The sequence below is a fragment of the Diabrotica virgifera genome, chromosome 10 (genome assembly GCF_917563875.1).
Source record: "Diabrotica virgifera virgifera chromosome 10, PGI_DIABVI_V3a".
NCBI classification, from domain to species: domain Eukaryota; kingdom Metazoa; phylum Arthropoda; class Insecta; order Coleoptera; family Chrysomelidae; genus Diabrotica; species Diabrotica virgifera.
In genome coordinates this window covers 100,492,472-100,636,650 of record NC_065452.1, presented here as the reverse complement: position 1 = coordinate 100,636,650, position 144,179 = coordinate 100,492,472, and the positions used below count along the sequence as shown (strand labels likewise).

The 144,179-nt window shown below is 32.9% G+C and overlaps 1 protein-coding gene across 2 annotated transcripts; it reads left to right on the top strand.

Annotated features, from left to right (window-relative positions):
- The first annotated feature begins 52,840 nt into the window (after positions 1-52,840).
- On the top strand, positions 52,841-125,228 carry LOC126878475 (venom protease-like). 2 transcript variants are annotated; one of them, XM_050641223.1, is made up of 7 exons: positions 52,841-53,027; positions 107,489-107,647; positions 110,686-110,772; positions 110,837-110,997; positions 111,056-111,162; positions 114,770-115,190; positions 124,896-125,228. In XM_050641223.1, exons 1-7 carry the CDS (start codon positions 52,964-52,966, stop codon positions 125,064-125,066), a joined length of 1,170 nt encoding a protein of 389 aa, XP_050497180.1. In that variant the 5' UTR covers positions 52,841-52,963; the 3' UTR covers positions 125,067-125,228. The 2 variants fall into 2 exon arrangements, with proteins under 2 accessions (XP_050497180.1, XP_050497181.1); XM_050641224.1 differs by lacking the exon at positions 107,489-107,647 and having other exon boundaries at positions 52,843-53,027.
- The last annotated feature ends 18,951 nt before the right edge of the window (positions 125,229-144,179 follow it).

Below are 144,179 nucleotides of genomic sequence, written 5' to 3'. Positions count from 1 at the left end.
TAAGTGATAATGAATACGAAATAACAAATGACAATATTGTTGATATCGTGAAAACTTCACCACCGTGTGTAAAGATTGTATGGCTTGCTGTTATGCTGTTTTGCATAAGTACAACTTATATCAGTGTGCTTATCCAAATTCAAATGGCATATAAGCATTTACTAACTCTTTCACGGACACAAGTATTTTGCGACTTTTCAACGTTGAAATACATAAAAAATCGGTTAAGAAGTAGTTTAACACAAGATCACTTGGAAACATTTTATGCTAATGGCTATAGATACAGAAACTTTTTATGAGCTTAAAAATGATGAAATAATCGACGAATTTGCTCAAAAATCTGTTTTAACACGGAAATTATTGATCGAGAGTTAAGTAATTATTTTATGAAATAATTGCAAAAGAATGTTTAGATTATTGCGTTGTATTAACATTTTAAATATTGTTAAATTAAAGTATTTGCATTGTATTTGTATATACTTGAAAAATTCTCAAAATTTTATTTTACTTTTATCTTATTTTACATCAAATTCATATTATATTATTTATTCAGCAAATCATGGTTTCTGCCTTACTGCATAAACTATTGTCATACATGTAATTTATTATTAATTTGTAAGATTGCTTATTCTTAAATAAAAAAATATACCAAATTAAAAAAAATCATTGAATTCAAAGTTTTATGTTTGATTTAAAAATAATTTATATTTTTGTTTTTCGATTTTATAAATAATGAATAAAACATCCTGATAATAAAAGGTAAAATGAGGATGGGAGGCCGCTTTTCTATAAAATCACCGGGCCGCTTGAAAAGTTCCAACACGCCACTGATCCATGGTATGAAATACGATTTGAGGCATTAACTTTTACTACACTAGTTTTTATTATTTGATAATTATCTTTAAGAGATTCTACTTGCCTAACTATTTCGTTTAAGTTAATATATGTTTAGTATGTTTACTATAAATTAATCTACATGTGCCTAATTTAATTGGGAGTAAAAGGTTTTCAAGGGGCGTTATATTGATATCGATGTCATCTCCTTTAACCTGGTGAGACGTCCGGTATATCACTTGTATCAGAGTCAACACGATTATCGTCTTCATTTTGTTGAACCTGCAAAAAGTTTTTTCTATTAGATTTTGGTTTGCGAGCTGTGCTTTTGTGATAAACTCCTTTATCAGTCTGTAATGTCCGCTTATTAGTTTTAAGAATAGTTGTTTGTTTAAACTTAGGAAGTGCCTTACTGCGGTTTCCTGTCTTACTATAGGCTTTGTCTTCATTTGTGTATTCATCAGGTTCTGACCTCGATAAATTGCGTTTATCTATCTGCTGATTTCTCACGTTGGCATTCCTTTCATGTATTTTCCCGTATAATATCTTGCATTGTTATTTATGATTTTGCACGTATTGTGATAAAATAAGATGATCATTGTTATCGAATGGATCTGGGTTATTTATATGCCCTTTTATAATTTCGAACGGCGTAAATTTACTAACAGAATGAATGGAATTATTATATGATAATATACAATGTTTCATTAATTGTTCAACTGACATGTCTTTATTTGTTTCTTTAAGGCATCTAAAATGTTCTATTAAGGAAGAATGAAAGCGTTCTACCGGAGAATTCGAATACTATTCTTAGGAGTGGTAAAATGTAATTCTATTTTATGTAATTTGCAAAAATCTTCCAAGTCATAGTTTTTGAATTCAGTACCGGAGTCAGTTGTTATTTTATAGGGTAATCCATGATGTGTGATGTAATTTAATAAACCATCGACTATTGAAATTCCACTAATACTGTGAATTTGATATGCTTGTCCATATCGAGAAAATGTGTCGATTATTGTAAGAAATGGTGTATTGGATATTCTAAATACATCCATATGAATATGATCAAATGGCTTAGAAGCCGTTGGTGTGAGATTAAATTTAATGACTGGTGGGTTTCTATCATATTTATTTTTTAAACAAACTTCACAATTATTGACATACTGTTCTATATCTTCTGACATATTGGGCCAGTAGTATCGTGAACTTAATGACAATTTTAGCTCATTCATGCCACGATGTCCTTTTTTATAAACATGATAATAATTAAGTTTTTCTTTTTGTTCGTCGGTAGCCTCAATATCATCTAATATTTTTGTACAGTGTACAAATTTCAATGCAGAATTTTTAAAATAATTTTGTAATGAAATTACAAATGTTTCAGGTGATAGCGGTGCTCTAAAATACAAGGCGTATAATTTTCTTGGGTCTATATAATCTTTTACAAAATTTATTATTCCTTTTTGCAAATCTTTTAATTAATTAATTAATATTTATTGACGGAAAACTCCATTTTACAATTACAATTAAAAGTCAAAATTAAACATTAAGTTTAAACATTTAAGTTAACTTACATTACTTACAATTAAATTAACGACATCAAAAAAAATTTTAAAATCAAATTAAAATAATTCACGTGAAATAGTCCTTTTAAAAGCATTTAGTGTGACTCCCATAAAGTCTATATTTGGAAACTCATTTACACTAGAAACAATTCTATTTAAAGGCATATTTTCTGCATGACGTGTATTGCACGATCTAGCGGATAGCAAGGGACATCTTCTCAAATTCCTAGCTGAAACATAAAAATCTATTCGACCCAGAATGATAGGTGCAACAATAATACCATTTAACACCTTAAATACGAAATTAGGGTCAAAGTATCGTCTGCGATCCTCTAGACCAGTGGTTCTCAACCTTTTTGTGGCGACGGAACACTTTTAATTACCGAAAAAAATTGCGGAACACCAAAGCAATAACATGCATATATTGATAAACAGATTAGGATTAGCACATAAATTCTGTAATAAACTTCGTTATACGTACTCAAATTTGTAAAATTTTACTTAAAATATGAAAACAAAAAACATTTTTAAAATTAACAAAAGCGTAATTCTCAAAATACATCATATGAGTAAATACTTCAAATTAGTGAGACACTTGTGCCTGGTGTCGTTTGCAAATTTGCTCAATATCAGGCCTGATGTGGGAAAGAGCTACTCTCATTTCTTGTTCTAAGTTTAGCAGCCTTTCCCGTTTCTTATTTTTAATGTTTGTTAAAGATGAGAACCCAAATTCACATAAATAAGACGTTGAAAACTGTATTAAAATACTAATCGCTTTTTTGACAAGAAGTGGATATTCCTCTTGGACCAAGATCCTGAACATTCACTTCTGAAAACTTAATTTTCAGAGTACGCTCAGATGACAACGAAATAAATTCTTTTGGTTCAGAAAAAACTGGAAATTGGCTGTATTACCTGTGCTAAAAGGACTTCTTATCCAGTCATATTTTTCTACGTTCAGAGATGGAAAATACCTGGCAATTGTCTCCTCTAATAGTGATAAGTGTTCTGTAACTATATGCGTGATTTCTTGTTCTTTATCTTCATCACCTTCATTCTGAAGCAATGGAAACATATCCATTGTATTTGTCTCTAAAATACGCTTCTTCCAAAATGACAATTTTTTCTGGAAAGCTGACAGCTTGTCCGTGGATGTTAAAATATTTTCATTTTTGCCTTGCATACTTGAGTTAACGCCATTTAAATAATTAAAAATATCGGCCAAATATGCCACTCTAGTGCACCATGCATCATTTTCAAAATATGTGGTAAATGTGTCATTAAACGCCATTTAAATAATTAAAAATATCGGCCAAATATGCCACTCTAGTGCACCATGCATCATTTTCAAAATATGTGGTAAATGTGTCATTACCTTCTTCTTGGAAAAAAGTTAACAGCTCCGTTCTAATGTCCACTTTACATCAACAATAAATTGAACAAGAAATTGACAAAGTTATTCAAGGCCAAATTTGTCGTGTACAAAATGTATGGTTTGTAAAAGAAAATGAAGGAATTTGATGGAATAGAACAATTGGATATGTTTTATTTTGTCAAATTTCTTTATTTTCTTTTTATTCACGGCAAAATTGGATGTAGAATTGTGTTTTGTATAAGTCAAATTTGACCTTGAATAACTTGTCAATTTCTTGTTCAATTATTGTTGATGTAAAGTGGACATAAGTTCATAAATTCGACATAATACTTTGCCCCTTGACAACCATCTAACTTCGGTGTGCAGCAACAAACATTCATACTTTGATTCCATTGAGATGCAGAGTTGTTTAAAAAGACGGGTTTTTAGTGGTCTTGATTTGATGTAATTCACGACATTAACCACTTGGTCTAATACAGATTTTAAAGGAGCTGGTAGCGTTTTTGAAATTAGAGATTCTCTATGCAAGAAACAGTGCGTAGATATGATATTTTCATTTCGCTTTTTTGCAAGGGTACAAAAACCTTTTATGGAGCCTACCATGGAAGGGGCACCATCCGTACAAATTCCTACGCAAAAGTCCCATGATATATATTTTTTCTCTAAATATGACGTTATGGAATCAGATACATCCTGACCTGTTGTACGTGCTGTAAGTTCTCTACAGCATAAAAACTGATTGACTATTTCACCTTCGTCGACAAATCGAATAAATCCTAATAAATGAGCTTTGCCACTAATATCAGTGGATTCGTCCACCTGCAACGCGAAGTTTTTTTTGTAAAGTTTATTTGTAACTTTTTCCTCAATATTGTATCATCCGACATAGGAATTTTCCGTATTTCGTTTTGTGCATCGTTGCCAAACAGAATTTTGATCATCTCACAACATGCTGGTAATATAAGAGATTCTGCAACAGTGTGTGGTTTCTGTTTCAAAGCAATTAATTCGGCGACCTTATATGAAGCTATTTGTGCTTTGTCGGAAATTGTTAGCGACCTTTCAAATTGTTTCGCTTGTGTCTCCAAAAGTCGCTTGAAATAATCTTTATTTTTTGAAGCTACACTAGCGTGTTTGGAGTAAAATGGCGTTTTAATTTAGCCGGAGCCATTGCGCTATTAGCGAGTGTCTGCCCACAAACAATACACTTGGGAATTGGACAGTCTTCTTCCCCAGTCCAAATGAAGCCATAATCCAAATATTCATCCAAATATTGCCAGTTCAACATTTTTTTGCTGCGCTTCGATTTGTCATCAACCCCACTTCGTAAAGTTCCAGTATCTCCGCTGGTGCTCGCTTCATCATCATTAATTATGAGTTGTTCCACAGTAGTTTTTCTTTTAAGTTTGAGGAACTTATCCATTTTAATTTATTCGTCTCTAAACAAAATAATGCGGATGAATGCTTCACATTTTGTATATAATATGCAATTACTTACCTTTGATAGATAAGCCGTACGTACACGTTACCATAAAAAACTCACACAGCGATTTTCACGTATTACGTTTGTGCGATGTAACAAATTCAACATTCAGTTGCAGACTGTTAGGTGATTCCACGATACACAAGCATACACGGTATGCTTATTGGGTTGCGCGCGTCTTTAGAGCCAAAACCATCGCGCATCGTTCAATGTTCAATAGGCATACGAGGCATACCGTCGTGGGTGATTCATATTGGCTGTGGCCAGTGCTGAGCTCACTCGGCGCTCGGCGCTTATAAAATCCAACGTGTGCACTGTGCCGACGCGGTGTTGTCACGTTGGGCAAATGAACATTTACGCTGCAGAATTTTATTAAATTAAAATGTACGTAAGTGGCTATTTTAAAATTTGAAAATATTTATTTGAAAAGAGTAATTGAGCAAAATGGTATGTAGGATTGCGAGTATTTCGCGGAACACTTGGAAGGAATTCGCGGAACACTAGTGTTCCGCGGAACACCGGTTGAGAACCACTGCTCTAGACGGTGCAAATGAAACATCTGCATGACCTGACTGGAATTCAATTGCATTCCTCTACTCTAGTACCTAATCTATACCGCAGATATCTAACGAATTTATTTTGAATCGATTCAATTCGATATTTGTGATTCTCATAACTTGGACTCCAAATTACTGAACAATACTCTAGTAATGAACGAACATAACTCAAAAACAATCTCACAATTACAAACAAATTATTAAAATCATATGACATTCTGATGACTAACCCTAATGTCCGATTAGCACGCTCAATAATGGCATCATAATGGTCCACGAAACTTAGCTTACTATCCAGTAACACACCTAAATTCTTAATTACCTGAACCCTAGATAAATCCACATCTCCTATCTTGTATTTAAAATCACTGGTGGTCTTATTACGTGAAAAAATAATATATGAGCATTTCGAAGCATTCAATCTAAGATTATTTTCCTGGCACCAATGTACTAAAGAATCCAAGTCTCTCTGCAAACCCTCACAATCAGATTCTGACCGAATGCATTTAAATATCTTTAAGTCGTCTGCAAATATCAGATATTCAGATTTAAAGTTCCTACCAATATCATTTACCAACAACAGAAAAAGCTTAGGACCCAAATGTGAACCCTGCGGAACCCCTGACACGGCTTCAAATCCATTAGAAACACATCCTGCTGATCTTACTTGCAATGTTCTTCCTTGCAAATACGAAGTAAACCAAGCTAATAAAGAACCAGTGATAACAAAGTTTCTCAGCTTTGTAATTAAGACATTATAATCTAGTAGGTCAAAGCCTTATTGAAATCGGTGTATATAGAGTGCACCTCGTAACCCTCATCCATTGCTGTACCTATACTATCGATATACAAAAAGAGGTTAGTGATAGTAGAACGTCCGCCTACAAATCCATGTTGGTTGTCCGTAATAATGTTCCTAAAACAATTATCCACACTTGGCAAAACCATTTTTTCAAATACTTTAGATAAGGCTGACTGAATACAAACTGGCCGATAATTTTTGATATCACTATGATCTCCTGCCTTGAAAATAGGACACACAAAGGAATGTTTCCATCTGTTCGGGAAAATTCCCGTCTGGAGAGATTTATTAAGAACATATACTAATGGTTCACACAAGGACACTGCACTTTCTCTTAGGAACAAATTCGGTATCAAATCAGGGCCAGCCCCTTTATTGACATTTAATGACAACAACACATTCAGTAAATTGTCGAAAGTGACTTCGAGGTTACTAATTTCCACCTCCAGCTGTTGTGAGAAAATTTCATTACTCTCCAGGTTATCCAGAGATTTACCATTAAAAGTGCTGTATACAGTACCAAAATGTTTCGCAAACAACTCTGTTATTTTTTGTTTGTCATTCTCACTTTCCTCACCTAGAAACATAGAGCCAGGGAGACACCATGTCCGTTGGTTTTATTTCTGATGAACTTCCAAAATTCACCAGCGTTCTCATTTATTCTCACTTCCATCTTTGAAACGTAAGCATTGTAAGACTGCTCAGTGAGTGATGAGCATTCATCTCTCAAATTTTTAAATTCAATATAGTGGTAGATAACAGACAATAAGTAATAGGACTGACAATAATTAGGAATGACATGTAGGGAGGCATCCAGTGATGCACCCCTTTTTTAAAACTTAGCCTACAACACTGACTATTTCTGACATAAACTTATACACATTAATTTAGTACCTATTGTTCACTTAACTCTAACGGAACTTTTCGTTTTAACCTACGAACAGTACGCGGTTTATTCACTAAATTTTTTGCTAACACGTTTGGATGCACTTTAAGTTTTTCTGTATGTTTTTTCGCGCACTTTTTGATGTCATCTTTGACGTATGGTAGTCCGGCGTCCCGATGGATGGCTTCATTGGTTATGAACCATGGAACTCCTAGTATTGATCTCAATATTTTGGACTGAAATCTTTGTATGATTTCAATGTTGGAATGTGCGGCGGTTCCCCATAATTCTATCCCATAAGTCCACACTGGTTTTAGGATGGATTTGTAGATTAATATTTTATTTTCAGTTGATAGTTTTGATTTTTTGCCCAACAGCCAATATATGGTTCTTAACTTATGACCCAGTTGTTTTCGCTTAGTAAATATATGCTTCCTCCAGTTTAATCTTCTGTCCAAGTACATACCTAGATATTTGACTTCATCCCCTTGTGGGATTCCTTTATCGTTTAAGTATACAGCCGGACATGTTTCCCTACGCGTGGTAAATGTTAGGTGTAGCGATTTGTTTTCATTAATTTTGACTCTCCATTTTGTCATCCATTGTTGAATTTTATTTAGATTATTTTGTAAGATTTCTGAGGCTATTTTGGGATTTTTGTTCGATGATAGTATTGCCGTATCATCCGCAAATGTGGCTGTAGTGATATGTGTATCTGTCGGTAAGTCAGCAGTGAATATAAGGTATAATATAGGTCCTAGTACACTTCCTTGGGGCACCCCAGCGAGAATTTGTTGTATGTTTGTGTATTCATTCTCATACTTTACCTGGAAGTTTCTGTTGGTGATATATGACTTTAAGAGTATATAGTAATTTGTAGGTAAATTCTGTTTTAGTTTACATAATAGGCCTTTATGCCAGACTTTATCAAATGCCTGACTTACGTCCAGAAATACCGCCGAGCAGTACCTATTATTTTCAAAGTCCTCGTTGATTCTCTCTACAATTCTATGTACCTGTTGTATTGTTGAATGTTGTTTTATAAACCCAAATTGGTGTGGTGGTATTAGTTTTTTGTTTTCTAGTATAGGCATTAGCTTAGTAAGTGTCAGCTTTTCAAAAACTTTGGATACCACGGGAAGAAGACTAATAGGACGGTAGGACTGTACATTTTCTGGTTCTTTTCCTGGCTTTGGTATCATTGTTATTTGTGCTAGTTTCCACTGTGATGGGAAATGACCTAGTCTCATTATAGAGTTAAATAACTGTGTCAGAAATTGGAAGCCTTTCTCTGGGAGTTGCTGAAGAGTTTTTCCTGTAATCAGGTCGTATCCTGGAGCCTTTTTTGGATCGATGTTGTGTTGTATAATATTTTTTACCTCATTTTTTGTGAATCTTTTTTCAGGAAGTTCTAGTTGATAAGGTTTTGTGAGTATCGAAATAATTTCTTCTTCAGTTTGTAGTGAGTAACTTCCCTCATTTGATGTAAAGACTTTTTTAAGGTGTGTCGCAAATGTTTCGGCCTTTTCTAGAGGACTTCTCGCCCATTGTCCTGTTTGTGTTCTTAGTGGTGGGACTGTATAGTTCTGCCTTCGTAGAGTCCTTGTAGCCTTCCATAACGAGTAGTCAGTAGCTTGAGTTGCATCTAGTTTTTGTAGGTATTCCTGAAAGCTTGCATTTTTTTCTGCTATTATCAATTTTTTTAGGTCTTTTTGTGCTTTATTGAGGTTTGTTTTACTTTGAGGTGATCTTGATAATTGCCATTGTTTTCTGAGCCTTCTTTTCTTATTGTCTGTTATCTACCTAAACATTTAGGTTTAGATTGTATAGATAGATTGTAATAAATGTGGGGTTAAAAAAAAAAAAAAAAAAAAAAAAAAAATATAGTGGTGATACTTATTTGTAGTTTTATATTTTTTATGCGCATTCTTTTTGGCAATGACTTTACTCTTAAGTTCAGATGGAGTTCGTCCATTACGCGTTGGAATGTTGACGGCGAATTTTTGAGACCAAAAGGCATTCTTAGAAATTCATAGTGACCGTTGTCTACGTTGAATGCTGTTTTCTCTATAGATTTTGGATCCATTTCGATTTGGTGAACTCCGCTGGCCAAATCTAATGTGCTGAAATATTGTGCTCTTCCTAGACCATCTAGAATATTATCTATAAGTGGCAAGGGAAATTTATTTTCTATCGTAATATCCATCAGTTTGCGGTAATCTATAACTATTCTATACTTTTTTTGGTTACTCGCATCCATCTTCATCTCTATCACCCATATCGGTGAATTAAAAGGAGAATTTGAATCTTGTATTGTTCCATTTTTAACATGTCGTTTATTTGTCTGCTAACTTCTTTCTTATATACTTCTGGATATTTATATTTTCGTGTATAAAATGGGGTATCATTAGTTAAATCTATTTTATGCTTTATTTTAATCGTAAAACATAAGGCGTTCCGAGTTTGTATAAATATCTGTCCTTATTACATAATTTACTTATGGCTTCGTACTTTTCGTTGCAATGATATTTATTGAAGTTTGGTCTAAAAAATTTTCATAATTATATATCGTCGCACTAGAACAATACTAGGATATCTTCAAATATTTGACTTTTGAGTTATTTGCTCTATCTGATGTAAAATTTCATAAGCTATCTGGAGAGATACTAAGATTTGTTCAATCGGCTGCGTTGTGGTGTTTATGAGCAATATCCTAATATTGCACTGATTTATGTGTTGGAAATACCTGGGTTAAAAGGAAGATATCTTAAAATACCTTTTTATTATCCGATTAATATTTGCCTTTTCTAATCATAGTTGTGGTGAAATACATTCCCACATGTCTTTGTCTAGCCCCACATCTGCATTATGATTTTTTTAACATATCTGTGTTTTTAAGTTGTCTTAGTATTTTACTAGCAAACTTGTCCGACTATTTCAGCGAGTGTGGCAAATAAAATTTTAAATTAACCTGTTTTTTTAAGTTGTCTCTGTATTTCCCTAAGAAAGCTTCAAAAATAAGGATTATTTGAGTAAATGTCCGAGTATATCCCCACGCTCACCTACGAATTCGTGGATGAGTCGGTCAGTTGCAGTAAAGTTGTTCACTTTCACTGGTCAGTTCAAGTTGCTCTCCGACTGCAATAGAATGGGGATGCTAGAAGTCGTTTCTTAAATTCGTTCGGAAAACACGTGTCTTCTGTTTATTAAAATGTATTAGAAAAAGTTTAGCATGAATTTTGCAGGTTTTTCTAAAAATTTAATTGGAGAGAAAATACTCTGGAGCAATATTAAGGTATTGCGAGTGACCAAAGAGAGCCCAAATATTATTTTCTACAAGGAAACCTTTGGTACCGATTCATTTAAACAAATTAACGTTCGAATGAATGAAGTTGACAATATTGCTCCAGCTTATATGGAACACCCTAAAATTCCCTTTAAGAAAAAAGAAGATCTTTTAAGTTTCATCCGACATATCCCTGCTGAACATCACGATTTTTTTAAAAATCTAAAATCGTACAAGAAAGGTCAACAACAAGATCAAGAAGTTAGCGATTAAAAAATGTTCGCGGAAGTTTTTTTTTCAATTTATTGTTGTTTATTGAGTGGAATTTTGGTATAAATAATTTAACCAGTTGGTAATATTTGATTTCATTTTATAAATTTATCTAATAATATTATGTTTGCTATTTCTTGAAGTTTCAGTAAAAAATAAAAAATTACAATACCTACTGTATTTTTTTGAGAATAATTGTGTAAGGATAACTTGAAAAGTCAATGAAACAAGACAAAATGGTCAAGTACGTCAAAAAATAGTGTAAGAGTGGGATATTTTTAAATGCTAATAATAGTAACAAAATTAATTGTTGAACAATAGAATTGGTGAAATACTAGGATAAGCTGAAGAAAAATAAAGACATTTTTAAAGAATATTACAAATAATAAATACAATACTAGGACAACTTCAACACTTAGCAAAGATAAATTTTATATATCACAAATTTTTAAAGTGTAAGAGGAGGACATGTTACAAAATCTCAGTTTATTCTCATTATTTATTATTTCAAATTTTCAGTTGAACTCTAAACACACTCAAGAACCGGCGGGTGTAATTTCCTCACCAAAATAATCTTATACCTGAGTTTGGAAGGGTATGTCATAATCCGACAGGTATTTTCCTCACCAAAACTGAAATGGTTGTTTCAGGTAGATTTTACTAAAAGGCATTCAAGGAAATTATTTCTCTACTATAAAATTACAGTAGGTACCTATAATAATTAATTAATTAATTTTATAGTATTTTATTTTTAGTCATAATTGGAATTTTGACAAAAATGGCATGTTTAATAGAAAGTAATCACGGTATTTGAAAATTTTATTTTTTATAAGGTGAAAGTTTTAGAAAGTGAAGAAGTGTTCTGGAGGCAATAAAATAACTTTTAGTGCGAAATTGAATACTATTGGGGCAAATTTTACAATACCTAGAAGTAGCCTACAACATAATCATGAACCAGATCTGCAGAAGATAGATCGAAAAATTGTTTCTAACTCTTGTAAACGTAAAGCCGAAGAGAGTATACTGAAAAACCGCCAAAAATCATTCGTCAAGAGCTTGCAGCTAATTTGCTTGAAACAATTACTACGATTGATGTTTGTTACATAAGAAAAAATATATATATAATTATCGACGAAAATGATGCCTGGTCGACTTTCTTCGAATATTTATGACGTTCAAGAATTTGTGAAGAGCTGTGCTCAAAAAACAACCAAGGAGGAAAATTTTCTCTTTATAAACTGTGTCAAAAGTCAAAAGTAAGACAACTGTATTTAGTTGTGAATGTGAAACAAATATAAGATTTTTAGCAACATTGAATTTTATACAGAGAGGGTCAAAATTATGGAATATATTCATTTTCTCTAAAATGGATGATTTTGTACAAAAAAACCCGAACCACGTCGATTTTTATTTTTAAATCACAATTTTTTGGCATATCTATATTTCATATTAGTGACGTCATCAATCAATCAATCAATCAATAATTACATTAATGTTTATATTACTAAATAGGGAATATAACACCCTTTCAAATAAGCTACCACACGACCCCTATTCCCATTTAAAAAAGTCATTGATTACGTGATCACGCACAGTTAGATGACGTTACTACTATGAAAATATAGGCCAAAAAATTGTAATTTAAAAATAAAAATCGACCTGTTTCGGGGATTTTCTCCAAAATCGACCGTTTTAGAGAAAATTAATTTATTCCATAATTTTGCCCCTCTCGTATATTATATGTATGGCACAATTACCGTACCACATATTATTTGCAATTATTCACTATTCATGGGCCAATTAATGGGCATTATATTTCTTTATTATACTGTTTACTGTCAAACAAAAAAAAAACAGAAACTTAAAACAATCTTTTCTATTTGTTAAAATCAGAAATTTTTAAAGCTCTCTAAATTGAGTTTAATCCTAGTAAAGTTTTTGTAGATTTTGAAAAGGCTATATTTATACATAATGCAATCATTCAAATGTGTCCAAACACTGAAATACATGATTGAAGATTTCACCTAAGTACACCAAACTTGGTATAGAAAATTCAGTCTCTTGATTTAACATCAGAATATACAAATGATTCAGAAGTAGGCTCAAACATACTTTTGGCCTTACATTATATAAAACCGGAAGACGTATCAGATTGTTTTGTGTTTGATTTAATGTCATGCAAACTATAAAATTAATTTTTTTTATTACTGCAGTCTGCAAGTAAGCTGAGAAAAATGTAGAAAATTTACGTACGACTGGTCTATTATTTGACAAATAATGACATTATTTCGAAGTCAATTGAGTACGATATAACGCCCAAGGGGGTGTTATCGAAAAATAACGCCCTAGCGCCTATTAAATTTAAATAACCAGTTAAATACTGTCAAGTTGACAAATAAAACTCTAAGTAAAACTATGGTTACCACAATTACGTTACGACTATTTCTGGTAAATGTACTTATTCGAAAACTAATTAATTCAAAATTTATTAAAATTTTTTGCATATAAAGAATAATTTAGTCGGACATTAAACGTTGAAGGCATCACGGGTATTATAATAATAAAATAATAATACCCTTGGTACCTTAATAACTATAATAAGTTATCAGTCTAATCAAATGACTATAATGGATTTTGTAAAGTGTGTTTCTTATTATAGTAAATAATAAATAATAAGTTATACGTTTTGCACATTATCTATATTATAAACTATTATTACAACGTAAGGCAATTAATGTCTTTTATTCGGATTTCGGATGCTTTCATAAAAATCATTCTTAAATTACATCTATATTTTTTATTTTATTACCTGAGTGAGTTGGTGAGGAAAATACCTACCGGATTAATACAAACCCTTAAACTTGCTGAGGAAAATACCTGTCGGATTATATGGTTCTACTGGTTGGTGAGGAATTTACCTCCGCCCTCAAGAACAAATAGGACACCATAACATTTAAGAAACAATGCAATAAACGTATATAAAATATTTATATTTCATATTTTCTATGGAGGAAATTTAAAACTCAATTTACTCGAAACTATATTTTTTAAGTTGTCTTAGTATTGTTCTAGTACAACTTACAACGATATGTTTCTTTTATTTTCATTACATCTTCTATACCTATATTCTTCTCGTATTTTTGTTATGTCGTCTATATATTCTTCTTTTATTTCCATTATACCTTCTATCATTATTATTATTATAATATCCTCTTCTATTATCGTTATATTTACCATAATTTTGATTATATAATCCTTCATTATAATTATTATATCCTCTATGTTCTGCTTTTATTTTCATTATTTCTTCTATGTTCATTTTTATTGTATCTTCTGTTCTTATTATTATACATTTCTTCTCTTATATTATTACTCGTTATTTTTTTGTGATGATATAAATTAATCGGTATCATTACATTGTTGTTATAAATTAGTTTATTAGTTAAATCTATAACTAAATTCATTCTCATCATATCTTCTAATCCTAAGATTCCATCAAAATATCCGTGAAAATCATATAGGATATAATTGATATAAAAGTCACTTCCGAATTCTGGAAACGCTGGTATTTCGGCTTGATATTTCATAGTCTTACTATTAAGAACAGTTTTTATATCTACATTTGACTGGTAGATGCAATTAGGAAAATATTTTTTGGCAATACTTGGTCGTAGAAAGGACCTGGAACTACCGGTATCAATTAGTAATTTTATTTTTGAATTTCCTACTTCAATATGTGGTAGGGGATTATTTAAATATATTTATGTTGTTGACTATTTAATTTCCGAGGCAACTATCCGAAAATTTTGGTCGTCTTGACCGTTTTGTTGTAAATCATACTCTCAGGATTTCTAAAATAGTCGAATTGACTAGCATGTTGAGGTTCTCTTGAATTAAGATTTCCGTTTCGATAATTATTTGTATTATAATTATATTTCGATAATTTATATTCGTGTATAGCTCTTCAACTATAGTGTTAGGAATTCTTCTTGGGAAATATTTTTTTCGATAATTATTGTATCTATTGGAATTTGATCTAGAGTTTGAATTGAATGTATTTCTGGATGCTATAGTCATCGGTTGTGGCTTAGGCAACCTACCATTAGGAATTCGGTTGGGCCTGAAGACATTACCTGCTGGTCGAAAGTTTGTAGAACGATTCTTAAATGTGGAATGATTCTCAAAATGTCGGGGTCCTGAAGGATTTTGGTTTTGATAACCTTGATTACGATTAAAATAATTAGAATTGAAAGGGTTTTGATTTTGATAAGTAAAGCTTGGATTTGTTTGGTATTGATGTGTGGGGTTCGAACTTATGGGTCGATAATAGTTGTTAGGCTGAGTTTGCCTGTTAGATTGATTAAAAGAATTGTGTGGCTTGAAATTATGATTATTTTTTGGAAAATTATTACTGGAATGTCCATATAAATTTTCAAAATTATGAAACTCGTCGACATATGCAATGGCATCTTCAAGAGAATTGGGTTTCTTAAGGTGCATATTATTTTTAAGAACACCTGTACATCCCGCAATAAAAGTGTTTAGTGCGATCTTGTCACAATGGTTAATTTGGCATACTTTATCATCAACTTCTATACTAGTATCGTTACTTAATCTTTGGGCTACATTACTTCTTAAGAGTTGTATCCTTGTTCCAAAATTATGGAGGCTTTCATTTTTATATGGTTTTGTTCATATTAGTTCTTGCATTACGCAGTCTAAATCACGTCTATCTGCGAAACATTGTTGTAATGCTTTCTTTATACTATCCCATGTCGTTAATTCCATGCGATTTCCTACTAGTGCTTCTGCTTTTCCAACTAGTTTATCTTTTATGCATTCCAAAATATGTTTATTTAAATCTGCATCCTTATATACAGTATATGTTCGCATTACTTAATCGCATCTTGAGATAAATTTGTTCAGATTATTGGAATCTCCATCATAGGGTTTAATAGTTTTTAATTTTGATTTGAGAAAATCCCAATTAAGGGGAGTTTGAATTTGAGCTTGAGCTGCAGTAGCCATATTGTCAGACAAAATATAAATTTAAATTCAAAATATGTAACAAAATTGTAGGTACGCAAATATGTAAATAAATAAAAATATATATGCAATATAAATATTTTTCAAATATTTCAAAAAATTATTAATAAAATTCAATATTTGTAACAGTATAAAACTGTATCAAAAAATCTATGTTCAATATTCTTTTTCAAAATTCAAAAAATTAATCTATCTTTCCTCACAAAGATATAAAAGGAAAGGTGAAAAGGAAAGGCAATTACAGTTATCTGGAGCACTGATGTTCGAGAAGAAGTTTTTAAAAAGTATTTTATTTTCAAAATATAAATTACATATAACTATTTTCAAAATACGAAACAACAGAAGTGTTACGACAAACTTACAATATGAATTAAGATTAGCAAAAAAGTCAGAATGATCTGAAAGTCCCTCTATTTATAAGGTACTATTGCGTAGTTTCTCGTATCCTAGAATCTGCAGAATCTAGTGGCGTAACTTACATAACTTTTTTATTATCCAACATAAGCGAATGAATCAAAAACCATAATGTTAAGAAAACCTGAGGCTATAGTTGGGTTTTAATTTCAGTACTTTGTAAATATTAGAATATTCCACAGGGTGTGGTGAACTTTGAGAAAAAAACACAGTTTGATTGGTACATCCGGTATACAATGACAATTAACCACCTGTCTAGTAACACTATTATTACAGCAATATTGTTAAACAATAAGGCTATAATATGTAGGTATATTTAAAAAATCACTTAAATCGGACAACAGGTTTAGGAAATTCCAGACATCAAAATGACCCGTTTTTAAGGTGTCCGGATTTTTTTGACTCAACACGACTCGACTCTACCTTATCCTCAGAGTCTACGAGAAGTGTAAGGGAAAGTGGGGGAATGGTGCGCAGCGGGTAATCGTACGCTGCATTGTATTTCAAATTCCGTGGATGATTTTAAGAACTCAACAAGTCCTACACCTTTTGGATGATCTCGTGAACAATTGACGCCATTATCTTTAGTCGAATGTTGCACGTGGACTAAGCGAGATACGATTATTGAAAATCGCAAGAATTCTTTTAGTTTTTCTACTCCAAAAATTAAGACGTTAAATTCGTAGGTTTTATTAAGTTGCTTTGAACTTACTATTGATTTAAATCATGTTGTTTTTCGTACATTTTGGTGCATCTGTTGGTTTATATGGTTTAGTAGTTTCTTGTTTGTGACGACGTTTGCTATGTAAGGCGTAAAGGGGGTAATAGTGCGCAGAAGTGCGCATGATTCCCCCACAAACAATGAAGTGGTAAATAATAAAGTTACCATTTTACTTTCCAGAGGCCACAAAACTACACTAGAAAATCTATGACTCTTACATATTATACTAACGAAGATTTACAAAATCATCTGTATGCAATCAGAAATGACGGCAAAAAAGTAAGGTAAATGATAAAAGCTTTCGACATTCAAGATCAACTTCAACAAAAAGACGAACGGGTTTATGTTCCTAAAGGAGCTACATATATGTAGGCTCTGTCTGTTGATGGTGGAAGAATTATCATGGCCATTTATTTCATGAGTTCTGGAGAAAATGATATTCCACTCATGTTGATCTATCACGAGTTAAACAAGGAAAATCGCGAACAATCGAAAAATCTTACAAGCTCACCAATGAATATTAAATTGGAGAACGCCAAGGAAAAAAGATGATTAAGGGACGTGAATCTCAAGAGAAAGCAGAATCGAAAGCAGAAAGAAAGGCAACTGATCAAAAATGATTTGTTAAAAAATTGTTAGATATCTCGCCAGACAGAAAAAAACTTGAAGGTAAACAAAACAAGAAGAGAGTGCAAAAGGAGCGAAAACCTGAGTAGTCTGATGTAACAGACACTGATTTGTCAGATATTATCGATGAAGACAAATTGTATGATATCAAATTAAGTTTCATTCCACCACCAGAAAACCAGCTGCACCTACTAGGGGCATGTAGTATTTGCTGGAAAACAGAAAAGACCAATGTTTAAAGAATTTTATAAAAACATTATTCAGTGCGCACCATTTATCAATCCGTGCGCATGATTACCCTCATGGATGGGGAATCGTGCGCAAAGGCACTTCTTTTCGTTTTTTAATATTTTGCTTTAGTATTTTGTATTTCTCTAAAACCTATTTTAAATATTCAATTCAAAGTAGAATAATTAGAGCTTACTGTAACATATTAGCCGTTATGATGGATTTAAAGAATTTACAACAGAATTGATTTCTGCTTAAGTGCGCACCATTCCCCCACTTTCCTTTACGGTAAATTGAAGCTGTAATTACAAAGAAAGAAATATTAGTCTTTGTACTCACTTTATAACGCTTAAAGAATTACGGGATCTGGATGTCAATGCATATTTTTTTTTAATTCTCGTATCAAAGTTACGCGTGAAGTTAGTCGTATTGATGACAGTTGGGGAAACATCCGAGACCCGCATAAAATATACAAAGCTATATTTACCCCAAAAGGGTACGCCAGGTTTTCAGAGTCTACGAGAAGTGTAGATACGGTAAATTGAAGCTGTAATTACAAAAAAAGAAATATGTATGTCTTTGTACTCACTTTATAACGCTCAAAAATTACGGGATCCGGATTTAAATGCATATATCTTTTTATAATTCTCGTATCAAAGCTAGGCGTGAAGTTAGTCGTATTGATGATAGTTGAGAAAACGTGGACGACCATTTCAAAAAATTAAATATTTTGTTCAAAAGCTGTTAGATGGCAGCACAAGTACCTACTCATTCGACAGAATAGGATGTCCATGGGACAATGTGTTACAAGGGTGAAAACACATGGAGCTACATATAAAAAATTATAGAATCGGTTGTCGTGGATTGAGGACAGGGTGAACGAAAGGGCTAAATCATGGCAAACACAGATGAACAATTAATTTAAAAATAAACCGACATAATAATACTATGATCAATCAATACAAAACTCCAATTTATTTGCAATAAGTGGGCAGGGCCGCGTTTAGGTCAATTGACGCCGTAGGCAATTCTCTAGTAGCCGCCCTTCAAGCATGTACCATTTTTGCGAAAAAAAAAAATTGCAAGCAGATTTTTTTATTTAAATAAGAATACATAAAAATTGCCATTCCAGTTCGATCACATCAGATTTCTTTCTTGATTGTTCTTTGCAAAAATCATATATAATGTCGTCATAATTTATCGCCTTTGTTACGTCACTTTCTATGGACAAAATCGACAAATTGTTAAGAAGTTCTTGCGTCATACTTGATCGGAAATTATTTTCATGATTATTTTCAATTCTTGACATTTTCGAAAATGACCTTTCAGCGGACACGTTGGTTGGCAACTGAGAGGCACAAATAAATGCGCAAAGCAATATCACAATTAGGGAAAATATTTTTCAATCCACTCTTCTTTAAATATTTAGATATGTCAATTATTGGTTATTGGTGATTTTATTGTGGTATCCAAATGACCCTCTAAGTCTAAGTGAATGCATTTATGTATGAATGATGTAGGTATCTATTAGTGCAGTCAGTGAGGGTATTTGGCTCCGAATTCCATCCTACTGCATCAATTTACTTGATAATTTCACTGTAAGTAGGGAATAGCTCAAGAAACAAAGTCCACCCTATATCCTATGGCGCATTAACTTAGGGGTTCTCGTTCTCGGGGGTGGAATTTTTTTTATCAAACTAACACCGGAAGTGACCAGAGAACCTAATTCTACGCAAAAACCGTTTTATAAATTTTTTTGAAAACTCAATACTTTTTGAGTTATTCGTGGTTAAAAATTTGCCATTTTCATTGAAAAATGATACTTTTCGGAGACTGTTTTTTGGGAATACCATAAAAATTGTGCATCTAACGAAAAAAACTATATAAAACATTTTTGTAGTATATGAAAAATCAGAGAGATTCATTTTTTCATAAATCTTCTAGTTTTAATAAAAAAAGAGATGGTAAGTGAAAAAAGATTTTTTTTGGTGCATGCTCAAATCGGTGTATTCAACTTAAAATAATACAGAAATGGTCGATTTTAGGGATATAATGCTACTAATACCTTGTGTAGCCCTTGAAAAGACCTTTAAAACGAGAACTGTTAAATGTCGGTTACATTCAAATTAAGCGAGATATGGTGCCAAAAAAACTTATGACTAAAATATTTTAAGGAAAAATTAGTATAAAATAAGAGATAGTACATATACAGGGTGAGTTTTTAGTGCGGGATCGGTCGATAATTCCATTATGGTATAGAATATCGAAAAAAGTTATTTAGAAAAAATGCAGGCAATGATATTCTCCAGGCTTGGAAAATATGTCCATTTCTACAGGGCGATCAGTAACTGCGTGGTATATCAAACATATAATTTTTTAAATGGGACACCTTATATTTTTTCATATTTATATTCCTCTAGTAATTCTTGTTCATATAATATAGGGTTTTGTATTATTATACAGAGTATTTAACAAGTTATTACCATTTCTATTTCGAAATCCCTATGAGATTAACACCATGTATATATAGAAGTATTTCATAAACAATAATTTGTTTTATATAATAAGATAAACAATATACTGTAGTTTTTAAATTAAGTTTAATTGAAATCATTGACGAATATTTGTATACAGGGTGAACTACAAAACCAAATTACGATTTTGTCAATTTTTTTAAACGGATCACCCTATATTTTATTTTTTTTAAATATTGTATTTATTTTACTCTTTCATTTTTATATAGTATTCCCTATACCTAAACTCATTACTTTCCGAGATATTTTAAGTTTTCTTCAAATTTCGGGAATACATTAAATTTTTCTAGTAAAAAAAGTTAGTGTATTAAGTGATAATTAAAAAAATTATTTTTATTCAACAAAATTACGATTTTCTCAATTTTTTTAATAGATCACCCTATTATTTATTTTTTAAGAATGTTGTATTTATGATACTCTTTCATTTTTATAGCATCTCCTATACATAAACTTCTTAGTTTCTGAGGTATTTTTAGTATTTTTCATTTGCCGGAAATACATTCAATTTTTATAAGTAAAAATAACGTAGGTAACAAATAAGTATTGTGTAATAATCTAACAAATATTTGCATTCATTAAATAACTAACAAAATGTATAAACCATAACAATATTTAATGAATGTACCAATTAATGTGATGTTAAGGATATAAGTCTAAAGTAAATGTTGAAAATGTTCACCTTCAACGTCTATGCAATTTTGTAACCGATGTTCAAATGACCGAGTCACATTTAACATTTTTGTAAGTCAATATCATTAAAAGCTTCTCTTGTTCTTTTATTCTATCAGCTTCTATTTTTCATATCATCAGGTGTTGTTGGATGCTTCTGATATACAATTTTTTTTATATGGCCCCACATGAAAAAATCAATTTTGGAAGAACTGGAGCACCGTCGTGTAAAAACCTAAATTGTCAAAAAAAAATGTGGGCCAATCAAATAATCGCCAACAATAGCACCTTAAACATTTATAGATCACCTAGTTTGACTATGAGTGTTAACAAAGTAGAGATTTCTTGATGCATATTAATGAAAATTAGTATGAAAATTATAGTATTAATAACTGCACCTCACAATCTGTAATTAGTAACGTGTTACTAAAACCTTCTTGGATTAGAATACTGTTGGTATAACAATCTAAAAACTGTTACATCAGTTGTATATTGTCTTGATTTACGTTTTGTGTGAGTTGTTTATTAAATAAAAATAATCTTATTATATTATTATACACAAGACATAGTTTTTGTAGGAATTTTACGATTCTTGTTTATTAGGGAAATATATTTCCTTAATATCACATTTATTGATACATTCATTGCATATTGTTATGCTTTATATTTTTTGTTAGCTATTTATTGAATAAGAATAATTTGGTATATTATCACTTAATACTAACTTTTTCTAGAAGAAAAATTGAATGTGTTCCCGAAATTTGAAGATAACTGAAAATATCTCGGAAAGTGATGAGTTTAGATATAGGGAACGCTATATAAAAATGAAAGAATATCATAAGTACAATATGTCTAAAAAATAAAATATAGGGTGATCCATTTAAAAAAATTGAAAAAATCGTAAATTGGTTTTGTAGTTCACCCTGTATACAAATAATCGTCAATGATTTCAATTAAACTTAATTTACAAACTACAGTGCATTGTTTATTTTATTATAGAAACAAATTATTGTTCATGAATTAGTTCTTTATATACATGGTATAGGGATTTCGAAATAAAAATGGTCATAACTTGTTAAACACACTGTACAGTAATGCAAAACCCTATATTTTATGAACAGGAATTATTAGAGGAATATAAATGTGAAATAATATATAGGGTGTTCCATTTAAAAAATTATATGTTTGATATACCACGCAGTTACTGATCACCCTGTAGAAATGGACATATTTTCCGAGCCTGGAGAACATCATTTCCTACATTTTTTCTAAATAACTTTTTTCGATATTGTGTACCATAATGGAATTATCGACCGATCCCACACTAAAAACTCACCCTGTATATAAATATAGAAAAAAGTATATTTAACCCCTTATCCACCAGAATTTAAATGCATCGTTTTCTTTCTACAATACCGTCTGCTATAATATTATTTCTATATTCAAAAAGTTGGGCGGGTTTAAAATGAATGGTTTTAGAAAAGAATAAGATCAAATTATAGAGCACATTTTTAAATTTCCTTAAAAATCTTCATTTTTCTCCATGTAATTAGAAAGTGATAAGAGATACGTAAAAAATACCTTACAAAAATGTAGGTTTTCTTTTAGATAACAATTTTATTTTTCTTTCATTACTGTATCTCATTATCATTTTCGAGTTACATGGAGAAAAAGGAAGATTTTTAAAAAAATTTAAAAATGCTCTCTATAATTTGATCTTATTTTTTTCAAAAACCATACATTCTAAACCCGTCCAACTTGTTGAACATAGAAATAGCACTATAGTAAAAGGTATTGTAGAAGCAAAACGATGCATTTAAATCTGGTGAATGAGGGGTTAAAATATACAGACTTCGCATTTTATCTTAAAATAAATTAGTCATCCTTTTTTGTTGCACCATATCTCGTTTAGTTTGAATGTAATCTAAATTTAACATTGCGGTCGTTTTAAAGGCATTTTCAGGCAGTACTTACAAAATATATTGATAGCATTATACCCTTAAAATCGACCATTTCTCTGTTATTAAGTTGAACACACCGATTTGAGCATGCACAAAAAAATTTCTTTTCACCTACCACATCTCTTTTTATGTTATAACTAGAAAACTTATGAAGAAACGAATCTCTTTGATTTTTCATAAGCTACAAAAATGTTTTATATAGTTTTTTTCGTTAGATGCATAATTTTTAAGGTATTCGCAAAAAACCGTCCGAAAAGGCGACATTTTTAAATGAAAATAGCAAATTTTCAACCACGAATAACCTAAAAGGATTGAGTTTAAAAAAAATTGTAGAACAGTGCGCCCGCCGCCTTTGCGGTGCTGCCGACGGCCCAATAATCCCTAAATTTACAACTTCTGTCCTTTTTGAATGAATAGTGTTAAGAAAATGCATTTTGTTTTTTAGAAATGAATGCCCACTTATATTCCATTGATGGATGTACTCAGTACCGGCGCTAGGGTATCAGATGCCCGCCTGCAAAACTAGCAGAGGTCGCACTTCGTAAGAAGATCAAACCGGTCGCACTCCGTAATGGAGTGGTTCCTATCTGACCCCCAAGCTATACCACCACCCCTCCCCATCGCAATACATAACGAGTGATGAGGCTTTGTACTGAACACTACCTTGGATGCTTTGGATAATGGGACGTCCTCTGTGTTACTTTCTGTGGTTAAGCCACCTGATTTTGTGGCTTGACCATCAACAAATTGTGTGGATGTGGATGTCCCCGGTAAATTAGGTTCGGTTATAGTTTTGTTGGACTCATCATTATCATTGGGTAAAACAACATTACTCTTAACTTTTTTCAGAAATTGGCTAAGATAACCAGATTGTTTTTGCCATTTCTTCTTTTTCGACGTTTCTTTTTCTATTTTGTGCCCCAGATAACTTTTTTTGGATTCCATTTTTATTTAACTAAATGTGTGTGTGTGTCATCGAATTTCCTGACTGTGGACTTAATCCATTAGCCGAACTTATTTTTGCTCTACAGATATTTATCTCACATATTACTATTAAATAAGATTTTGTATTTTAAAGATATACCTAGATTCTATAACAATAAATGGATAATTTAATCTTTAGCTACAATCATACAATATTACACATTTATATACATATATCTATATCATAAATATATTCTAGTATTATTCAATATTATTCTTTATTATGTTTTTTTTTTATTATTATTTTCTTTTTTTTTTTTTTTGTTTTTTTTTTTTTATTTTTTATTTTTATATATATTTTTTTCTTTCTTTTTTTTCTTTCTTTTTTTTTCTTTCTTTTTTTTTTCTTTTTTTTTATTATTATTTTTTTTTGTTTTTTTTTTTTAATTGTATTATAAGGAATGTCAACAAGGAGTACTTCTGCTCAGGGGTCTTTCAGAGCAATGCACACACACAAGACTAGACCACGGAAAGGTAGGTAGACAAATGGGATAAACACAGGTATTATAGTTTACAATTTTAATTTTATACTAAGTATGTGTTTAATTAGGATCTCATATACACGTTCGTCTAAACTAGATAATATTGTTATTAGATTAAAAGGTCTTGTAATATTGGTTTCTCTATATACTTGATTCATGAAATGATTTATTTCGATTATCTTTAGTCTACAGTTTAGTATCATGTGTTCTGCAGATCCTAACTCACCACATTCACAAAGATTACTATCACTAAGACCTATTTTAAATTTGTGTTCTGGAATTAGACAGTGTCCAAATCTAAGTCTGCATATATATGAAACAACGATTTTTTCGCCGTGATAATGATTAAACCAGGATTTAGCTGGAATATTTAATTGTATGTTTTTATAGAATAGCCCTTTTGTTGAGTTGTTATACCATTGTTGCCAGGTTTTGGTTTTATTGCTAGTAATATTAGCGTAAATATCATTTAATGTTAATTTATATTCACTTTCAATTTCTTGTTCGGTAGCCTTCTTAGCTAAAGTATCTACTATTTCATTGTGTTTAAGATTAGAGTGGGCTTTTACCCAACAAAATGATATTTGTTTGCCCTTATCCTTAAGTGCGATATATGCCTTAATAATATCAATATATATGTAGTTTGATATGTCCTTCAAACTTTCCAGTTTAAGTAAAGCACTTTTGCTGTCTGTAAGGATTAGGAATTTCTCTTCATTATTGTTTATACTGCTTATATACTGCAATGCTCTCAGTATTGCAATAAGTTCTGCTGAAAATGTTGTAAAATTTTCATTAAGTCGTATACCCTCTTTATACCTTGTCCTAGGGTCCCACACGGCAGCGGCCACCCTCGAATTCATTTTTGAGGCATCGGTATAAATTTGGTAATGTCCCGGAAATAAAGTTTCTATATCCACATTAAACATGGCATTCCTTAAGTACACTGGAAATTTCGAGTAATCTCTCATGTAGGTTGGTTGTATGTTTGGTATATTGTTTAGATTTATCTGAAACATAGATGGCAGAGTTGATGTATGTAGTTTATTTTTAAATTGTCTTAATCTATTGTAACTTTCAGCAAGTAGTAATGTTGTCTTTTTCCTCCAGTATTCTGTGGTTAGGTCATTTATACAAAGTTTGTGGCAGTTGTTACATATTATGCTTTCTTTAGTTATCATTTTAGTTATAAATTTTTCACACAGAATTTTCCTTCTTAACCATAACGGTGGTTCATTACATTCTACGCTTAGGTTTGATATTGGAGTACTCATCAAAGCTCCTATACATAATCTGAGACATTTATTTGAAAGGATGTCTATTTTTTGAAGATGGGTTTTGGCGGCTTGATTGTAAAAGTAACATCCGTAATCTAATATTGACCTTATATATGACCTATACATTAGTAATGCTATGTTGGGATCTGCTCCCCAGGTTGTATAGTTTACTGCTCGTAACGCATTGTACCCTTTGTCAGCTCTTGCTACGATATACTCAATATGATCTTTCCAAATCATTTTCCTATCCAGTATAATACCCAAATATTTAACTTTAGGTTGAACTTTAAACGAGACATTTTGCAACTCCACTACTTCTGGAATGTTTCGTTTTCGGGAGAATATACAAGCTTGTGTTTTTTTTGTTGATATGTTTAATGCTATTTGATCTAGGTCTTCTTGTAGATGTTTAAATACTGTATTTATTTTTCTACTGCCTTGTTCTATTTCCAATTGGTCTACATATATGCATATATCATCTGCGAATTGTAATATTTTACCTTGTTTGCTAGTAATTATGCTTTGACCTATATGCGCTGTATAAATAGTGTATAATATTGGACTTAAGATGCTCCCTTGGGGTAACCCGATGTTTGAAACTCTGGGTCCTATTAGTTTGTTATTGATTTGAAGATAAAGAGTTCTATTGATGTAAAGTTGATGAAGTTTCCAGCAGAGTGTATCTGGCAGTCCTATGTCCTTCATTTTGTGGTATAGAAGTTGTAGGTTCACATTGTCATATGCGTTTTCTATGTCTATGAATGTAGCAAATACCGACTTGTTGGCGGAAAATGAGTTATATATATCCAGTATTAAGTGCGTTAAATTTTCCATCGTAGAACATGATTTTCTAAAGCCGAATTGTGTTGCAGGTATTTTAGAATTTTTTTCTAACCATAATTCTAGTCTACATTTAATCATTCTTTCCATTGTTTTTAACACACATGATGATAGTGAAATGCCTCTATACGAATCCGGACAGTTTGGTGATTTGTGTGGCTTAAGAATTGGAACTATGATGTACTCTTTCCATGCACGTGGTATATCCATACTCATCCAGATATTGTTTATTACGTTTAGTAGTTGAACTTTCTTATGTATGGGTAAATTATACAACATACTATAGTGTATACCATCTAATCCTGGAGCTGAATTATTATGTCTTTTTAGGCAGTTCTTTATTTCTTCCAGACTAAATGCTTCAGTGAGAAACATGTTGTCTTCGTTTGCTTCGTCATTGTCATGTCTATTATCCGTTGGGTTCCTGCGATTAATTTCTCCTTCTATAACCCAAGGTCTAGCAATTTTATTAAAAAATATATCTGTCCACTCATTTTCAACTATCGGATTATTGGGAGGATTATAAACGTTTTTTAATTTTCTGATTTCATTCCATATTTTGCTAATAGGTGTATTTTTATTTAAACTACTACAAAAGTTTTTCCAAGAAGTTCTTTTGCTGCCTAAAATAATTCTTTTTTTATAAGCTTCTGCTTGTTGATATTTTAAGTAATTATCGTAATTAGATAGTCTTTTAAACTGCAAAAAAGCTTCTTTTTGTTGTCTTATAGCGTCCCTACAATCATCATTCCACCATGGTTTATTAAATTTTGCATTGGGCCCTCTCTTCCTCTCTGGAATAGAGCTTTTACTAGCTAAATTGATTGAGTCACAAAATGTGGAATATTCTTGCTCTGAACCATCTGATATATTATTATTCTTTTCATTGTTTAAGAGATAGGTAAAGAAAGCCCAGTCTGCCTTTTTAATATCCCATGTAATTCTAGATCTAGATATATCATTAGTGTCAATGACAGCATTACTATTAGTAACGTTACTATCAGTATTATGGTTAAATTCTATTACTATTGGGTAGTGATCAGAACCCAGACTCAAAGTTTCTGTGTGCCAATCAAATTTGTAATAAATATCCCTAGAGCAAATTGTTAAGTCTATAGCAGATCTATTTAAATGCATAGGTTTACGAATTAATGTTTCTGACCCATCATTTAGGAAATTAAGTCCACATTGCTCCATAGCCTCAAAAAGATAAATACCTTCTTGATCGGTGACATCACACCCCCACATTTTATTATGGCAGTTGAAATCTCCCCCTATTAAAAAAGGTTTGTGTAAACTATTGAAAAATTTAACCCATTCGTTTTTTGACACACATAATTTGGGTTTTGCATAAATGGAATATAAGTTTAAGTTTTTATTATTTATCTTAATCTGTACTGCAACGCACATGACATTATTTATTTTATAAAAATTTAAATTGTTCTGAAAATTGATATTTTTTCTTAATAATATCGCTACTCCTGCATAACCATCTGATCTATCTTCACGGAAGATGTTATATTGGGAAAAGCTTATCTTTGAATTTGGTTTTAACCAAGTTTCACTTAAAAGAATAGCTAAGAATTTATTTTCGAAAATGTACTTTTCAAAATGGCCTTTATTGTTCACTATTGATCGTGAATTCCATTGTAAAATCTTATTATTTACTAGGGCCATTTAAAACTTTTTCTATATTACTTTTAATGTCATCTAAAATTTGTTTGTTTGCTATTGGAATTAAGTTTTTGTCTAAGAAATTTTTAAATATTGTTACTATATTATCAGTAATTTGTTTACTAGTTAGTGAGTTTTGTTGGACTATTTTTGTTTGATTTTGATATAATGGGTTGTTTATAACTGGTAGCGACGGGTAAGCAGAAGCGCTTGCAGTGTCCAGTATATTTTCGTGTTCTTTTGAATAAGGATAAACTGATTTATTTTGAGCTCCTTCGCTCCATTTTCTTTTGGTTGTCACTGTGTACCTATTTCCTGTGTTTGTTGAATTTAGGACTGTTCTATAGCTACTGCTGTATTTTAATTTTGCTTCTTCAAAAGGTAAATTTTCATTTGCCATTATATATTTAATACCCTTTTGTTTTTCAAACTCAGCGCATTTGTTTCGATCTAATGCTGAATGGTTTCCAAAACATAATATACAAGTGGGATCTGTTAAATCACATACATCTGAATCATGTTCCTGTCCGCACTTGCTGCATCTTTTCTTACCACGACATTGTGACGTAACGTGCCCGTACCTAATGCAATTAAGGCATTGTATTACTCTTGGAACATAAGGTTCCACTTGATATATCATTCGCTCAATGATTACTTGTTTTGGAATCATTTGGCCTCTGAAAGACACCACTATCGTACCCGTCTCCACCAGTTGATCATTTTCTTTTCGCTTTATTCTTTTAACGTTTATTACTTTAAAATTGCCGTATCTTGGAACAATAATACCTTTTAATTCGTTTTCTGAAATATTTTTGTCTACCCCTTTAATTACCCCACTCTTTTGAGTAAAAAAATTTGGAATATATAAATCGTAATTTCTTTCTATTAACTTTTTACATTCCACTAAAATATTAGCGCTTTTATATGTGTTACATTCAATTTTAATTTTATTTTTTCCTATAATATTAATATTAACAATATTATCTTTAATTGCAGGTACTGCACCTAAAATTAACCGAGCTGTCGCGATACGATGCAATCGGCCGATGTTCCCTTCCTTATTCTGCATAAAAACAAAATAAGGACCTTGGTCACCTTGACTGTATTTATTTTTCACCTCTGACATTATGGACTGGCCTATATTATTATTTGTTTTATTGCTTACCTGATAATCTGGTAAAAAGTTTTTTGGATTTGTTATCGGTACCTGTTTTGATTGTGTATTAATATTAATATTTATAATTTCCTCAGACTGTTTTTGTTTTTCATTAACTTCATAATCCATATTACTAGCAACATCGTCAATCCTTCCTCTGTCAGGTGGATTTCCTCTGCCATCTGAATTTAATTCCATTTTTTGGTAAAAACAACAACAACTCTAATAATTAGCACTTCGATCACACAGAGAACTATTCGCTTCCGCTGCTACAATCGAACTATGATTTTACTAAATAAAAATAATAATTTCTCAAAATTACTCCCCTGCAGTAATAATAGCACTGAGTACTTACCAAATATAATTTTATATTATGTAATTGAATGAAATGCAACACTGATAATGTTCTTTTTACCGCACAGTAAATTGACAAACTGTTTATGTATTTCTATTCACATAGAATACCTATTACTAATACTAAATTGAAAGAGCTTTGAACTTGAACTATTAATCTTATATCCACTGTTTATTTGAAATATTGCTTATATGGTATTAATATTTAAGACGGACCGCCGCAAGAAAATAATTTCAGAAACTTGTTTATTTTATTGCAAATCGAACATTTTCGCTGGGAACTGCTGATACAAAATGTAAAAACATTTGAATAAAATGAACAAAGGGTGAGTATAGTGTGAAGATATTTGGTGTTTTGAAATATAATATCTTTGCCGGCTGTGCTTTGACCAATAAATTATATTACTTAGTTATGTAATACATGGTAGGAATTCTATGGCTGTATATTTTTGTATAATTTACGTGTGTAATAATATGCAAGAATAACAGACATAGATTAGGGATTATGAGGAATTTCAATCACATTTAAAAAATTAATTTCTCTATTTTAGTATTTTTGACACCAGGAAAAAGCTCATTTTGGCGCCCCCCAAAGAGGGGCGCCCGCCTGCAATGCATCCCTTGCAGCCCCGTTATCGCCGGCCCTGAATGTACTTAAATGTTATTCGATTTCAATTTTTATATAAAAATATTTTTTGCACAGTATTTTTGCCGCCCTCACATAATTTTCCATCCTAGGCAACTGCCTATATTGCCTAATGGATAAAGCAGCCCTGTAAGTGGGGTAAAATAGTTTAGTATTAACAATGGCAAAAAGAACAAAACTAATTTATCTTAAACGCCAACAAACTTTCATTATTACTTCACTTACCTATTTATTATCTTCGTGTTTATTATGCTACAGTGAAATAATGTAACCATAATAAGTTCATGTAGGTAGGTATTCTGTTTTCTCAAAACTTAGAAAAAGTATATTTCTTAGTTTCGTAAATACTCTCGCGGGTCGCATGTGGCCCGCGGGCCGCCTGCTGGGAACCCCTGATATAGAGAATAATCAGAGGACAAAGAAAAGAAATGAAAGAACTACAGTAAAACCTGTGTTAACGGCCACCTGCCAACATCGGTCACCTGTCTCTAACGGCCAATTTAAAAATTTCCCAAACCAATTATATGTAGGCTACAAAAACTGACAATAGCGGCCACCTTTCTATATCGGCCAATAATCCTTTCATTTTTAGTGGTCGTTACTGACAGGTTTTACTGTAATATAAACGAGACACATTCAGAAGGAAACATGGGCAGAGACTGACGATCTCTATTTGCTAAATGTGACGATAATTCGATAATGAACCACAAACTTTAGAATTGATGACAAACGAAGAAATAAATATTGGGGAGGACAGGTTAAGAAAGCATTAAGGAAATTAAAACATAGAAAATCACCAGGAACGAACAGAATATCGAACGAACTCCTAAAGTACGGAGAACGAGAACCAGATCTGACCTAACAACTATCAAAACTAATCCAAAAAATAATAGAACAAAACACCGGAGATCAAGCATCCTAAAGGGTCATTTTCACGCTACGTCTTGTTGTACGTTTTGTGTGTCATACAAAACGTACGACAAAACGTAAGTTTTGTCCAGTGTATAATGTGGCGTGTAAACAGCAAAACGTACGCTGGGCCTATTTTACCACTAGGCCCGTGTGGCACCTGCCTCGGGCCTGTATTTGAATGGGATCCGGAAAGATCACCAAACAAAACATACTTATTTATTACAATAACAAAACAAATTTTCAAAATTCTTTCATTTTACGAACAGGCAATGATAAATAATGATAACCATAAGAGTTATAATTAAGTGGATAGGCGTAAACTTTCGGCTTTGCATTTAAAGCGCATTGTTTTTTCGAATCCTCAAAAAACTAATAAATATTTTAAATAAATTTAGACGCAGAATGAAAGATTAAATTATTACCGAGGGTCAAACGTCCCTTAGAATAAATAAAAAGTTTCTTTTGAATAAGATATGTATTTAAAATTAAAAATCATACTCAATTTTCTCTTTTTGTCACCCCTGTAACATATTAAAATAAACATTATCGAAGATTTAAGGGACTTTCGGCCCTCCAGAAAACTCCATTCTTTAACTTAAGGCCGGGTCGCCATGTGAAGTTGGGGGTTGCTGGACGAAGACACTACCCCGAACAAACAAACTTATACTTTTTTCAGAAAGTTTATTCTTATATAATTAAATGTACAATTACATTACGTTGACTTTGAGATAGGTCGCGGATAACCCATTTCTCGGTAACTAGATTCCCTGACTAGCGCGACAGAGTGCAACGACAACAAAAGATGTCTCAGATACTCGACCTTCCTATTTATATCTGTTATAGTTAAAAACAGTCCCAATATGTATTACCATATATGGTTAGGTTCTATACGTATTTCAATAATGACGTGTGCTTTCTTTGCAGTCTTTCAAATGAGTTCAATTCTTTGAACTTTGCTACTATCGTAATAAATTATACAAATTGCAATTATAATATTATGACCTTATTTTTATAACAAATAAATTAGGAAAATTCCATGAGGGTTGTCGTGTACCATCACAGGAACCTACTGACCCAATTGAAGCAGGAAATGGGATAAGACAACGGGATTTCCTGTGCCCTCTATTATTCAATCTGACCATGGATGAAATAATAAAAAAAGTAAGAACGAAAAACTTGTATGTACAAAATTGGAGAAAAACAACTTAAAATAATCTTCTACGCAGACACCGCAATAGGTACTGATCTCTCAAAGTGAGGATGATTGACAACGTATGCTGCACCAATTTAATATAACCGCCAGAAAATTTAACACGATAACTTCCAAAAAAAGGCAAAATGCATGGTTATAACAGCAAATCCACTAAGATGTAAATTGGACCTGGAGGGTCAGAAAATAGAACAAGTGATGGAGTTTAAATATCTCGGCATCACAATATTTAGTTACGGAAAGTTCGAAACAGAAGTGGAAGATCAAGTGAATAGAGCGAACAAATGAAACCGCAGGATGCCTAAATGAAACAATATGGAGAAATAAAAATATTGGGAAAGAAATGAAAGGCAGAATTTACAAGATATTCACCAGAAACGGCAGAAACAACCTGAAACAGAGATAACAAAAAGAATGCTAGAAACAGCAGAAATGTCAACCCTTAGAAAAATCGATGGTAAGTTATTATGGAACAGAGCTAGAAGGACAGACCAGATATGCAAAGTGGAGAACCTTAAAGCGAATGACAACATATAGACTTAAAATTTAATAAAAAATTTTTGTCTTGGTAAAAGGTATATTAGTTTAAAACGCCCCTATAGGGCTACAAACATAGAAACAAAACGTTTTCGCTCTGTAACAAGAGCATCATTAGTGTTACAAGAAACATGGTGAGCCAACCAAAAAAATACAAAGGTAGAAACCTTTCAAAAACAGACTAAAAGTCTCATATAAATGCAAACATGGCAAAATCCAAAGGATGAATATAATTCCTATGGATACGGCCCTAGGGCAACATATGACTCCCACACGTGGTAAGTGGGTCAATAGGTAACAATTAGGTCATTATGTTACAAGAGGTGACAGGCAACTAACTCCTGTTAGTTAAAAGTTAGTCCAATAGGTAACAATTGGGTCATTATGTTACCTATTGACCCACTTAACACGTGTGGGAGTCATATTTTGCCCTAGGGCCGTATCCATAGGAATTATATCCATCCTTTGGATTTTGCCATGTTTGCATTTATATGAGACTTTTAGTCTGTTTTTGAAAGGTTTTTACCTTTGTATTTTTTTGATTGGCTCACCATTTTCTTGTAACACTGATGATGCTCTTGTTACAGAGCGAAAACGTTTTGTTTCTATGTTTGTAGCTCTATAGGGGTTACAAACTATAACAGCTATAGCTTTTTAAACTAATACCTTTAGAAGGTATACCTTTTACCAAGACAAAATTTTTTTATTAAATTTTACTTGTAATTAATGGTATACAGCCAGCTACAGGAAATTCTTCCTTGTGGATTAACAGTAAAGACGGCGAGAGATGGTTTCCCGATTCCTCGATAGGAAGACGATCAGTGGGAAGACCACGAAAATGATAGATCGACAACTTATCGGAGACACATTGAAAAACAGACAGGCAGTCAAATAGAAAATAATTGGTTTATTCATTTTCAGTTTATTCATTCTGAGAAAAAAAATTAAAATATAACTAAAGTTAGTCAGTGAAGTTAAATTCCATCAAAGTTAGAAGTTAAAAAGTGAAAATTACATCAAAAGCTCTTTATCTATATTAGGTTCTTTATTTAAGGTACTTTTAGACGGTCAGATCAGTTCTCCGTTCAGTGTCAGTTTCAGTACAGTTGTCAGTTCAGTTTAGGTTGTTACATGATCAGTTAAGTTGTCAGTTGTCATTTGTCTTGCACAGTTCAGTGATGGACGAAGAAACCCTAATTGAGGTCACGTTGTGCTTAGTACTAAAAAACCACGAAAAAGGAGAAGTAGATGGAGGAAAAATTGGCTCCTGAAAAGAAATACACTTTAGCATTTACATTTATTAAAGGAATTTCATTTTGAACCTTCTGCTTGGTGAAACTATTTAAGAATGAGTGATGATGCATTTCTAGAATTACTGCAGTTAGTAAAACCAATTATAAAAAACAAGACACCGACATTAGAAAAGCTATATCACCACATGAGAGGCTAAGATAATAGGTTTGTTCTAGAAAACAGTCAAACTAGTCAGAAACCGTCAGCAAACAGTTGGTCAGTGAGAAAACATAAGTTATCCAGTAAACACCAGTGTTATCCCCTCTACTCGCGCTGGTCCACTATTCGCTGATGGTTTCAAACCGTTTGAAACTGATGCTAGAACAAACCTAATGTTATACGACTGAGACCTGATCGGACAAGTTTGTTTATAGATCAGTTTAAGGGCTTGTTTATATGCAGATGGTTTGCCAACGTCGACGTCGCGGTTTACCTGTTTTCCCCCTGTTTTACTTGGTATTAGGGTGAAACTTCAAAGGCGGCATTAGGGTGAGATCAAGTAAAACAGGTAAACCACGCAGTCGACGTTGGCAAACCGCCTGCATATAAACAAGCCCTAAATGACAACTGTGCTAATACACATACAGATAACTGACAGTTCGACTGAAGCTGAGACTGAACGGAGAACTGATCTGACCGTCTAAAAGTACCTTAACAGAAGTATAACAAAAAAGGTAAACGGTATAAAAAGAATCGCCGAATATTTAAAATCCAAACCAGATTTTGATACAGTTATCTTGATATTATTAGTTTAACTGCTTTTTTATGGTATTCATACAGGGTCGCACTCATATATAAATAAATTTTTTAAATGGATAACACATCTCGCCCAGTTCAAGAGTTGAGCTATATTTCACAACCAAAACCAAACCCTAAAACGCCTCATTGAACAACTATGAGTAGGTACTTATTTTTCTTTTCTAAAAGGGGGATTTGACCACTTTTTTCAGCCAAGAGTTCGGAGCCGTTTTTTAATTATTACCAGTTTAGTGCAAAAAAGCTAAATAGTTGACATAAAATTACAAAATTTGATTTTTTTGAACATTGAAAAAGCTTCAAAATGACGATTTTTTTAAGTTAAAAAGTCAATTTATTGCTTCACAAACTGCAAAATAAGGCAAAATCGATATTTGTTAATAACTAGCTACATATTATTAAAATTAACCTATAACCTTGATATTTCACCCAAAGTTGGAAAGGTACAGCACGACCAAATTCACGTTGTATTTAAGATTTGGATGTGCACTGGTCTTGACGTTCGGTTTTTCCAAATTTTTTGAATTGTATTTTGGTATCGTCTCGCCAAGTAAACTTGGGAATCCAAGGAAAAATCTCGGGAAAGAGAAAAAAGAAATGTGGGACGTAGGAGGATTTCCTGGTTGCGAAATTTAAGGGAGTGGTATGGGTGCAGTTCAATACAGTTGTTCAGAGCTGCAGCCAACAAAGTTAAGATTGCTGTGATGGTAGCCAACCTCCTATAGGAGACGGTACTGCAAGAAGAAGAAGTAAAATACCTGCACGGTACCAAAATAAAATTAAAAAAATATGGAAAAACCGAACGTCAACAACTAACAGTGCGCATCCTTATCTCAAACACAAAGTGAATTTGGTCGTGCCGTACTTAACAAACGCTCAAAATTTGAGACCGATCCATCAATTAGTTTAAAAGTTATTTTATTTGTTTATCTCAGATACCTTTTTTGCAATAACATAAGACAGAAGAGTACCGGGTGTCACAATAAGAATGGCTCTCGGCCATATCTCAGGAACCGTTTATAGTAGAGCTTTGAAATAAAAAATTTTATAACAAAAGTTGCCTCATGAAAAGCCTGGAAATTATTTTCATAATTGTGGGACCACCGCTAGAGGGCGTAATTGAATATCAAAAATTAAAAAATCTAAATTGTACAAAATTTTCCTAATGAAGGGGCACTAGAAATCCGATCGTCGTATTCTTCATAAAATTCTACGCATATTTTATTTGACAAGTTTAGGTCTACCTTTGGAAATAAGAGGTGGGGGTGAGTGGGAACCTTGTTATGAAAAACTGGCTGTGAGTCCGGTTCTGCTTAATCAAATTTTGCAAACTTGGTCTTGTTGAAGACAGATCTTTTTCGTCAATGTAAAAGTTATGATTTCGAACCAACTTACTGAGTAATATGCCAGCTAGAAGGCGTTATTTAATTTTTTTCAGAAATCTAGTGTTCCTTGGAAAATATTAAATACAAACATGCATTTTTAATACCATATTACAAAATTAGACAAAATTAGCAACAGAATAGCGAAAATCGCATGTTAATACCTTTTTTCTATCTCGAGATATCTTACAAAACGTGTAAATTTAAAAACATAACTGTTACTGTCACCGGTAAACGAAATAATTCATTAAAAGTAGTGTGCTATGGAAACAACAAAGAAACATTTTCCAGCTGTTAACGTATATTACGTCTTTTCAACGCTTCTCATTTGTTTCGAGCCTCGTTCATATCTCGTATATTAATATTATACACGGATTATACGGCATATGACAGAGGCTCGAAACAAATGAGAAGCGTTGAAAAGCCCTATTACAAAGAAATAAAAACAACTATTTAGTGATGACATAAACGTTCAAATTTTTGCCCATAATTTTCGTTGCAAACATTTACTCTCTCAAGAGTAGATTGAACAGCAGTCTCAATTTCTGCTCTCGATATGTTTTGAATGGCGTTTAGTATTCTCTGGATAATGTATTCTAGAGTAGTGTATGATGGGCAACAATTTGAATATTTAGGTCGTCACTAAGTAGTTCTTTTTGTTCTGTGTTATATTTAATTTTAATAGTATTGTTTCTCTTTATATTGTTGTTTTAATTAATTATATTTTTATACGTTGACATCTGGAAAATGTTATTTTGTTTTTTTCCACAGCACACTACTTTTCATTAACTTAGTTTACCGGTGATAGTAACAGTTATGTATAAAATTTACACGTTTCTCGAGATATCTTGAGATAGACAAAAGGTATCGACATGCTGTTTTCGCTATTCTATTGCTAATTTAATCTAATTTTATAAAGTATGATTAAAAATGCATACTTGTATTTAATATTTTCCAAAGAAAACTAGATTTCTGAAAAAAATTAAATAACGCCTCCCAGCTAGCTTATTACTTATGCGGATGGTTCAAAATTATCACGCTTACATTGAAGAAAAAGATCTGTCTTCAACAAGACCCAGTTTTCAAAATTTGATTTAGCAGAACCGGACTTACAGCCATTTTTTCATAACAAGGTTCCCACTCACCCCCACCTCTTATTTGCAAAGGTAGAGTTAAACTTGTTAAATCAAATATGCGCAGAATTTGATGAAGAATACAATAACCGGATTTCCAGTGCCCCTTCATTAGGAAAATTTTGTAAAATTTAGATTTTTTTATTTTTGATATTCAATTACGCCCTCTAGCGGTAGACCCACAATTATGAAAATAATTTCCAGGTTTTTCCTGAGGCAACTTTTGTTATAAAATTTTTTATTTCAAAGCTCTACTATAAACCGTTCCTGCCATTCTTATTGGCCGAGAACCATTCTTATTGGGACACCCGGTACAAGAGAGGCTCTGTTTAGTATACAAGTGCTATTTCAACGATGCAGAGACGTAAATTGCGATATTTATGCATGTTTCATTGATTACCATAAATCGTTCGATACAGTAAAGCACGACAAGCTGATGGAGATATTAACCAATATTGGAATTAACACCTGTGATTTAAGGATTATCAGCAATCTGTACTGGAATCAAACATCCTCTATCCGGACAGAGGAAGGAGAATCCGACGATATCAAAATCAAACGTGGGGTCCGTCAGGGATGTATACTATCCCCACTGCTGTTTAACATCTACTCTGAGGAAATCTTTCAAGAAGCAGTGGATGATGTTGAGGCCGGAATTCGAATTAACGGAGAATGTATCAATAACATAAGATACGCAGATGACACTGTGGTATTCGCTGACAGTTCTGAAGCCCTGCAGGAGTTAATGAACAGAATCGCGGAGGTCAGTCAGAGATACGGACTTTCACTAAACACTAAGAAAACAAAATGTATGATTATCTCTAAGAACAAACAGCAATTTGGACGAATCAGTGTGAATGGTCAACAAATAGAAAGAGTAAAAACATATACCTACCTTGGTACGAACGTCAATGAAAATTGGGACCATTATATAGAAATCAAATGTAGGATAGAGAAAGCAAGATCTGCATTTCAAAAAATGTCAAAGTTGTTCAAATGTCATGATTTGTCGATACCCATAAAAGTCAGATTACTACGATGTTATATCTTTCCTATACTGTTGTACGGAGTTGAGTCGTGGACTCTCACAGACGCCACCTGCAAGAAAATTGAGGGTTTTGAGATGTGAAAATTCGTCGAATTCTGAAGATATCTTATACAGACCACATTACTAATGAGGGTGTTTTGCTGAGAATGCAAAAAGAAAAAGAGCTGTTAATCAGAATAAAAACAGCCAAAATTTAATACCTCGGTCACATCATGAGGAACAGTGAAAGATATGGACTGCTGCAACTGGTCTTACAGGGAAAAGTAGAGGGAAAGCGAGGACCAGGAAGGCGAAGGATTTCGTGGCTGAAAAATCTACGTACGTGGTTCAACACAACCACTACATATCTTTTCAGAGCAGCAGTGTGCAAAGTACAGATTGCCATGATGGTCGCCAACATCCGAAACGGATAGGCACTACAAGAAGAAGAAGACAGAAAATAATGAAGATATGGCAATTCTGCGGGTGTCAAATGAAAGTAGAAGACTTATTTACTATCAAGATATATTAAATACCAACTGACAGACGAAGGTAGACCAACACATACGTGTGACTTCCTTTTCGAATAGGGGCTATTACGTTCTCAGATAGTTATCCAATTTCATCGGCTATGTCGTTTTATTTTTACAATTTTATCTTGTAATCCAAACACTGTTTGGTTCTGGGGACATTTAGCAAGAAAAAAGTTCACTGAAGATGAACTGATAGGTCCGAAAACGTTCGTTCTGAACACTTATGTAATCACTTTGGATTTTTGAATTTTAATTCCTAATTAAACTTTTACCAATTACAACAGGAATTTTTAGTTCGATGTTAAAAGTTACTTAACTACATGGTGCACAGCCAACCCATCGGTGCAAACAAGTTAAGGGAGCACCGATGGGTTCCACACTATCACCATTAATAGCGAACTTGTTTATGAAAGAAATAAAACAGCGGGATATAGAAACAGCTAAATACAAACGCAAATTTTGGCTTAGATACGTGAATGACACTTTTATCATCTGGACCCACGGAGAAAAAAAACTAAACGGATTTTTAGAACACGTCAACAATATTCACCATAAAATTCAGTTTACTATGGAACTGGAAAAAAACGATCAAATACCATTCTTAGATGTGTTAATAATAAATAAACAAGACGGACACATAGGCCATATAGTGTATCGGAAACCGACACATACTGACAGATATCTAAATGCTGCTTCAGGTGCTTCACATCACCATCCTGCACAATTACATTCAGTCATCAAAACCTTGATTACAAGATCCGAAAGACTGACAGACCAAGAACATCAAAATGAAGAAATCCATAATGCGAAAACAGCGTTAAAAAAAAACGACTTCTCAACATACACCATCGAGAAAGCTCAAAATGTCCGAAGAAGAATTAAGGACCCAACAGAAGACGACAAACCGGTCGGCAAAACCATTCTGCCATATGTGAAGGGTACAACAGAGAAAATAGGGGGAGTGCTGAGAAAAACAAAATAAAAACGAAATAGAAACGATATGTAACACGGACAGAAAAATCTCAACTACATATTTACCAACAGCAAAAACCAAAATATCGTTAGAAAATCACGAAGTATATGAGATTCCATGTGGGGATTGTGAAAAGTCATAGGTACATCTGGCAGACCAACCGAAGAATCCATGTTAGACCAGAAGAACACCGAAATGCCATCGAAAGGAAAAAAACAATAAACAAACTTCTATTTATATATGTATATGTTACGGACAATGACGTTAATCCGGCCAATAACGTTATTGGCCGGCCAATATCGACAATGGCCGGTTGAATTGGTCATTGTCGACAATGGCCGGATATTAACGTTATTGTCCATAGAAACTGGACATTGATGATAATTTTAAATTCTTGATAGCATTTCTATCATTGCCCGGCCAGTGTCGACAATGCCCGTTGTTAATCGGTCAATGTTCAAATTTTGACTAAAAGATAGGTTATGTGTAGGTTAGGTTTACTGTTGTTTACTTCATGTGTGTATATTGTGTATTGTTTTAGTGCTGAAATTACTCGTAAATTTATTTAATAAGTGTTGTCATGGATATCAACGATGTGCGCACTCGTTTTAATAATTATTATATAAACTTAATAGTCAAGTCAAAACGTAATGACAATAAATCATTTTTAAACTGTGACGAATACAATAGCAGAATAAGTGAAAGATGAAGCGAAAAATATTTTGAGAACACCGGGTGCTAAAAAAAGAACAAAGCACTATAGAAAGAAATTCATTGATCAAGCCAGCTCCCGCCGGCCACCTGCCTCTTGGAAGTTTAAACATTAATTTAAGAGAAAAACCATTGTTTATTTGTGAAATAAACATTTTTTCTGATCCATGACAGCAGTAAAATGTATTTGAATTAAATAAATTACATACATTCTTCTTTTTTTTGTTAAATAATTTAATTAAAAAAAAATTTTTTGGACACCCTTTATAATTAATTATGTAAGTGTTTATGTTACTGAATAGAGAAATAATAACCTTTTAAATGAGGTAGCACACGACCACTATTGTCATTTAAAAAAATCATCGATGACGTCATCACACCCAGATGGATGACGTCACTAGTATGCCATATATGCCAAAATATCATAATTTAAAAATAAAAAAGACCTGTTTCGGGATTTTTCCTTAAAGTGGCCGGTTTACGAAATAACGAATTTATTCCTTTCATTTGCACCATACTGTATATAAAAATATTATTATTTCCTTGTTTGTATTTATGAATATGTTACCCATAGTATGACAAATAAAGACGTTTTATTTGTTTTTAATAACTACTTATATTTCTGCAACTACTTTCAGAAATATCTTAGTATCTCATTTTAAACACTTACTGGCTTACACCGATTGGCTTCTGAGGGATCGATTTATCAACATTGGCCATTTGCTTCTGGCCACTGTCGTTATTGACCGGTTATTGATGAAAAATCTAATTTTACGTTCAGTTTTTACAACATTGGCCAATATTTAAGGTTATTGTCGTTAATGGCCGGGCATTGTCGTTAATAACCAAGGAAAATGGACATTCACCACAATGCCCGGCCATTAACGTCAATGTCCAATTTACATCATTGACCGTAACATATGTATACAGGGTGGGGCATTAGTGTGACAAAGTCCAATTACTCGTTTGTCGTAAGAGATACGAAAAAAAGTTATTTAGGTAAAAGTTGGGGCACAGATAGTACCATAATCTAAAAATATTTTTAAATATACAGGGGCGTGCGTATTGACAGGGTGACACAAACTTATGTTTTTTTAAATGGAACACCCTATATATTTTTACATTTTTGAATTATCCTCAATGTTCCCTTTCTTAAAATATAGGGTTTTGTAATATTATACGAGGTAGTTTAAAAGATAATTACGTTTTTTTGTTAATTTCGTAGCAAAATTTACACCCTGTAGAATTGTAGCGATTTGACATCAAATTTTTATTTTATGTTTAAACGGTTTTTAATATAGTCTTCTATTGTTAAACATTAACAGTATAGCGAAATATTTAATTTTAGTATACAGGGTTGGTCGAAACTCGGAATGGGTGTTTTCTGAGTTTTTTTTTAAATGGAACACCCTGTATTTTAGTACTGTAATAAAATGATATTTTATGGTACTTTTTTATTTCTTAAGCATTCCCTATACCTAAGTGCTTTAATTTGTAAGTTATTCGTAAATATTTAAGCCAAACATTAATTGCAACAAAAATTACGTGAAATTTTATTAGGTGGCCGTGAAAATATTCAATCAAAAATAATTTTTCAAAAAAAAATTAATCATAATCTAGCCTGATCCTTAATCTATTAATATTGAATGCAGGGCCGCTGAGAGGGATGAGCGGGCCCCGGTAAAAAGTAAATGCGGACCCCCGGCAAAAAGTGAAGAGCGAAAAAAATTGTTTAATTTTTATAGAAATAAAATTATTAATAATAATAAACATTTCAAATATAAATTTGATTAAATTTTGATTATATTTTTAATAGTGAAAATATTTATAATACAGGTGCTTTTCGAATTGCCTAATTGGCAAAAATGTCTCTAATTTTAGAAAAATCGCATGATTTTGCCAAATCATTCTCAATTCACAAACTTGATAGGCAGCTATCCGATCCTATTTCATTGTAGCTACCATTACCTCATAGCATTTTTTATGCGAAAAAGAAAACTAAAGGATCTTTCTGCTTCTGCGACTGTCACCGGTAATGTGCAAAATATTCTTAACACAATATCGATTCAAATTTGAGATGTTTAATTCTATTAAGCAAATCGATTGGAGAAAATTGAGATTCGTCAATATTATCCTTGTACATATTATATCGCTCTCAAATGAAAAATTTCATCTACCAATTCTTCACTGATATCTTCTTTATAAAACTCAAGCAATACATAATCAATTTTTTTCTTAATATTGTCGTCATCTTTATCTCGGAATATCCATAAAATATTAAATAGCGAATGAATTTTATTTTCCGCATTAAATCTTCTGGTTAAATTGCTTATTATATGACAATATTAAAAAATATTTCCCAGCGAAATATTGCGTCGGGCTCAAAATTTTTAGTCGCATCACTACTAACTAGGCCCAGGCAAATTATCAAAAAATCTCATAGGCTTTTTGCGCCCATTTTCTTTATTTGATGTAAATTCTGGATTTATTCCATAATTGCTGGTAACTAATTTAGAATCTTCAATATAGATTCTTCTGATTTTTTGTAAATATTCTAGAAGCCCTGATATATTTTTAGTCTCCATATCCATACAATATTTTTATCTGACTGCACTGTAGTATTTGACTCCTGTGATTTATTGCTGTTAAAATTTTAAACAAAATCGATTAAAGCTCATAATATTAAATATAGCCGAGTATTATTTATTTAAACGCAATATGGACATAAAGTAAAGAGCAAAAAAACGGGAAAAATTACGTCTTTGGTCTGGCCGACGCCGGGCCCCTTACATCGCCGGGCCCCGGTAAAATGTACCGGCTGTACCGCCCTCTCGGCGGCCCTGATTGAATGAGATATCCAAATAAATTCGTAGTTAAGATTGTTGGTGCGCAAAATATTAATAAAAACATATATATTCTACCTAGTCGGCTATGACACTATAAATTTGCTTAACAATTTGACGTTATACTATTTTTATAGTTCCAGTTGCTTTGTCACCATTACTATTATGAATTTTTCTAATCAGAGGAACTGATTAATAAGATTTTGTGCTAGTGGAGTATAACAAAAATGTGCTACTATCAATAAGAATTTTTCATCAGAAATTCCCTGATAGGCGACAACCAAGAAGAGAAACGTTTGAAAATATACTAAAACGGTTTCAATGAACTGGACACTTAGATTATGATAAATCTGATAAAATAAAAACTATTGTAAATGAAGAAAACAGGAATTAAATGTAATCCTCAGTGTCACTGAGGATCAGCATATTAGTATAACCGTTCTTACAATCTAAGTATCTAGTCTGTTGAGATACATACCTAAATAACATAAACTGAGCAAAATGATATTATGTTATGTGATTTCCACATTGCATCTCTCATTTTAAAAATTAATTGCTCAGTCATTTGGCAACCGATTTAAAACATTTTTATATCGCTGGATAGGTAAATCACCGTTTTTTCAAGACGCAAAAAATATACTGGGTGTTTAATAAAAAAAGTCAGCAACGTTTTTTTTTAAAAAATCCGCCATTTTTTATTTAAAAGCGATATAAAAAATGGTCATTTACCTAAAAACTTGAAAAAACGATCATTTATCTATCCAGCGATATAAATTTTTTTAAAATCGGTTGTCAATTGACTAAGCAATTAATTTTTAAAATGAGAGATGCAATGTGGAAATCACATAACTTGCTTAGTTATGTTATTTAGGTGTGTGATATTCACGTTGCACCTCTCATTTTAAAAATTAATTACTCAGTGATTTGACAACCGATTTTGAAAAAAATTATATCGCTAGATAGGTGAATGACCTTTCTTTCAATTTACAAAAGAATATACTGGGTGTTCCATTAAAAAAAAGTCAACAAAGTTTTTTTCAAAAATCTGCCATTTTTTATTTCGTATTTGAAAGCGATATAAAAAATTACATCCATTCAGACAAAACTTTTACTAAAATAAAACATTTCAGTGAAAACCGCATATTTCTATCTTGAGCCGTTTAGAAGTTATAGGCAGTTAAAATGGGGGAAAATATAAGTGGACACCCGGTATTATTATGTATTTTTTTTTTCGAAAAATTATTTTTGATTGGATATTTTCACGGCCACCTAATAAAATTTCACGTAATTTTTGTTGAAATTATTGTTTGGCTTAAAGAATCACGAATAACTTACAAATTAAAGCATTTAGGAACAGGGGATGCTTAAGATATAAAAAAGTACCAAAAAATATCATTTCATTACAATACTTAAATACAGGGTGTTCCATTTAAGAAAACTCAGAAAATACTCATTCCGAGTTTCGACCCACCCTGTATACTAAAATTAAACATTTCGCTATACTGTTAATGTTTAACAATAGTAGACTATATTAAAAATCGTTTGAACATAAAATAGAAATTTGATGTCGAGTCAATACAATTCTACAGGGTGTAAATATTGCTACGAAATTAACAAAAAAACGTAATTATCTTTTAAACCACCTCGTATAATATTACAAAACCCTATATTTTAAGAAAGGAAACATTGAGGAGAATCCAAATATGTATAAATATATAGGGTGTTCCATTTAAAAAAACATAATTTTGTGTCACCCTGTGAATACGAACGCCTCTGTATATTTGAAAATATTTTTAAATTATGGTACTATGTGTGCCTCAACTTTTGCCTAAATAACTTTTTTTCGTATCTCTTACGACAAACGAGTAATTGAACTTTGTCACACTAATGCCCCACCCTGTATATATATATATATATATATATATATATATATATATATATAAAGTAGTTTGGTATTATTGACTGACAATATGTAGATACAAGTTTTTATTGAGGTTGCAGTCAGTGTAAGGAGCAGGATGAGAGAAACTCTTTGTTACAATCGAGCTTTCGCAAAATTTATTTGCTTCGTCAAGATTAGCTAAAATGAGTATATAATTATAAATACAATGAAATTAAAGATAAAAGAACATTGTATAAAAAAGCACAAAAACTTACAACGTGAGGTTAGTTCATTAATTTAACATTTCCACAAAACATAATTATATAAAAATATCCTTATTTTAATCGTTTCCAAATTTCAATGTTTTAATTTTTACAATTTCTAATGAAAAATTTTGATTTATTAATTTAGTTCTAAATTTGATTAATGCCAGAAAGACACTCAATTAATGTCAATAAGACATTAAATAGGTATCTGTTTATTTTATTTTAAGTTGTTAAAAACTAGTTTTTTGATTATTACTTACTTGTACACTTTAAATTATGGAAGGTATAGATAGATATAAGTACATGTTTTGTTGATTATTGTTTTATTAATAAATTAAAGTGGCGTTAATTTTAAAAAAAATTTTAAAAATTTAATTTTTGAAATTTTGTCAGGGAATTTACTATTATTTAATTAGAATATCATTTATCGTAAGATAAAATATAATTATAGATGTTACTTAGTTTATTTATGTCTGTTCTTTTATTTACACATTGATATTTATTTATGCACACCATTTCTAAAAATTCTCTTTTATTTAGTTTATTTTCATGTTTTAATACCGTTGTTTCATCGAATTTGAATGTATGATTTTTGTTTATTGCATGATCTACTAATGCACATGTGTTTTTATTATTTCTAAGGTCGCTTTTGTGTGACGTTAGTCTACCTATTAAATTCCTGGATGTGTGTCCGATGTATGACTTATCGCAATTTTCGCATGGTATTTTGTAAACTACATTTGAGCTTTCCATAATACTAATAGGTGTTTTAGTTTTTGTATATAGTGATGCTAATGTCTTTACATTTTTAGTTGCAATTTTAACTTGTGGGTAGTTCGTAAATACTTTAGTTAATTTGGGTGTTAATATTGGTATGTAAGGTAGTGATGTATAAGTAAATTGGGGTTGTAAAATTTGGTGATTTGGTGTTGTTGTTATATGTATGTCAGTCATTCTATTATTAGGGTTGTTAAATAAAAATTTGTTTATTAGTTTAATTGGGTAAGAATTCTCCAATAAAATGTCTTTGAGTTCCATTAATCCTTTATTGATGTTGCTACTGTGAGATAATTTGGTGATTCTGTGTTTTAGAGCCAATATTAAATTTATTTTCATATGAGGTGGATGCTGGGAATGATAGTTGATAAATCTATTACTATCTATAGGTTTCCTGTACCATTCAGTTATTAATATATTTTGTGGATTTCGTTTGATTCTTATGTCGAGATATGGGATGCTGTTATCTATTTCTTCTTCACATGTAAATTTTAGATGTTCACTATAGTTGTTAAAAGTTTGTAAAGTTTCATTTATTTTATTTACAGGTAAAGCAAGTATTAAGTCATCCACAAATCGTTTAATAAATGGAATATAAAAAGGCAATTTATTTAAAGAATAAATTTAATAAAATAAAAAAGCTCTAAAACACAGAATCAACAAATTATCTCACAGTAGCAACATCAATAAAGGATTAATGGAACTCAAAGACATTTTATTGGAGAATTCTTACCCAATTAAACTAATAAACAAATTTTTATTTAACAACCCTAATAATAGAATGACTGACATACATATAACAACAACACCAAATCACCAAATTTTACAACCCCAATTTACTTATACATCACTACCTTACATACCAATATTAACACCCAAATTAACTAAAGTATTTACGAACTACCCACAAGTTAAAATTGCAACTAAAAATGTAAAGACATTAGCATCACTATATACAAAAACTAAAACACCTATTAGTATTATGGAAAGCTCAAATGTAGTTTACAAAATACCATGCGAAAATTGCGATAAGTCATACATCGGACACACATCCAGGAATTTAATAGGTAGACTAACGTCACACAAAAGCGACCTTAGAAATAATAAAAACACATGTGCATTAGTAGATCATGCAATAAACAAAAATCATACATTCAAATTCGATGAAACAACGGTATTAAAACATGAAAATAAACTAAATAAAAGAGAATTTTTAGAAATGGTGTGCATAAATAAATATCAATGTGTAAATAAAAGAACAGACATAAATAAACTAAGTAACATCTATAATTATATTTTATCTTACGATAAATGATATTCTAATTAAATAATAGTAAATTCCCTGACAAAATTTCAAAAATTAAATTTTTAAAATTTTTTTTAAAATTAACGCCACTTTAATTTATTAATAAAACAATAATCAACAAAACATGTACTTATATCTATCTATACCTTCCATAATTTAAAGTGTACAAGTAAGTAATAATCAAAAAACTAGTTTTTAACAACTTAAAATAAAATAAACAGATACCTATTTAATGTCTTATTGACATTAATTGAGTGTCTTTCTGGCATTAATCAAATTTAGAACTAAATTAATAAATCAAAATTTTTCATTAGAAATTGTAAAAATTAAAACATTGAAATTTGGAAACGATTAAAATAAGGATATTTTTATATAATTATGTTTTGTGGAAATGTTAAATTAATGAACTAACCTCACGTTGTAAGTTTTTGTGCTTTTTTATACAATGTTCTTTTATCTTTAATTTCATTGTATTTATAATTATATACTCATTTTAGCTAATCTTGACGAAGCAAATAAATTTTGCGAAAGCTCGATTGTAACAAAGAGTTTCTCTCATCCTGCTCCTTACACTGACTGCAACCTCAATAAAAACTTGTATCTATATATATATATATATATATATATATATATATATATATATATATATATATATATATATATATATATATATATATATATATATGAAACTTAAAGCTAAAATCAATATCAATAAAAGAATTAATATTAAAAATAAACTCACCAGGCTTCCGGGTTGAACCGCGTCGTTGATTTCTAGGCCGAGCTTTCGACGTCCTCTCTGACGTCATCTTTAGGGCTTCCGGGGTCTCAGTCTCTTGAGGCTCTAGACACTACTCACTGCACTACTGTTGCCACCACTCCGCCACGTCATCGACAGCCACGTCAGCCACGCCAGTCCACGGTATAAATAACCGCCCCAGCGTCAACAACAACAGTAGTGCAGTGAGTAGTGAGTGTAGTGTCTGGAGCCTCAGGAGACTGAGACCCCGGAAGCCCTGAAGATGACGTCAGAGAGGACGTCGAAAGCTCGGCCTAGAAATCAACGACGTGGTTCAACCCGGAAGCCTGGTGAGTTTATTTTTAATATTAATTCTTTTATTGATATTGATTTTAGCTTTAAGTTTCATTGTATTAACCGCGGAAACCTTTCCGAACATATATATATATATATATATATATATATATATATATATATATATATATATATATATATATATATATATATATATATATATATATATATACAGTATGTCCCTGTAAGTTGTATCCATCTGGAAAACTTTTTTATTATTGATTTTACGAAAAAAAGTTATTCTTCATAAAAAGCTCTGCATGGTCCAAAACCTAAAATTTAACTATCAAGTGTCAAATTTTTTGAATATTATACGAGGTATGTCAAAAAGTTTGAATTTCACTAAAGAGTAAAGTAGCTTTATTTTTCACAATATTGAAAATTTCGATTATGAAAAGTTGTTTGGAATTAAAAATTATAATCTAGTATGCAAATACATCCTTCTTTAAAAATTTTTTTTTTTTTAATTATGGATAACTAACATTATGTTCAGTTATTCCAATTCTGATATCTCTTTTATTATCAATGTTACGAAACAAAGTGTTTCTTAATAAAAAGTTCTGGATTGTCTAAAACCTCAAATACAACCATCTTATATCAAATTTTATACATTTTATACGAGGTATGTCAAAAAAGATAAATTTAGATCAAGTAAAGTACCTTTATAGTTCAGAATATTTCAATTAGAAGGACGTAATTACATACTGAAACATAGTTTTTAATTCTAAATAACTTTTCCTAATAACAATTTTCGATATTGTGAAAAATAAACATATTTTACTCTTAGCGAAATTTATATTTTTTGACATACCTCGTATAAAATTGATAAAATTTGACATAAGATGGTTGTATTTTAGGTTTTAGACCATGCAAAACTTTTTATTAAGAATCACTTTTTTTGTAAAATTAATAATAAAAGAGTTATCTGAATTGAAGTAACTGAAAATAATGTTAGTTATCCATAATTTTTCAAAAAAAAAAAAAAAATTCAAAAAGAAGGATGTAATTGCATACCAGAATATAGTTTTTAATTCCAAACAACTTTTCATAATAGAAATTTTCAATATTGTGAAAAATAAAGCTACTTTACTCTTGAGTGAAATTCAAACTTTTTGACATACCTCGTATATTATTCAAAAAAATTGATATTTGATGGTTAAATTTTAGGTTATGGACCATGCAGAGCTTTTTATGAAGAATAACTTTTATTCGTAAAATCAATAATAAAAAAGTTTTCCATATGGATACAACTTACAGGGACATACTGTATATATATACATACACATACATACATACATACATATATACAAAGTTCACTCATTTTTTGGGTATAGAAGTCAAACTGGGGCCTTAAAGTACACTAGTATCTAATATTCGAGCTTTCGGAAATGTTTATTTCTCTTTTCAAGAATTTCTACAATGCAATAAGATAAAAAAAAAATAGAATATGTATGAAAGAACAAAAATAGTAATGAGTAATGAGTAACTTACCAGAATTTAGATTTAGATTATAAAAAAATGTTGGTTACTATATATAAAATTAAAAATATAAATGATAAACGGCTGTTGTACATTTTGAATAACATAAAAAATAATAAAAATTCTTAACAAAACACAATTGGTTAATTTTGAAGTACTTAATGATCTAAATTTTATTGATTTTTAAAAATTTTAGTTTAGATATCTATATACCTACTTAATATATTTTTAGAATACATGGCTGACAAAGACTAAATGTAACTATGGTAAATAGATATGTGTCTACAAGGAATTGAATAAAAATCTATGATAACAAAAATAAGGAAATGTCTGTCTTTAAAAAGCAGATTTTAAAAAATTTCTGTCTTTAAAAAGTAGATTCTCATTACTTTTTGTTCTTTCATACATATTCTAATTTTTTTTATCTTATTGCATTGTAGAAATTCTTAAAAAGGGAAATAAACATTTCCGAAAGCTCGAATATTAGATAATAGTGTACTTTAAGGCCCCAGTTTGACTTCTATACCCAAAAAATTAGTGAAATTCGTATTTCCAAACAAGTCAATTAGATACTACTTGTATACAGGGCCGTAACTACCATTGGGGCAACCTGGCAGCGCCCTGGGGCCCCCGGCCAAGGGGTGCCCAGCAGGTGCCCCTTTTTTGACCGGGCATAGAGTTTAAAAAGGAAAATAAAAGTATGTATTTTAAAAGCCGATCCCAACAAAATATTTTCAAATGACACAATTTTAAAAAGACATTACAGGGGCACCCTATAACTGAACATAAAGTTTTAATTTTTCACTGGAGAAATTAGTATTTTCGACTAAAATGCAATTGAAACAGAACCCTTAGAAGGGTCCCCTGAGGCCTGAGCTGAGCTGTGGCTCCCAAGATCTTAACATAAAAATTTAAATTAATACTCAGGGAATTAGTTATTTCGGCGTAATAAAACCTAAAATGCCGTTGGAAGAGGGGCCCGGGCTAAGCTGGGGGCCCCGAGACCTTTCGTAAAGATATAAACTGTTACTGAGGAGATTAGTTATGTTGGTGAAATAAAAACTAAAATGCAACCGGAATAGCGGCCCCCGGTCCCAGCTACTTTGTCTTAACCAATTTACCCAGAACACATCTTGGTACGTGAACGGAACCACATGGCACCACATAGTGAAAAGAAAGGTAAGGGTAAGATGGAATGATCACATTGGAATCAACCCTACCAGTACCACAGCATAATAAATCTAACAGCAGTGACGGTATTCGCATTTGAGAGTGTCACTGCTGAAGATACAATATCGTTTTCTAATATCCTCGTCAAATAGGATTCTGCTCTCATAAAGCTGTATACAATTTTACTTCCCGACGGTCTCCTCCTTTTTGACATTTTCCTATCTCCGTCAATTTTTATTCCACTTTTTCCATATTTAATTTTACCGCATTCTTGAATTTTTCTTCCACCTTTTCAATTTTCTGTATCTCCTCAGCAATCTGATTTACCTCTTCCTGCATTTTCTCTAAACAAACCTTTATATATTCATATTTTTCCACTCGGTTTTGAAGTTTCAAGAAATTTTCTTTTTATTGTTTCATTATATTATCTCATTTTGTTTTACTATCTGTTCATTTTGTTGTTTTTCTTTTAATTTTTTTACAGCGAATAAAAAATAAGGTGATTTCAAAATTTTTTGTGTTGGTCAACTAAAATAGCAAAATGTAGGTTCAAGAAACTTCAGTCATAGAATCCACTAAAATGTGTTTTCGAGGGGTTAAATATCAGACATTTTTTCGGACCCCGCTTTCCGCTGGGGGTAAACCCCAGAACCCTAGGCAGGGGCCCAAAGATCACCTTTGCCCCGGGGCCCCTAAAATCGTAGTTACGACCCTGCTTGTATATAGATATTCTCTTTATATATATTTCAAATTTGTTATATCTATAGTTATATAACATTTACAAACAAATTCAAACTAGTCGGGTAATAAGGTACAGTTGTTTTGTAAAAAAGAGAAGTGACGCCTATGTCTAGCGGTCAAATGATAACATGTATCCAATGTTAACTCCATACTTCTTATATACCGCTAAAACGAGTGAACACACACTGCCAAAGGTTGCTTCTGTTGTTGGTAAGGCGAAGGCGGTAATGTTGTGTTAGTTTTATGTGTAACTTATTATATACGAAACATGAAACATAAACTTATATTCCTCTTCGTATATTTTGTATTCTACAACGACGTATATGCTCAAGGTGAGTAAAAACTTAATATACTATGACAGCTACCTACTGTACGAATTTTAAACCGGTCTTATTTTTTTTTCTTATAAGAACAGAACGTAATTAACTAGGCTTAAATTTTTTTAAGTGTTTTTGTATTTTAAACTGGTTTATGAAAATATCCATTGAATTGAATAAATCTAGTTTTGTATAGGTAATATAATATATATGTTTACGCAAGTTGTTGGAAGTATGCAATTAATTCTTCTTCTTCTTCTACGGCACTACAGCCCAAATTGAGCCTTGGCCTCCTTTATTTTTTGCCTCCACCCTTGACTGTCTGTGGCTGCTCTTCTCCATACACGGACTCCTAAAAGGGCTTGTGCGTCGCTGTTTACTGTGTCTTCCCAGCGCTTTCGTGGCTTCCCAACCGGTCTCTTTCCTTGCATTCTAGCATTCAGTGCTCGTTTTGGTAGCCTATCCTCTCCCATTCTTATCACATGTCCGGCCCATTGCAATCTTTGTAATCTAATGAAGTCTGACAGGGGCGTTTCCTTATAAAGTTGATAAAGCTCGTTGTTGTATCGACTTCTGAAGATTCCGTTTTCCCTCACAGGTCCTAGTATTCTCCTAAGTACTTTCCTTTCGAATGTGTCGAGTTTGTTTTTGGATGTTTCTTTCAGCACCCAGACTTCACTGCCATAGCATGTTATTGGTCGAATTAAGGTTTTATAGATTCTCATCTTTGTATTTCGGTGGACACTTTTTGACCGAAATATATGGGAGAGGGCAAAATAAGCTCTGTTTGCCTGCGTTATTCTCTTCCTTATTTCTCCATCTTCTGATCCGTCGGCATATATTTCTACTCCCAGGTATGTAAACTTTTCAACCGTTTCAATGTCATCTTCATGTATAATGTTTTCTGGGACTATATTTCTTCTCGTCTGAGTCATTATTTTTGTTTTTTCTGTGTTAATTTCCAGACCTAGCATTTTTGTTTGTGTTTTTAACTCTGCATATGTTTCCTGTGCTCCTGTTGATGTTCTACTCATAATATTAATATCATCAGCATAAGCGGCCAGTTGAACCGTTCGGTTGGTCAGTAGATTTCCTCGTCCAGTTTGCATTTGCCTAACCGCATACTCCAGTGCCAGGTTAAACAATGTTGGGGCCAGCCTATCTCCCTGTTTTAGTCCCTGCGAAATGTTAAAAAAGTCTGTCCGGTGGTTTTGTATTCGTACACATGCCTGAGTTTCATCCATTGTGGCTTTAATGAGTCTTATTAAGTTGTGTGGTATTGCCAATTCAGCCAATATATAGTATAGTTTGTTTCTTTTGACTCAGTCGTATGCCTGTTTGAAGTCTACAAACACGTTGTGAACATCAATATCGTGTTCCCATGCTTTGCTCAAGATCTGTTTTACTGTGAATATTTGATCCAATGTGAACCATTTGAAATAGATTTAATATTAAAAAAACCTAATTTAAAAGTAATTAAGAAACGTAGTTACACAAAATATATGCCTTCATATGTCAATTAGTATAAGTCAGAGGCAGGTATGCTGGAATTGTAGGCTTTTACTTGTTTTTATTGCCCAATGACAGTAATTTCCAAATTGGTCAAGCTACTGAACCTTTTTCTGGTAGCAGATCTAAGAACACAGTGCACCGTGCTCCAATCAGAATAGATCTAGGTTAGAGAAATATGGATTTTCTCATGACACTGAAATATCCAGATAGCTGACTACTTTTTTTACTTATTGTAGACCTAAAGGAAAACAACCTACCTGTTTCCTTCCTAGAGTTCACGTCCGTTTTTTAATTATTAACAATTTAGTGCAAAAAACGCGATTTTTTAGATTTTTGCACCCCATTAAAAAGCTAAATAGTCGACTAAAATTACAAAATTTTATTTTTTAGAACATTGACAAAGCTTCAAAATGCCGATTTTTGAATGTTAAAAAGTCAATTTGTTGTTCCGCAAATTGCAAAGTAAATGAAAATCAATATTTGTTAATAACTTTTACTCAATTTAACTTAGAACTTTAGGGTTTCACTCAAAGTTGGGTTTTGGGGTACTTAACAAAACCTTAAAATTTGAGACCGAAGATAGGACAATTCTACGTATGCCAAAAAATGAAAGTAGAAGAGTGATACCGTCAACATCTTTTAAAAAAGATAAAAAAATTTATTTAATATAGGCAAAAATTTTAATGCCGAATTTTGGAAATTTTGTACTTTATAAAAATGTAGAATAACTTTAATAATAATCTCCGTAGAAAAAATCTTTTCATAGATTCTAAAAGCTAGTATTTTAACACGAATTCTCAAATAAAAAAAATAACCTAGGTTCATTTGGGCCAAAGTTAGCCATGTATTTTTTTAATTCAGAGCTAATTTGTTTATAATAATTAAGGAATCTCATTGATGCCATTTTAAAGAATGGAATTTTTATTTTTTGTTAAAAAATTTGCACAAACATTGTACCTTTACAGGATCATCTATGAATTTTCAAAAATGTAGTTCAAATGGTTACTAGGTGGAACCTAAAAATCCACTGAGTTCAAATACCGAAAAAGAGATTTCAAACTAATATAATTTTCTGTATCTCCGGATCTACTCAATGGATTTCGATCTTTCTTTCTTTAATTTGTATGTAATTTCTGCGTACATTACAAATATGTAATTTGATTATAAATTTATTAATTAATAAACAGTCTAATTTGTTTAAACAATTCTTGAAAAAGTATTTTTTTCCAAAAATCTATTTTTTAATCATAGTATCATTTATGATCATAAAAAAAGTTAAAGTATACTTTAATAAATCAATTATTTTTATTAAATAATTATTTATTAAAGATAATTTATTTATTAAAGTATACCTTAACTTTTCTATGATTAATAATGATAGTACCTATAATTCAAAAAATGGATTTTTGTGAAAATTATTATTTTTTAATTATTTAAACAACTGTTATTAAGTAATAAATGTCTAGACAAATTGCATATTTGTAATGTACGTAAAAAGTACATACAAATTAAAAGAAGAAAGATCAAAATCCATTGAGTAGATCCCGAGATATAGAAAATAAAAATATGTAGTTTTAAGTTGCTTTTTTAGTTTTTGAACTCGTGCATTTGTCGGCTTCCAGTTCCCCCTTCAGTTACCACGACTAGTCACCATTTGAATTACATTTTTAAAATTTCGTGTAAAATACCAGCTTTTCGAATAGGTAAAAAGATTTTTTCTACGGACCAGTGGCGACGCGTGACTTTTTCTAAAGTGTTACCAAACCAGATGTAAAAAAATCTTATTTAAAAAAAATTATTTTGAACCTCCCAAATATAAGCTTTTGTTTTCAATCCTGTGGGATAAAATTAAACAATTCACTATTCCCAAATTATATGTATGTAATTATGTATATGTAACAGGTATAACAATAAATAATAAACAAACTAAACATATTATTCTATCATAAAATTAACATAAAAAAATGAACAAGTAGGAAAAAGAATAGATTTTGAAAACTATTGTATATATTTTAATTCTTCCATTTTCAATAATATCATTTTTTTTCTTCAAAATTATATATAAAAAAAATATACAAGGAGAATAACTTTTCAAGTAGTTGATCAATTACGCAATACGTAGCAACAGTCTTCCATGTTTAAATGCACGCACACTGTAATCTGTAATAGGTACTAAACTAATGTTACCAATCCTCAAAATGGTTACAATACTGATATACACAGCGTGCCCGCGCGCCGTCTCTAACAGAGCCGTCGCTCCTTCAAAATTTTCAGAAACGTGCTAGTCCCGGGCGATAGCGAGGTTTCTCCTGCGTTACCACTGCCAGTATTGGTAACAGCATATAATAACGTGCAATGGATTCACATATCTCGCAAATATTTTCGTGCGTCTAGTTGGCTATTTACTGAATTAGGTACTATTAACAAATATTTCTGTTGGTAAAAAATATAAATGGAATTATTTCATAACAGTCATAAAATATTTATTGCAAGATTTTTAACTGTTACCAATGGTAACAGTGGTTACATGGACGCTTCGCCAGTGCTACGGACAATATTTTTAAAGTTATTCTAAATGTTTATGACTATATTAGATAATTTTTTTATCTTTTTTAAATCCATTTTGACGGTATCACTCTTTTACTTTCATTTGGCATACACAGAATTGCCCTATCTTCATTATTTTCTGTCTTATGTTATTGAAAAACGAAGGTCTCTGGGACAAACAAATAGAATAACTTGTAAACTAATAATTAATGGATCGGTCTCAAATTTTGAGGGTTTTTTAAGTACCCCAACACCCAACTTGGAGTGAAACACTAAAGTTCTAAGTTAATTTTAGTAAAAGTTATTAACAAATAACGATTTTCACTTATTTTGCAGTTTGCGAAGCAAAAAATTAACTTTTTAACTTTTAAAAAATGTTATTTTGAAGGCTTTTCAATGTTCTAAAAATTTAAATTCTGTCATTTTATGTCAACTATTTAGCTTTTTAATAGAGTGCAAAAATCGAAAAACGCGTTTTTTGCACTAAATTGTTAATAATTAAAAAACGGACGCGAACTCTACGCAGCAAACAGGTAGGTTTTCATCCTATAAAAAAGTAGTCAGCTACCTGGATATTTCAGTGCCCCGAACATGGTATATTTCTTGCTAATTTCCCTGGACTAATATGACAAAAGTAAAAAGCATACCCAACTATTTCCACCCATGGACTTAGCTGCCATGCTATCGGCTTCTTATATTGGTAACAATTTTTTGATAATGCACGATAATGCAAATGCAAGACCCAGTCCCGGATTAAGAATCAAAATGGGTGTGATGCCAATTGTAACAAAATGGGTGTGATGTGGCAGAATAGATATAAGCTTTGAAGGGTAGTTTACGTAACTTTTGAAGTGTTATGGAAATATGCTAACTGGAAATTCAAGAGACTTTATCAGTAAGGCTCAGGGGAGGATTAGGCCAATTTGCATGCCCTGGTAAGACGGTACCTAATGAAATACTTGAATGATAAAGAAAATAAATTAATATAAGGAGTAATGAAAAGAAAGGGAACTACTGACCGAGAAGATATTACTGAGAACGTATAAGGGCGCCAGGGAAGGATTGAATGAATTCTTCGCCGAGTGACTTATATTGCTGCACCTAACTAATACTTCTATAGATACTAGAAATGGTGGGATAATAAAACATATAAGTATGTACAACCCAATTCAATTAAAAACCTATACACCCTATATACAATTTTTACACTAGCTAATTCCTGACGTACTAGGCTAGTACGCTCCTGTCTACAACGCAGCTTTTACAGTAAGAAAAAAAATGTATTGAATTTATTACAAAGACAGTTAATTATTGATCTACCTATGTATATACAAAACTGACTATTAATGAGGATTAATATTGGTTGACAATCCCGAATCTGATCGGAGGTGACAACCTGACTACAATACGTGACAAATGGAATAAATGTTATTAAATAAGGGAATCTACCCTAGATATTGTGCACAACATCGTCATAGGTCACAATCCCCAACTATTTTAAATAAAGGATATGAACTGTGAAAAGATTAAATTTGTTGAACAATGTTGAATATTACTATGTTAACTATATTTTTAAGGAAAAATGAAGGTATATTATTATTAGAGGGCTTATTTTTAAGTTATTGACACAAAAAATAGTAATTGAAAAATATTATTAGAACAAATGACATGCAAATTTTTATTATAAAAACCTGTCGCTACAACGTAGGCGTGTTGCTTCTTCAAATCCTGTGAAGCTGATGGTGGGAGCGCCAAATAAGGTATCCTCCGTTTTCCCTCAACCCTTGGGAGATACTCCACCAAAAGAAGGTATGGCAAGGAGGTACTTTCCCAGTATCAAAAAAACTCAACTGCTATTCCAAAGAACCAAAAAAAAAACCATCCAAATTACATCCAAAAGAATCCCCAAAATAATGTTTCATTTCATAAAGGTAAACTAAAGTATTGATCTACTTAATTTCCTATCTTATCTTCTTTCTTCCGTGGTCATTGCTTTTCAAAAAGTATTGGAAACAAAACTCTTCTTTTTCACTCCACAAATCCAAAACAAAATAATAATTCCTTCCAACGTAAACTGCTCTTCTATAAACGAATGTTTTAACCAAAAATAGTATTCTTTAAACAATGGCCACGGAAGAATTTATTTGTTGATCCAACGAGATTGGAAATTCAAGTGACAACCCGCTCCGCTGGGCGATATCGTATGTAAATAATAATATGTACAAAAAATCATAAATCAAAATCAGTTCCGTTGCACTGACGTGCAAGGCAGATTTTAGACCTCCCAATCAAAACCTAGTAATAGCGACAATACGAACATCTATGATCGATTGGGTCCAATGACTAATTGTCTTTTCCCTCCAAAAGCTTGGATAATCCCTCCATCTCCGAATGGTATTCCTTTGATATATTAGTGGACATTTTGTAGATTTAAACTTAAATTTTTGTTTCATTTTATAAAACATGTTGCTAGAAGAAATAAAACAAAGAAATAGTCAAGTAACTGTTTATTTATATAATTTTGCAATAAAAAATTATTTTAGTTTTTTTTGTTATATTTATCAATTCGTTATATTTATCAATTTAACGATTCATTTTAAAGTATAATAATTTTTCTAAAAATTGAAAAAAAAAGAAGGTCCTAGAAAAAGTATAGTATTCTACTGATATGTGATGGCTATTACTCACTCTGATGAATAACGACACTCGCCTTCGGCTCGTGTCGCAAACTTCATCATCGTGAGTAATACCCATTATTACAAGCTCGTTTAAGAATATACTATTACTTATTACACAATATGTAATAATAAATAATTATGTATTAAATAAATTTAGCTTGAGTTTTTAAAGCCTTATAATTGTCATAAAGCAACTTTTCTGAGTTTCATAGAAACAAAACTACTTAAAATATCTAAACATCTTCAACTTCCAAATTTTCGAGCATATTTATCATTCTCAATAGCCATAACTGAGGGAAATGCTAGTCTATTTTGTGCCACTGTGGAACGGTGACAGTTTTTAATAATTTTCAATTTTGAAAATGACCGTTTGATTGATTGCCTGTCGCTCTTGTAATCATTAGAGTAAGATAAATCTTACAAGCTACTGACAAATTTCGAAACTGCGATTCGAATTTGTTCTCATAAATAACCCAAAAAGACTATGAAGCAGGAATAAATCGTTTTAGCTATAAGTCCTAAAGATGGACTATGAAATATTTGAACTGCAGTAGTGCATCTTAAATTTCAGCTTCAATATTATCAGTATAGTTTTCATGTAGTTTTGAAGCACACTCCTTTATTTGAGTATCACTTGGTTTTGGAAAAACACACAAAACACCAAATACTGTGTTACTGACTCGTACGCTATCAACTGACGACTCAGTTCAATAATTTAGCTTATCCACAATTGGTAGATTCGTTTCAACATTAAACTTTTCTCCACCCTGTAGAAAAACTTCATTGGAATTAGCATCATCAAAGTGTAGTTTTCTTGCTCGCGTTTGTTTACTCTCGTCGGTATATTCAGTCAGAGTATTGTAGATCGCAGACCTTCTGCTCGTAGTAAGCAAAATTATCTCTTTGTGATTTTAAAAACTCCAAAAGTCATTTTAAAAGATAAACTGCAGTTTCCAGTTCAATCTCTTCTCTCTGTAATGATTTCCTGACAGCGTTGATGAGTTGTAAAATTGTTGTCCAAAACTCATTCATTATGAATGTTTCTGTTTTGACATTTATTTCAACAAACACTTAGCCTCATGAACTGTTTCAGCTTTCTGATTAGGGTCTTTAGCAAGAGTATGAAGAAGAGATTTGAAGGCGTTGTAACCTTAAGGCTACGGCTCCACGGGCGACAAATTTACGCTAGCAGTAGCCGTAAAACAAACTTAAGTTTCCGCGGAACTGAATAGGAATAGCCGAACTGAACCGACTACGCACAACCAAGACAAAGCTCTTGTTGCATCAGCCCTTGCAGTCCATCTAGTGCTGCTTGTTCTTTTAAGGGCAAGGTTTAGTCGTGGCGAATGGGATCGCTTAGTTGAGTTTCATTTAAGCATTTAATTGTAGCTTCCCAACGGTGGGTAGAGGCTGAAAAAAAGTTGTACACGGACAGAACAAATCCAAAATACGATATTGCTCCAACGGGTCCAACGCAACTTTTAGCAGTACTTACTCCAACTAAAGCGAGTGTGCGACTGTGCGGAACAAAAAATGTAAATTTCAAGTTTGTTAATCTTAGATAAATGAGCCTGGAGACCATTGTATTTGCCTGACATGTAGCGAAAGGCATGGGTAGCGAGAGGGCTGTCTCATTTGTTGCTCTTGCTCTTACTACTTTTCTAAGAAACCGTGCAGACTGATAGGCAGTACTGTTTCTTCTATCAAGTGCCCATTCATTAGCGACTTATTCTCATAACATAGGCTTTCTATGTGAACAAAAGTATGCATTGTACCATCACTTTTATGGTATTGCGCGATATTTGAATTTTTCAACATAATATAATTTATTATTTTTATTTAAATCTAATTATTATTTTTTCATTTTGATCACTGCGAGGCCCCTTTTGGGGTCGAGGCCCCTAGGCAACTGCCTACTTTGCCTATTGGTTAATGCGGCACTGGCAAGACCTCACGTTCACAAACTGTAATCGAATATTTACAACAGGAAATCTTCGGACTTTGAATTGGCCATCGCGTAGTCCAGATCTTAACCCGATTGAACATTTGTGGTACATAATTGGCGGAAGACTACGACAGTATTTGCCACCTCCTAGAACCTTACAAGAGGTAGAAACAGTAGCTCTCGACTCTCGAGATTTGGAATGATATTGATCAAGACCAAATAGCGTACCTACCTCATTTGTAATATAAAAGTATATATTGTTCGTCCGCTATAACTTTTCCCATGTTCAAATTAAGTCAAAACATAAAGTGAACCGTACGCCGATGTGTGTAATCTATAGTCTATAGTATACAGTATACAAAATGTATATACACATCGACGTTCGTTTCACTTTATGTTTTGACTTAATTTGTTTGAAAATGAATCGTGACGCATGGGAAAAGTTATAGCGGACAAACTATATATATCTCTTTTATTATCGAACATAAGCGAATTAATTAAAAAACAAAATGTTAAGAAAGCCTAAGGCTACAATAGAATAGAATAGAATAGAATAGAATAGAAATATGCTTTATTGTCTTGAAAAATTTAACAATTTTATAGACAAAGCTTACAAGAATCATAAATAAAAACAATAACAAATACAATTTACTAGAATTATACAAATCGTCAATATAAATAAAACATAATAAAGTGAAATAAAAATCAGTAACAATCTATTGCAAAATTAAAAAAATTTCAAATTGCGTAATCTACCTTAAGAAATTTAATAAGTAATTTAATAAGTTATGCTGCTGCATGGCAGTGGCGGCTCGTGACCTCAGTACACGGGTAGGCGACATGTATCCACAAATTCTATTTTTTCTAACTTCATCATTATATAACTTATTTGATAAAGAAATATGTCCAGCTAAAGCACTGTCAATAGTTTGATTATTTTTTTCTAACCGTTTTAAACCTAAGCAATTGTTTAAATGTTCTTTCGAAAATTCATGTTTTTTGACATCAGCTGATAAATTTTTCAAATCTGAATATCCCTGACTCATCCAAACATTATTTTGCTTCAAATTTGAGAGCAACAGACAAGGCCAACAAAAAAGTGAATTTTTAAAATAACTTCCGCATAACCATTTATGGTTTTCATACCATATTCGATCTCGAAAATTGTCGATTGTCTTTCTTCTTATCTGTTGATAAAATTTTTAAATTTGGTAAAGGCCGACCCATTGAAATAATTTCTAATCTTTCTTGATTATGGCGCCTTGAAAAAGGCGTCTCAATCAAACTGCATATTATATCGTGTAAAATATTCATTTTACTTTAATATGGGCGGTTTCACCAACGACAAATAGTAATTTATTCGACGAATAAAGATATTCGGCCAATGAAACTAACACACCTACGTTTCACCAACTTCAAATATGACTTATTTTATTTGTCTCAAATAAAGAGTTACTCTTCGAATAAATTGACAAGTTAACCTCGCTTTAAATTTTAAATATCTATATAATCAAATGTAACAAAGAACATTCGTCATTTTAACTTTAAATTATCAAAATTGTATTGAAACACAATAAAAATAAAATATAATCGACTGATAAATTTTATTCCGCCAATAACTAAGTATTCACAGATTTATTTGTTGTTGGTGAATTATTACTAACATAAATTAAAATACTCTTCAATAGACCAATCTTAAATTTGCCTGTTTATTATTCACTTTTCATAAACAGATTTAAATTCTCCTACCTATTTTTATTGAATACTTAACCTACTAGCAGCCCAAATCAAAAAACAATTTAAAATAGTTTCACAACACACAAGAGAATCAACTGAGAGATGTGAGCGATTTTGTTATGCTGAAGGCCTGTAGGCTACAAAATCTGGTGCCTAACTTCCTAAAAAATTCGTGGAAATTATGGCCCAGTACCGCCAGAACTTAAGGGCTTTAGCTGGCGTAAAGAGCGAGATGGCACATCAATTCTGTTGCATCGTTGTTCTATTCTAGGCGATGTTTAAAAGTGCCTTACCAGTGAATATATAGAATCTTAATACTACTACTACAAGGGGCGTACAATAATTACAATTTCGTAGAGAAATTAAATTTTTTTTTATGTAGGTATTGTGTCAAAATTTAACAATTTTGAAATAAGTAATTTATATTAATAATTTATATTATTGTACATTTGGAGAGGTTAGGCGGCGCCTACCTTGCCTACCCCGACGGGCCGCCCCTGCTGCATGGCACTCAAATATAGATTAAGATTCTACTTTACTTATACATAAGAATACTGTAATTTCTTAGCTATTGGTTAAGAAACTAACTCTGCTATTGAATAATATGGTCTTTCAGATAAATAGGCTTTTGTCATTTTACGGAACTTGGGGAAAGATGTTGCAGATTTAAGTTGTAGAGGGAGATGGTTGTATAGTTTTTTTGCAGAATATAATATAGATTTCTTTACTAACTCACTGGGCGGGATCGGTAAATAGATGTCACAGGTAGAATTTCTGGTGGAATAGTCATGTCTAGGTCTTGCTGGAAACAGGGCCGGTTCTAGAGTTTTGAGCGCCCCGGGCAAAACAAAATTTGGCGCCCTTTCTTACGAAATATTATATACTGTAAATATAAAAAATAGTAAAAAATGCAAAAAATCAAAATTTCATTATAAAGAGCTATGTAACAATATATTTAATCAAAAAATAGTACAACAGTCAGTTATTATTTATAGCTTAGTGCAACATATATGGCGTAGCACAACGAGCGCATTTGAAATTCAAGCAACGAAGCGAGACAAAAGATAAATGCACATTGCCAACAAACAGAAAAAATGTATAACGTTGTGCTTTTACAATACCAAAAAATATGTTGATTGTGTGCACTGCAAGCGTACAATCTGCATCCCCAATGACTAAATTGAGGGAGTGGGATCCACATAGCATAACAAATAAGGAGGATATTCTTTGCAAGCACGAGCTTGTACACCTTTATTTCTTCCTTTCATGTTAGAATCGTTGTCATATACTTGGTCTCTACAATCATCTAAATTCAATTGAAAATCATTCATTGTTTTATTATATAATTAGTAGGCCTATGCCTCGATACTTAGAGCTAAGGCTATGGGAGACAATGGAAGACCTCGAAGTTCCACGAATATTAATAAAAGCAGTATAAGCACTATACAAGAAGAACAAAGTAGCTATCAAAACGGGCAATAGAATATGCAGTCCATTTAAGACAAAAAATGGACTGCTACAGGGCTGTTCCATATCCCTTATCCTATTTTAAATATTCCTGGAAAAAACCTGAAACCATGGAGAAGAAAGTGCGAAGGAATGGGTATACCAGTAACAAAAGAATAGGCTGGAAATAGACGAAGGTAAACAAATCAAAGGAACAGACAAGTACAAGTATTTAGGTTTCATAATATCAAAAAGAATCCGGTATTGTTGGACAAGAACATCAGTATAAACACAAAAAGAAGAATGTAGCACACCATGACAAGAAGTATTCTGACTTATGGGTGTGAAAATTGTATAATAAATAAGAAAGCCAAAAACAAATTAAGAGCAACAGAGACGGAATTCCTAAGGAAAAGCTGTGAGTAACAGCTAAAGTTAAGAGCAACAAAAAGAGATAGAATAAATAACAAAGAGATTAAGAAAAGAATGGAAATGAACTCAGATATAATATATTACATAGAACAGAAGGAGTTAACCTGGTACGAACAAGAAGAAAAGCAGACAAAAAACGTTGGATCAACAGAGGTGAAGTGGATGAAGCGATGGAAAGAAGAAATCTGCAGGAAGGGGACTGACAAAACAGAAAGAACTGGTGAGAATGGTTCAGTGAAGGAATACACTGAAAACTGTGGAAATTAGGAAGGATACAGGGTGTTTCTAAATAATTGCGAAAAAACTTTGAGGATAATTCTACATGAAAAAATGATGGCAGTTTGTTCTATAGACGTATGTCCGCAAATGTTTTGTTTCCGAGAAACGAGGTGTTGTAACCCTTTTCTTCATACGACGCGCCATTTTTTATGCAAAATATAAAACATCTTAACGCTTACAAAGTATTCAAAATAGGTTTCTATACATTCATATGAAGAATAACTTATCATTCCTAATTTATACATACCCAGATTGGTAGAAAAAAATTTAAATGGAAAAATAAATCACTTTACAATGAAAAAATAGTTAAATTTAATTATTAAAAAATAAAAAAAATGTAAATGGAAAAATAAATCACTTTACAATGAAAAAATAAGTAAATTTAATTATTGAGACCGATGAGAATAATAATAATTTTTTTAAATTCCTTCAAATGTTCAATATTCTGGTCGTTTACCTCATGACCTCATGTGCAATAAGTTAATATTATGATTTCCTACCATAAATTTAATTATTCATTTATTTTTTTTATTACGTGGATAGCTACTTACCGAAATTTATGTAACGGATAAAAATTTATTAATTCCACAACCAATATTTTACAAAACTTGTTTTATTCCACTTTAAAGCATACGCGCCAGTGTTAATGCAAATTTATAGAAAGACAAAATTATTAACCAAAGAGTTTTACGATATAAGTGCCAGTAGTAGGTATATAGTATCACTGACTATTCATAATTTTGTTGATAATTTAAAATTTGATCTTCGTCCATTTTTAAAGTAGATTGTTCACATACCTACGTGACAAATGACCCAAAAAATGAACAACCTTTTTAGATCATAAAAAGAATTTGTCTGCATTAATTTTGTATGAGTGATAAAAACCATAACATTTCTATGTTATTAGTGAGTTATGAATTCTGACTATAGATAGAAATATGTCATAGGAAAAATGTTCAAAGTTAATATGTAAAATTAAAAAAAAATAATGAATGAAAAAAATGTATTTTTTTATAGGCGTCCTTCAAAATTTGGCGCCCCTCAACATTTGGCGCCCCGGGCGGTGGCCCGGCTCGCCCGCCCCTTTATCCGGCGCTGGCTGGAAAGACATGTAGATGTTTACGAATTAAGCAATCAGTTTCTAAAATATATAAAGAAGGTAAAGTTAGAATCCTGTGATCTTTGAAGTAGCTTCTGCAATGTGTTGTTCTTCTGAGGCCAAACAGATATTTTATTGCTCTTTTTTGTAATTTAAAAATAACATCGGATTGGGCAGCTGTACCAGAACCCCAAAAAGGCAGACCATATCGAAGATGGGACTCGAACAATGAAAAGTATGTTATTTTGGAAGAGGCTAAATCAATTTCCTTCGAAACAGATCTTATTGCAAAGCAAGCTGAGGATAGTTTCTTGCTTAACACATCGATATGAAGGGACCATTTAAGGTTGCTATCTAAAAAAATACCAAGAATCTTTACAGAATCAACGATACTGATCTGGCTGTTATGAAGAGGTAAGGGTTGAAGAGTTCCTTTATAGGGTAACGCTACTGTTTTATCTACGTTAAAAGAGAGTGAATTAGAATCAGACCAGGATTTTATTGTGAGTAGATCAGAAGTTATAGTAGCATGAAGAGTTGCGATATTTGAGTTGCTCCAAGTGATACTGGTATCGTCAGCAAAAAGAAAAACTTTTCCATCGATTTTTAAACTAGTGATGTCATTAATAAAGATAAGGAAAAGTAGAGGACCCAATACTGAACCTTGTAGTACCCCACATACAACATTTTTGAGACTAGAGTCTGTATCATTTGCTCTAACCAGTTGTTTCCTATTATCCAAGTAAGATTGAAACCAGTTCAAAGAAGTACCTCGAATTCCATAGAAATCTAGTTTTTTTTATCAAAATGTCGTGATTTACACAATAAAAAGCTTTGGCATAATCACAAAAACAGTGGCAGTGTGTAGATTATTGTTTAATGCTTGATAAACCTCATGTAGTACAGAAAACATGGCATCGGTGGTACATTTATTATTTAAAAAGCCTAACTGATTTTGTGATAAAATCGTGTTATCAACGAGAAAGCATAAGTCGGGCTTTTATGAGTCTTTCAATAATTTTGGAGAGTACCGGTAGTAATGCAATAGGTCTATAATTGCAGGCAATAGATTTTTCACCACCCTTATGAAGAGGAATAATGATGGCCGTCTTTAGGCACTCTGGAAATTCAGTTATAATTTCAATATTTTATATATGCTAGCTAGAATATTCCACAGGGTGTTCCGAAATTTACGGAAAAAACACAGTATGATTGTTACACCCGGTATAAAATGACACTTACCTGTCTAGCAACAATACCATTACATCGAGTTTCTTAAATAATAAGGCTATAACATACTAAAAAAATCACTGAAATCGGACAACAGGTTTAGGAAATTCGAGACATCTAACATGTCCCATTTTGAAGGTGTTCCGTTAATTTTGCCGCTGTGTGTAGTTATAATAGACCAGGCCGGATCTGTGACAAAACGTCTATTTTTGGATGTGCGAGGTGGCATTCGGATTTTTGCAGAAAAAGTTAGGTGATAACTTCAGTAATAATAATTGACTTAGCCTCCCTCTCAAATAGGTCCGGAACATTAATAACAAAAAATTAAAATACTTAAAAATTACTAAAAATATCGCTATTTCTTTTGCTTTCCATGCTTATAAAACTTATAACTTTAAAACGATTAAGTTTGGAGCAAAGTCGTAATGGAAATAAAATAAAAATAATTAAATTTTCTATGACTGGTTAAAAATTACCCTTGCTGCAAAATAACAATAAATACAAAAAAGTGGGGAACAAGCCTTTTGCTTTTCTTATTCAATGTTTTCAACTACTTAGATTGCACATATGACCTTCATAATTCGCATAAAAAATCTTTGTAACACAATAAAACAGTACACGATATTTCATTAAAAGCGATGTAATAGAAGGATATAATAAATTAACATAGTTTTAACCAGTCGCATCTCATAAAAACAGGGCCGTCTTAGGCATACACGGCGCCAGGGTGCAAGATTCATCTTTGCGCCCCCTTTTGTCAGAAGATTATATAGGTACGCTAAAATTAAAACTAATTGTGTTTGCTTTCTTTATTTATAATATTTTAAAAAAACATGGTTTCAGTATTCAAAAAAGATCAATCTTATAACACTATACTTATATCAAAGTCTACTTTTCTAGCTTTTTAAGTTGGCAAAGGTTTTTATTACTACGGTTATATCTATTTTTACTTGCTTTTCTATACTTATTAAAGCCAGATTTGTTAATTTGTCTTGACCCATTGTTGAGCGCAGATAATTTTTGATCAATTTAAGTTTAGAAAAGGACTTTCGCTCCTTCGGCTACTGTTACTGGAAGTGTTTAATATATCCTGAGACATGTAAAAATATTTGGGAAAAGGAAGAGTAATTTATTAGAAATATAACTCAAAATATCGAGTAGAGTTGTGTATTTATTTATAAGAAATATTGGTAACAATTCTAACTCATGGAATAGATCTTCACCATCTATATAAGATCTATTTCCATCCGCTAATTTTTTTTTGTACATTTAAACATTGCGTGTTTTTTAAGTTTTCTTAGGAGTTCCTCCAACTCGATATATTTTCCAAGAAAGAAAAAATATCCTAAAAATATAATGTTCCCTTAACATTTCAAATCTTTTACTTAATTTTCCAATGGCAATGTTTAATAAATAATAAGATAAGTTAATTTTAAAATTTGTTTTTGGGTCTAAAAGAGGCTCGTTTGCAGCCTCGTAAATGAAATGTTTTTTTCGGGGACGTTCGGGAACAGTACATAAAATGTCAGTACGGTTGTTGGATAAATCTTTACTAACTTGATCCAGCACATTAACAGCTTCCGAAATAATAATATCGCTCGTTTGCAAAGTTTTGCTGACAATATTAACCTTTGCTAAAATATTGTACCATGTCACGACAAAGCAGATAAATTTAAAGTTCTTAATTTTGTTATCAATGAGCTTGCAATGTTTCTTGTGCCATTGTCGTATATGTTGTTGTCAAAAATTGAATATAATGCACTATAAATATTCCCCATATTAAAACGAAGTCTTTTTAATCAGTAAATTCTACTCTTCCATCGAGTATTTTAAAGCGGTTTAATGTAGGTAATAGAATAGCCCACCCGCGGGAGGGTTGCGCTGGACGGTCGCTTCACCGACCGGTCTGGCGTGACGCTCTTGCGGGGGGAGGCTAGGAGGCCGCCAAACTCATGGAATGCACGCGAAAAGTGCCGGAGGGGAGTTAAGAGTAAGGTCGGTGGGTCAGATATGCACGCTAAGTGCGGTTCCAGACCCGTCGGCTGGAGAAAGAGGGGGTGAGTTTAGTCGGCAGGCGGCCTCGGCCCGCGGTGAAGCGTGCCGGTCTGAATCCGACACACCTGGGACACCTTTCCAGACGGTCTTTTGAAGATTCTCACCTAAAAAAAAAAGGTAATAGAATAGTGGGTATCTCATTCATTATGATTATGACATTCCACCGTAATATTGAGGCGCAAAAAAATATAAATTTCTTGAACAATCGAAAATTTTTTTGTTATTTCCAAGGATCACTTAGCAGCATCATTTAGCACTAAATTCAGGCTATAAACCGCACAAGGAACACAAAATGCACGAGGAATTATGTTTAAATATTTTTTTGAAGGCCAATATTTTTCTTCTCATATTTGCTCCATTATCATACCCTTGACCTCGTAAATTATCTAAATCAATGTTCATTAATTTCAAAAATTCTAACAAATAATAATAATATGCTAACCCTTGTTCGGTAGTATCAGTAACCGGTAAAAAACCTAGAAAATCCTTTCTAATGGACCAAGAGCTAGCAACGTCGGAAAAAAAATCATTTTAAGACGGCTGATTCTTTCATATATTGTTTCCTATGCTTCCTCGAACACCGTACCGGCCATCTGGCTACTGATACAGGTTGCGTTCATTACTGCGCAGCACACTTGTACAGGTAAACATATCGAATTTAAAATTATTTTAAGACGAAAAAATTTTTTGTCATTACTTTTTAAACATTATTAGAAATATAAACTCGAGAATGAAGCTTACTGCCCGACGCGTAGCGGAGGGCAGTAATCATTCAAGGGAGGAAAAGGCACTTTACTCCCATGTTATACATATGGTTTTTCCACCTTCCTCAAATAACAAGTCATTTATTTATTTTTACTTAATTTATTTATGTATCTAACCAACAAAATTTATTAGAACTAAAACTAACAAGTAGGTACAATATAACTGTCAACTGTCAAATATAAGTCAAATTATTAATGTAAACATTGTTAAATCAGAATAACAATTTACTGTTTTTTACCATTCTGCAAAATACAAAGTGTTTTTAAATAAACGTTAAAATGTATAGATACTTACGTAATAGAAAATAGATATTGTACAGGGCGTCAATAAGTTATATTTCATGAATGACATACCATGACGTCACTTTTACTTTTCCTCCCTAGGGAGGAAAAATATTTTCCTCCCTAGGGAGGAAAAGTACAACTTTGCTCCCTACAATCAGGTCCGGAAAAGTATACTTTCGGTAGAGGTAGGTGGAAAAATTTTTAGTCCTAAAATAATTTAAATTCAATATACAGGGTGATTGATGAGTGTGATAAAGCTCAGTAGATCCCCTATAGTAATAGATAGCAATAAAAGTTAATAATAAAAATTGTGGCCAACTTTCAGCTTCACATTACGAAATCAGTTAGATTGTTACAGGGTGTTCGATAATATAGTGGCAGACCAAACTTATATTTTTTTAAATGGAACACCCTATATTTTATTTTATATTCGAAATCCTCTTAACTTCCCCATCATAAAAATATAAAGGTTTGTTATGTTATATAGGGCTTTTACAAAGTTATAACCAGTTTTTTATGAAAATCGTAACAAGTTCAGCTCCCTGTATAAATAAAAAAAGCACAACAGCGATGGTTTATTGGTGCCATATTTTTTTCTTGATTGTGAAAATTTTTAAGAATTGTTGATGTTGATATTACTAATTTTCCTTATATAGAATACAGGGTGAGTCAAAACGCAAGTACATTCTTTTCTCAGAAATTTTAAATGGAACACCCTTTATTTTATATTACTATCGAAAAATATCATTACCGTACTTTAATTTTTGTATAATATTCCCTATGCCTAAATTTGTCAGTTTTCGAGATATTTTCATTTTTCAGAGCAAGTTATTAATTAGGGTGTTCTATTTAAAATTACTGTGAAAATAATGTACTTGCGTTTTGACTCACCCTGTATTCGATATAAAGAAAATATTAGCAATATGAACCATTTTTATAAATTTTGACAATCAACAAAAAAATATGGCACCAATAAACTATTGCTGTTGTGCTTATTTTTATTTATATACAGGGAGCTGAACTTATTACGATTTTCATAGCACATTGGTTATAACTTTGTAAATACCCTGTATAACATAACAAACCTTTATATTTTTGTGATGGGGAAATTAAGAAGATTTCAAATATAAAATAAAATATGGGGTGAGTCCGTTTAAAAAAACAAAAGTTTGGTCTGCCACTATGTTATCGAACACCCTGTAACATTATAACTAATTTTGTAATGTGAAGCGCAAATTAGCTACAATTTTTGTTATTAACTTTTGTTGCTATCTATTACTATAGCGGATCTACTAAGCTTTTTCACACTAATCAATCACCCTGATTTTGTGTTTACCTGTACAGGTGTGCTGCGCAGTAATGAACGCAACCTGTATCAGCAGCCAAATGGCCGGTACGGTGTTCGAGGAAGCATAGGGAACAATATATGAAAGAATCAGCCGTCTTAAAATGATTTCTCGAAAACATTGCTAGCTCTTAGACCATAACTTGGGCAAGCTTTGTTGACGAATTGAAATAAGCAAACCTAACAACAATAGTAAGTTGTTTTAAAAGATCAACAATTGTGCATTTAATTTTTTCACCAATTACACTTATCAATTCATTTTGATTATGTCCACGATAATGAGGCATATGATGCTGAACACTTTGAATTCGTGCAATATGTTCTGATAGCGCACTATCAAAATTGGAAATACATTCGATTAATTTTAAAAAGTTACCGTTATCCGATTCATACAAACTTTTACTGGTTCCTTTTAATGGTAAATTTTGTCCTGCTAAAAATCACCCCCTAATTAGCATCCTACATGAAATTAATCATTACCGCTTCAGAAGTTACTTTACTTACTTATATATTGTTTAAACGATCTGTCTCTAATCACGAGTGTATGCAAATTTTGAACAGCTTTAACCAATTTTTGTCCTACAGAAAAACAAAAAAATTCATTGTCACTCGACATTCAAAATAGTGTAAGCGTCACCTTCTGGAAATTATTGTCGGAATAATCTAAATGGGTTTCATATTTCATTTCCATATTATAGGTGCATTAATAGCCTTTGTAAAAAATACCGAAAGTGCACTTGTACTCGTATATGTTTGGTATTTGTAGTTTTTTTAAGGACAAGAAGCGCAAGTTTGAGCCTAACAAGTGTTCGGCTTGCGCCCTTTGGACTTGGCGTCCGGGTGCCCCGCACCCCTTGCATCCCCGGGTTGAGACGGCCCTGCATAAAAATTTAATTACGTTTATTTCATTTCGTTGCGACTTTGCTCAAAAATGAATCGTTTTAAAGTTAAGGGCTCCATTCACGTTTGATCGGTAACGATACATGTATCGCGACAAATTGCGATACACATATCATGAGATTTGTATCTGTTTCACGACAGTGATACAGATGGCGATACAGTTATAGACGACGAAGATAAAGGGCCCCATTCACGTTGAGATTGGTATCGATACATGTATGGCGACAAATTGCGATATACGTATCATGAGATTTTTATCTGTTTCACAACAGTGATACAAACGGTGATAGAGTTGTAGATAATGAAGATAGAGAGTTGTGATACTGATACAGCGATACTGAGACAGCCAAATACACTATGAGATTTGTATCGCGATACTGATACTTGCGACATGTATCGATATCTGGAAATTATTGTCGGAATAATCTAAATGGGTTTCATATTTCATTTCCATATTATAGGTGCATTAATAGCCTTTGTAAAAAATACCGAAAGTGCACTTGTACTCGTATATGTTTGGTATTTGTAGTTTTTTTAAGGACAAGAAGCGCAAGTTTGAGCCTAGCAAGTGTTCGGCTTGCGCCCTTTGGACTTGGCGTCCGGGTGCCCCGCACCCCCTGCATCCCCGGGTTGAGACGGCTCTGCCCAAAAATTTAATTACGTTTATTTCATTTCGTTGCGACTTTGCTCAAAAATGAATCGTTTTAAAGTTAAGGGCTCCATTCACGTTTGATCGGTAACGATACATGTATCGCGATAAGTTGTGATACACATATCATGAGATTTGTATCTGTTTCACGACAGTGATACAGATGGCGATACAGTTATAGACGACGAAGATAAAGGGCCCCATTCACGTTGAGATTGGTATCGATACATGTATGGCGACAAGTTGCGATATACGTATCATGAGATTTGTATCTGTTTCACGACAGTGATACAAACAATGATGGAGTTGTAGATGATGAAGATAGAGAGTTGTGATGCTGATACAGAGATACTGAGACAGCCAAATACACTATGAGACTTGTATCGCGATACTGATACTTGCGACATGTATCGATAGCGATCTCAACGTGAATGGGGGCCTTAAGGGTCCCATTAACGTTGAGATTGGTATCGATACATGTATCGCGACCAGTTGAGATATACGTATCATGAGATTTGTATCTGTTTCACGACAGTGATACAAACGGTGATGGAGTTGTAGATGATGAAGATAGAGAGTTTGGATGCTGATACAGAGATACTGAGACAGCCAAATTTACTATGACAGGGGTCACCAATTAGCGGACCGCAGTCCGCATCCGGATCGTGAGCTACTTTTGTGCGGACCGTCATTAAATTCAGAATATAGCGTTTGGCAATTTTGAAAATGTTTGGCCATGAAATTAAATATTATCTATGTTTGACTCAACTTATGTGTGCGAAGCCGCTTTAACAAGAATGAACTTTATTAAAAATCGGTACAGATCACAGCTAACAGATGAATATCTCAACTCCCCAATGAGAATCAGTTGCACCAAACTCACTCCAAACTTCAGACAGTTTGTACATAATAAAAAATGTCATTTTTCTTACTGATAATTTAATTTTGTAAAGAGTTTTCCCCTTATTGTTATACTTATTATAATCATTAATTTTGAATTTAAAATATAAAAAAACGTACATGACAATTTTATATTAGCGAAAAGCCACACGGTCGATGATTTACGGCGCCGTAAGAGCAGTAACCTATTGGTTGACTAACTCCACCACCAATTGTAGATGAAATAGGAGTTAGTCAACCAATGCCTCGTCAGGTTTACTGCTCTTACGGCGCCGTAAATTATCGCGTGTTGGTCGCTAGCGAGGCCTTTCGCTAATATAAAATTGTTATGTGCGTTTTTTTTATATTAATTTCTTCTCTACTATATGTTAAGTGGGAGTACTTTTCAGGTGTGCATGTAATTAAAATAGTTTTCAGATTTAATAAGTTTGCAACAAACAGCTTGCATTGAAACTAATGTACAAAAGATAACAAATTATTTACCATTTCGTACTAAGTATGATTATTAAGTTTAAATTTCTGTTTTAATAACTGGATTTCAAGAAAGTTAAAAACTATGTATGTACAAAACTGAAGATGTCTAAAAACTTGATAAAGACGTTATTAACATCCAAACCATAAATTCCTAACTTATAAAATATTCTCAATAACAATTTACAATACTTCTGTGTTACTGAGAATAACGTCAAAACAATACACAATGATTTTATATTTTATTTATTGTACCAGGAAAGTATTCAATTCTGCAGTGGCCAAAAAACAATCAGATATTATTAGGTTTCCTTTCCATATTACTCCATGTTGTGAGGCCGCTTCCGAATGACAAATTTTCTGATTCGTTTTTTTTTGTGGATTCCTGTTCAAAAATGTCCCCTTAAACAAATCAGAAGGGGCCCGGGATGCCGAACAAAACAATCTTTTTATACAAATTCAAAATTACCTTTTAGCCGCGAAAATTGTATTAAAAAAAGATCTCTTGTCATTTTTTTCAAAAGTTGATAGTTTTTGAGTTAAAAGCGATTTAAAATCTGAAAAATGTGAAAATACCTACGCATTTTCGAGGTTTGAAAACTCATATGTAAATTTTTAGTTTTCAGGTTGCCAAGTGCCTAAATTGAAGTTTAAAAATTCAATTTCAAGATTCTAACGAGTAATCGGGACTTACTTCAATATAGACCGTTGTTTTTTAATTGTTAATTATGCGAGTCCACTCGACTTTTAAGCTGCCGCACATCGCAATTTATGGTGCGTCTCTGTCGCACTGATTATACATAATATATTACGTACTTATGCGAAAAATGCCCAACAAATACTTCACATTTATTAAAATTTTATAATTTATTATTAACATATTTTTTTCTTAATGATTTATTTATTTATTCAATTAATTATTGCCAATGTGCTAATTAAATACGCCAATAAAAACAAACGGTCGAAATTGAAATAAACCCAGATAACTCATCAGAATCTTGAAATTGAATGTTTAAACTTCACTTTTGCAACTTGCACTTGACAACCGCAAAAATAATAATGTAGGTACACATGAGTTTTCAACTTTCGAAAATGCTTATTTTCGCATTTTTTAGATTATAAATCACTTAAAACTTGAAATCTATCAAGTTTTGAGAAAAATGACAAAAATCTTTTTTGTTTAAGATGTCCCAAAAATGCTAAAAACATATTTTCGGGGGCAAAAAAGGTGATGTTTTGGATTTATTAAAAAAATTTTAAAAACAATTTCTGCATAAAAATTTCGCACTACACCCTTCTGATTTGTTTACCGAATTGGAACAACCAGACAGGTAGTGGTAACTCTGGACCCCGGAAGTGTCATAGGTTTTTGAAACGGACCCTTAGGAAATATAATTGTGACCCCTGTACTATGAGACTTATATCGCGATACTGATACTTGCCACATGTATCGATGTCGATCTCAACGTGAATGTGGGCGTATAGAGAGTTGTGATACTGATATATCGATACTGAGACAGCCAATTACACTATGAGATTTATATCGCGATACTGACACTTGCGACATGTATCGAGACCGATCTCAACGTGAATGGGAGTCTTTATAAGCAAGGAAAGTAGAAAAAAGCGATTTTTTAGTAATCTTTAATTACCAGTCAATTATTATTACTGAACTTATCAACTAACTTTTTCTGCAAAAATCCGAATGCCACCTCTTACATCAGCCTAAACACAGATCCGCCCTAGTCTATAATGACTACTTATTTTGCGAGACATACGTTTTGAATCCGTTTGATTCACAAACGTTTTGAATCCGTTAAAGAAAGACTAATAATATATTAATCATTATGTGTTTTGACCATCAGTGAAGAATACTGTCGTCAGGTAGCTCTCGCCGACCAAATCTTGATTCCAATACCTGAACATTTTTGTTTCTATTTTTGTAATGCGTCTTAAATACCTAAAAACTTTAAATAACACAGGGGGGTCAGTAACATTTCTGTTTAAACCCTTTGCTACTCTAAATGGTTGTGAGAAGAAATTTTTTATTTTATAACACTCAGGGTCAATCCAAGCCAAGTGGTCCAAAGATGGTTACTTGACTATTTTCAATATCTTTTATTTTTTTGCCTTTTAAACTTCAGTCTATAGAGAGAACAAAATTGTATTCATTTTATTTTTTAAAAATTTAGTTTGCCGATGACGGTCATTTTTGTTAAAGCGTGTCGATCATTTTCACGGAAAACATGGCTTCGCTCTTTAGCCAATATTTTTAGGTTTATCTTAGAACAATAAATCAAAAACTAAACTTTTTAGAAAAGTATGCTCTAAAAAAATTGCCTGTAGCATTATTTAATTTCAAACTACCTTTAAGGCCTTAAATGAACCTCAAAGTCTGAAAAGGTAAACTGATAAAATTCCATTTTCAGCATTTTTTTAACAGCATAAGGCAAGCCGATAATGGTTTGTATTTTTTTTCTGGAAAAGACATACGTACATACTTTTAACAAAAAAAAGTTTTTGAGCTTTGAGTAAATTTAAAAAAAAAATCTCAAAAATGTAATTGTAAATTGTGAAAAATCTCAAAGTTTGACCCCTTATATCCCTGATGGGCACGGATGACAAAATTTGAAATTTGGCTGAATGTTAGCCCCTAGCAAGTAGAATAAGACGCAAAAATTTGGAGTTGCAGACTTACGTCTTATAGGAGTTACAGTCCTGAAAAAATGGTCAAAAATCAAAATGGTCAAAATTTGAGCGTTTGCGGACAGGGTAATTAAAATTCAAATAAACTGTCTAATGAAATAAAAATTAATGTATTTTCACCAGATTTCACAATGAATACAGGGTGGGCCAAAGAAAAGAGTCCACCTCGATATTTGGCAATAGTTACCTATTAGATTTTAAGGAAATGACGAAATAGGTCCATTTTTATTTTTATTATATTGCAACTTTTTGGGATATATTTCATACTACGTGACGTCATCCATCAGAGCGTGATGACGCAATCGATGATTTTTTAAATGGGAATAGGGGTTTTGTGGCAACTAAAAATACATTTTACTGCTGTCAGAAAATAGAAAAAAATATTTATTTCACAGATAAACATTTCTGTTCGCTTAAATTAAATCACAAACAGCCTCCCACCTACCTCTTGATAGTTTGTACATTTAATTTAAGCGAAAAGCAATGTTTATTTGCCAAATAATATTTTTTTTCTATTTTATGACAGCAATAAAATGTATTTGGAGTTAAATAAATTACATACATTCTTCTGTTTGTGTCAATTAATTTAATTCAAGATTATTTTTTGGCCACCCTGTATAAATAATTATATTATTGTTTATACTACTGAACAGAGAATTGAACACTCTTTCAAATGAGACAACATACGACCTCTATTCCCATTAAAAAATCATCGATTACGTCATCACGCCCAGATGGATGACGTCATTGACGATGACACGTCATGGAGACGTATGAAATATATATAAAAAAATTGTAATTTAAAAATAAAAATCGACCTGTTTCGGCATTCCCTTAAAATCTAATAACTACAAAATATTAAGCTGAACTCTTTTCTTTGGCCCACCCTGTATAAATTTGTATTCATTGTGAAATCTGGTGAAAATACATTAATTTTTATTTCATTAGACAGTTTATTTCAATTTTAATTACCCTGCCCGCAAATGCTCAAACTTTGACCATTTTGATTTTTGACCATTTTTTCAGGCCTGCAACTCCTATATGAGGTAAGTCTGCAACTCCAAATTTTTACTCCTTATTCTACTTGCTAGGGGCTAACATTCAGCCGAATTTCAAATTTTTTCATTTGTGCTTATCAGAGATATAAGGGGTCAAACTTTGAGATTTTTCAAAAAATTACATTTTTGAGATTGCTTTTGAAAAAATTTACTCAAGTCTCAAAGCTCTAACTTTTTTTATTTAAAAGTATGTACGTATGTCTTTTGCAGAAAAAAATTACAAACCATTTTCGGCATGCCTTATGCTGTTAAAAAAATGCTGAAAATGGAATTTTATCAGTTTACCTTTTCAAACTTTGAGGTTCAATTAAGGCTTTAAGGGTAGTTTGAAATTAAATAATGCTATAGGCCGTTTTTTAGAGCATACTTTTCTAAAAAGTTTGGTTTTTGATTTATTGTTCTAGGACAAATTTCAGTGAAAATATTGGCTAAAGAAAGGAATGGCGGACGGTCGAAATACGAGAGAAAATAAAGAACAAAAAAGACAAATGGAAGAGATAGCTAAGTACAAGGCACCCGGAAGATTACGATGCATACTGGGTGTTTCATCGGGAAACGGAAATACTTTTATGGTGAATAGAGGTCACCGAGCCGGTTCTAGGTATACTACATTTTTTGCCCTACCGACTTTTATAACCGAGTTACAGGGTGTTTTGTTATGTATATTGTTGCTGAATATTGTCTTGATATTTGGTACACATATGTCTCATTCAAAACCCAAACGACCAACATACTAACCATAAGAAAAATCTAGGTCCAGATTAACAAAAAATTATAAAGTAATTGTGACCTTAAAACAACACCCTGTATATTCAAACTTTGAAAATCTGTTTGCATATCTGAAAAGAGCACAAAAAACTAAGTTTAATGGTTCGCTTCAATTTTTCGGCCAGATAATTTAATGACTTTAATTTTGAAATTATATTGAATTTTTTAAGAACTCGTGACATTAAAAAGTAAGTATTATTAACTTTAATTATAAATTATTAAAGTTAATGAATAAATACTCATTTTAAAAATAATCCACATTGGAACGACCGATTACTAATCACAAGAAAAATCCAGGTCCGGATTAACAAAAAAATATATAAATTGTGACTTTGAAACAACACCCTGTATATTTAAATTTTGAAAATTTGTTTGCGTATTTTAAAAGAGCATAAAAAACTGCGTTAAAAGGTGCATGTCAAATTTTTGGGCAGATAATTTAATTACGGCAATTTTCAAATCATATTGATTAATTCTGTCAAGGTGACAAGAAGCTGCCAGAAAAATAATTAAGAACAATCAGGGTGTTGGTTCAAGGTCACAATTACTTTATATTTTTTTGTTAATCCGGACCTGGATTTTTGTTGTCATTAGTAATTGAGTCGTTCCAATGTGGTAAATAATTCTTGATTATTTTTAAAATGAGTATTTATTCATTAACTTTAATAATTTATAATTAAAAGTTAGTAAATACCTGCTTTTTAATGTCAGAGTTCTTAAAAAATTCAATATAATTTCAAAATTAAAGACAAAAAATTGTGTGGCCGACAAATTGAAGCAAACCAATAAACTTAGTTTTTTGTGCTCTTCTCAAACATGCAAACCGATTTTCAAAATTTCAATTATACAGGGTGTTGTTTTAAAGTCACAATTACTTTATAATTATTTGTTAATCTGGACCTCGATTTTTTCCAGTGATTAGTATGTGGATCGTTTGGGTTTTGATGAGACACATGTGTACCAAATATCAAAAAAATATACAGGGTGGTTCTAAAGTTATGGCTTAGAAAAGAAATGAGCAAAATCGATAAAACATCCTGTAACTCGGTTATAAAAGTAGGTAGGGCAAAAAATGTAGTATATCTAGAACAGCCTCGGTGACCTCTATTTACCATTAAAGTATTTCCGTTTCCCAATGAAACACCCTGTATAAAGAAAAAAGGAAAGAGGTTAAAATAGCGGTGAAAGCAGGAAAGGAAAGGTCATGGGAGAGGTTTGGACAAAAAATGACAAAAAATTATAGGGAAAACCAAAAACTCTTCTATGGCGCATTAAAACAACTCAGACAAAAGAAAAAGCACACGATGCCGAATATAAAAGACAATAATGGAAACGTACTAACAGAAGAAAAACAAATAATGGAAAGATGGAGAGAACATTTCAAAGAGCTAAGACATGCAGACATGAACAACATAGTGGAGATACAAGAAATGAATGAAGAACAAGTGGAATCCACAACAACAGAGGAATTAGAAAGCAATAGAAAGAGTAAAATTAGACAAAGCACCAGGAAAGGATCATATTACCCCGAAAATGATAAAATTCATGGGAATAGAGGGAATGGAAAGCATGAAAGAACTAATGAATGATAATATCTTAAATAGAGCAGAAATCCAAAGGACTGGAAGAAAGACATTATATTACCAATACACAAAAAGGGAGACACGAGAAACTGTAATAATTACCGAGGTATCACCATATTAAGTATCCCTGGGAAGGTATTCGCAAGAATAATAGAGACAAGAATAAAAACCAGAATAGAACCAACTATGGAAGATACACAGTGTGGATTCAGGAAGGACAGAAGCACGCAAGACCTAATATTCACAATAAGACAAGTAAGTGAGAAGGTAATCAATAAGAATAGAGAATAAGCAATTAAGAAAGCCAAGAGAAGAATGAAAAAACTAACATTGGGATACTGGAAAATGAAACAGACTTAACTATCGGAGCTACTATTTGCAGACGACATGGTATTGATAGCAGAAAACAGAGAATTACAAAAAAACCTTGAAACCCTATAAATACCTAGGAATAATAATTGAATCAAATGGTTAACAAGACATGGAAATAAATGGGAGAATGGGACGAACAAGAAGTTCTTTATTTTGTTTAATCAGTTAAGCCCATTCGTACCTTTCGGTGTTGGGCTGTTTACAACTAGTTCAATATCTACATTTCAATACATTTTAATAATTATACAATACTTATTTTAACAATACAATTTTAATGAATATAAATTACTTATTTGACCCATCTTTCTGTCCATGTTTTAATCTTGTGGTGCTTCTTTGATACTTCTTTTCCATGCTGTTCTATTTTGAGCTAATTGTTTTGCCATACTCCATTGCAGTCCTCTTTTCTCTTCTTCTTGTCTAACTTGTTCTTCCCTACTCATTCTTGGGCGACCTACCTTATTTTTCCCTTGTACTCTGACTTCATATTCTAACTGTCGTTCTTTGTTGTTCTTTGTTAGCGTCCACGACTCACTCCCATAGACGATTGATGGTCGAACCACTTTTTGGTACACTTGTGCTTTGACTTCTTTGGGTACCTCTTTCTTTCCAAAGAACGTATTTCTTAATGTATTATAAATTGTCCCTGCTTTTCCTATTTTATTGTTTATGTCTTTGTCTATTTTACCATCTTCTTCAATAATTGTACCTAAGTAGTTGTAGCTGTTTACTCGTTCCAACACTTGTCCTTCTACCTTAATTTTTATCACTTTTTTTTGTAGTTGCCATAACCATTGTTTTACTTTTATCGGTGTTTATTTCCATGTTCATTTTTCTTAGTTCTTTTATATAAGTGTTTATTATTTGTTGCAGTTTCTCTTCCGTGTCAGCTAACAATACCATATCATCTGCAAATAGTAATTCTTGTATTTGTACATTGTTCATTTTCCATTTTCCCAATATCATGTCTTTAGATTTCTCCTTGCATTGCTTTATTGCGTCATCTAGTACAATTGAGAAAAGTAATGGACTTAGTACGCAGCCTTGTTTTAGTCCTATCTTTGCCTGGAATTCATCAGATTCTTGATTGTGAGTCCTTATTTTTATTTTATTATTTTTATACAGGGTGCGCCAAACCTCTGGTCTTCTTTGATTACGGCTAAACTATGAGATATGCAAAAAAATGTTTATAATAAAATTAATGTGTATCAAAGAGGTCTATAATTTAAAATTATTTTCAATTATACAGGGTGAGTCAGAACGACGGTATGAACCAAAGCTGTATTTTTTTAAATGGAACACCCTGTATATTAAATCATTTTTGAATATATTATTTAAAAATATGAAAAATTTGTATAAGGTCTTATATGTCTATAGTTAATAATTTTCGAAATATTTACATTTTGATTGAGAAAAATGGTAATATTTATAGGGTTGTGGATTATGTTTCCAAGGAAATAAAAATTTGGGTGATAGGTCAAAGTTTTTAAAATATAGTGTTATTTTTAAATAATTTAATATTTTTTACTTTTAGCCATAAAATATACAGTGTGATCACTATTTACAAATACAAAATTTTCTCATTTTTTTTAAATGGGACACCCTGTATATTACTTTTGCGTTTTGTAGTAAATATTACAACCTTTCTTTTGGTATAAGGTTGTATGTACCTAGCATGTTTCGTTTTGTAGATATTTAAAAAAAACTATAGATTTTACGTGTTTGCGGATTTTTTATTTAAAAATTTTTTTGCAAAAAAAAATAAATATAATCTGGTTTTAGAAACATACACTAAAATATAAAATATGAAGATAAAAACCTAATTAAAGATTAAAATAAATCGTATGCTAGTACAATTCAATTGAATTTAATAACTTTAAATTATTTTACAAAAAATATTTTACCATATTAATGAATGCATAAATTAGTTACTAAATTAAATAATCAACCAAATTTTAAATCAACCGTAGTTATTTTTCTACTACAGCAACTTTCCTGTACCAAATTAATTGTTAGTTAAATTGTATTTAGTTAAACTTTTAATTTACCTTTTAAATTTACTTACATACATCTTGAGAATATAAAAATTATTATAAAGTATGCTTTGAAACAAATGAATGTTAAATGTATCATCCAAATTATTTATTAATATAAATAGTATTTACTGGTATCACAAAAACTGGGAATACTTTTGTAGTTGAAATTTTTGTAACAATTTTTTTTATTTTAAATTTTAATTTTTTAACCGAAACATTTTTGGATATGACATTTGTTTTGGGCGAAACCATTAGAAATTATTACCAGATTTTGTGACACGAGTAGGTACATAGATACTATTTACTTCTTAATATACTTCCATAACGTTCATTTGTTTCAAAGCATACTTTATACGTTCTCAAGATGTAGGTAAATTAAAAAGTTATTAACTGATCTTACTCGTAAATACAATATAACTAACAATTAATTTGATATAGGAAAGTTGCTGCGGTAGAAGAATTACTACGATTAATTTAAAATTTAGTTGTTTATTTAATTTAGTAACTAATTTATGTATTCATTAATATGGTAAAATATTTTTTGTAAAATAATTTAAAGTTACTAAATTCAATTTATTCGATTTATTTTAATCTTTAATTACGTTTTTATTTTCATATTTTATATTTTAGTGTATGTTTCTAAAACCAGATTATAATTATTTTTTTTGCAAAAAAATTTTTAAATAAAAAATCCGCAAAAACGTAAAATCTATAGTTTTTTAAAATATCTACAAAACGAGACATGCTAGGTACATACAACCTTATACCAAAAGAAAGGTTGTAATATTTACTACCAAACGCAAAACTAATATACAGGGTGTCCCATTTAAAAAAAATGAGAAAATTTTGTATTTGCAAATAGTGATCACACTGTATATTTTATGGCTAAAAGTAAAAAATATTAAATTATTTTAAAATAACACTATATTTTAAAAACTTTGACCTATCACCTAAATTTTTATTTCCTTGGAAACATAATCCACAACCCTATAAATATTACCTTTTTTCTCAATAAAAATGTAAATATTTCGAAAATTATTAACTTTAGGCCTATAAGACCTTATACAAATTTTTCATATTTTTAAATAATATATTCAAAAATGATTTAATATACAGGGTGTTCCATTTAAAAAAATAAAACTTTGGTTCATACCGTCGTTCTGACTCACCCTGTATAATTGAAAATAATTTTAAATTATAGACCTCTTTGATACACATTAGTTTTGTTATAAACATTTTTTTGTATATCTCATAGTTTAGCCGTAATCAAAGAAGGCCAGAGGTTTGGCGCACCCTGTATATCTAAGGCTTTAATTATTTCTATCATATCCTTCTCTATTTTATTTTTGTTTAAACATTTCCATATATCTTCCCTTCTTATTCTATCAAAACCTTTTTTCAGATCAATAAAGCATATATGTATCTCTTTGCCTTTCATCAATAGTTTTTCTCCTATTTGTCTCAATATGAAAATCAGATCTGGGGTACTCCTTCCTTTTCTGAAGCCATGCTGGGATTCTTGTCAATGTAATACCGGAACGCTTGTCAATGTAATACCCCTATAATTTTCGCAATTTCTTGCGTCTCCTTTCTTAAACAGTGGTACTATTATATCTGTTTTCCAATCAGATGGTATTTCCTTTGCTGTGATTATTTCATTTAGTAGTTCTCGGAATTTTTCTTTTGAATTTTCACGCATGTACTTTAACATTTCAGCTGTGATTTCATCTTGGCCTGGAGATTTTCCCAATTTTAATTTGTCAATGGCTTCTGCAATTTCCTCTTTTGTTATTTGTTGCATTTCCTCTGTATTTTCGATCATGTCTTCCTCTCTTTCTTGTTGATATTGTTTCCATTCTGTTAGTTCTTCAAAGTATTGCTTCCATCTTGCATTATTTCTCTTTCTGTAGTTAATATATTTCCTTCTTTATCTCTTATATTTCTTAATATATGTGTTTTCTTTTATCTTAGCTGTTTCAATGTACCATAGAACAATTTCTGGTTATTAAAATAGTTTTCATTCATTTTGTGTCCAAAATCTTCCCAAGAGTTCTTTTTTGCCGTTTTAATTTCTTGTTTAATGTCGTTTCTGGCCATTTTGTATTTTTCGTAATCTTCCTCGATTTGGTTTTTAGATACTTTTTCCATACTTTTTTCTTTTCTTTCACTTTACGTTGTATTTCTGCTGTCCACCATTTACTTTTCTTCGAATATATGTTTGTGATTTTAGTTGCTCCGCATACTTCTTTTGCTGTTTTCAATATGATTTCCTTAAAGTGCTTCCATTTATTTTCTATTCCTGTGTTAATTGCTTTTATAGTCTCGAACTGTTTGGTTAACTTTTTCTGGTATTCCTCTTTACTATCTATTTCTCTTAATTTGTAACTTTTTATTTTTTCTTTAGTTATCTTCTTTCTTTTTTCTGTTGTGTTATGTGTGTGCACCCTTAGTTCCATTATAAGCAAGTAATGGTCACTGCTTATTTCAGCCTCTCTTTTTACCTTTACGTCTTTTATCATCTTTAGGCCTTTTCATTTTATTAGGAAATAGTCTATTACGGATTTTTCTTTTCTCGATGGGATTTCTCTAGTATATTTGTGTATGTCTTTGTGCGTAAATTTTGAATTCGTTATAACCATATCATTTGCTATACATAGGTCGATGATTCTGTTTCCGTTATCATTTTTCATTTCTTCTCCATGTTGCCCTAGGTATCGTTCAATCCCTTTATTGCCTCTTCCCACTCTACCATTTAGGTCTCCCGTTAATATAATGTTTTCTCCTTCGTTATCCATCTCTGCTTGTAATATTTCAAAGAATTCATCTTTTTCCTCTTTTTTGGCATTATCATTTGGCCCATATGCTACGATTATGCTGGTTATATTTGTATTTTCTAGCTTTACTTCCGCTACCAATAATCTTTCGTTTATATATCTTTCACCTATTATGTTATTTGTCTTTTCTGTTCTTACTATTAGGCCTACACCTCCCGCGCCCCATTCTTTTAAGTCCACTCCTGACCAATATAAGCAGTACTCCTCATTTAGATCTACTATTCCTCTACCCTTCTTTTTTATTTCAGTTACTCCCAAGTAGTCTATATTTTGTAGTTTCATCTCTTCAAATACCACGATTAGTAAGTCAATAACATATCGAGTTAGTACATATTTTATATTTTGGTATTATTTATATATCTATGTATTATTAATATTATTTACAATTTAAAATAACATACAAATATTAAGGTCAGAATTTGGTATTAGTTTTGAGAGTAAACAAAAGTAAGACCTAATACTCACGATGTCGGAATAGTATCACGAGGTTTTTTCCTGGTTTTCCCTCGTGATTTACTATGGAATCTCTAACGCGAGAATTTTACTGTCACCGTTGCATGTGGTTGTCTTTTTAAAGACAGATCACATGTTATAATTTTTTTGTGACGGATATTCTTGAGTTGGGGTTGAGTTCATGTAATCGAATGAACTATCTTTCAGTAAAGTCGTCCCAGGAACTCAACTTATAAATATTAACAATATCATTTTAAAGTCTTCTACTTTAAAATGTATAATATATTATGTCTGAATTGCCGATATAAATGAGTCAGATTAAATAAATTATTAGAAGAATTTTTTACTAAGCAACAATGTTTTTGTTTAATTCATTAATATTTTTTGTATTTTGACAACGGCATCCGATTTGGATGTCGAAACGTTAATAAAATCATTTTTTAGTAAAATTGTGACTTATTTCCCATCAAAACTAGTTAATTACAAAAATTTCTCAAGAAAATAGCTTCAGAACAACATTGACACAAAAAGATGAAGAAATATTGAGGATCCTAGAGAGAAAAATCGTTTGAAAATAGCAGGCCCACTAAACTTAGGTAATAATGAATTTAGAAAACTGATGAACTACGAAGTAAGAGAACTTTTGAAAGGAGAAGACATTGTCAGATTTATCAAGGCACAGAGACTTAGATAGATGGAACATATACAGGGTGAGTGGGAAGGAATGCACCAAACTTTATATAATACGTTGTATAATATACGTAATAATAATTAAAAATAACTCATATGTTGTTAGAGATATTTTTTAATATCTCATATCAGATATTTTTTGTCACAAATTGAACGAGGAATTCAAGAAAGATTTTTAATTTGAAATATTTCAGTGGCGTACCATTTTTATCTTTAAAAAATTTCATACTATTAACTATTACCCGTATGCGCGCCAATGGTGAATATAAAATTCTTAATTGTATGACAAAAATGCGCAATACCTACGTCTTAAAACCCACCAAATTTCATTTGCATATGTCAAGCGGTTTTAGAGCAATAAATAAATCGTCAGTTTGTAAGAAAAATTTTAACACCCCGTATCTCGGAAACAAATGAAAATCTAATAATAACATAGGAGTTATTTTTATTTATTATTACGTATATTATACATTCTTAAAGTTTGGTGAGTTCCTCCCCACTCACCCTGTAGAACAGAGAAGAAGAAAATCACCAAATGGAGACCAGTATCAGGCAGACCAGGAGAAAGACCGAATCAGATAGTTGCGGACCTTAAGAAGACGACAGTTAGAGAATGGACAACCATAAGCAAAAACAGGAACGAATGGAGAAATATTGTAGAAGACGCCAAGTCACACAACCAATTGTAAAACCAAAATGTTAATGCGGACTGATTCTCCATGACAAATGAATCAGAAGAGCCCCAACCCAAGGAGGCGGCAATCACTCCGCTAGGAGTGTAAGTGCCGGTTTAACCTAACTTCGGGCCCTGGGCGCTGAATATTTAGGGGCCCCCTGCCCCCTTAATTGCTATTCGTTGTCAGCTTTTTAACAAGAAAACACATGTATTTATTGTAAAATCCATACAATATTTTTTTAAACCAAACAATAAGAATAGAAAACGTAAGAAATATTCCAAAAAATACATTTAAAAATATAAAAAAAAAACAGAAAGTTACACAAAACAACACATGACAAACAAAAAAATGTATTCTAAAAAATACATATGACAAAAATTACTGTCATATAATACTATCACAGTTCAGTTGCCCCAGGTCTTCGTTTTCTATAATACGTGATATGCGTCTAGATTTTCTTGACCCAAATTTGGCGTTAAATATATTTTTATTCTTTTTAAAGCCGAAAAAACTGCTCGCCTAACGCATTAGAAGTTGGTATCGTGAAATAAACTTGCAGTAAAGGTAAAATATTGGGAAATGTTGCCTTTACAATCCTTACATCCTGGATGACGCCAAATTTTATAAATGTTTATCCATCTTTTGGCATAATGTTATAGAATGAGTAATTTCATTATCCAAGTTCTCTTTGGTTTCATCAACATCTTTTTTATATTTCACACATAAAGTATTAATTGACGTCTTGACTGCTTCTTTGTCTAGCCTAGAAAATCATTTAAAAGTTGATGTAACATATTTGTAGCATTTAATTCTCTTTAAAAGATCTTGAGTAATATTGTGGTATATAACATTAAATATTTCAATTCCGAATCTTTCTTGCCCCTATTGTTTCATTTTCACCTGCTTCATCGAAAAATGTTTTGCTCTTCTTTGTTCTTTGAAATTCAGTTGTATAGAATATGTTTGAGCTATCCTCGTCTTCGCAAAAAGATATTTTTGGCTTCTAGTTCAATTTCGCTTAACATATTTCTTATGTCTCCAACAAATCTCAAAATAGATGTCATTAATTCTACTCAAATTGACACGTTCAAGTCCACAGTTTCTTCACGTTCACGTTTTGCTTGTTGCATTAACTCGTTCCAAAGTTTTTGTCCAAATCAGTGTCAATAGAGCTGTCTCAAAGGTATCCATTTTATTCTGCAGTGTCTTGGCTTCAATTTTAATTGCTAATTTTTCGTCTCTGTTCTTGCTTAACAAGTTTTGATTTCATTACTTCCAAGAATTCATTGCAAAGGTGAGACAGATAGCTAACTGAACCTTTTCATTTATTCGCATTCCGTTGTAAATGCTCAGCTAAAAAGTAGTCAAATTTAGCCTAGTATACAAGACAACCTAAGTAATTTCCTTTATGACGACTCGTTAAATCCTCATTGGATCAACGGAAAGCTATTTCTTGAGAAGCAAGTAATTTAGTAGTGACAACTCTTTTTGGGACGTTTATTCAATAGTCAGCTTCGCGTTCTATTTGTTCTTTCAAGGCAGCGTCTATAACTCCAATTAATGATGCTCTTGTTCTCAATGTAATCATAGAGTTCAGATGAAATTTACTTTCTTCGTGAAATTTGAGCAAACTATTCAAATGTTTCCAGTGGGTCTATTTAAAATCAGTTAAACTATTTTTTCAATTGAAAATAATTTGCACGGGTGTAATAGCTTTAGCACTTGCATCGTATATTAGCTAATTTCTCTTTTCTTTGCCTCCATTGGGTTTTCCTCTATAAAAGTTACTTTCATTTTATCTTCTATATTCTATAATAAGGTTTGTCTCCATCTTGATACATTTTTTTACAATTTTCCAAGGAATCACTCTTTGGTTTAAAAGTTCACAGTTTTTATAAAGTCATCAGTCTTAAAATCAGACCATTTTGAAATCGCAGGTATTTCGTCGTCTTTTTTCTATTTTGGAAAATATGTGGATTATTTGGCGGACTTTACTTTTTTATTAATAAAAGGAACGGGGGCCCGGGACCCTGGGCGCCCGCCCCAAGCGCCCAGTGCATAAACCGGCACTAAGTGTAGATGCGATGATCATGATATATGGTCTAAACCAGCGATACTCAACCTTCTTCTTTCCTGGGTCACATAGTAGTTATTGCCACAGCTTGCGGGCCGCAATCAAGATGAAGTAGTATACAGGGTGTTTCATTGGGAAACGGAAATACTTGAGTGGTGAATAGAGGTAAATGAGGCGGTTTTAGACATAATAAATTTATTGCTCCACCGACTTTATAACCGAGTTACAGGGTGTTTTATCGATTTTGCCATTTCTTTCTGGACCCATAACTTTAAAACCACCTTGTATATTTTTTTGATATTTGGTACACATATGTCACATTTAGAACCCAATCTACCCAACTACTAATCACAAGAAAAATCCAGGTCCGGATTAAACAAAATTATAAATCCATTGTGACCTTAAAACAACATCCTGTATATTGAAATTTTCAAAACTCGTTTGCACATTTGAAAAGAGCTTTAATGGAGCTTCCTTTTTTTGCGCAGACAATTCAATGACTTTAATTTTGAAATTATGTCGAAATTTTTAAGAACTCGAACTTTCAAAACAAAAATTTCGGTATAATTTCAAAATTAATGTCATTAAATTGTCTGCGCAAAAAATTGAAGCGAGTAATTAAACTTAGTTTTTGTGCTCTTTTCAAATGTGTAGACGAATTTTGACAATTTGAATATACGGAGTGTTGTTTCAAGGTCACAATTATTTTAATTTTTTTTTGTTAATCCGAACCTGAATTTTTCTTGCGATTAATAAATTGCAATGTGTAAATAAGTATTGATTATTTTAAAATGAGTATTTGTTCATTAACTTTAATTATTTATTATTAAAAGTTAATAATACCTTGCTTTTTAATCAGAGTTCTTAAAAATTTCAATATAATTTAAAATTAAAGTCATTAAATTGTCTGTCTCACTCCCAAACACGTCTCAAACACATCGGCACACTATCAAATAATTTGAAAAAACACGTGAAATTTGACAAATAGTTTGATCACAGGGCTCTTTAGTTAGCCTTCGGGCCGCATAAAAAACGCTAGAGGGCCGCATGTTGAGTATCACTGATCTAAACTGTCTAAGCTAAAGCGATCTCGTACTTAATTAGATTCTACGGTGAAATGTTTGTTGGAAAATTCGTTGGTTACAAACAAGTCAAAGAATTTTTGGGGGTCTTTCGGCCAATACGTTGGTGTATAAGTGAAAAGATGATTAAGGTTTACTTCTTAAATGACTTACAAAATTTTCTTTGCTTTTCCGGAGCTTTAAAACGAGATCCCCAGTTGGTAAATTTCGCGTAAGGAATCTGTTGTTATTCTTTCATAATTCTTTGTTTATATTTGTTTAAAAATAGTTCATAATAGTGATGCCAATGTAATAAAATCTGTGGTATTTATATGATAAATTGAAATAAAAAAACCCAAATGACGAAATCACTTACAAAGTAATTGGAAAATACGTGATAATCCAAATATGAATAAATCCAAGATTTTATTTAAAGATAAGGATGTATGTATATTGTATATGTACATATTTTGTCCAGATTTAGAATTTACAGAACGCAAATTTGTTTAGTTTATATAATACTGTTTAGTCTAGGCGCCAGCTAGGTCACCGTGGCCTTTTCAATTCTGATGGGCAAATCTAAGTATTTCTTATGTATTTTTGACTTCTTCTTTTTTAGCCCATTTCTATCCAACTTTGGACAAAGCCCTTCCCCAAATCTTTCCATATCTGTCTGTCCTTGGCTGCGCCTTTCCAGTGAGTTCCTGCAGCTTTTACAATATCGTCCTTCCATCGCATCTGAATCTGAGGTCTTCCTCTTCTTCCTGTCCACGGTGTCTCAGCGCCGGTTTAACCAGGGGTCTTTTCGGGGCTGTAGCACCGGACGGTTGAAGGTTCCTGGGCGGTCGCGCAAAGCACGTGCTCTTCCGAAATTATATGGTTATGGTAAAATAAAATTTGCATACAAATCCACATGTTTGTTCCACTACTGGAACTCTTGTCAGAATATGATCCATTTTTAAATGATCATATTAATAAACGAGCAAATTCAGGTGAGGGCAAAACGTTATATCTATCAAAAGATAGGTATATGGAATTACTGAATATTTTGTCCGATCGAGTCATTGATGAAATTGTTAGGCAAATTGAGGCAAACAAATACAATTATAAGTGTAGATTCAACACCATGACATGGATTCAACACCATGACATAACACACCATGACCAACTTACAGTACCTAATTTTGAGATATTGTAACAATAAAGGGAATCCCGTGGACAGATTCGTGGGATTTTGTAAAAACACTGGGCATAGCTCACAATAACTTGAGGAAACAGTTATTGGAATGTTAGAGTCTTTATGAAATTAAAAGAACTGTAGAAACCAGTCTTACGACAATGCCAGAAATATGAGTGGCAAGTATTCTGGTTTGCAAGAACGTATTAAAAATTACAATGATTTAGCTCTCTTTGTGCTGTGTGCTGCTCACTCTTTAAATTTGGTTGTCCAAAATGCAGTAGACTGTTGTTTGGAAGCAACATCTTTGTTATGTTGGTACAAGCTATCTACAATTTTTTCTCCGTGTCTACACACATGTGGGAGTTATTGCCCCGTGCAATAAAGGATTCGCCTGAGTCGGGGCAGACATTGTTACCTAAAAGAGTAAATACAACCCGTTGATCTTCTCGTTTTGATGCCGTAAAAGCGTTAAAAAGCAATTACGGTTTGATTGAACTATCAACCGATATAAATGAGAAAAATGTAGTAGGAGTTGAAGCAGCTTCTCTCTCGGAAAAACTTGATTTGTTGGAAAACAGAATAATTTTATCATTCTGGATTGACGTATTACAATACAAAGGGTTAATGAGGCAGGGGCGGCCCGTCGGGGTAGGCAAGGTAGGCGCTGCCTAACGTCTTCAAATGTACAATACAATAATAAATAATTTGTTAATATAAATTATTTATTTCAAAATGGTAATTTATAAATTTTGACACAATGCGTAAGTATCTAAAATAAAAAAGCTACTTTTTAATTTCTCTTCGAAGTTGTAATTATTGTACGCTCCTCGTAGTAGTACTACTGACTTCTATTATGGCACTACCCTATGGTCAGGCACTTTAAAATCCGCCTAACCTAAAGAACAGAACAGAATGATATGCGTCTCTCATTCTTACACTAGCACAGCGCTGTAACTGTGGCTTGTCTAGCCGTAGTGGACGAGAATTTCCGGGAACTTTTTGGGGCTAGGTTAGGCTACATTTGTTTGCGCCTTCGGTAATGGTTGTCCCGAGCTGCATCTCGGGATAGCCAATTGTATGTTTTAGGATCCTGACTACAAATTCTGAAAAAATTAAAAGTGCGAATTTTCTCATGAAATTTGGTACGTGGAGTTAGAATAATATTTGGAACAACTTTTCCAAATAACTTTTTCCGATATCTCTAACGCGAAGCAAAATATCGAAAATTCGCCCTGTTTGTAGATTCGCAGTAGATAGCGTTTAAAATTTAAATTTGAGTTGACTATGACTATCTTAAAAAATGTGAACCATCACACTTGCTTGACTGCAAAATTTTAAATCTGTATTTATTTTGATAGCCGCAATATAGGGGTGTCTTCATCTTAAATGCGACACACTGTGTTGTGTATATATAGGTATACGAGTATATAATAATATTATAAACATATTATGTAGAGTATAGTAGAGTATAGAGTATATATAAAGGTATATGTGTCGCCTACCCGCATACTAAGGTCACGAGCCGCCACTGTATGAGGTGAATAAAGCAGTATAAAAGGAAAATATGGATTTAAGCATAACCGCTCACCTGGTATCATCTTTAGCAGATTACTTTGATTTCTTACGTGATCGTTTTGATCACTCCGAGGCCTTAGAAATGTTTTTAACAGGGAACGAAAATTATGCTGAAAAGAGGATAATAAAAAAAATTGCAATTAGGAGAAAAGAATTCGGAGGCAAGTTTAAGCCAAAAAGAAAAAGTGCGAATACAATGTGATGTTTTTATAACAGACAATCTTAAGTCGGAGATTATTCACCGATGTGAGAGTTACAAATCTTGTTCAAGAGCATTAGAATTTTTGTTTAAACTAAAAACTACAGAAGATGAAGATATTTTCAGATCGGCAACCGAATTACAACAAAAATACAAGGAGGATTTGGACGAGTATTTTCTCCAAGAATGTGTTCATTTAAAGCATTTGTTAACGTCTCTTCCCCAATTAAAAATAGACACTCCTTTAGAATTGGTACAGGTTTTATACGACAATAAACTAATATCTTCATTTCCAAACGTTAATATTTGCCTGCGTATTTTTTCTCCATAATGGTCGCAAACGCAAGTGGCGAACTTGCGTTTTCGAACTCGCGGAACTTTGCGGAACTCTTTTTCGACACAAAAAAGGGTACAGACCTATTTCCCAAGAAAACTTGAACTCCTTAGCAGTTTTATCCATTAACGAGGACCTGCTAAATGAATTAAATATAAATGATATCGAAAACTACGCTTCAATAAAAGAAAGATAAAAAGCTTTTCAATGGTAAAGGTATTTGATTACCTACCTCATGTTACCTGTTTGAATGTTATTAATAGGTACATTTTTATTTTACTTTTTGAAGTTCGCACTTAATTGTTTTCTTGTATTTTTTTTGTATTCATTTAAGTTTGAAACCAAAAAAAGTTGTAATTGTTTTCCTTATTTTAATAAACTTGTATTCAAAATAGGTTTTGTTTTGACATAAAGTTAAGAAATACTTTTGAGCCTTGGCGTGGCATCCGTATATCAGCACTGGGCCGCAGACTGTGTTAAACCGGCACTGCGGTGTCTCCAGTTTTGTATTTTAGCATTCCATATTCCATCTTTTATCTTCCTGTCTCGCATTGCGGCCCGCAAATCTCCGTTTTAACCCTGTTATATGTTCAGTTACATTTTTTACTTTTGTTTTCTCTCTTATCCATTTGTTTGATTTTCTGTCTTGTAGTTTTATTCTCAACATGGATCTTTCCATTTTTCTCCGAGTTATTTCTATTTTGTTTATGTTGGTCTTTATTATTGTCCATGTTTCTGAGCCATACGTCAGAACAGGAAGGATGCACTGGTCAAATACACGGGTTTTTGAGTACTGTTGTATCTTGGTGCTTTTTAGTATCCATCTTAACTTTCCAAACGCTACCCACGCCAATCTGATTCTTCTTTGTACTTCAATTATTGTTTGTTTCTCTTTATTAGCTTTGATTATTTATTATATTTATATATATATATATATATATATATATATATATATATATATATATTCGTCAACAACCTCAATATTTACATTATTTATATTTATTCTGTCATTTGTATTTGTCATGATTTTTGTTTTAATCCTATCTACTCTGATGCTTGTGCTAGTTGAGTCAGCATTGTGGCTAGCTCTTCTTGGTTGGCTGTAATAAGAAGAACATCATCGCAATATCGGAGGTGATTTAGTTTTTTCCCGTTTATGTTCATACCCGTGTCTTCTCATTCCAGTTTTTTAAAGACGTCTTCCAGAGCTAAGGTGAAGAGTTTGGGAAACATCTCCTTGTCTTATGCCTCTACGGATTGTTATGGGATTAGTTTTGTTTTATTTTCCCATTCGACTGTCATAGTTGCTGTTTTATAGATGTAATGTCTGGAGTCTATTCTGCTGTTATTTAGAGCTTTTTCTATCGCCCATATCTCGATACTATCGAACGCTTTTTCATAGTCTACAAAGGCTAAACATAAATCTAGGTTGTATTCGTTTGCCTTCTCTATCAATATTTTAATAGTGAGGAGATGATCTATGGTATTAAACCCTTTTCTGAAACCTGCTTGTTCAACTGGCTGATAACCGTCAGTGTATTTTTGGTGATTACGAATGTCGAGGGTGGATTTCGATCTGATTAGTCAAAAAATTGTTATAAACAATTTAATTGTTTATAAATTGTTTATAAGACTCTAGCTTGTAAACTAAAATAAATAAAAGAAAATTTTTCAAATAAAATTTGTTCCTTAATAAAAAATTAAGAAAATGGCGTTTACTAACCGTAAACTAAATAGTTAAAACTCAAGACATTGTAAAATTAGTCATAATGCAAATTGCAAAATAAGTATTTTTCGATCGTAATTTGGCTTCTACGCATGCAAATGAGCTCTACAAAGTCTCATATTATAGCTTAATTCATAGTTTCAAACAAAGTTTGTTAAATGACTTTACCTTTATTTATGTTAAAGTTATACCCGTTTGAACTTATAATTTTCTGAAAACATTTGTACATTAATTTGTTTATAAGGGTTTTAAGTAAATTTGAGCAATAAACATTTCTACTTTAATTAACAATAATAATAGAAGAACTCAAAAGGAGCATTGTGAGCTTAGTAACATGTTCGTTGGTTGATTTTTTCCCAAGATATAGATATGGATGCCTCAGAAGTAAAACGGTGTAAGTCACATTCTCCCTAAAAATGACTTATGAGATATAACACATATTATTATATATAATAATATTATTATTTCCTTATTTTTATTTATGAATATGTTACCCATATTATGATAAATAAAGAGTATTTATTTGTTTTTAATAACTACTTATATTTCTGCAACTACTTTCAGAAACATCTTAGTATCTCATTTTAAACACTTATTGTCTTACACCGACTGGCTTCTGAGGCATCGATTAATAGCGCGTTCTGACGCTCAAGATCGGCTCACAGCGAAAAGGTTCAAGCGCGAACCTCTCGATACAATTTATAATTTATATGTATACTTTATCTTCATATTTCATTTTTGAAGATCCTAATATAATTTTATCATATAATTCTTATAATTAAATCATCATAAAGTACCTCGTATCACCTTTCATTCTATTTACTTTTTCTTCGATTTTTTGTGGATACTTGGGCCATGTGTTAAGAGGGGAAACATTATGATCTACTTCAAACCATATTGGAGTACAGGGCAAAAAATCAGTAGGAAGACGGCAGAACTCGTGGCTGAAGGACCTAAGAAGATGCTTTGACCGCTCATCCGCAGAAATTTTTCGTGCAGCAGTTTCCAAAGCTATACAGTTGCCATTTGGATCGCCAACCTTCGAAAGGAGACGCGGAATAAGAAGAAGATTTTTTGTACTAAATGAGAAAAAAAAATGAAAAACTAAGATTTCAGAAATGAAGTTGTTAATGTTTATTAATACTATTTTTATAAACATTGTTTAATCTCAAATATTCATCATTCATATCCGATATTAAACAGACATTTATCACCCCGTATATTACATGAACCAATTTGTTATTATATTTACACATGTGAGGGTTACTAATTTTGTTTAATTGTTGCAAATCATAAATAATATTTTTGGCAATGGACGTAAAGTTTTCTGACTAAATAAAAAACTTTGTTTGAAAGTCGTGTGGGCTGACCCAATTTATCCTGCAGCTAAGAAAGAGCATACATTAGATTCATTCACTAGAGTCAACTCAAAGAGGCAAGATAAGGCTTTAACTTCATTCATTCGAATCACTTTAAAGAGACAAGTAGTCTCAGTTTAAATTTCATACGAAGCGTATAAGTAAAGTAACGTCTCTCGGGAAATCTAGTGTCACTTTACATAAATAAATTATCTAGTTGCATTTAGTGTTTCACTAAAAGGCGATAGATCAACAGCTGAGCCGGAAGATTATACAAACATTTTATTTCATGCATCTGCATCGAGATATACAGGAAATCTCGGATTTTTTACAGGTACATGGTGGTACTAAGTCTGTTCTTGGAGGCGTTGAAATTAAAACTTTTTGGGGCTTCAGAAACTTATTATCTATACGATATCCATATAAAAGGGGATCGAGTTCTTTTGCAGCAGCATCATCATTGCATATAAAACGAGCATTTTATGTGGCAACGTACATACAATTGACTTGCCTTGATGCTGCTGCAAAAGAACTAGATCCACTTTTATATGGATATCATATAGATAATGAGACTCTATAGCCCCAAAAAGTTTTTTAATTTTAATGCCTCCAAGAACAGCTTCCATGACCAACATGTAACTGTAAAAAAGTTGAGATTTCCTGTATATATTGATGCAGAGATTTCCTGTATATCTTAATTCAGATGCATGAAATAAAATGTTTTTAAAAATAGTATTAATAAATAAGAACAACTTATTTTCTTAGTTATGTTTCTGAAATCTTAGGTTTTCATATTTTTTTTTTCTCGTTTAGTACAAAAAATCGAAGAAAAAGTAAAAAGAATGAAAGGTGATACGAGGTACTTTATGATGACTTAATTATAGGAATTATATTAGAAAATTGTATTAGGTTATTCAAAAGTGAAAATTGAATATAACGTATACATATATAAACTATAATTTGTATCGAGATGTTCACGCGCGAACCTTTTCGCTGTGAGCCGATGATGCGCCTCAGAGCGCGCTATTAATATATCTATATCTTGGCCAAAAATAAACCTACGAACATTTTACTAAGCACAAAATGTTGCTTTTGAGTCCTTTTATGGTTACTGCTAACTAAAGTATAAATAAAAAGACTAAGTTTTCACTCTAATGGCATATAAAACAACATAATGCTATTCTACATCCCACCAGAATGAAAACAATGGGAACCTCCTCTGGTTACACCTCCGAGGCTTCTACAATTTGCATGCCATACGGATGCTGAGACTAAGGAAGATGAGGGAATTCTACAATTTGCAATTCACGTCCCATCTGCTCAGCGCGGTAAAGTTCCAACGAGAATGGTTCCCTTCATACTCCACACAGAGTAAATATAAATCAAAAATGAATAACCGTTTTCAATTTCGTTGCAAAACGAAAACACAGCCGAACCATATTCTAGTCCAATCAGAGAGTGCCGCAAGCACCCCTACCGGTTTCGAAACTTATTAGTCTCTCATCAGGAGGCACATATGCTGTTCTCCCTGATCCAACCAAAACAAACCCCAGCGTGCAGTCCCGGATTGCAACGAACGAAATGGCATAGATGCCCTATCGGCAACTGCTAGCAAAAAGACTAAGTTTTCACTCTAATGGCATATAAAACAACATAATGCTATTCTACATCCCACCAGAATGAAAACAATGGGAACCTTCTCTGGTTACACCTCCGAGGCTTCTACAATTTGCAAGCCATACGGATGCTGAGACTAAGGAAGATGAGGGAATTCTACAATTTGCAATTCACGTCCCATCAGCTTAGCGCGGTAAAGTTCCAACGAGAATGGTTCCCTTCATACTCCACACAGAGTAAATGTAAATAAAAAATGAATAACCATTTTCAATTTCGTTGCAAAACGAAAACACAGCCGAACCATATTCTAGTCCAATCGTTTGTTTTGCCAATAATTGCTTTCCAATAATTGTTTTCATTCTGGTGGGATGTAGAATAGCATTATGTTGTTTTATATGCCATTAGAATGAAAACTTAGTCTTTTTGCTAGCAGTTGCCGCTAGGGCATCTATGCCATTTCGTTCGTTGCAATCCGGGACTGCACGCTGGGGTTTGTTTTGGTTGGATCAGGGAGAGCAGCTTTGTGCCTCCTGATGAGAGACTAATAAGTTTCGAAACCGGTAGGGGTGCTTGCGGCACTCTCTGATTGGACTAGAATATGGTTCGGCTGTGTTTTCGTTTTGCAACGAAATTGAAAATGGTTATTCATTTTTGATTTACATTTACTCTGTGTGGAGTATGAAGGGACCCATTCTCGTTGGAACTTTACCGCGCTGAGCAGATGGGACGTGAATTGCAAATTGTAGAATTCCCTCATCTTCCTTAGTCTCAGCATCCGTATGGCTTGCAAATTGTAGAAGCCTCGGAGGTGTAACCAGAGAAGGTTCCCATTGTTTTTTTTTTTTTCATTTTTAAAGTATAAATATTTAATGATCAAATTTGCTTAAAAGCCTTATAAAATGTAGATATGTTTAAAAAATATATAATTTCAAATGGGTATAACTTTAATAAAAATAAAGATAATGTAATATGTCAAACTTTGTTTGAAAGTCTATGAATTAAGCTTTAATAAGAGACTTTGTGAAGCTTATTTGCATGCGTATAAGCCGAGCTACGATTGAAAAAGCTTCGAAAAACGCTTATTTTACAATTTGCATTAGGAACTAATTTTACAATATCTTGAGTTCTAATTGTTGGATTTAAGTTAAGTTCTTTGTTTTTTTATTGAGTAACACATTTTTTTGAAAAATTTTCTTTTTCTCTTTTAGTTTACGAGCTAGAGCCGTATAAAGAATTAAATTGTTTATAACAATTTTTTGACTACTCGGATCGAAATCCACCCTCGAAATTCGTAATCAGCAGCCAAAAATACATAAGAAATGTGAATTATAATAAATAAATCCTCCTTTAGTATTTCGCAGCAGTTAACAGCGATAATCCTCTACAAGTACCTGCCTAATACTACCTTTCACAGCCGCTGCCGTTGAGAGCAGCAACGTTATCAACAAAATTTTCATTTAGTTTGCAGTGGCCATATTCTCCGTACACTGAATCGCATGTCTTGAATACGCTATAGACTAATTTGCTTTATTTATGTAACAGGTACTGTTCTACTTTTTAAAATATGTTGTGGCTCCCTGGTGTTTTGGTTTTGTAATGTATACAATTCTCATATGAGCTCGGCTACACACTACACAGTAATAAAGAATATAAAATGTAACAACTCTAAATCATAAGCAATTTACTTCATTTACACAGCTTAACATAACAACAATATGCTTTTTCACAATATACTATCCATTTTATTTATTTAGCGTATGGCATTTCAACACATTAGGTAATGAGATTATAAGTTAAATACAAATTGACTCTTTATAAAAACAATTAACCATATCTAATTTATAGGCAAACATCGAGGTTGTTTATTTAGATAATCGACTCGGGCGTCGCAAACAGAAAATCTTGGGGGACTGTCCCGTGGGCCTTCTGGTCGCACTTCTCCGACATGATAGCTTACCCCACCTGTGAAATAAAAATGCACATTCACCATGTTGAGGAGTTCTGATGCGGTTACGTGTGCAACAGGTCTTACGTGGAAGATGGAATCCAGAAGGTGTCTTTGTGATACAAATTGAGTTTCCGACCATTTATGGTCCATTTGGTGATCATGTTGAACCCGGTGGCTGCGGCCGATTCTGTGGTTGGTATCGGAGATTTTCTGGAGCGCAGTCGATTTTTGGTTGCATCTTCTCTATAGTTATGAATCGGCAGCGCTGTGTTTTTAAGGATCTTTTCATATTCTTTAGTTAGAAGATTTAGGCCCGGTCTTTTCACCTCTGGATAACTAGTTATCAGGAAGTTTATTTGTGAGATTACATGCTAATCTGTAAACTTCCAATCTCATAAATTTCCCGATAACTAGTTATCCGGAGGTAAAAGACCGGGTCTTAGTCGGCAAAGGTGTAGTGGTGAAATATCGCTAAGCACTGGTGGCCGATGGGTTGGTGTGGATTTGATTACTCCAGCGATCATTCTCGTGGTAAAAGATAAAGACAGTTTTTGTTTTTATTTGATTCAGAGTTGGACCACCATCCCCATATAGCTATTTCAGCATCTATGCATCCTCAGTGAAGCTATGCAGTCACAACTCTAAACCAAATATCAACAATCCTGCCTATTTAAGGGAAACCATCGCGATGCAATGATTCCACCTTTTGAGACGCAAAACAGCGACATCTCTCGTAATACGAGGAAGACGAAAAGACGTAGATACAAAGTTTACTACTTTTATAAAATTAGAATAATTGAAATAAAAATAATAAACAATATTTTAAATCCAAGTATAACAAAAAAGAAAACTTCTGTTGGAGTAAAAGTAAAGAGAATGATAAACTCCAACAGAAGTAGACAAAGAAAAAATCAATTAATGTAAGAAAAAGTAACAAAAATGTGTGGCTTCTACGTTGAGAAGCCGATGTAACCAAACACTACTTTAGAAGTAGGTGCTGTATGAGTAAATGATAAGATGAAGATAGTGGGATGAACTGATAATAGAAGTATGACTAGACAGATGCAAACTGAATGGCTAGCAGAATATGCAAGAGAACGACAACTTGACACTCAAGGATGGATACGGCCAATTTGCATGCCTGTCAAAGACGGTAGCTCAAAGTAGATAGTGATGACTAAGAATGGAAATATTAAGATAAGAATACTGTACTGAAAATGAATAAAGATGAATAATTGCTAATGAAGAACAAATTTCCCAGGTCTTTCCCAGGTATCTTACACTGCTGCCAAAACTATATTAAATCAGTACATATAAATAAAAGGAAATAAGAATAAATGATATACAAAATAAGTCAATATTTATTATATATAACCATGTATGTACTAGATTTTCACAATCTCTGAGTTAAACAAATGCATATTAAGTAACTCTAAAATGACACAAGATGACAGTTTACAATAATTTACCATATAACAACAGTCATGTTATATGTATGTTAGAAAATTATATACCTCTTATACATAGGATACAACTCACATGAGACTACCTATACCAAATGGTTATAGCGTTATAGTACGCTTGCTACGTACAACTAAATTAAAAACCGACAAATATGAAGAATATATAAATCAGCAGGCACAAGCCTGACTAAATAAAATACAATAAAATGAATTAAGCAAAGTTAAATATGCAAATGAACGTGAAATAAATTGAAGTTAAGATAAATAAATTACTTGAATTGACCAAAGAAATGAAATGAAGCAAATTAACAATAAAATATATCTGGGAAACAAGCAATTAATATGACCAAATAAATTTACACAAATAATCTAAACCAATTAAATCAATAATAAAGTATAAAAACCTAATTTTCTGGGATTATTACCTTGTGCACAAGTAACTTACCGTAGATACAATAGTTCGGGAACTTAATACACTAATATATAAATATGTTATATAACAAAACAAAGGTAAGCTAAATCTTAAAAAAAATAATTAATAAACATAGTGCATCAACCAAATGTCTGTGCTATGATACGCAATAGTTACTAAAATCACCAAACTGAATGTTGCCAAACAAACTCAATCGACTTCTCAAACGGTTGCTGCTGCATACCGGAAAATAAGCACCATGGTGGTGCCAAACTGTACCTCCTGTAGGTTCAGGTGTAAAATAGAAAATCAGGAGCAGGAACGCCCCATAGTGTGTTTCCCAAATGACATACTCCCAGCTGACTTGACGGTGGCTGTAGGTGTCAAAGGGGCTACGACTTCACAAAATGGTTTCATCTTTCTTCCAAATGGCTAAAAACATATCCCTAGTTTTATTTCCCATATAAACATGTGAGCAAAAACGGTAAAGAGAAGAAGAAATAAATTAGAAGTTTTTTTAAAAGAAATACTACTGGAAAAGCGACCATTAACTGGAATAAAAACTAATCTAATGTAACATTGAACAAATTTGGGTGTGAAGATATGAACAAATATAATGACATTGATTCAGATAATAGACTTTTAACTTTGAAATTTGAATACAGAATATGATTTATCTGAGAGAATATTATATTAATATAATAATAGCCTATATCTACATACATATATATCTTAATGAAATGGTATGGAACCAGGTATAATATAATAGGTTTTGTAAGGGAGATGAACGTCCTCTGCTAGGGGTTGGATATCAAGAATACACTAATTACTCATACTGCGTTTATTTAATCACTATATACGTTAGTAACTACTTGGTGGACGAAAGTCTATATTCTAACTACATTGATGGTTAAATAATGAATGATAAATAACGAATGATCTCTGCAATACTTTCTCCGTACCTATAAATAAACTCGCAATTGTTTTGTTATGATTTTGATGACACGATTGGGACCGTGAAATACTCATAATATCAAAATCGCTGACTGAGGTGTTCTCGAACCGATTGGCCAACATTGTGAAATAAAGGTCACCCAGTTATTTTACTATAAACAATATTGTTTGTTTAAGACTTTTAAAAATTAAATCGATATGAATTTCTTATTGCTCTTATTTTTGAGTGCTGATATAAATCCTGTACACAGGCAAAAGATAGTTACTTGACAATTTATCAAAATATTGGATATTCGAACAGTTTAAAACCTAGAGAGAAATGATAATTATTTCTAATATTACTTGAGGACTTCATATATGTTTGGTTATGTATAACCAAAAACATTAATATACCTATAATTTTCCTTGAATGACTATTCAATAAAGATCGAAATAAACTATATAAACTTCACTTAATGGGTTGACTAAGAAAATTTAACAATGAAACTAATATTTCAAATATTCCTCAACAAAAAACATCACAATAGCTAACTAAAAAATTATTAGAAAAAAATAATTTTTACCGGGTGATTTTTATTCAGGTTCCAAGAGGAGTTGTGTTACACATATGTCTCCTTATTCCAGGTAACAATTGGTGGTAACTTTTCACTTTAATATTAAACTTAGACGTTGAATAAAAGTCTTCAGAATGTAGTTGGAAATCAACCCGCCATTTTATGCACCCGACCTTACTTACAGCCACGAGCCAAGTGAAAAGTGAAGTATCGCTCCTTCACAGAGCAAAACGTCAAATTCTCAGAACACGAACCAAACATCAGGGACACCAATCCAACAAAACTAACAGGTAGTTTTAAGTGTGTTTAGATATGACGTCATAAAAATAAATATTTTAAAATCTAAGAGGAAATAATAGTTATAAATGAGGAATTACGAGAAAATTAGAGAAATTTAATTAAGAGATCAACAGAAAATAATTATAAAAATAATTAAAGAGTTCAAAAATATTTTCGTAACGTGCGAACCGTTACACAAGACTTTTCGTTGAGAAACTGCTTTCTGGCTGCATCCTGTATCTCCGGCTTTTACAATATATAAGCACAAGAGACGACGAATATAGAAGAAAGAAAATAAAGGACACTTTGGCCACGTATTTACCTTATTTTCGTCTAGGAGAATGACCAAAAGACAGTTTCAGGTACTCAAATCTGAGTAAAGATGAAAAAGATAAAGGCAGTTTTTGTTTTTATTTGATTCAGAGTTGGACCACCATCTCCATATAGCTATTTCAGCATCTATGCATCCTCAGTGAAGCTATGCAGTCACAACTCTAAACAAAATATTAACAACCCTGCCTATTTAAGGGAAACCATCGCGATGCAATGATTCCACCTTTTGAGACGCAAAACAGCGACATCTCTCGTAATACGAACAAGACGAAAAGCCCTAGATACAAAGTTTACTACTTTTATACAATTAGAATACGGCATTTCGCTATAACGGCCCTGTTCAATTACGGCACGGTTTCGATTTACGGCCTAAAATGTTTCGCTATAACGGCCCCATGTCATTCTCGAGCAAACGCAATCTCGATGCACACTCTTTTCTATTTCCACTTGTTTATGCATAATTAGAAAATAAAATGAGATGAGGCCGCATCTAAGGAATATCTTAACATTTTAAAGGGAATTATAGAAAAAGGTGGTTATAAACCTGAACAAGTGTTTATCGTAGACGACTTTGTTGGAAGCAAATGCCTGATCGCACGTACATTTCAAAAACCGAAAAATCTGCGCCTGGTTATAAATGGTTTAAAGAACGATTAACTTTGCTACTTGGTGCAAATGCAACTGGTGATTTTAAGCTAAAACCACTTCTAATTTGTCCAAAAATCCAAGGCCTATTATTACAGGACTAAATAAAAATCATTTACCCGTTATATGGAGATACAACAAGAAAGCTTTAGTTTGTAGATTATTTTTGGTTTTTGGAATCTATTATTATTTTATATACCAGTGTATGTGCTTTTTTGTACGTATTTTTGATTTAAATAAAATAAACAGATAAAATGCATTTTTAACGGCAAGCCATGTAACATATTTAACAAATTTGTAACCGATCCCATTAAATTTTTATGAATTTGTATTAGAATAATTGATTCGTTATACGGCATTTCGCTTTGCGGCCATGTTTCGTGGAACGTATCTAGGCCGTAAAGCGAGGTATGGGTGTAACTGAAATAAAAATAATAACCAATATTTTAAATCCAAGACTTTTCGTTAAGAAACTGATTTCTGGCTGCATCCTGTATCTCTGACTGTTACAATATATGAGCACAAGAGACGACGCATATAGAAGAAAGCAAATAAAGGACACTTTGGCCACGTATTTACCTTCTTTTCGTCTAGGAAAAGGACCGAAAGACAGTTTCAGGTACTCAAATCTGAGTAAAGATGAAAAAATAAAGGCAGTTTTTGTTTTTATTTGATTCAGAGTTGGACCACCATCTCCATATAGCTATTTCAGCATCTATGTATCCTCAGTGAAGCTATGAAGTCACATTCTCGTGGTGTTTTTTATCTGGACATCAATCTTTTGAACGTGAGCACTGTTACTGTTGACCCATATTATATTGGTGCGTAATATTCAGCTATAGAATAAACAAGAGCTAAGTCTGGAAACCTGAGTGTGGATGCCGATACCACCATATTGACATACTATGTCTGATACCGGCATATCCTTATAATTTCTTTGCAGTAAATCACGTGTTGTTGATATATTTAATCATCAGTTGCATTAGAACCCTTTGTGGGTCTTGCACTGTTCTAAGATCTTTTATATCCCGATCGATTATGGGTTTTACGCTTCCCATTGGTGATTTTTAAGGTTCTTATGCCTGAGTATTCGCTTTAGTCTTCTTTTCATTGGTGCCTGTCTGATTTTCTGAGGGCTATATCTTTCCACATCCGTTCTACGTGACCCATCCAGCGAATATTCAATACTTATAGACTTTTGATCTGGTCCATGACACATTGGTTTCTAGTTTCTAGCATGGCTAAATGGCATAGCTGAATTTAAAAGAATACAAATTTCTTTTATTTAAACACATTTTAAATTTATGTTTTAGTCGGCGATAGATGTACATTCAAAGGAACCACAAAAAGAGGGGTTTGCAAAGAAATTACTAAATGTCCAGCTGCAGAGGAGCAAGCCAAGCAAGGAACTGATGATGTAACTTTATGTGGTTTTGCAAATGATTTGAATACTGCGATTGTTTGTTGCGAAGGTATTAGTATAATTAACGTAATAAATTTTAACTATTTAATATTTAAAACAAAAAATAAAAATCCCAGAAGTAGGCTGTATACGACAGTTTAAAAAACGTTACAAGTAAAAACTTCGTGTGCAAAATGGTATTTTTATTTAAAAATCTTTAAAATCATCCAAATGTATTAATAAATCTCCAGAACGTTTTCGGTCTAGTCAGACCACCATTAGTGAAACATTCTACTTGTAGTTGAAACTAGCTTACTTTATGGTTGTTAAAATCTTAGTGTTACATGATTATGATATTAAAATTATAAAATTGAAACGACACTAAGTCGATGTTCCTGGATTAACTTTAGGGGAACATACATGTCCCTGCTCGAAACCTGGAGCGACCTTCTCGCTACGAGTGATACAGACCAACTCAGTCGGTCTGTATCTATTTTTGCTTTAATTTCAGTAACGGTGACAAGACGTGATTAGAGAATAAAATGTTATAGTTGTCATTATTACACATAATTTCAAAAGTTATGCATCACTCCTCCTATTCACGATTTTTTACTTTAACTTTATATTATTACTGTTAGTACGTTACGTTAAGTACAGTTAGTATCAGGGGCGTCATTTGAAATTTTGATTGGGGGGGGGGGCAAGCATTATACAATACATTATATACAGTGATGAGCGGGCTAATAACCGGCAAAATAGCTCAAAAGATGGGAAACATAATACATTGCGAAACAAAAAAAGATGAAACTAGTGGAGGTGGAAAGTATCGTTATAAACGTATAAATTAACATTACATTACATAGTTTCTCACCTTTAGACGTCTGTGACAGGAGTTTTTTTTTTATAAAATTCTACTGTCACAATGACAGTTGTCATACTTCTCTGACACGTCTAAAGGTGGGAAAATATGTAATGTAATGTTAATTTATGCGTTTATAACGATACTTTCCACCTCCACTAGTTTCATCTCTTTTTGTTTCGCAATGTATTATGTTTTCCATCTTTTGAGCTAGTTTGCCGGTTATTAGCGCGCTCATCACTGTATATATGCAAACATAATAAAAATAAATCACTATAGTAATAAATAGTAATAAAATTGATATATTTTTTTTCAAATTTCAGTCATTTTCAGGGACAGGGGGGGCAAATGCCCCCCTAACCCTATCAAATGACGGCCCTGGTTATTATGTGTTACTGTTATATTTAATGCTTTTATAAATCTGTATCATTATCACATATTTTTTGATAGTTAGTTCAGCTGTATTGTCGCCCCCGTTAGGTAAATTACTCCGATTCGATTTTTTTGCAAAAACTTACTCAAAAAGGGGTCCTTTCCACATGGTGCCAGGCGGTACCGCGGTCGAAAAATTGTTTAAACAATTATTTTTAAACAAATTCACAAAAATAATTTTTTCACTTCGAAAATTTTTTTTAGATCATTTCAGGGTCTTGTAGGTGGGGGGACTCATAATAATAATTTTTAACCGCGTTATTAAGCCATTTTCGCATTTTTCAAATATTTTAAATCGCGTATAACTCGAGAACAATCAATTTTAGAGAAAAATCACAAGAGACCTTTTTTGCTCCGAATGACCCAAATGATCTAAAAAAATTTGTCCGAAGTAAAAAAAAAAATTGTTTTTGTGAATTTGTTTAAAAATTTTTTTTATTTTTTAAACAATTTTTTGACCACCGTACTGCCTGGCACCCTGTGGATATGTAATAAGAATCTCTTTTTGAGTAAGTTTCTACAAAAAAATCGAATCGGAATAATTTTCCTAATGGGGGCGACGATACAGCTTGGACTAAGTTCTTTTTCAAATAAAATAGGTACACCTTTTTTGGTTTTTTATTTGATTTAAATACCCGTTTAATTGATCTGGTCTTGCCAAGGTGTAAACATTTTAAAAATTTATTCTGGTAAAATTTGTGAAATCGTGATTTATAATGAGTCATTATTAAATTTGTGAGTTGGACCATGCAAGAATTATCGCTTTAGTTAAAGAGGCCATTCACATCGGTTCGTAGCGGAAATAGTGTGTGCTTCTCAGAGTGATGTCTCACGGAGATGGAATAGGTTACTAGAAACAAATTCGATACAGAATAGAGTACTTTGGTAGACCCCGAGTTACGAATAAGCAATAGAATAGATATATCAGAATTTGCATTCGGAAAAATTCTTCTGTGTCTGTACCAGCCCTCCAAAGATACTTCAGGCATACTACAGGAGTCAAAGGATCGTTGGCTTAATTAAGAAGAATTTTAGAGTTAGGTTTGAGGAGTCGTAAACCAATAACAGTTTCTCAGCTACAACCTAGACAGGTTTTGCGCCGCCTAGAGTGAGCTCAACACTTTTGGAATTTTGTGCTTTTTTCAGACGAGACCAGAATCTGTTTAGCTAATGTTTGGCGAGAGCCAACAAGAGCTGCACAATTAGCACAAGCCTGCACAATACTTCCTTTCGCTGGTTGTAGTGTTAGTTTTGGCCAGGTATTATGGCAGGTGGACGCACGAAATTGGTGGTTATTGACGGGACTCTAACAGGACAAAGGTAGGTACATCACATGGATTCTAGAACCTCATGTGAGGTTATGATGGGAGCTGTGGGTGAAAATTTTGTATTTATGGATGATAACCCCGCCCATATAGGAATTAAGCGGTTAATGACTATCTTGAGACAGGAGGTATTCGCCGTTTGGACTGGCCTGCGATGTATCCAGATATGAACCCCATTGAACTTGCTTGGGATATGCTCTTTAGAGCTGTTCATGCCCGAAGCAATCGTCCTAGAACCATCATGAACTGAGCCTTTAGAGAAAAATGGGAGTATCTACAACCGGAAATGATCGCTCGATTGTTAGCAGTATTTTAGCTCGAATCCAGGCTTGGATCGATACCCATTGTGGAAATATACAATATTAAAATTGTTAAATACATTTCAATTACAAATAAATGTTGACAATTTTGGTTGATGCATAACCTTTGAAACTATGTGTACATAGGTGTACGTTCGCAAATTTTGTCGGTATATATTTGTTTTATTTGCAGTGACTGTGGAACCAAATGATAATCTCCTCCCTGCCGACTTTGATACAAATGGAGAAACAAGTCCACCAGGAAAAATGAGTGAAAGAAGTAATTTTTATAAATAATAGAGTTGATTTGCTGTTTTATTAACGTTTTATTGAAATCGTTTTAGAGTGTCAAGAATATAGTAAAGCAATTACATCTGAAGTACAATTTTTATCCTTGGTCTCAGATGCGACACCTATGTCTTACCGTACTCCTAAATGTGATTATAACACTGTGCCATTAATAGTGGGTGGTACACCCGCAGAGGCAGGGGAATTTCCATTTATGGTAGATAATTAAAGTCATAAATTAATATAAAATTCATTCAACTTGTTGTAACTTGTAGGTAGCAATCGGATTCAATACAACTTCTGATCGATGGAGATGTGGAGGAACATTGATAAGCACTAGATTCGTTGTTACTGCTGCACATTGTTGTTATACAAGAGATGCGTAAGTTGGACGCTATAAATTTAAATAAATAAAACTATTACCGTAATAATTATCATAATCATATAGGAGAGAGTTGAACAAAACCGGGTACCAGTCCAAAAACCGTCTGTATCTTGTGCTGTGTTAGAGTAGCAAACGTTTGCTGCAGATTGAAATATTCTCAAATGACTTAAGTTTGATATACCAATATAAATTTTTATAAATATTCTTAAATTTTTATTATTTTTTATTTTCATGAAAATATTGCAAAATACCCGGCTTTGGCCAACCGGTATGATAAAACCGGGTAGTAACTTAATTAGCATGTAAAAAGACTAATGGGCAGAAAATAAAATATTTATTGAATGTATGTGAACAGAAATCGAAAATCTATGAACTGAAGTCACAAATAAAAACTTCATCTACTTCATCATAGGCACTACAGGCTTCATCGAGCAGCCCATTTGGTCTGACACATATTTTATCCAGCTTTCCTGCGACTTTGAAAATAGTTCAGTGTAATAGTTCATTGTAATAATAATATACAATGTATAGACACGCACCGTTATTATTATCTGATTCCTCCTAACTCTCAGAATCTGCAATGGGCAATTTCGGAACCAATTTTGTTTTCAGTGCAGCCTTTTTTACCATGTTTTTTTCCTTTTTTTGCCCAGTTCCTTAAGTTTTAATTTTTTTGCGACGGGAGATTTTTTTAATTTTTCCTACTAGCTTTCTTACTAGATTCTTCAACAGAGTTACCATTTTCTACTTTTTCACACGATCTTCTATAAAGTGGATTGCGGAACATTAAAACTTTAAGAGGCTTTTTTGTATGCCATCCTATGTTATAGCACTTCAACTATTATATTTTGCATGCTTTCTTGATCCCATGACGGGCGAGTAGTTTTTCTTTTATAGTGCCACATGTTGTAGTTAACTGAAAGCAAATGAACTACTGCAGAAACTGGAAGTACCCGGAATCGGGTACCCGGTTTTGTCGATTTTCGGACTACCCGGTTTTGTCAAACTCGTAAACAAGACATTATATTATGTTATTTAAATTTTTAAGTTACGAAATAATATTCAAAATTTTTGGACAAATTAAAGGTATACTGTTACATGTATTAAATTTTTGAAATGGCCATTAGTTATTCAGTAGAGGATTCACTCTAAAAATTACTGTGATTTTTTTAATATGTTATAGCCTTATTCTTTAGAAGATCGCTGCAATAATATTGTTGCTAGACAGGTAAATTGTCATTGTATACCAGGTGTACCAATCAAACTATCTTTTTTTCTCAAAGTTCGCCACACCCTGTGGAATATTCTAGCATTTATAAATTACTGAAATTAAAACCCAACTATAGCCTCAGGTTTTCTTAACATTCTGTTTTTTTATTCATTCGCTTATGTTGGATAATAAAAAAGTTAAGTATTTTAACAACTAGCCATGGTTTTCATCAATATAGGGGTTTTTTTAAATAAGTATGACAAACTTTAATGAATAATTCTGTATGAAAAAATAACGACAGTTTGCTTTATAAACGTAGGGGAAGGTGGGGGAATACCGCGCCCTTAAGCGGAAAAGGTGATTACAAGCAACTAAAACTGATTTTGAAAATAAAATTTACATTGGCCTGTTGAGTATGGTATTGGCCAAAAATTGGCTATGCTCAATTTCGTTCTGTTCAAACAGTTTAATAATAATAATATTTTTTCTACACTAGTGCATTTGTGCGATATTCCCCACCCGTTTGGTAATTTCGCGCACAGAGTGGGGTAATATCGCGCGTTAAGAATTTATGATAGATTCTATGATATTTATGTAAATACGTATTAAAAAAGCACAAAGTATTTGCAAACTGTTTAAACAAATTTTTCAAACAAACAAAAAATTTAAACCTTTAATTAAAACTGCGCAAAAAACTTATTGTCTACGTTGACAAACTATTATTGGTAATATAGAAAATATAGATTAATAACATAAGCTAAAAAAGGCCCAAATAAAAGCCATTAATCAACAAAATCTATGTAAAGTAAAAAAATTTAAAAAATAAATTATTACAAATATTTTACCACATAACTTAACACGGGTAAAAACCGCGCGGTATTACCCCTCACGTATATTTTCCAAACAATAATAAATATAAAAAAGTGGGGCAATTAATGTAAGATAAATTATGGTTAAACAAAGCCTAAAACACCATATATTTACACAAACTCAAAAACAACGAAATAAGTTAAACATTTTGGCTTACCTTGCTTATTTTGTTGTAGCAAAATATTATAATGGCCACGTTGTAAACACATAAATGCATATTAGCGCCACGGATGTGAACTTTACAGAATCTGCAATAATCGACATTATTTGGTTGGTTGACCGCTAGAGATCAGCACTAGCCGAAATTTTATAATAATGGACAGCCTAAGTCTGACGTCACAAATGTCAAAAAATTGGGAGGAGCTTATATTGGCTCCAAACAATTTTGATTGTAACGTTAAATGGTCATAAGGAATTTTTCATTTATGTGCTTTGTGTGGCAAAATAAGACTTCATTTACGTATTTCGTTAAAGAAACGTGTTAATTAAGAGATTTTTGTACGTTTTTGCTCAGGTGGTTTTTATTCCTTAGTGATTGAAAATAAACATAACCTCAACACCGTTTACGTTCTAACCATTGCATTAAATTAACTCACCTGGGCCAAAACGAATAAAAATCTTTTAATTGGCACGTTTCTTTAACTAAATACCTAAATGAAAAGTCTTATTTTGTCACACAAACCACGTAAACAATAAATTAAAAATTCTTTATGAGTGTTTAACATTATAAACAAAATTGTTTGGAGCCAAATATAAGCTCCTCCCAATTTTGTGACGTCAAGACTTAGGATGTCCATTCTCAGAGAGCGAGAAACATGGTGCGCGGTATTCCCCCACCTTCCCCCATGTCCGCAAATGCTGCGTTTCCGAGATAAGGGGTGTTGGAATTTTTCTTACAAACTGACGATTTATTATCATAGTCTCCCGTTTTATACCGATAACGCGGCTTTGGGATTATAGCAGGGTAGTCTGCTAATCTCTAGGGCCTACGGTATACAAGGAAGGTAACAGGGTCAGTGCTACTCTTCAAGCGCCTATTATTACCCCTGGTTTTACCCAAGGTACTCATTTTATTCAGACGGAGTCGATCTGGGGTCTATAGACATTTTTAAAAATGTCTAGATATTCTCGCCGGCGCTGGGAATCGAACCCCGGCCTACCTGCGTGGAAGTCAGACATCTACCGCCTGAGCTATCCGGGCCCCGTGCTCAGGGACTAACGATTTATTTATTGCTATAAAACCGGTTGAGATATGCAAATGAAATTTGGTGGGTTTTAAGAGGTAGTTATTGCGCATTTTTTGAGATACAATTAAGAATTGTATATTCACCATTGGCGCGCATACGGGTAATATGACCATGACGCAGTAAAAATTTCGATATCCTCGAGATGGTACGCCTTTTCTATTCACGTCCCCCAGATATTCGATTTTTAATGCTTCATTTTCTGGGGTATATGCTTTAATGTACATAACTTCATAGGATAAAATTATGTAGTTTTTCAAAAAATTCATTTATTTTTTAGTGGGAAACCGAGTGTAGTACGTGTTGGAGAACTCGATTTAGCATCAGATCAGGATGGTTCGGTGTATGCGGACTATTTAATTTCACGAGTAATTGTACATCCAGGATATTCAGCTCCATATAAATATAATGATATCGCTCTTCTAGAAACACAACAGCCAGTAGTTTTTACAAATTTTACAAGACCTGCTTGTCTCAATCTTAACCATAACGTAGCTCAAAGTCAAGCTATCGCTACAGGATGGGGAAAAACTGATTTTGCTGGTGATGCTAGTGATAGACTATTAAAAGTCACTTTAAATCTATACGACAATCAGAGATGTCAGAGAACATTTCCCCCCAATAATAAAGAACTACCAAGAGGAATAGAAAGTACCATGTTATGCGCTGGTCATCTTGAGGGAGGAAAAGATACTTGTTATGTAAGTTCATTTTATATTTTACACTCTCTTGTACCTGTGCCTATTCCGTAGGTTTTTGTATGTTTGTAACGTAGGCGTAGATATGTATTCGGCCTTTCTGTTTCCCAATTTATCTAATGAGCCAATTTGTAAAACTTAGGATCATAGGGCATCCACGAAGCTTCTCCATTTCTATTTATTTCTGACAATGGCTGCTCTCTCTCTCCAAGTTTTATTCATGCTTCATTAGTCATCTTCTATCGTGATTCTCCATGTTTTGGTCGGTCGTCCTCTGCTTTCAGATGAAAGGTGCCATTAGGTTCGGTTTGCTTCGCTTCAGTTTCGTTAATTTTTTAATTTAAGGTGAGTGAGTCGAGTCATTAGCTCTTTGCACCCGAGAGTTCGTTTCTTCTTCCTCATTTTCTTCATAATTTTTTTCTTTCTCTGTTCTATTTCTGTTTAATTTTTGCATTTTATCTAGTAGTTCATTTTTCTTCTCGTGTTCCAAATTCTTTGCCTAGTCGTCATCTTATTTCCTGGTCATGTTTCCGCCTTTTCAGTTTACATCAGGGTTGTCTGCTTCTGTGAGTTTCTGGTACCTATGATCCATTTCTTCATTTTCTTTCCATTCACTTCTATTTTCTGATAGCTCACTCTTACATTAGCACCCTTTTTATTTTCTTTTTAAGTTATGTCTCTTATGTTTTTCTGAATGTTTTATTCATTTCTTGTAAGTTCTGCGTCTATGAAAATGTCTCTTCCCTACAACTTTGCTTTTTTTTGTAATATCTTAATTTTGTTTTTTCATTCCGCCATCTTAACTATGCATTTTTCTTGTCCTATCTTCTGGGCGGTTCGTTTCTTAGCTTTCGAGCAGAGTTCTTTCTCAAACATTTTCTCCAAAGCTTCCTTAAGCATATCTTCATTTTCAGCATCCGTTGTAATTCCAGTTATTGTTAAGTTATTTCGATTTTTTTGCCTTTCCATCCTTTTTATGCTGTCTTCCATCTCTTTAACTTTGCTATAAAGTTATTCTTTTTGCTTTGTCTAGTCCTCTTTCATTTGTGTGATTTCTTCGGCCATACTTTTCATTTCTTCTCTATTCTTTTGTATCTCTTTTTTTGTGTCCTTTATGTACTGTATGTCCTAGAATACTACACACAAGATTATTTATTTAAGAAATGCGGCTGTAGTCGGTTTGATTTCAAAAATGGACTTGGCACAAGAGAGGCGATCTTTAGTATGCAAACGTTAATATAGAATTGTTTAGATCAAAAAAAGGATGTTTTTATCTGTTTCATCGATTATGAGAAAGCATTCGATAATGTAAAACACGAACTAATGATCAAATATCTACAAGAGTTGGGACTGGATGCGAAGGATACAAGAATTATCGCCGTATTGTCTTCCGAACGTACGTCTTCCAAATTGCAATGATACGTAATATTTCTCAATTAAAAAAGGAATAAAGCAAGCCTTCGCAAAAGCAGTGACAGAAACGATATTAAAATAAACGACATATTTATTAACAACTCGTAAGCCGATGACACAGCGATAGTGGCAGATGACATCGAAGATCTTCAATGCCCTTTAAATGATCTTACTCTTGCAAGTGAAGGTCTGAGTTTGAAAATAAACAAACAAAATAAACAAGGAAGACAATAAAAACAATGATTATAGGTGGAAATAATTACTCAAACGGAAATATATACGTACCTGGAGAAGAAATCGAACAAGTCAGACAGTTTAAATAGGTACTTGGGTTGTCTGATAAACAAGAGTTGAACCCTGAGACTGAAATAAAGACGAGAGTAAGTACAAGCCAGGAATGATTTTTTGAAGTTCGTAAATATTTGACTTATCGCAAGTTGGATTTCAACCTGAGATACAAGATGCTAAAGTGTTAAGTTTGGCTGTTCTCTTGTAGGGACTGAAAGCATGGACATTAAAAACCAGCTCCATTAACAAACTTGAGAAGTTTTTGAAATGTGGTTCCTGCGCCGAATGTATTCATAAACCTTACACCTTATAATAATGGATAATGACAGAACACCTACTAGAACGCTTAGTGGAATTATGGTGGGACGACGGCCAGTAAGAAGACCAAGGAAGAGGTGAATAGGTGAGGGTGGATATCAGGAGGTGAGCAGCCAGGCAAAGGGATGCTTGGAAGTAGATGTTGGAGAAGCCAGGGCCTGACTTGGGCTGGAGCGCCATAGGAGAGAGGGAGTCCTCATAAACCGTATGTGTATTTATCAGTTTGTTCAGTAGATCCTTTTCTATGGAAATAAGTTCGAAAGTCTAACTTCGGTCAGTGTGTTACGCAGGTAGGTTTTTATCCACTTGAGACACGAAAAACTCCGTTCTACAGAGACACTTATGGATGGAATGTATCTGTAGGGGATTCTTTGGTGTATTCTCCGAATCTTTTAATATCCATTATCTGTATAATATGAATCCTTTCAAGACTGAAAAAGTATGGTTATTTGTTGATTCACAGTGTCTAGAATTTCATAACAAAGCGGTTTGTATCTGTCGCAAATTTATTCTGTGTGGCTGGTTTTTATTAGGCTTATGTGGCTGGTTTTAGGAAAAGTGGAGGGAAAGAGATGGATTGGTCGAAAAAAACTTTTCATGGTTGTGTAATATTAGACAATGGTGTGGCTCCACAGTAGAAGAATTATTTCGCGCAGCAGCCGATAGAGAAAGGTTTCAAGAAATTGTAAACATGATGACAGTCAACGTCTTAATACAAAACGGCACCTAAAGAAGAAGACGTCAAATAATATATCCGTATGGCCAAAGATATCTTTAAAATGACCACCAAGAGGGCAAAATCAGACTTTTCAAATTTACTCAAGATACCATCGCTTTGCCTTACTGATACTTGATCGGATGAAGGATCTTCTATAATATGGGAAAACTTGTTTCAGCAGAGAGTCAGTCCCACTGGCCATGTATCTTTTAAGATTTTGGAATTAGATATTCATTGTGTTACGGCGAAAATAGGAATTCTTCTTCCCACAATTACGTGAGAAACCTGAGTTTGTTTAGCCGAATTGTGATACAAGAAAGGCAATCCACTAACTGTTGCAAAAAATGCGGTAGTTATAAATACAGCTGCGGCTTTGTTGAAGCACCAAGCGATGTGCTAAGCAGGCGCGAAAATTGCTTGTGGCTCAACTTCTTTTATTTTCGTTGAAGACATAATTACTAGTCTTGCTCCATCAAAACAGTGACTAATGAGTTCAGATTTATAATCAAATTGCTGAAGGCAATTCGACACGAGATTAAAAAAGATTCTACACTCCGACTCAAACTAACATCAACTAACTCCAAAAATCGTTCTACTAGTTTTACCAGAATTAACATATCTAATAATAATGATACCTTAATGATACATTGCGATTTATACAAAAATCAAACCAGACAAATGCCCGGGGAGCAAAAATTTTACTCGTCCTTGCCGACGACGTAGATGCAGTGGCACAATCAACATTAGTAGTTAAGGACATTTTCTCGAGCTTCGAAGAAGCTGCATTAAATATCGGTCTAAAAATAAATGAAAACAAAACAAAATACATACTCAACACAAGAACGACGGCGAATAAGACAAAATATTACTATAAATGATCATAACTTCGAAGTGATTATATATATCGGGTGTTCTACAGCATTCGCCGTTTCCCGCATCCTATTCGCCATGCTTTTCGGTCACGAATATCTTCCTCGTTGAGTTGTCTACTGTTCATTGCTTTCTCTACATCTTGTAACCATGTTCTCTTCGGTCTGCCTCTTTTTCTTCTCTCGGGTGGTGCATACTGGATCATTTTCTTGGGCCATCTTGTTGGTCCCATTCTCTGGACGTGCCCGTACCATATCAATCTTTTTTGTTCTATTCTGTCTATAATATCATTTTCTACTTCCATTCTTTCTTTTATTTCTTCGTTTGGGATATGCTGCAGTTTAGATATTCTGCAGCTTCTTCTAAGCGCGTCCATTTCTAAAGCTTGTAGTCGTTTATTTTGTCGGTCTTTTACTTCCCACACTTCCGAGTTGTACAGGACAATTCCTTCCACGATAGTTTGGTAGATTTTTTTCTTTGTCTGATTTTGCAATCCTGTACTCCACCAAATGCCATTCAGCTGTTTTATAGCTTTTCTTCCTTGACTTATTCGATATTCTATATCTTGATCGCATGTGGAGTGTTTGTCAAAAATAGAACCTAGATATTTAAATTCATCACATCCTTTTATGTATTCCCCTTCTAATTCTAAGTCTTCAGTATCACCTCCGACTACAAGGTATTCAGTTTTCTCCATGCTCATTTCCAAGCCCCATTTTCGGTACTCCTCTTTCAATTTTCTAATCATGTAACTGGCGTCATCTTTATCAGCAGCAATCACAACTTGGTCGTCAGCAAATAGCAACGTATACAAATAAGAATCTCCTACTGGTATTCCCATTGTTTGGCATTTCCTAGTCCAATATTTTAACACATGTGTAAGGTAAATTTTAAATAAAGTGGGCGACAGACAGCATCCCTGCAAAAGACCTTTCGAAGTTTCAAAGGTATTTGAAAGTTTCGTTCCAATTTTAATTGCTCTTGTTGCATTAGCATAGAGATCTTTTATTGTTTGGATGTATTTTCTATTTAAAGTGGTTTGTTGTAATACCTCAAACATTTTTTCTCTGGGAACGGTATCGTATGGTTTTTTTCTTCTTCTTCTTCTTCTTCTTCTTTTATATAGGCAGTGCTGCCTGTTTTTCTTCAACGGTGCCTTTCATTCTGCCCCTAAGTTGTCATTCCATCTTTTCCTTGGGCGTCCTATACTTCTCCTGCCTAACGGTGACTTGTCCCTGGCTATTCTTACTATCCTTGATTCAGACATCCTGCTTATGTGCTCATTCCACTCTTCTTTTCTGTTCTTTACCCAGGTATTTATATTGTCTACTCCACATATGCGTCTGATTTCCTCACTTCTTACCCTATCCTGTAGTCCTTTTCCAGCAATCCTTCTTAAGATCTTCATTTCGTTGGTTTCCAGATGTCTTCGTGTTTTGCTTGTATCTGGTCTTGTTTCGGCCGTGTAAGTCATAACTGGCCTAATAACTGACTTATATATTCGGGCCTTTGTTTCCAATCTTAGGTGTTTGTTTTTCCAAATTGTGTCGTTTAGGCATCCGGCCGTTCTACTGGCTTTAATTATTTGGTCTTTTACCTCTTCTTCGATATTGTTGTCGGCTGATAGATTAATTCCCAGATATTTGAAAGTCATTACTTGTTGTATAATTTGATTGTCCAACTCCAATTTGCATCTTATTGGTTCTTTGGCAATTACTAAGCTTTTTGTTTTTTGGACTGATATTTTCATATTCATTTCTTTTGCGTTAATGTTGAACTCGTGCAATAATCTTTGTAGGTCGTCTTCGCACTCTGCTACTAACACGGTGTCATCAGCGTAACAGAGTATTTTTATCTCTCTATTGCCCATTTTGTACCCTCTTTTTTTCTTCACTTGTTTTATTATTGCATCCAATATTATGTTAAACAGTAGAGGGCTTAGTGAATCTCCTTGCCGGATTCCTGTGTTTGTTTCTATGGGTTCTGTTATTATTCCATTGACTTTCATCTCTATTTTATTTCTTACATATATGTTTTCTATCAGTTTTATGATATCCAGTGGTAAATTTTTCTCATATAGAAGGTGTATCACATCTTTTAATTGGATTCTATCAAACGCTTTCTCTAGGTCTATGAAACAGAAAAAGGCTGGTTTGTTATATTCTAATGATTTCTCCGCTATTTGCCTTATCACAAAAACTGCATCGTTACATGATCTTCCACTTCTAAATCCTTGTTGTTCATCCGATATATTTATGCACGCCATTATTTTCTCCATAAGTATTTTTGTTGTGAGTTTCAGTATAGTGCTCAGTAAATTTATCCCTCTATAGTTACTGGGGTCTGCCCTATCACCTTTCTTAAATAACGCTATCATTTGAGTGGTTCTCCATTCTTCTGGAATTCTTCCTGTATTTATTATTTTACTTATAAGGATATTCAGTTCTTCGTGAAGTCTATCTCCTCCGTACTTTAAAAGTTCATTAGCTATTCCATCTTTCCCAGGAGCTTTTCGATTTTTCATCTTTTTTAAGGCGTTCTTTATATCTTCCTCTTTAATTTCTGTTTTCTCATCCGATTCTAATCGTGGTGTTTCCAGTTCTTGGTGATTAGCTGTTTGATAAAGGTTTTTTAGGTAAGTTGTCCATGTATTTGTATCAATATGTTTTACTTCTATCAATTCCTTCATCTCTGCTCTTTGACCTCTTATCATTTTCCACATTTCCCTTTGCATCCCATAAAAGTCGTGCTCCATCTCTTTTGAAAATGCTTCCCAATGTTCTGTTTTCTTCCTTCTTACTATTGAGTTTAATTCATTTCGTACTCTTTTATATTCTTCATATTTTTGTCTCGTTCTTTTGGACTTGTATTCTAGGTAGATTTTCTTTTTTTCTTGGCATTTTATTTTTATTTCTTCACAGAACCATGGAGTTCTCCTTTTCTTTCGTATATGTTTACTTATCTTACGTTCTCCAAGTGCTTCCGTTGCTGCCATTTTGATATTATCTCTGATCTTCCTCCAACTTTCTTCTATGTCTTCATCCGGTGTAATGTAGTTTTCATTCAGTACTTTTTGCAATCTTCTCTGGTATAGATCTCGTGTTGACAAGTCTCGTAGCTGTTCTACCTTTATTCTTGTCTCACATTCAACAGGGTCTTCTTTCCTGTTTCTTTGTAGCTCTATTCTGATTTTTCCAAGTACTAGGTTGTGATCGCTTCCAATATTAGCTGCACTTAAACATCGTATGTCTAGTACTTGAGAGTGGTGGATGTTTCTGTTTGTCAATATATAATCAATAACGGATCTGTGTCCTCTTGTATTTTGGAATGTATATTTTTGTTGATCTTTGTGTCTGAAGAACGTATTGTTTATTCGAAACTCGTTCTGAGAGCAAAAGTTAATAAGTAGTTCCCCATTTTCATTTTTGTTGTCTTCATTGAATCGTTGCTTTATTCCTGGTATAATTATGTTACCGACTCTTGCGTTCATGTCTCCTAAAATGTATATTATCTCATTGGCTGGTATTTCGTCGACTGTTTGTTGAAGCTCGTTATAAAAGTGGACTCTGTCGACTTCGGGTTTGCAGTTTTCTGGGCTATAAACCCCTATGATATTTATTTTTTGCTTCTCTAATTTGATCTTAGTAACTACGATTCTTTCTGATATATATATCAGAAAAAATGGTTTTTTTAAGTCTACAAATACCATGTGAGTTTCTAGATTTCTAGCAGAACGTTTTTCTAGTAATTGCCTTATGCAGAAAATGTTATCTGTGCATGATCTACCTGCCCTAAATCCACTTTGTTCTTCGGAATCTTGCCACTCCTTTTCTATCCGTTTCTTTATTATTCGTCCGTACAGTCTTCCAACTGAGCTGGTCACACTAATGCCTCTGTAATTATTACAATTTTTTCTACCACCCTTTTTGCATATAGGGGTAGTTATGGAGTTTTTCCACTCAGAGGACACGCCACTATTGCCTGAAAGGCATCCGTTGAATATTTCAACTAAAATTTCTTTGGCCTGTGTCGTGCTGTGCTTAATGAGTTCAATTGGAATACCTCCAGGACCAGGAGCTTTATTGTTTTTCATTTCTCTTAACTTTAGTTCTAGTTCTTGAATAGTTATATCTTCTAGTTGTTCCAGGTTGTTTGGGGCGATGATGGTTTGCCTTACATATTCCTGTCTATTCTCTTGCAATAGGTTTCTAAAGTATGTTTCCCACTCGTTTATACTTATAAGGGATATCTGGCAGCTTTCTTGTACGTTTTGTCTTGTATTTGATATTGTTCTCCAAGCTTCTCTGCTTTTTGTTCCTCCCATAAGAGTGTCTATTTCTTCACATTCGAAGTGATTAAATAATTTAAATATGTAAGTGCAACAATCACCAATGACAACGAAATAGATCGAGAAGTTCTGATGTCAAAACTAATGAAGTCAAAACTTCTCTCACGAGGTTCAAAAATCCAGATATATAAGACTATAATACAACCAGCAGTCGCGTTTGGAAGCGAACGACAATCTCCTTATAAACAATGTGTTTTGGAAGAGGCCAGATGAGAGAAGATATGCAGGTCGGCCTAGAAAAAGGTGGAAAGATGCAGTCAGAGAAGATCTGGAGAAAATGGGAAATTGTGGCAGAGGACCCACAAACATGGAATGCAATAGTAAACGCAGCAAAGACTCACGAAGAGTTGTAACGCCATTGATGATGATGATTGTGATTTCTGGACATCAGTAGAATCATCTACTTGTATTTCTCTACTTCATATTTTACGTATTTGTTTATGAATTGGGAAATGCAATCGATTATCTCATTCTAGATGGTTTTGAATTAGCTGCAAAAACAGATGCTACTTTTTTGTTATGTTCCTGAATATCTGTAGGTTTTATAGATATAAAAGCTTCTCGGTTCATGGGTACGATTCTCCGCACAGAATTCGATCAGTTGGACCAAAATATAGAGCATAGAAATACGAATATGTATACTAAATTTACAATCAAGGTGCAGTAGAAATAAACAAACCAAGACACGTTAAATGCTACTACCCAGGCAACGAACTGACGTCATATAACGTCGAGGAAACGTCAGTTTTTGGTTAAATATAACACGTGTTTGGACATGACGTCATATAGACGTCTTTTGTAGGTGATTTTAAATACGTAAGATTAATGACGTTAAGATACGTTTAAAAAACGTTTTCATTTCAGACAGCCTAAGTCTGACGTTACAAAATTGGGAGGAGCTTGCTTGTTTGTATTGATTCCAAACAATTTCGTTTAGGTATAACGCTAAATGTTCATAAGAAATTTCTCATTTATTGTTTACGTGGTTTGTGTCTTGTGTGATAAAATAAGACTTTTCATTTAGATATTTAGTTGAAGAAACGTGTTAATTAAGATATTTTTATTCGTTTTTGCTCAGTGAGTTAGTTTAATGCAGTATGCAGTAATTCTTCTTGACAACTACTTGAGGTTATGTTTATTTGTTTTTAATTAAGTGTTAAATTAAGATATTAAGTATGCTGGATAATCTGTTAATAAATTATTTATTAGTTTCATATATATTTATGTTGTTTCAGTTTTGACGCAGTAAGTAGGTATATATAACTAGTGAAAATCTAAGGCCGTCATCTTTTTGACGTTTGAAAATCGTCACAATCTCAACGTGAAAAAAACGTAGATACGGTGACGTTTTAAAATAGTCACAATTATGACGTCAAATCGATGAGACAAATACACGTGATTTTCAACGTCAGTACTACGTTATAGAAACACATTAATTGGTAATTTTTATGACGTTATGTACGTTATAAAAACGTCGTTTGGTTGCCTGGGAGGAGCACTCCCGAATCATAATTTATAATTTATAAACTTTGGAAATCATGATTTGGGATTCACATTGTACCTATATACATTGTAAATTATGATTTTGGAGTGCTCCTATTAGCATTTAACGTGTCTTTGTTTGTTTATGTCTACTGCATCTTGATTGTAAATTTAGTATAGTGTTATTTTAACTTTCTAACTTTTTTCCGTTTTTACTTGTTTTAGATTTAAGTAATATTTAAATAATAATAACATATTACTGTTTTTATAGGGAGATTCTGGAGGTCCTCTTGTAGTAACAAAAAAGGGAAATATGTGCCAATTCTTCCTAGTTGGAGTGACTTCTTTTGGTAAACTTTGTGGTCAAAAAAATACTCCTGCTATTTATACTAGAGTTTCAGAATACATACCGTGGATAGAACGAATAGTATGGAAATCATAGTTTTTATAATAGTTTTTTGTACTAGACACATTTAGTATTTTGTAGAGTAATGAAGTAAAATTAAATATTGACTAAATTGTAAAAATTTTAATTTGTAACTTTTATATTTAATTTCTGACTTTTCCATTAATTTTTATGAGAAATAAATTTCATGCTATTTTTCTTTCTATTATTATTCTCCCATTTCTCAAAAGCCAAACTCTCGTCTAGACCCTGATTTCTATCACCAAGGAGCCGAACTTGTGTAATGGCGAAGCTATTAGAAAAAAGTATTAACTCAAGGCTGATTTGGCATCTAGAAAATTCAAATTTACTTATAAACGAACAAAATGGTTTTCGACAAAACCGATCTGGAATAGACAACATATTAGACCTGGAAAGTGATATTTACGAATCTATGGTTTCAAAACAACATTGTACCGCCGTATTTTTTGACTTAAGAAAAGCATTCAATACATGTTGGACATGCAACATCTTAAAAAAGTTACAATCATGGAATATTCGAGGAAATTGCTTTCATTTTATTAAGAGCTTTCTTAGAAAATACATAGTTTCGTGTAAGAGTTAACGACTACTATTCCGAAAAACAGGAGGAAGGAAATGGACCCCCACAACACAATTATTAGACCTACACTCTTCTTACTCCCTATTAATGGCAATCAAAAACCTAATAAAACTTTTAAAAGCACGTGTATATGCAGATGACTTAGAAGTTTATGTAAAAGGCAAAGATATTAATTTAACTTCCAACAGTTTTCCAAAGTTTTTTACAAAAACTCGATTTGGTCTCCCGATAAAGGTTTTCAATTCAAAAACATACAAAAACCATAGGTGTGGTGCTCTCTAAAAAGAACTTTACAAATAATTCCAATCCAAAATTTTTCAGTACATCGCTATCCTTCAAATCATGTGTGAAATTCTTAGGTATGTTGTTTGATAAAAAGCTTCTCATATCTTCTTAACTGGTACTTCTTTCTGTAGTCGTTGTAAATGCCCCCACCAACTTAATTGTCTTTTTTCAACATACTCCATCATTGTCTTGATTTTCAGTTCTTCTCTTATGTAATTATTACTTACCCTATCCCTTCTAGTGACTCCTTGAACCCTGCGAAGATACCTCATTTCTGCAGCCTGTAGGTATCTTATTTTTGTGTTGTCTATTTAGTACCCAGGATTCACATCCGTATGTAAGTACTGGTCTGTATATAGCCTTAAATACCTTTATTTTCGTATGCTTCGATACTTCCTTCTTGTTAATAATTGTTTTTCCTATTGCGTGGTACAGTCTATTCACTTTATCAATTCTTTTATTGATCTCTGCTCCCTGTCTACCTGTTTCTTCAATGGTTACTCCCAAGTACTCAAATGATTGTACCTGTCTAATCTCTGTATCATCTATCTGAACATGTACATCCTCTCTTTCTTTTTCTATTACCATTACCTTCGATTTTTCTTTGTTCATAGTCATACCATACTTTTTTAAAACTATGTTCCATGTTTTTACGCTTCTTTGTAATTCGCCTTCAGTCGCTGCTAAGATTACTACATCGTCGGCAAATCTGCTATCTCAGTGCTTTTCAGATTTCTATACCCTATGTGTAGTGGTCTGACTTTTGTTTTTGTTTCTTTTATTATTTCGTCCATAAACGTAATAAAGAGTAACGGGTTCATGTTTTCCCCTTGTCTTACACCTTCAGTTGTTCTGAACTGATCAGATATCATATTTTTACTTATCACACGATTTTTAGTGTTTCTGTAGGTACTATATTGATTTAGTTACACGTATAAGTTTCTCTGGTATGTCTCTGCTCTTCAGTCTTTTCCATACTTTTGATCTAGGTAGTACTTTATGGAATGCTTTTTTCCATATCAAGGAAACTGAGGTACGTTTTTTTCTTCCTAGATAATATTTTATTTATTATATCGTTTAACGTAAAAATGTGATCTTGTGTACATCTACCAGATCTTAAACCACTTTGCGATTCTTCTAATGTTGATTCTATTATTTTTCGCAGTTTCCTCTCTACTATTAGCTCATAAACTTTCATCCCTCTACTTAACAGAGTTATTCCTCTATAGTTGTTGCAATTCTTGTTGTCACCCTTCTTATGTATATGTACAATGTACAATCAGACCAATTTCCGAGTCTGTGGGTATTTGTTCGTCTCTCCAAATCATTTGAAATAGTTCTAATAACTTTTGTAATCCCATATCACCCATGTTTTTTTATCATTTCTGCCGTAATTGTATCATGACCTGGTGCCTTTCCATTTTTTATCTTCCTAATCGCGTCAGTTAATTCATCCATTGTAATGTTTGGTATAAATTCAACTTCTTGCTCTCCCGTTCTTTCTTCATCTTCTTCACTTGTGCTGTGTAGTTCGTGTTGTAGTAGTTTCTGGAAATACTCTTTCCATCCTCTCATCAGGGCCGGATTTAAGGGGGGCAGGCTGGGCAGCTGCCCGGGGGCCCCCACACACTTCGGGGGCCCCCACAAAGCCCCAAACATGAACCCCACAGGTTCATTTAACAGATATTGGCAGGAGATACAGGAACTCGACAATGTATAACAAGTATAAAATGAAGGAGCGTAGGAGTGATAATATAATACATTGTTCATGGTTATGTTTTTCACCTTCCACCGGGTGAGTGTATTGCTTCGTTTGTAAATTCTTATCTAGTGTTCGTACACATTTTAGCCACAGAGGATTTTGTGATTGGACACATGCAGATCGTAGGCTTATGGATCACGAAATGTCTAAAGCCCACGAAAGAATTGGGCGTATTGATACTGAAATAGCAAAACAGAAAATGGTAACTTAAAGACTAATTTTAGTGTTATAAAGTTTAATTGTGAACGAGATTTACCATTTCACAGCGAAAATGAGTTATCGAGTGCATCACAAAATGAAAATTATTTGGGAATACTCCATTTATTAGCTGAATATGATCAATTTTTGCAGCACCATATTTTAATAAATATTCAAATCCTGGAAGCGGACATGTCAACTATCTTTCTTCAACCATATGTGAGGAAATTGTACATCCGATGGGATTAAATGAAATAGTTTCAAGGATTAAGAAGTCAAAATATTATTCAGTTCATACCAATCAATTAACTGTGATATTTCGTTACATAGAATGCTTCACTCCTGTTGAAAGGTTTACCATATTTTTGTAAAATCGCAGTCATAAAGCAGAAGATATATCTATTTAATTCTCAAATGGCATTTTTGTAAGTCAGTAATCAGTGGAAAATGCAATATTATTCAGCCTGAAATTATAGAACAAAAAGGTACGTATCCATACGTGCTCGTTGTAGCCGCTCAAATGGATACGGCATGCGCTCCCCTACTTATAAACCGCAAACCGGTTGAATCAAAGAGGGTGAGTGCCGTGTTGCGAGCACCAACGTATCCACTTTGTGGAGCTGCTACACCGAGCACGGAGCACCCACGTATGGATACGTACCTTAATATCTTGGAGTTGTGGATTCCTTGTGTCGCCCACTCTCTAAATTTAGTTTCAAAAGCTGCAACTGAGTGTTATCATGCATTAGCATAGCACAGCATTCTTTAATTTCTTATAAGAACTAGCCATATTATGTATTTTTCACTTCCTCTATGTACATATAGATACAACTTAACAGAATGTTTAAAAGCTGCGTCTTCAAGCGACAGGAACGCAGACCGCGGCAAAACTATTATTGTTTCTAAAAGAGCAAATACTACTAGATGGTCATGGAGGTAATGCCGCAAAAGAACTAGTTAAAGTTATAATCAGATTAAAGGAACATTATCCAACATTTCGGAAGACTATGAGCAACCACTGGCGAAGCGTCCATGTAACCACTGTTACCATTGGTAACAGTTAAAAATCTTGCAAATAAATATGTATTTTATGACGATGAATAATTCCATTTATTATTTTATTTTATCTTTACCAATAGAAATATATTATTATATTATGTGTTAATAGTACCTAATTCAGTAAATAGCCAGACACACGAAAATATTGGCGAGTTTATGTGACTCAGTTGCACTTTATTATATCTGTTACCAGTCTCATTTATGGTGACAATGAATGGTTATCTCGCTGTCGCTCGGGCGGCTCGGGACCGGCTAGTACTGAAAATTTTGAAGGAGCGATGGGCGTAAGCGCGCTGTGTATATCAGTAGGGCTGTTACCAGATTTAAATTTGCTAACAGTACCTATAATAAAAAGTGTGCGTGCAGTTCACCATGGATGAGTGTCGCTGCGTAATCGATCAACTACTTGAAAAGTAATTCTGATTGAAAAATAAAATAAGATTATTGAAAATGAAAGACCTATTTTAAACAATTTAAAAAAGGAATTTAAAAAATTAGCTTGATATTTTAAATTTAGTTGGTACAGTGAAAATCCTTGGTTATGTGGTTGCAAGAAAAATAGACTGTATTGTTGGCCATGTCTTCTGGTTTTTACGGAAAAATGGGTGAACCAGGTTCACGATTTAAATAGTTTTAGAGTTTTAAAAAAGAGACATGAAATTTCTCCGTTACCTACATGTAAGATGTATACCCAATTTGATTCAGTTTGGCAAAACAAGAATCAAAAGTTCTCTTAACCAAGCATTTAAAGCAAATATTGCTAAACAAATAATGAATTTGTTAAAAAAATAGATAGGTACTCGTATATCCTTAGCTCACTTATAATAGATATGTACCGTATGTTTTTTGGCCGAACAAGAATTAGCGTTTCGTGGTCATTTTGAGGGCGACGGCTCTGACATTCGAGGCAATTACAGGGAATTATTAACATTAATTGCCAAAAAAGATAAAAAATTTTGCCAACATCTAGAAACATCAACTGTTTTTTCGAGAGTTTCAAGTGATATACAAAATGATATTATTGAAGCTATATGTATATACATTTAGCCATATCTTCATTTTTTTAAATAAGATTTTTTGCATCTGGTTTTGGTAACACTTTAGAAAAAGTCACGCGTCGCCACTTTGAGCAACAATTTAAAACTCATAGCATTGCAAATGGTTTGTACCTATAATCGAATGTATCTACTGGAAACAGAGAGGATATTAGGAAGGACAAACAGAACAAGTCGTATTCTTCAAGATCCCAATATTGACCCTAATTCAGGAGTGGCAGCACTTGGATCACTTAAATAAATTATACAGTCAAGACGTGACAATTTCGAAAGATATGAGAACATCAGAGAAGTTTAGAACTCAAAATTTTATCACTATTATAGATCACTTGATTACCTCTTTAAGTAAGAGGCTTTCTGCATATGAATTCATTCATTCCAATTTTGGATTTTTACATCATTTTGGAAAATTTAACTATCAATGAAATTGAAGCTCACTCACTAAAGCTTACCAACATTTATAGCAATGGTTTAGATGAAAACTTAAGTGTCCATTTGCTACAGTTTGTAAGATTCTTCAATTCATTTAAACAGGAAGTCAGCTCATCAAATATAAGCAAAGAACTTCAAATGTACCAACTGCTAAAAGAGAAGAATATGAATGATGCTTTTTCAAATGTTGAGGTGACCCTTTGTTTATATTTAGTGCTGCAGTGGTTAGAGATCATTCTCAAAATTTAAGTTAATTAAAAATCGACTTCGGTCTATGATGGGCCAAGAGTGTTTGAATCATCTCTCTTCAATGAGCATTGGCCACGATGTCTTAATGCAATTAGGTATGTCCCACAAAATCAAGAAATTTTCAATTAAAATATCTCGAAAAGTTCCCGGACTTTAAGCATACATCTTACTATTATTTTTAATATGTTACTGTAACAAGTTACAGCTCTTGTACTTTTTATTATTTAAAATTATATATAAAAGTAGATCAATATTTTTTTAATGGTAGGAGGTTGGGCCCCCACACCAATTCTGCCCAGGGGCCCCCACTACCTTAAATCCGGCTCTGCCTCTCATAATGCTCACTTCATCAGTCAGTAGATCTCCATTCTGCTCTTTTATTGATGTTACTTCTATGAACTTTAATAAGATCAAAAATTAATTATGGATCAATTGCTTACGCCTCTACATCCCCCATATTGTTAACAGTTAGACTTTATACACAACACTTAGGGCCGGTTGTTCGAACGCTAATCAACAATGACCACTATCAAATATTTGATTATTGTCACCAACTGTCAATGTAAACTTTAAGTGGATTGCTGAAAACATAATTGATTATAATTATGAGATTAGTTAATCAATTAACATAACAATTATTAACATAATTGATTAACTAATTTCACTATTCTAATCCATAATTATGTTTTCAGCAACCCAAACAAAGTTGACATTGACAGTTGGTGACAGTAATTAAATATTTGATAATGATCATTTTTGATTAGCGTTCGAACAACCGGCCCTTAGCCTATTTGGAGCATACCGAACATAACTTGTAGAAAGTTTATATTGTGAAAGTGGGGAGCCTTCATTATATCACCGCCAAATTTCCTTAACACTATCATATGTAACGAAAATCATATCTTAAAATAAACTGCTCGTCAAAAGTTAGGTATATAGAAAATTATGCTCATTTTCATAAATGATTTTTTCGAGAACATATTATTACTTTTATTAGTACATTTTATTATTTTAGATTTTTCTTTAGTATTTACACAGTTGTGCAAAGGTTTACCTAAACTTCTTTTTTTTTTACTTATACCGGGTAGAAGAAAAGAAATGTTTCTCTTATGTTAAGTTGGAGACGCTCTGTAGGGAGGACGAGGTACAAATGTGAGTATTCATCAGAATCGTATGGTAGCTTTATGTTTTGTAAACATTTTTTTAAATGTCCCTGATATCTTTAGGAATAAAGAAAATAGACTGTTTTGTAGTTTAACATGTGTTTTAACCGAAACAAAAGTTTGAGACTCCTTGTAGGGAGGAAAAGACACAGAGGTGGGTACACATCGATATTATGTTGTAGTCTCATATTTTGCGAATATTTTATTTTTTCAATTTCTTTGATATTTTTAATAACAAAGAAACTAGACGGTTTTATTCTTTAGTATGTGTTTTAACTGACGACATGCGATACGTGAAGAGGCCATGTCTTGTCATACCACTAAGGTGAAATTATTTTCTACATATAGTGCGAAAGGGACAGAGTGTTTAAAGAAAAAAATATGTGTAATGTACCTTTCGCTATTTAAAGAGCCTCAACGTAGACACCAAATCCGTACTTATTCTCAAGGAAATTCCGCCCCAATACATCACAGGGCCTCATTAAACAATCTCGTCTCTCTTATTATTACGTTGTGCATACCGCTTACCTGGTCGACAAATAACTCTTATAGGTGTCGATAAAAATTGTTTACCTTATGTGCCTTTCTGTTTGTAAAGTTTTGTTAACTGTTATTTTTATTGTTAATTTAGTTTTGTTTCAGTTAACTGTTAAAGAGTAAAACCACCTATCTTCTTTGTTTCTAAAGCTATCAAGGACATTAAAAAAATAAAATGTTCACAAAACATAAGACTACAATACGATTCCAATGTATACTAACATTTGTACCTCGTCCTCCCTACAGGGTGGCACAAACTTAACATAAGAAAAGTATACCCCGGTATAAGTAAAAAAAAGAAGTTTGAGTAAACCTCTGTACAACTGTGTCAATACTAAAGAAAAATCTAAAATAATGAAAAAATTAACGGAATTCGTTAATCTGTTCACGAAAAAATCAACTATGAAAATGAGCATAATATTCCATATCCCTAACTTTTGACGAGCAATTTATAAACAAACCTCTGTTTAATAATACATTCACTAATAAATGTATAAATCTCTTTATCAATAGTATCAAACACAAACCTTCATCATCAATCAGCCCTTGGCATCCACTGCTGGATATAGGCCTCCCCTATTTCCGTCCACTGTCTTCTGTCCTGGCCGCTTAGAATCCAATTAGTGGTCATTCTTTTTATATCGTCCGTCCATCGCGTGGGTGGCCTTCCTCTACCTCTTTTATCGGCTCTTAGTCTCCACTCGAGCAACCTCTTTGTCCATCTTCCATCTGTCAAACAGACCATATGACCGGCCCAGTTCCATTTAAGTTTAGCCACTTGATATACAACATATGGGACTCCTGTTCTCAATCGTAGTTCTTCGTTTGTTATATGGTCCCGCAATGGCACACCAATCATCGATCTTTCCATCTTACGTTGAGCAATTCTTAGCTTCTTAGCAGATGCGGTTGTCAATGTTAGAGTTTCAGCACCATAGGTCATAATCGGCAAAACGCATTGGTTAAAGACTTTCCGTTTCAAGCAGATTGGAAGATCACTTTTGAACATAGGTGTAACCAGGGGGGTTTGGGGGTTATAACCCCCCATTTGGATGTACTTTGAGCTCTATACGCTTAACACCATTACTACTCCATACCCCCCAGAGACTATCAAGAAGTTGTAACCTCCCTTAGGATCATCTTGGTTACACCTCTGCTTTTGAATACGTCTCTGATGTGACGCCTCACAACCCGGCCTAATATTTCTCGATGCTTCCCGGGGTTACGAGTAAAGGCCAGACCTTCCACGGCGATTCGAGGCGACGGCTGTCAGAGTATTTAAGAACAGGAATTCGAGCACAGGCGAGTCAGTCAATGAACGAGCCACGACGCGTGATATAATTGTATTCGAATCGGATTTAGTGAAATGTATCTATTAGTTATCGGAAGTATGTTTAGTTAATTAAATCATAAATTTGAGTTGTAAATAAATTAGATGTGTTAGTTGGTGTTATTTGTAATTATTAAATAAATAAGCGATGTAAATAAAATAATATAAGTAAGTCTTCCTTTATTTAAATTAGTGCCTACAAATATAAATAAATAAAATAGTAGAGTCAACCGCGTAAAAAGACAGATCGCGTAACAAAATGGTGTCAGAAGTGGGATACTTGAAATAAATATCAACGTAAATAGTATAGTATAGTATATTGCTTAACACCCCATGTGGGGCTTCGCCGCTTTCGCTTTCTAGATCCATTTTACGGGGTGGATCAGTCCCCATGATCATTGTATTTGTTCACTAATATGTCTCCATTTCTTCCGGTCTATTGCCCTCTCTTTCCATTTTGTAATTCCTGCTCCTCTTAGGTCCTCCTCTACTTCAGTTAACCATTTCGATCTGGGTCGACCACGTCTCCTTTTTCCTCCTGGTTGCCACAATATCATAGCTTTTGATACTGATTCTGGTCCTTGTCTCCATATGTGACCTAGCCATTTGGTTCTTTGTACTTTTATTTTCTTTACTATATCTTCATCGTTTAATTCTTCTAAAATTTCTTTATTCGTTCTCCTTATCAACGTAAATTTTCGGTTTAAATACAGTGTGGAACCTTTAAAAATAAATTAATATAAATCGTAATAAATAAAGTGTGTGATCATGTCTACCTTGTGTAAGCTAAAAATTGCAGACCTGAGACTTGAATTAGAAGAAAGGGACCTGAGTTCTACTGGGAAAAAGGCTGATCTAGTTGAACGTCTGAAGAACGCACTAAAAGAAGAGGGTCATGATCCAGAAACTTACGTGTTTAAAGACAAGCATGCTGCTTTAATTTCGTCAATAACATCGTTAGAGACCAAAGTTTCTAGTGAAATCTCCCAAGTTTCGTCGGATGTTTTGAAAGTTTCGACAGACATTACATCGTTAGAGACCAAAGTTTCTAGTGAAATCTCCCAAGTTTCGACAGACATTACATCGCTAGAGAACAAAGTTTCAACAGAGATCACATCGTTAGAGAAAAAGGTTTCTAGTGAAATTTCCCAAGTTTCCTCGGATGTTTTGAAAGTTTCGACAGACATTGCATCATTAGAGAAGAAAGTTTCGGGTGATATTTCATCCCTTGACAGCAAAATGACTAACGAGATCTCTAAAGTCACTTCGGATTTTGACGACAAGATATCGTCCATAAAATCTACTTTTGAAGAAAAGATCAAGGAGATAGAAAAGAAACTGGAGGAAACGGAAAAAGTGGACAAAGTGGTGGAACCCATCTTAACAGATATTAAAGATGATGAAACCAAATACCAGTTGGAGCCACGGTCGATAGTTGAAGGGAGTGTGAGTCTTGCTCGTGTTAAGGTGCCAAATTTCGACGGAAAGTCTTCCTGGAACAGTTATGTGAAACAGTTCGAAGCAGGTGCAAGAGCGAACGGATGGTCTGAAAAAGACAAAGCTGTAAACCTGGTTATTGCTCTTCGAGGAGAGGCTTTAGATGTACTTGAGACCATAGCAGTAGAGGAAACTAATGATTATGAACAACTTATGAAGAGACTAAACATGCGCTATGGGCAGGAACATTTGGAGTATGTCTATCAGGCGCGGCTTAAAAATCGACGACAAAAGAAAGATGAAGCTCTTCAAGAATACGAGGTCGATATTGCCAGGTTAGTACGGTATGCATATCCAACAGCTCCCGAAGACATGATGGAAAAGTTGGCTGTTCAAACATTCATTGATGGCCTTCGTGATCATGAAATGCAAAGAACACTGCGGTTAGCTCGTCACAAGACGCTGGTCGATGTCTTGTCTGCCGCCCTCGAATACGAATCAGCTACCCAAGCCTCTGGCGGGTACAGTAAAGTTAGGACCGTGAAAGAGGAAAAGGATGAAGACAAACTTAACCAGCTGGTAAATATGGTGAAAGGCTTTACATCGAAGAAAACGAAGACCATGAATTGCTGCAATTGTGGTGAAAAGGGGTACGCACGGAGTTTAAGGAAGAACGCAAATCAAGAAACTCACCAGCAGGAAATAAGAGAACGCACAGACCCTAGGGGGGCAGCCTCGACTCAGAACTCCTCTAAAGACCATCTAATACTAATAGCTTCTTTGGAATGTCGTGAAGATAATGTATATGTAGATGGAGAAATAAATGGTAAAAAGTATACATTGTTGGTGGATACCGGAGCGACCAGGTCCATTATACGACCGTCAGTTATAAACAGTCGTAAGAAACTCTTACCAACGAGGTTGCGACTGCGGACTGCCACAGGTGAAAATGCCAACATCCACGGAGAAATCCAGATACAATTGGGGATTGGAGCAGAAAAGTTCGTCCATACTGTCATAGTTGCAGACATCGAAGAAGATGTTATATTAGGAATGGACGTAATGAATTTGCGTGGATTTCAATTGGATTTAAAGAACAGGGTAATCAAAGTTGGCAACGAGGAGGTATTTCTTCATCCACATGATGACAGCACTATGCTAGCAGCTATTAGAGAAGATACAGTTGTGCCTGCGAGGAGTGAAACGATCATCGTAGCGCGGCTACAGGGAATTGTAGAAGAAGGAACACCTGTTATGATGGAGCCATGGAACCACGACGAGGAGGTTGGCCGAGGGATCATAATTGGAAAGGAATTGGTTACTTCTGCTAAAGAAATTCCCGTGAGATTGATTAATGTCAATGACTACCCGGTGACCATCAAGAAGGAGACAAAAGTAGGAACTTGTGTACCCGTGACGTCCATAATCCGTCAGACGACAACATCAGATAATTCCAACGACAAGTTCGACCAAATGGTTGCAGTTGCAGGCCAATCTCTAAATCAAATGGAAAAAAGAAAATTAAGGGAATTTCTTAGGCAATATCGTGATATATTCGTACCGAAAGGAGGAAAGACAGGAAGAACGACAGTTGTCAAACATAAAATTGACACTGGTACCGCTAGGCCAATTCGTCAAACAGCTCGACGATTACCACAGGCAAAGAAAGAGGAAGCTGAAAGGATTGTTCAAGAAATGAAGAAAGACGGGGTGATAGAGTCTTCTACGAGCCCATGGGTCTCTCCGGTGGTCCTGGTCAAGAAGAAAGATGGAACTACGAGATTCTGTGTGGACTACCGTTTGTTGAACAATGTTACCAAGAAAGATAGTTATCCTCTGCCTCAGATCGACGACACGTTGGACACACTGGCTGGAAGTAAATTGTTTTCTACGTTGGACTTGAAGTCTGGATATTGGCAGGTAGAAATGGATCCAGTGGACAAGGAGAAGACGGCCTTTACGACAGGATCTGGATTATGGGAATTCAACGTTATGCCGTTCGGACTCTGTAATGCTCCTGCGACATTTGAGAGGCTTATGGAAAATGTGTTGAGAGGGTTATCTTGGAAGACGTGCCTGGTGTATTTAGACGACATAATCGTTTTGGGGGAGACGTTTGAAGACCACCTGAAGAATTTAGAAGACGTTTTTAATCGACTTAAAGCTGCCCAGTTAATGTTAAACCCCAAGAAATGCCAGCTATTTCAAAGTAAAGTCAATTATCTAGGCCATATAGTCAGCAAAGAAGGAGTGGCCGTGGACAAAGGAAAAATCGATTCCATTAAGGAATGGCCGGAACCAACTGATAAACATCAAGTGAGAAGTTTTCTGGGACTATGTACTTACTACCGGAGATTCATTAAGACGTTTGCAGATATCGCTAAGCCATTAACGCGACTTACAGAGGAATCAAGGGATTATTGCTGGGATGGAGACTGCCAAACGGCCTTTGAAACTTTGAAGAGGCATTTAATTACAGCGCCAATATTATGGTATCCACTGCCAGAAGGAGCGTTTATCTTAGATACGGATGCAAGCAATGTGGGAATTGGAGGAGTGCTGTCGCAGAACCAAGGAGGACAGGAACGACTCCTTGGATATTTTAGTAAAGTGCTTTCAAAACCTGAACGAAATTATTGCGTCACGAGAAGAGAACTTCTAGCAGTAGTAAAATCAGTGGAACACTTCTATCAATACCTCTACGGAAGGAAGTTTCTAATCCGAACCGACCATGCCGCCCTTAAATGGTTAATGCAGTTTAATAATCCAGAGGGTCAGATAGCCAGATGGATTGAACGACTTCAAGAATATGATTTCAAGATCGAGCATCGGGCCGGAGTTAGCCACAGGAACGCTGATTCTCTATCTAGAAGACCGTGTCCAGCAGAATGTTCCCCATTGCAACAAAACAGAGTCAAAGGAAGCAGCAGTACTAAGAACAACAGTGGTCAACGACGAGTGGACGCCTACCAAGATCAAGGAAGAACAAGAAAAATATCCAGTTTTACAGAAGATTCGAAAATGGAAAGAAGAAAATCGTCGACCATCTTGGCAAGAAATATCAAGCCTAGGCTCAGTAGTTAAGACGTATTGGGCCCAGTGGGACTCATTTATCTTGGAAGACAGCTTGCTTAAACGAGTAATAGAAAATGATGATGGTTCGGTGAGGAGAACACAGTTGGTGATTCCAAAGAGCAGAGTATCCGAAGTACTTCGTCAGTTACACGACAGTCCATCAGGAGGGCATTTTGGTGTAAAGAAGACCCTTCAGAGAATTCGGGAACGATTTTATTGGATGAATAGTTCCGACGATGTGAAGGACTGGTGTAAGAAATGTACTACCTGTGCTACAAGTAACGGACCCTACCGGAAAAGGAAGGCTCCTATGAGACAGTACAATGTTGGAAGTCCGTTTGAAAGAATAGCTTTGGATATTGCCGGGCCATTTCCAGAAAGTGACAATGGATGCAAATACATGTTGGTGGTAATGGATTATTTCACGAAATGGGTTGAGATCTACGCAATTCCAGACCAGAAGGCCGCCACTATTGCAGATGTGTTAATCAAAGACTGCATCAGCCGATTCGGAGTGCCTCTGGAGATCCATAGTGACCAAGGAAGGAACTTTGAGAGCGATCTATTTCAAGGAATCTGTGATAAACTAGGCATGAAGAAGACAAGAACAACGGCCGATCACCCGCAATCGGATGGAATGGTGGAGCGTATGAATAGGACAGTCGGCAAGTATTTGGCAAAGATGGTGTCCAATCATCAACGAGACTGGGACCAGTACCTTCCGTTCTTCGCAATGGCCTATAGATCTGCTGTTAATGAATCAACTGGCCAAACACCAGCAAAAGTCCTATTTGGACGTGAGATGCGTCTACCCTGTGATCTAGAGTTTGGATGTCGACCTGGAGAAGATGTTGCTGGTGAGGATTACGTGAATGAATTAAGAAGAAGAATGGACGATATACATGAGTTGGTCCGTTCTAATCTTCAGATCGCTAGCGACCGAATGAAGAAACGATACGATACCCAAGCCGAGAAGGGATGTTTTAAGGAGAACGACAAAGTCTGGCTTTATAATCCAAAGAAGCGAACAGGTTGTTCTCCCAAGTTGCAGCAGTTCTGGGAGGGTCCGTACCTCATTGTCAAGAAAATCAATGACGTTATCTACCGAATAAGCAAGATAATGGACCTTATTATGTCTATATTGAAAATAGTCTAGGCAACATTGGAAAATTTTATCGGATTGGGACAGCAAAAATTATAAATAATTCGGTTCCGGAGATTCAAAATAATATTAAACAAATAACCGTTATAGGTAGAAATAAAGTTAAGGTAGAACTAAATTCGGGAGCAAGTGCAAATAAATTAATATTGTCAGAAAATTTAGCTATTAAAAATTATAATGCGTATTTACCAAATTTTCTTATTCAAAAAAAGGGCGTAATTAAGCTGGTAGATAAAGATTTAGATACAAAAGAATTGAAATCATTAATTAAACCAAGATACGGATATAATTTTGATGTTATAGACGTCAAAAGAATAAATAGAAAGGTTATAAATTCAGAAGGAAATGCAGATTTTGTACCTACATCTACCATAATTGTTACATTTAAAGGGCAAATAGTGCCACATCAGGTAGTTATAGAAAAATTAGTGTACGAAGTAGAAACGTATCAACCGAGATTAATTCAATGTTTGAAATGTTTACGGTACGGACACGTTAGTTTTCAGTGTAGAGGAACAGACAGGTGTAGGTTTTGTGCTGGAGAACATGAGAGTTTAAAATGTTTAGATAAAGAGTCAGTAAAATGCATATTATGTAACGGGAATCATTCCGCAACAGATATAAGGGCTGAGTGTCCAGAAAGAGAAAAACAAAAGAGTATTAAAAATATAATGAACGTAGAAAAAATATCTTATTATGAGGCTAAAACAAAATATCAAAAAAATTTCTCATCGGCAGTAAAAAATAGTCAAACATCAAATCATTATACAATAACAAAACGTAGAAGAACAGAAAGTGTTAATTCGATAACAAACGACACGGCAACGCTTGAACAACGTAAAGAAATACTAAGTAAACCGAAACCACAATCACAAACAGTCTATAGTAATTTTCATAATGTACCACAGTATCATAATATTTCATCTAATTTACAAATAAATAAAAAAAATGTGTGTGATAATATTTTGGAATGCTTTACAACTATTCTCAATAATTTAAATCAATCTTTAGAAGCAAATACATTGTTAGTTTTAAAAAATAGTATAGAGAAAATTCTTACTAGAAATGGCTAATATAAATTTCCTACAATGGAATGGTAGATCAGTATTATTAAATAAAGGTACTTTAGAGAAATATCTTTTTGACAAGAATATATCTGTATGCTTTTTGTCAGAAACCTGGTTTAAACCAAACATAAATATTAAATTCACAGGGTATAATATTTTTCGAGAAGATAGAGGTGATGGATATGGAGGAGTGGCTGTACTGCTAAAAGGAGGTATAGGTTTTTCTCCAGCTCCAGCATTTCATAAAATCAATAATGTAATGTGCAAACAGGTAACCATTCACTTAAATTTAGGAAAAAAGATAAATATATACTCTATTTATGTAAAACCAGGGTTATCTATATCTAAAAATGATTGGAAAAATTTTTTTAATAGTTTAAAAAAACCATTTTTAGTTGGTGGAGACTTTAATAGTCACAATATTGCTTGGGGTTGTAGTACTACGGATCGAGCGGGTAAAAATCTATTAGAAGCATGCGATGAGAGTGGTACTGTGTATTTAAATACTGGTAAAGAAACGGTATTACCAAGGCCGGGATTTTTTAATAAATCAGCTATAGATATTACCTTTTGTACAACCGATATTGCTCATTTATTTGAATGGGATGTAGACGATACAACACTAGGCTCAGATCATTATGTAATTTGTATGAAAATGAATATAAACGTTAGTGTAAGTAATATAGATTGTAAAACTAATTGGAAAAAATGGAATGTTGATAAAGCAGATTGGGAGATTTTTTCCTACCATATGGAACAATATGCACAAACTCATAAAGGCAGTCACAGATATACAGATTTTATTACTAAACTAAATGAGGTCAATGCAATCAGTATACCAGAGAAGCGAAAATCGATTAATCCAAAATTTAATAAACATTGGTGGAATCAGGGATGTAGTAGGGCAGTCGAAGAACGAAAGGTAGCATTAAGACGGTACAAGAAAAAAGGAACAATGGAAAACTACATTAATTATAATAAATGTGTAGCCCAAACGAAAAAAATTATACAACAGAATAAAAAGAAAACGTGGAAAGAATTTTGCATGTCTTTAAACAGAAACACAGATATTAAAAATATTTGGGGACAGGTTAAAAAGCTAAAGAATGTGTACAAACCACCAATAAATTCAACAATAGAAGGGGAATGGACAACAACTTTCTTTAATAAAATTGCACCGCCAGGTCCGAGACAAAATATATTGTATCCAGTAAATACAGAAAGACACAATCTAACTAAAAAATTTTCTATGGACGAATTAGAGTCATCCATTAAAACAACTAAAAATACAGCTCCTGGAATAGATAATATACACTATGTTATGCTAAATAAGTTAGGGATGGCTGCAAAGGAGATGATCTTGGCAATATTCAATGATATATGGATAACTGAAAGTTACCCCTCTAGTTGGAAAGAATTCTTAGTTGTTCCTTTTCTGAAACCAGATCGAAGTCCTGAATCACCAGATTCATATAGAGGTATCTCTTTGGGATCTTGTATTGCTAAAACTTTTGAAAGAATGGTTAAAATCAGATTGGAGAAGTGGCTAGAACTTAATAAAAAAATGTCAATGACCCAATTCGGCTTCAGAAAAGGTTATTCTGGTACAGAAAATCTAAGTCATTTAATAACAGATATTAATTTATCCTTCACTAACAATAAATCAGTTACATCTCTATTTATAGATATTGAAAGTGCATACGATAATGTTAACCTCAACATATTGTATAATAAAATGATTGAAGTTGGATTACCAGAGTCTTTTAACACAAAAATAATCAAGTTGTATAGTAATAGAAAATTATATCTTCAAATTAACAACGAACGCTTAGGACCACAAATAGCTCAAGACGGATTACCACAAGGAGGAATATTAAGTCCAATTTTATACCTAATATATACATATGATTTGGAAAAATCGGTAACAGATACTAAAATATTACAATTTGCAGACGATTTGGTAATTTATAGTGACCAAAGAGAAATAAATACAGGTGTAGAAAAGGTAAAACAGAGCTACACTGCAATTAGAAATTGGGCGTTTAAAAATGGTATGTCCCTTTCAAATAAAAAAACACAAGCATGTATATTTACCAAACGTAGGAAAGGCATTCCAAAGGAAATAGAAGTAATAGATGGTATTAAATTTCCGGTTAAAAAATCAATAAAATATCTTGGGGTGATTTTGGATCAGAAACTCTTATGGAAGGAACATATAGAAAACACAGTTAAGAAAGCAGAAAGGGGAGTGAACGTGTTGAGAACCATTTCACATTCGAAATGGGGAGCAGATCCTAATATTTTCTTACTGATGTATAGATCCTATATTAGATCAATAATAGACTACGGATCTATTTTCTATGCAGATGCAGCAAATGTTCATCTACAAAAAATTGAAAATGTTGTCAATAAATGTTTGCAATATACGATCCTCAAACAAATGAGAGTAAGATGTTTAAATTAAACGCAAATAGTAGCATATACTCAGCTGAATTAATAGGCATATTAGAAGCCCTAAAATACTGCCAACATCTTCCAGACAAGAAAATTTATATTTTCTCTGACAGTAAAAGTGCTTTGCAAAAAATTAAGCACCTTCAATCTACATCTAAAATAAATTATATCATCTTAGAAATATTACAAAAAGTTGAAGAATTAAATAAAGATTTCAAAACAATACATCTAATATGGGTCAAAAGCCATTGTGGAATACTGGGCAATGAAACAGTTGATGTCTTAGCTAAAAGGGCCATACACGAAGGAGAAGGAACAAAATACAAATGTACAACAAATGAAATAAAAAAAGTTATTAACAACGTTTGGAAATCAAAATGGGAAGAAGATAATAAAAACAATCAAAAAGGCAAACATTACAAAGAAATTCAAGAAACGATTCCCAAAAAACCATGGTTTATAAAGGGGAATCTTTCCAAAAATGCAATAAGAAAAATTTGTCGTTTGAGGTTTAATCACGTACCGGTTCCCAAATTTCTATTTAAAATTCGTTTAAAAACCGATCCATATTGCAATTGTGGAGAAATAGGAGACGCAGAGCATCAAATATTAAATTGCTCTCTAATACAAGCTCAAGTGAAAATCTTTTTGGACAAAATTTATAAGTTAAAGGATGTCATACATCCAATTAATTTAAAATTCTTATTAAATCAAAGTAATAATCCACAACTGGTCATTTTATTATGTGAACATATTAAAAATATTAAACTGGAAATATGAGTAGCCATGGTCAACTATCTGTATTTAGAATTAGATAAATATTGTAAAAAAAAATGTAAAAACAATGTAATAAAAAAAACAGAAACCATTAAGAAGACGAATAACCTCCGCGAGGATGAATCGGGTTTTAGTCTTACCGTAATGAAAAAAAAAACAAAAAACAAAAAAAAAAGAAACAAAAAAAAAACAAAAAGAAAACAAAAAAAACAAAAAACAAAAAAAAAAGCAAAAAAAATATATATAACAAAAAAAAATAAAAAAGATACAAAAAAAGGAAAAAAAAATATAATTGAATAAAAAGATGAAAAACATAATGAAAACTAAAAGTAAAAAATGTGAATGTAAAATAATAATAATAATAATGATATGATGATATTGTAATGTATACATAGGGAAGTAAAATAAACATAGAGTAGTTGAAATTAATGTAAAAATGAGCAAACTCGGTTAGATGGGCGAATGGACCCTAAGGTCCGCAGTCATACAAACCCAAGAAAAAAAAA

Coding starts and splice junctions, on each gene's coding strand:
- LOC126878475 (XM_050641223.1), top strand. CDS start 52,964: ATGAAACATAAACTTATATTCCTCTTCGTATATTTTGTATTCTACAAC. Junction 110,773..110,836: donor AGGAAAAATGAGTGAAAGAA/GTAATTTTTATA, acceptor AAATCGTTTTAG/AGTGTCAAGAATATAGTAAA. Junction 111,163..114,769: donor TGTTGTTATACAAGAGATGC/GTAAGTTGGACG, acceptor TTTATTTTTTAG/TGGGAAACCGAGTGTAGTAC.